Genomic DNA, 122,617 nt, shown 5'->3' with positions numbered 1-122,617 from the left:
ATAGAGTATTTATCTGTGGGAAACTGGTCTCCTCTTTTGTTTATTTCTACTTATCTCTGATCTGTTGCTTAGACTGGAGAACATTTTGTCCACCTTCCTGAGATCTACGCGTCCAGTCCTCCAGTTTCTGCACACCAGCCTGGTGGATGCAGACTTCTGGCCTCTATGGTTCTAGGAGAATGTGCAGCTGTCACTGGTTTACATAGAGCAGCAGTAGTGTTTGACTGTGATCACAGAAGAACGCATGCCATTTATTTTTCTTTCCTTGTCGGAGCCAGGTCCTCCCCCATCTTTTCTGACCATCACCTACTGGAAGAAGTACTTTATATTGGCACCCAACCCATTTCAACCTCTCTCCAGCATCTCCTGTGAATCAAGGAAGATTGTGTGCCTACTGAGTGTTCTTGCTCATGGAGCCTAAGCCATGTTCCCTTCTCAGGATCTACTCTCCCTATGGTAATCCTACAAGACCAGGAAGAGGCTAGTCATAAAATGTCTATCCCCTCCACAACCCAAGCACTTGAGTACTTGAGTTCCCCTCGACTTCTCCATGAATCTTTGTGCTCCACTAATTTGTGCTGTCAAGGCAGCAAGTGATGATTATGGGTGATATTTTCATTTGGTAGGAGTTACATCTGAGACTCTCTCTTGCCTCTGACCACCTTGTGTGTATATTATATTCCCTGGTAGAGTTATTATTTATGCAATCTTTTCTTCTTTCACAAACATGTAATAGAATGTGTATTATATTGCTTACTTTGTAAACTTCTCTACGCCTATAAAAGTACCTTTCATGATGTGAATGTTTCATCAGTTCTAAAATGCCATTTGTTTTCAAATTTTAAGATTTTGAAATTGGAATTGCCCATCCATTTTTTTCAGCCTCTTTTCTTCGTTTTAGTGGTACATAAAATATTAGTGCATGTCATGGTTAGGGACACGTGTCAACTTGGCCAACTTGTGGTAGCTGTTTATCTGATTGGGCAAGTACTGGCCTGTCTGTTGCAATGAGGACATTTCATAGGATTAGGTCGTGATCATGTCAGCTACATCCACAGCTGATTCCATTTGTAATCAGCCAAAGGAGAGTGTCTTCTACAATTAGTGATGCTAAATCTAATCACGGGAAGCCTTTTAAGGAGGATTCAGAGGAGACAGGCCCCATTCCTGCTTTGGCTGGTGAGCCTCTCCTGTGGAGTTCATCCAGACCCTGCATCGGAGTCATCGACTTCACAGCTTGCCCTGTGGATTTTGGACTCTGCGTTCCTGTGGTCACGTGAGACACTTTTATAAATTTTATATTTGCAAGTGTTCCCTGTTGATTCTGTTTCTCTAGAGAACCCTAACTAATACAGTGCATATTATAATTGTATCTCAGATTTGATAAAATAGGTAAATATTTAGTATTTACTAGGTTAATAAATGAATAAGAAGGTTTCTAAAGAGAACTCTAGGAGAAAAGGAACATTTATATTCATATGTGTGTACACACACACATACACATATGTGTATATACACAAATGCACACACACACATAGATGAGCACGTGTATATTTATGTACATATACACAGTAACAATAATGAAAGGAACTGGGGCTTTCATACCTTTTAAAGAAGAAAGATAATTTATTCCTTTTGATTGGCAAAAGAATAAATTTTGGCAGGGAGTGTGTCCACATTTTCAATGTCACAGAGGGTTTGTCTACAGACAGTTGGCTGCCCAAATCAAGAATCCCCATTCCTGGGGTCATTGGCTGACATCTAAGTCACAAGGCCAGACTGGCCAAATCATTTTTTTTTCTAGATTTATTTATCTCCATCAATATTAGAGACTTTAATAATTAGCATAATGGATACTAGAAATGGATTCTTATTAGTAAAGTGAAATTAATTGTATCTAAGACATGTTCATTATGAACAGGGTATAAAAATCTAGGAAGCTCCATAGCCTGCTCTTTGGGCTAGTTTTGTGCCCTAAATCATCCAGGGTCTAGCAGCTGCTTTGGAGATCTCTTGGTCACCTGATTTTTTTGTATATGTGTGTGGGGTGGGAGTGGTGGTGCATGGTCCAGGAATCGAAGGTCACCTGATTTTGATAGGTATTTAGCTAATTCCTGCCTTGATGATCTCTTGGTCACCTGGTTTTGATGGATGTTTAGCTAATTCCTGCCTCTAAAAATGACACAATGGCCTCGGTGAATCTTTCTTGCATAAGTGTTTCTGAGCACCAAAAGGAACAGAAACCTGGCTTCTTTGAACTTATAGAATAAGTACTATGACCTGTTTACAAATGAAGGTTTGCATGTGACAGAATTTTATCTGTGAATTCATTTCACCATAATCTGCTAGCAGTAGCTATTACTCATCTAACTCCTATTGGCAGTTTCAGAGGTGTACCAAAAAGAATCTAAGACTTGAACATCCAAAATCAGTTTATTGCAGTTGACAACAAATGACATATATGGCTCTCTGTTCTTCTATTTACACTTCGGCTTCATGAGAGGAAAATGCAAAAGAAGTGCAGGGGAAAAAAGAATCCAGGGGAGTTAGAAATTAAACCTGACTGTGCTGGTTTAGTTTGTTCTTTCTGTGCACTGCTCCCTCGGAGGAACCTCACAGGAGTACCAGCAACACTTGCTTACAATTGACTGGAACTTGGTTCCTAGAAACAGCCCAATCATAAAGGCAAGTGGCACGAGTGTTGGCATGGATCTGGACATCCCACTTTTCAGGGGGTGTTTAATAAGGGTCCCCTCAGATAACCTGCTGCGGATCTTGCTCTTAAAAAGTTCTTGTATGAACTCCAAATATGTTTTTTTCTACTTTGAATGCCTAAGTACTATCCAAGGTGCTTAAAAAAACCCAGACCTCTGGAGCCTACTTTCAGAGATTCTGTGTTACAGTGGCAAAGGTGACACTTGGTGATCTTTATTTCAAACACCCATTCCTGGGGATACCGATGGTAGTGGCCTGAGGTCACACTTTGAGAAGCACTGCCTTGACGGTTCCTATAAAACTAAAACCTGTCCTGTGGTTAGTTAGGCGTTCTACATAAAAGATGGCTAGTTCTCAGTGGGGTTGTACAAGCTACAGTTACAGAAAAAAAGAAAACTGAGGAGGCTTTGGTGTCACTGGAACTTCAGATGCCCTACAGCCATAAAGGGATGTCCTGACGGAATTTTAGGTGAAGGAGTGGAGTAGATTACTTAAGACTGTTCAAACCAGGGGTGTTCTGAAAGGACAGTGACTGGCACTTAGCAGAAAATAGATATTAATTTCCTCCTTTCCTGCTCAGAAATCATTAATGCCTCTTTGTTTCCAAATGGATTCATTTTAGACTATCAAGTGAATAATTTTCCAAACCCTTAGCAGTGATCACTTCAGAGTAGAAATATCTCTTTTGGGGGGTGTGAAACATGCTCATCCTGTCCCTCTGGAAATGCTCATTCTTCCTGGATCCTGTACAAAATTGCAAAATAAAATATGCATTTTTCTCCTCAAATTACTCTTGCTTTGATATTTTGTCACAATATTTAATTTATTTTGACATTTAAGATTAAACCTCACTTCAAAACAGGTTAGTTTATTCAAAGGAGACCTAGCTTAAAAAATAAAAGTACTACTAAGTTTAAAGAAGATAATGTTGTTTTAACATCAGGAATGTTAAAAGGTACTTCAGATGAATGAATTTGTTATAAAAGGTCAATCTGTCATTTTAATAAATTATCAATCAAAATAAAAGTAAGTTTTTATACTTATTAATGTAAGAAAGTTTATTAGGCAAGAATAGAATAGCCATGGCAGTTTATTCATTTAACTGACTTTTACTGAATTTAATATACCAATGTCATATTTGGGATTTTTTAACCTATACCTCAGATGGTTCTGTAGTATTCTTTTCTGAGTTCTCTTTTTGGGATTTTGGTTACTCTTCTCTCTGAATAAATTCAGTCTATTTTTCAGTGTACTAAAATAGTTTAAATGTCATAGGAAATCTCTTCCTTGGAAGTTTGATGTAAAATTTCTGTACCTCATCTGGGTAGGAATACATTATAGACAAAATTATTTCAAGCATTTCTCAATTGATATTACTGATTGATTTGGAGTTATGTTCACAATTTTAATAGTACATTATTTTCTTTGAAAAGAGCACTTTTCAGTAAGGTTTTAATATGCACATAAATTTACATACCATATGTATATGAAATGTACATTATATATCATTATCTATATCTATTGTGTGATAGCTACAACTATAGTTTCTGTAGATATGGTTATGTGCATATCAAATATCCTGCGTATTTTCATCTCTGTCCTTTACTCTGAACTAGGAGGAAATCTCAAGATGGTCATCTAATTCATTCATTCTCTCTGCCTCCATTTCTTTTTTCAGTTGGGCAAATATATGTTTAATCTGCAAGCAATGTTCACGGTCTATTACTATGTGAAGAAGATGTGTCAGTCTCACCACCAGCCCATGACACTCTGACTTTGTTGGCAGCACTGGTCTCTGTTTGGAGTCTCTCCCACACATCCTCAGGTTGACTGTTGGTTTGCATCCAGTGACTAGGAGGTTGAAAATCTTTCAATTTTGTTTGTTTTTTTTAAACATGGCTTTTTTTTTCTTTCTTGCATGGGCAGGCACTGGGGATTGAACCCAGGTCTCCAGCATGGCAGGCGAGAGTTCTGCCACTGAGCCACCTTCGCACCACCCTCAATTCTATTTTAATTTAATGTCATTTAATGCATTAAAGTTTGAAAGGTTCTGAATTTTCTGGTTCCTAGTGTTGATAAAGTTTATTTTTTAACTTGTTTTTATATTTCTTTAGTCATTCCAACTCATTAAAAGGGAACATGGGTGAAAGGAACAAAGAGGTTTAAACACAAGGGCTCAATTCACTACTTTAAATCCAAACTCTCTCTTTGATTTCTGTGTGTTTCCCACTGTGACAGCATGAGCCTAATGCATAGAAAGCCTTAAGAAATAAGTACTGATTGATTTTTTAACAAGTTGAAACAATCACTTCATACAAAAGATTGAATCTATTAGAAAATAACAATAAATCTGAAAGTTAAAGAGCTTTCTTTTTGTTAGCTTTCCCAATTTTTTTTCTTCTTTAGTAATTATTTATGAGCTATACTTCATTTCAGCCAATTTATGGAACACAGAGTAATACATGGTAAGATTCCTGTCATTGAGGTTCCTTATAAGCTTTTAAATCTCTACTCTGTATTCAGCTCCTGAGGCTATCCTCTTAACATATTAAATACATATATTCATCTCTCACAATTGTAAACCATCTAGATAGTTTCTGGGCACTTTATCACCCTGTGGTATCTCCCTTGGTCTGCATAGCAAGCTCTATAGATTATTTGGGTTTTACTGGCGATGGGAAGGGGGCTTAAAGGGAAATTCAAAATAGTTGCCCAGGTTTTTCCAGACAGCAGGATGTTATGATCAGGAACCAAAATTCAAGGTCACCAAGAGGACCAATCCTAATTAGTTTATCTCTTCAATCAAGATAAAAACCACACATGCTGTTAATTCGGAAGATTTACTGAGTGCTCAGAACTCTGCATATATTTAAAATACATTTTTTATACTCTACAAATATTAAACACTCTGCATATATCTAAAAAGGTAGCTAAATTACCCGTCCCACCCCCACTCCCAGGTCATTTAAGGATCCCAGGCTGAAAGTCAACATCAACTGTCAGTAGGGAAATGTATTGCAGTACCTCAATTGCTTAGATTCTCAACTAACACAAGTTGTATGGAGAAAGGAGGTTGCAACTCTGGTGGAAGTGGGGGGATGCTTTCATTCTGAAAAGAAAATTCAATAAGTCCAGTGGTTGTTACCATAGATGAATCAGAAGGGAGCATCATAAGAATGAAAGGGAGAAATACGGAGAAAAGATATAAAACTGGAAAAGTAAAGTGGAAATTCAGTCACTCATTCAGCTCTTGGTGCATTCCTAGATGATGGGCACTTAGCAATCATCCAGATGGCCAGCTGAGGTGTTCACCTGTCACCAGGTTTTTTGGCATCATGTAGACAGTGGGCTACAAGCCATTTTGCAGAAAAGTAAAATTAGAGCTGAACCATTCTTAACTGCCTGCATAATAAAGTAATGTTTGTCACAGGCATAACAATTGGATTCTTTGAGGATTTTTTTTTAATTCAATAACTGTATTCTTAAAAACAACTGCAAAATAAATTGCTGAAAAGATGCCAAATCTATATGCAAGTCTCTAAAACTCATCACTTCTCTACAGACCCACAAAAACCTGGGATCCAGGCAACAAGGGAGTTTTCTCTGAATCCAGAGAACTAACTCACAATCTGTCTGAAACAGATCAAATCTAATTGAAAGCAATAATAATAATAATAATGTGGAATAGGGAATCGTGTGTAGGACCAGGACTATGGAAATTTCTAATCTTCACTCATTCTTTCATGTGGGAAACGGGAAATAATATGCATAGATTTTAAGAGGACCACATGAAGGAAATGAAAGAGGGGGAAAAAGAGCCACTTTCTTTTCATCACCTTTTGACAAATGATTTTCAAATCCCTACTCTAATGCTTTATCAGCAATGAATAATTAAGAAATTAAAAATAAATCAATGTTTATTCTGAATCTACATAGGAATTAAGACATGTCTGAATTCCAAATATACACAATTTTTTCAGTGTTGAAAATAAACATCAGGAAAGCCGACATTTATTAATTAAGAATTAGATGTCAGGTACTATTTAATCATCATTTAATCATTTCCCCAAATCCACTGTACAACTGCTCAGGTCCAACTAGAATTCGCATCTTCCATGCTTCCTGCTGGGTACAAAAAGTGAAGGCAAATGAATGAACAAATATTCTCCTAGTTTCTCTTTTTTTTTGTCAGGTGATTTCACATATACCATTTTCTTTAATCATCACAAAAAGTATCAGTGGAATTTACTACGATTCCCATGCTCACAGGTGTGGAAACTGAGGCTCAGAGATGTAAGTTGCCATGATGTCATGGCAAAGAAGAGGTAAACACAGGATTTGAACTTGAGCAGTCTGACTCCAGAGCTGGTACCCGTGAAACTACCTTAAGCTGATCATATACTGTCAAGGAGGATTATTGCCAATACATATTCTCAAAATTATCCACTACCCGATCAAAATGAGACAAGTGGAGTATTCAGCACAATAACTCCAGAGAGCTCAGCATCAGACACAAAAACATTAAAACAGCAGCTTCTGTTCTCACACTTCATCTGCTTAACTATCCCTAAGGTTCCAACTGTCTACTTTATTTCACAGAGTACTGTGTATTTAGCTGAACTTTTTTAGAAACTTCAGCTGATTTATCCAAAGGGGAAAAAGCACATTGCATTTTAAACAGAAAATATTAGCACATTTCACCAGCATGACTATAGCTGCTACTCTATTGTGGGATTAAGTTGCTCCCAGAAAGTATTATTATGAACCAGCCATCTCAAAATTGAAATACCTGGCAATAAAGATAAAACGATAAACAAAAAATTATTATCCCTATTAAGTCATTTATCTGGGTAAATCATCTCTGGAGGATAAAGGGCAATAAAGCCTGAAAGTTGCCACATGTTTCCCTCACTTCTCACGGTGTCTTCAGCACACTCCACAGAGACCAAGTTCAACTTCGCTGTTCAAAAACCTTTAAACAACAATGACTAAAGCCATGTACACTCTGCTGAGCAGTACTACGCATAGGCACCTCACTTTAACCAGCGTTGTATTATAGAAAGGCAACATAAAACCTAAAGAGATTGTCTTGTTTGCCAGAGCTGCCATCACAAATACCACAAACTGGTTTGGGCTTAAACAGTGGGAATGGTTTGGCTCACAGTTTTGAAGCTACAAGAAGTCTAAATCAAAATACTGGCAAGACTTGGTTTCTTCCTAAAGATCTGTAGCATTTCTGTAGCTGGCTTTCGGCAATCCATGGGGTTCTTTGCTGGTGTGTCAACCTCCCCTTACGTGGCCATGTCCTCTCCTCTCTGGCTTCTGTGACTTCAGCGTTCTTTTTATAAGGCTTGCAGGAATATGGATTAAATCATTCAGTTGGAAGAAGTCCTATTTACGATGGGTTCATACCCAGAGGACTACAGATTAAGATTTAAAAATGTTTTTTTCCTGAGGTACATATCTCAGTCTACCACAGAAGGATGCATTAAATTATTTTATTATACATTGAGTTGAGTTTTTTTTCAGTTACGCTTAATGTGCTATTTATTTTTTTTAATTTTTACTGAAGTATAATTTACATACAGTCAAGCACACAAATCTTAAGTGTACACTTTGACAACATTTACCAATTAACATTAAACCTAAGAATATGTAAATTTTTGTCTTTCACCATATTTGGGAAATTGTTACACTATTTCATCAAATATATTTTTTCTTCTCCTATACTCCATCTCCTCTTTTTCTGAAATTGAAATTACATGATCCTGAGGCTTTATTTTAAAATATTTTCTCTCTATTCTTTAGGTTGGATAATTTCTATTGATTCTTCTTCAAGTTGATTTTCCTCTATCATCTCCATTCTGTTTATAAGTCCATTCAATATATTTTCTTTTCAGGTATTGAGCTTTTTAGTTCTAGAATTTACATGTTGGCTTTCTTTTGTATTTCCTGCTTGGATTTTCTATTCTTCTATCCTGTGTGAGCAATTTTCTAAATTTATTGAACATAGAAATCATCCCTGCTTTAAAATTCTCACCTCCTCATTTCAACATCTGGTTCATTTCACAGCCAATCTCTGTTGATTGTCTTTTAAGAATGAGACACATTTTCCTGTTTTTTCTTATGTTAAGTAATTTTGGATTGTTTCCTGTACATGCAAATGCTATGTGGTGCAACTTGTTAGACTCCTTCAAAGAGTTGTGGTGGTTTGTTTTGTTTCTTTGTTTGGTAATTAACAATGATTAAATTTTTCTTCCTTTTTTATTAGAGCTTTACAGAAAATTAGAGCTTATTAGAGGTTTACAGAAAAACCATTCAGAAAGTACAGAGTTCCTGTATACCTCCCCCCACACACCTGGTTCTCCTTATTATTAGCAATTTGCATTAGTGTAGTACCTTTGTTAACACTTGATGAAAAAATAGCATTATACTTATATTATTAACTATACACCATAGTTTACATTTGTTACCCAGTTCTAGGGTTTAAATTTTTTTTATTCTAGTAGTATACATACAAATCTAAAATTTCCCCTTTTAACCACATTCAAATAAATAATTCAGTGTGTCAATTACATTCACGCTGTTGTGTTACCATCGCCACCATCTAGTCCCAAAACTTTTCCATCACTTCAAACAGAAACTCTGTACCAGTTAAGCCTTTAATCCCCCATTCCTTACCCTCCACCCTGGCCTCTGGTCACCTTTATTCTAGTTTCTGACTTGATGAACTTGCTTATTCTGAGTATTTCATTTAAATTAGATCATACAGTATTTGTCCTTTTGTGTCTAGCCTATTTTGTCTATGTGATATCTTCAAGGTTCATCCATGTTGCCACATTTATCAAAATTTTATTGCTTTTTATGGCTGGATAATATTCAATTGTATTTATACACCCCATTTTATTTATCTATTCATCTAATTCACCTTTTGGCAATTGTGAGTAATGCTGCTATAAACGTTGCTGTGCAAATATTTGTTTGAGTAGCTGTTTTCAATTCTTTTGGAAATACACCCAGAAGTGGGATTATGGGATCATATGGCAATTCCATACTTAACTTTCTGAGGAATTGGCAAACTGTTTTCCACAGTGGCTACACCATTTAAAATGCTTACCAATAATGAATAAATATTCGTATTTCTCCACATTCTTTCCCACTCTTGCTACTTTCCTTTTTTTTTTGCTTAAAAGTTTTTTATTAAGCAAATATGTGCATCAAATACTATCCTAGAAATTATAGTAATATCAAGTCCAGCAATAACATCAATTGTAGCATCAATTAAATGACAGCAGTTAAACTAAAACCAGATTAGTCAATCCTACTTTTAAAGAACAGATCCTGGCAGATGTCTTGCTGCAGTTGAGGATAGATGGGGCTCAGTAGCTGTGAAAACTGAATCAAATCTTCAGGCTCTTGAATGTTGCAGTTGGAACATCAGTGGCAAAAGTGCTACCCAGGAAATACTGGGGTTCCATCTCTATTTCAGCCAATATTTTCTTGTTGTAATCATTTTCCTTTCTCAGCTCATTGAGCTTTCCTTCAGTGGCCATAGCTTCCAGCTCCTTTCCTTGAGTTTTCTTTGTATAGTATATGATCTGATTGTTAATAGAAGACAAATGTCTTTTTCCAATTCTTTAGCCATCTTCTTGTAGAGGTTGCATTTCTGATATGTGAAGTTTATTTTTCTATATATTTGGTAAAGTTTCTTCTCCATTTCTGAGCAGTAATATTCCACCTCAACTGAACTTCTCTCAGGTTGCAGTCCCTTTTTTTTTTTTGGTGAACCTCAGGAAGAATTTGAAGTTTCATCTGAAACTTCTCTATCTCGTTTTCCTGCTATGAATTTTCAGACTGCAAAGATGTTTGCACATTCTGCAGACTTTTTAAATAGATTTTATTGAGATATATTAACATACCATATATTCTATCCAAAGTATAAATAGTATCATCACTTAGTTGTGCATTCACTGCCACACTCAATTTTAGACTATTTTCATTGCTCCAAAGAGAAAAATAACAGATAAACACAGAAAAAGAAAACCCAAAGCACTTCATATCCCTTATTTCTCCCCATAGTATTGGTAACAGTGTACCATGATCACAACTTTCTGTTTTTTAATGGTAGCCATTCCAGTGGGTGTGAAATGATATCTCATGGTGGTGTTGGTTTGCATTTCCCTAATGGCTAATGATATTGAGCATCTTTTCATGTGCTTATTGACTATTTGGCTATTTTGTATGGAGAGATTCTATTCAATTCTTTTGCCCTATTTTTAATTGGGTTGTTAGTCTTTTTTTAATTATTGAATTGTAGGATTTCTTTATAATTTCAGGATATTAAATTCTTATCACATATTTTCTCCCATTTTGTAGGGTTTTTTTTTACTTTCATGATAAAATTCCTTGATGCACATAAGTTTTTAATTCTGATGAAACCATGTACCTATTTTCTCTATTGATTTTTGTCCTTCAGGTATAAAGAGTAGGAAACCATTGTCTAACACAAGGACCTAAAGATGCTTTTTTATATTTTCTTCTAGAAGTTTTATAATTTGGGTTCTTATACTTAGGTCTTTGAGCCATTTTGAGTTAATTTTTGTACATGTTGTGAGATAGTAGTGCACCTTCAATCTTTTGCATGTGGATACCTACTTCAAAGAGTTTTTATTTTTTATTTGTTTTGTTTTAATACCTAATTAACTTCGTCTGATTAAAACTGAAAACTGTGTCTTGGGTAGCAGTTCAAATCTTAATTCAGTTATTTTATCTTTAGGTGCAGTCTGTCTTATGCTTTCTTGCATTGTTAAGGAGATGACCAGAGAATTAAGCAGAATTGATCAACAAAATTTGAGAATCCCTCTCCCACACTCTCTCCAGCTTGGCATTTTTCTCCTGATTTTCTAGCTGCTAGGTTTGCTTTGAATTCCGCTCTATTGTTCCTTAAACCAGAAACCCTGTTTTTTTTCTTTTGGAATTTTAACCTTCATTCATAGCCCTGCAAGAATCTCCTAACTAATCCTATATCTCCCCTTGCTTGTTCTATTCTCAGCAAAGCAGCTAAAACAATCCTCTTTTTAAAATGCCACTTCAAGTCACTAAGTCACTCCTCTATCCAAGAAACCCTATAATGGGTCCATTTCAATTACAGCAAACACCAAAGTCCTTATGAAGGGCTCTCAGGCCCTCCTTGATCCAGCTCACCACCCACTTTCCCCACTGCCCTTACCTCTCTGACCACATTTCCTATTACTTTCTTGCTTTCTTTCTCTCTCATCCAGCCATAATCCTCTTTGTTGATCACAGAACAAGTCATACATGCTCTTGCCTTAAGGCCTTTGAATGACTGTTCTCTTCAATCTCATCTCCATTTCCGTGGGCCTTATTCTCACAACATTTTAAGTTGTAATCTGCTCCATTCCCATGCAACACCCTTGTGCTGGTTTGAAACTGTTATGTACCCCAGAAAAGCCTGCTTTTTTAATCCTAATCCAATTTTGTGGGGCAGCCATGCTCTTTTAATCCTGATCCAATATTGCAGGGTGGGACCCCTTGATTAGGTGTCCATGGAGATATGACACACCCCACTGTGGGTGTGACCTTTTGATTAGATGGAGATGTGACCCTGCCCATTCAATGTGGTTCTTGATTAGATTACTGGAGTCCTTTTAAGAGAAGAACATTTTGGAGGAGACTCAGATACAGACATTTGGAGATGCAGAGGAAAATACCAGAAGGACCCACAGGATCTGACAGAGCCATTTGAAACCAGAAGTTAGGAGAGGAACCCAGCAGACGTTCCCTTGTGCCTTCTCATGCAATGTTAAGCAAGGACCCGCAGTCCTGAAAAGCCAGAATCTGGACAGTGCCAAGGGAAGCTAAGAGAAGAAATCCAGCTTTTGCCCCAGAGAAACTAAGAAAGGATCAGCATTCGATTCCCAGTGCCTGCCCATGCAAAAAAAGAGAAAGGATCAGCAGACACTGGCCACATGCCTTCCCATGTGACAGAGGAAACCTGGATGCCATCTGGCACTTTCTTCAGAGTTAAGTCATCTTACTCTGGATGCGTTACTTTGGGCATTTTTATGGCTTTAGAACTGTAAACTTGTAACTTAATAAATCCCCTTTATAAAAGCCATTCCATTTCTGGTATGTTGCATTCTGGCAGCATTAGCAAACTAAAACAACTCCCAATCCACTCTTCTTGTCTATTTAGTATTTTTTTAACTTATTGACTTGCAACATGCAATATAGTTTATTATTTTATTACCGCCTATTTCTCCTCTTTCACTACTATCAACACTAGAATGCAAGGTGTCTAGGAGGAGGGAATAATTATTTTGTGTACATTTTAGAACAGGGAAAGGCACATAGAAAGTGCCCAATAAATATTTTTAGCATTAAATTATTTAATGAAATCCTATAATTCCATAAGGAAGAGACAAGCAGCTTAATAGAAAAACTGGTAAAAGTTTGGACAGGAATTTTATAAGGAATTCCATATAACTAATAACTAAATAAGATGCTTGGCCTTAATTGTAATCAGATAAATTCAAATTAAAACTGATATGAGATCATTTTACATACACACAAGACTAAAATGTAAAACTTTGATAATCCAAGCAATGGCCAGGATGCAAAGCCAAACAGGATTTCTCATATACTGCTGGCAGGAGTATAATTGCTACAAGCAATTTAAAAGTCGTTTGACATGACCCAGGAAATCTGTACATGTGAATATATTAGTAGGTGTTTAGCATAGGAAAAATTTTGCACAAATGAATCAGGCATTATTACAAAAAATATTTATAGCAGCACTGTTCATAAAACAATTTTAAGAAATGGTAGTAATTCAAATGTTCGTCAACAAAAATTCGCTAAAAAAGTGATGATGTATTTATGGATTATTACACAGCAGTGAAAAATAATTAAACACAGCTAAATATGCACACTTATCAATAAGGCTGAGACTTATAAATATATTATTGGGTGAAAGAGTCACGTCACAGAAGAATACTCACAATGTAATTTCATGTGTATCAAGTCCAAAAAGAGGCAAAACCAGAAAAAGTATTGTTCATGGCTGCAATCATAGGTCATTACCTATTTCTACAAATACTTATTTTGTAGAACACTATTTAAATGGTAACTTCTAGGGAGAATAAAAAAGGATTGTTGTCCAGGAAGGGAATTCTAAGGCAATGACTGCGTTCTGTCCTTAACTGGGGTGATAGTTGTGTCTATTCACTTACAATTATTAAACATTCTATGTATATTTTATACATTCTCTTTATATTAAAAAAAGCATTCCTTTCACTTTCTCAGCACTTTTTTATTACCCCATTCCCCCCGCCCCAGCTTCCCATATTGCCCTATGCTTGCGAGGCAGAGACAGAGTATGTGTTTTGTTGCCCATTAATTAAGTTCCTCACTGCTGATTCTTGCTCCTTTTTACTGCTGCTTCTTATCTTTCGTCATTCTGGGATTTTATGGGGGAGGCTTACTCCTTTGTCAGTGATATGTCATGCATGCATCTGGTCTCAGTTTCTTCATCACATCTAGTTTTATCTCCTCCGTTTCCTTGTACAGCTATGGATTGATAACTTCCATTATTTCTTTTGGATTTGTGGAAGAACAGAGGTAATGATTGTTCTCACATGTCTTGACTCAGAAGGCTCCTATCGTATTGCAGGAACATTTTAGAATAAGTTTATTTTCATTCTCAAATAATCCTTAACAAACAATAATTTGAATTTTTCCTTTAGTATTTTTCTTCCAACCCAAAAAAGGCCATTGCAGCCTGTTTATTAATTAATAATACTTTAAATGTGGTGGGGAAATTGCAACTCTGAAGGCACATTAGAGTTACCCGGAAAAGTTTTAAAAATACCGGAGACCAAAGTTCACCTTAGAACCAATTAAATCAGAAATTCTGTGAGTAGAGTCCTAGAATATCTATTTATTTCATAAAGAAAACAAAACAAAAAATTCCAGGTTATTTAATAATATACAGTAATGAATGCAAACTGGTCTAGTAGGAGAGATAGATGCATAAATAAAATTTATATAATATGATAATTATAAGATAAAATGCCATTGGACTAACATTTAGGGTCCTTACTACTTAAACCAGCAGTGCCAATGCCTCTGTAATGAGGCAGTGACCCATCTTCCACCCTATATTTCCAGGGGAAGCAAGTATCTCTTGGTTCTATTCATTTGGACACCTAGGGTTTCTCTATTGTCACAGGACATTGGTTATTTGGAGGGAATCCATGCTGTGTAATTAATTATTAGATGAGGTTATTTTCCCCATGTATTTACTCCAAGATTCACTTTCTGGAGATTAAGTTTTACTCTTATTTGGACGAAATTCATAAAATTATCATGGCTTTGATTGTACAAACCTAACTTTCTTCATTCTAGAATTTATAACTGTGTTTATGCCCCTGTTATTTCATTGGAAAGGATCTTCCCTTGGAATTCTAATGGACGGCTTGGAATCAGACTGAATCTTTCTCACAGACTACTGATGGTCACTTTGCCTTTTCACCAACTTAGTCTACTCCTTTATTCTGTTCCCCTTTGCTTCCAGCCTCTAATATAGGCCCTAATGATTTTGGGGGAGAGGTTGTGATTTGCCTCATTAAACCATAGTCAGTTTGCAAACCCAGCTCATAACTCACTGCCTGCAAGTCTTAGCTATGCATTTTTTCTTACCTAATGCCCTTTCCCCCATAGCATCTTGTATATGCATCTCATTACATTATCCTTTCTGTGTATATGCAGCTCATCCCTCACAGACTGATTTTCTTAAAGGTGAGATCTGGACCTTTCTCACCTTGCATAAAGCATTATTAGCTCAGAGCCTAAGTTTAGATCACATTCAATGTTAAATTCAACTAAGGAACTGAAAAATCACAAACAGAAGAGTGAATATCTGGCTAGAGATAATAGTGGGGTGTCAAGCATGGCTTATAGAGTGACATTTGTTCTAATCCAGGTAATTCTAATACCCATCAAGATTTGAGACCCACCAAAAACTAATGCATCACCTCTTGATGGCAAAATATGGAAATCAGCTCCACATTCTACAATCATACAGAACTGTCCCCTCTTTACTTCCAAGTCTGATTCTCAATTCCAAGACCCATGCTTAGTGCTGCCCTTTGATTTATCATTCACCTGGATTTCCTGGTTAGATTCTCTACACTGAAGAGTAATCATTCCTCAGAATCATCCCTCAAAGCTCTCCTATAACTTTTAGGACCCCCATACCTAGCTCTGGCCTTCTGGGATTCAATCCATGGCCCTGGCTGCCACTAGTAGAGCCTAACAACACCTTCTCTCAACCACCTCAAGATAGGCAGCCTTCTTCTGTTCCCTGATAAAGGAGACTTGATGCACAGAAGCCCCATGCATGTATGCATGTCTTGCCTAAGAAGCTAAAACTTACAAATGCCTCCATCTACTGCTCCCCATCTCCATTTTTAGAATATGGGTACCTTTCAAAACATCTCCAATCATTATTATATTTATCTCTGTTTCATGAACATCTCATATACCAACTATTTAGTAAACATTTGTTGAATATATAGTTGACTTAATGAATAGGTGAATAAATGATTAGGGGCAAGTACTAACCCATTTTGGTTATTCTTACCCCGGTGAGATACTCTAGTTTTTTCTATCTAGTTCTTCTCCAGAGGTAAAGATACTATTTGATGCTCAGATCCAACTGACACAGTTTCTCTGAAAAGCCTCCTCCTGCACTCAGAATGAGCAGTGCTGGGTTTGTATATTCACTAAGGAGGTTTCTCTCATCGTGTGTCACATGATAACATTAGTTGCATAGATGTCTCATTCACTAAGCTATGAGTAGCTGGAAGGTTTTGTGAAAACTTCTTTCTGTTTGCACATCCCAACTCTTGGCAAAAATGCCTTGCAGATTTTATGAATATAAGTGAACATCAAATTGAATTAAAAGATCAAATTATCTGTAAAACTCTTTCCTGATCTATTTTTCTCCATTGATTCAACAAACATTCACCACACACCGAGGACATTATATCAAGAATTTGCATACTCCTTTGTTATGATTCATGAAAGAATGTTATTATAATTGTACTATTAACTATGATCATGGTTTGTTAAGGTTTACTGGGTGGTACAGTTCTATAGGTATTTTTTTTTGTCTTTTTCTAATAACATAAATGTATCTATAACCTAAAACTTCACATTTTAACTGCTTTCAAATATGCTGGTATTAATTGCATTCACACTGTTGTGCTACTATCAGTACCATCCATTACCAAAACTCTTCTACCATCCCAAAGAGAAACATTATACCAATTAAACATTATTGATCCATCCCCTACCTCCACCACAACCCCTGTTAAGCCTGTATTCTAGTTTCTGACTCTGAATTTATTTCTTCTAATTATTTCATATCAGTGAGACCATATAATACCTGTCCTTTTTTGCGTCTGGCTTATTATATCTGACATGATGTCTTCTTGGTTCCATCCATGTTGTAACATGTGCCAGAACCTCATTTGTTTTTCCAACCAATGAATAGTCCATCGCGTGTTTACCACATTTTGTTTATCCACGCATCCGTCGATGGACACTTGGATTGTTTCTACCCTTGGCAGCAGTGAAGAATGCCACTATGAAAATCACTCTGCAGGTAAAAAAAAGAAAAAAAAAATATGTGTACCACCAGGAGCACCAGGCTAAAATTGGCACGATCCTTGGTTTTGATGAACCTGACAGTAGAATGGAAGGATCAGAAGAGGGAATGCATGAACCCCAATATCTTAGGCCTGACTTGCCTATGACTACAAAATGAGATCATAACCCCTTTAAAGATTCAAATTATGATGATACACTGTCTTTCTTTTCTTTTCTTCCCTCCTTTGGATGCAGTGTCCTCTACCAGTGCCTCCTCCACTCCTCTCCACTGCAGAAAATGGGTTTACTACTCTAAGAAGGGTAAACTGTTCTCCTCTGCATCACTTTGCCCACAGACTGGCAAACACTTCTCTAATTTTCCACATAAGACCAGACAATAACCCTTAACAACATTTAACTGAATGAATATTCAGGGATATTGAAAGGGCAGTGTATATAAAATAACTAATACACAAATCCAGAATCATCCTAGAATATCTTTCTGGTATGGCTGTTATGTCTTCCTGGTATGTTCCTGTAAGACTTAACCTCCATACTTGATCCGCTCTAAGATTCTCTTTAACCCATTTTCCTGGCCATACTGAGCCCTGGCCTGAAAAGGTGAGAAAATCTTTTCTGAACCCATATCCAAGACTTATTTTACGTATACTTCCATTTCTTGACCGAAGGTTAACATTTAAAAGTATAATATAGTCATTCATTCAACAAATTTGCACTTAGCACATGCCCGTTATGAACCAAACACTAAATTAAGCAGAGGTCAAAGGGGGTTCTTAAATAAAGACTTAAAAAATGGTACAACAAAACCCTTATTCACTGCTAGCCAAAGATTAGAATGAAAGTGAGATTAACTCTCTCTTCTAGTACTTACAGCAGTTTTATATGATACAGCCACTTAGGTTAGTCATGAGAAAAAACTGAGATAAGAATAAGGAATGTGAGATGGGAGTGAGGCAGAGATTAGTTTATAATCCTCAGAAGTGACCTAAGTTTGAGCAAGTCTGGGAAAGTAGATATTGAGAGTTCTAGTTCAGCAAGGAAAAAAAAGGCTTAAGCAATTATGAGACAGTAGTCTAGATTTGTGGTTTTGTGCACATACACATACACACACACATACTTAGTATGATTCAGGGTAGGTGCTTGCAACTTTTAGTATAGGGTTGCAAAGAAGATCTTATCCCTTTATACGCACCAATCCTCTTCTCCTGAGCTTGCTTTCCATGGCTAATTAGCAGCAGGAATTTCAGTACCCAGCAAGAGTCCACAAAGTTATGGTCTGAACCTTGGATCCTGGAAAGATAATCTCCAAATAATGCCAAGTCGGTGCATTTCTCAGCGTCTGCATTATTCAGTCTTAACCTGTTCACTTCAGTATACAAAGAAAGTGTCAGGTGCTGTAACAGATATTTTTAAAAGAGCAGTTGGAATTCAGATAAGAAAGACAAATCAAGAAAGAATGCACAGAAAATGTAACAGTTGACATGGGTCTGGAAAGATGAGAGAGAAGGTATTCACCAGAAAGAAAGGGGAGAAAGGCAATTTAGGAAGGGAGAAATGACATTATCAGATTTGTGTTTCAGAAAGACTGAAGAATGTGTGAAGAATGATTTGGAAAAGGAAGTGACAGGATGAAGGAAGATAAATGACACAGTTACTGGATCAGTCCAGGAAAAAAAGATGGAAGTTTGAGCAAAGGCATTAGCCATGGAGATAGGGAGAAACAAAGAGTTTGAATGGCATTTAAGGGATGGACTTGACAGTTTCTAGTTGATATGGGGTTTAGGATGGAAGAAAGAACTAAAGATGGCTCTGAAATGTATTTGGAGAAGAAAATGGATAAGAAAAGCAGACTTAGGTGGGTTAAGAGAAAGTAATTCTGCTTTTAACACCAAGGTGCTTGTGGGATACTTGGGTGGAGAGAGGTTAAGTGCACATTTATCAATTCAGCTGGGATTATGGAAGAAAAGACAAGGCTGAAGATAAAGATTTGGGAGTCACTCACATGGAGGTATAGTTGGAGCTACCACAGTGGGTGATATTGCACAAGGATAACATTGACTGAAAGTATAAGAAAAGAAAGTTTGAAATTGAAAAATAGAATTGAAGGGCATTAATAATAAAAAGCTATGATAGTGTGGAAGAGATCCTTGGGGCCAAAACTGGTTATGGTTCTTTCATACCCTGTGGGTTAATTCAGAAAGGGCTATTTGAAGCCTGAATCAAAATATCTCGCAGGGGCTTGTATTAGGTTCCTCACATTCCTAATATAGAATATATCTATGTTTGTCAATTAACACAGTCCATTGCCATATAATGTGGCTTAAATAGCCCTGCACTGATGTTATCAGTCTGCCTGATGATGCTGGCTTAGTTTTAATTGATAACTGAAATACAAATTATTGCTATTTTATAATTGACCTGAATGTTTCACCAACATTTAACACATTTTAAAGGAAGAAAAAAAAAAACAAACAAAAAATGCGGATGTACATTATTGAAATATATCACCATTAACACATCCTTATTTCACGGCAAATTACTAATGGCTACCAAAGAAGGCCACGTATGCTATTCAATTTGTAAGAAATAAAAGGAAAGCCGTAGAAGATGGAGCCATGTACATTGATAGAGGATCCCAAAGTCCATATGAAATCTGTACACCAGCACACTATTCACAAACGTCTGCAATGCTTTTTGAGAATAGTCTTCCTTTCTCAGCATTTACATATTTTCACAGAAGTCACGTAGTATAATAAAAACAGCGAGTGAAGGCCAAGCATTAATGTACAAGTCAGAAGATGGGCTCAAATTTAACTTGGGCACATTGCTTCCCCAACCCCACTGCACCCCCCTAGCCCCCAATGACATACAGGTGCTGAGACGATGAACTCTGTCAAATGAAGTGTTGAGCTGAGTAGGGTTTGTAATACTGCAGACAGAATCCAGCTTGCTAGATGCATAAGAGAATAACCAGTTAATACCAGTCTGGTCATGAATTATATTACTGCAGGCAGATCGTAAGTTAGGTTAACTTCCCACCTTTGTCTACCTCTGTATGAATACCTGTGTCATGTATTAGCTGTTGTCGAAGTGGACAAATACCACATTTGGAGTCAGCTGATTTGAGTTCTTTAGCCTCTTTCTGTCTTTTAATTATTGCGTGAACTTAGAAAGTAATTCAACTGCTCTCAGCCCAGTTTCTCCATACATAACATGGGGATAATAATACCCAATCATGGAGTGGTGAAGATTAAATGAAATCTCCCTGGTTAAAGTTTGCAATATTAAGGCAAAGTGCTCTACCAGTGTGTTATCATTATAAACCCATATTTTAGAAATATCCAATATTTTTTCATAGTGATCCATATGGATAAAATAATAACAGCTAACACAAACACAGTGGCATTTGGCATTTTGTAAGTTGTAAATATATATATATATATTTAATTCTTCCTACAACCCTATGATCACAGTACTATTATTTTTTTCACTTTACAAGTAAGAAGACTAAGCATGGTAGTAAGGGATTTGAACACCAAAAGTCTGGTGCCTAAATTGTGCTCTTGTCTATACTGCCTATTGAAAACCCAAATGTAAGTAGTTGCAAGGATTTGCACTGTTAAAATGTAAACGCTATACTTGGTGTACATATGACTCTGGCATGAGCTAAGAGTAATAAGGTTTTGGATCTGCTGATTAGAAAAGCAATACCTTTGGAAGACAAATTATTCTAGAGTCTAATTTTAGATGAAGCAAAGTTAATTCTGCTCTAGTCTGGAAGGCATGGAAGGAAATAGATCTTCCTACTTCAATGCAAACAAACAAAAAATAATGGTACATTATTATTTAAAGTTAGCTTGTTTCAAAATCCTCCTCCCATACTGTTGCAAATGATGTAGGAAGAAGGTTGCAAAAGCAAAAGTAAATGCAGGCAAATGTTTCATTAAAAAATATATGAGGTTAGTAGCATATTGACACAAAACTGGGGAAAGAATGAGTACGCATTGAAATAACACAAAGTGCCAGTCTCTATGATAGGTTCTTCACACATGCAATACAACTTAGACCTTAACAACAAAGTGAGGTAATTATTTCACAGATCAAAAAGATGAGAATTCAAAGAGATTAAGTTTGCAAGCATGGCCAATTGCTTATTACTAAGGAATGAACAGGTTAGAAACATTTTGCAAGACACAAATGGAATACTACTATAGTCTAAATTCATCCAGTCAGTCTTCATTGAACAAATATTTGCCAAATCCTCTTTGGGAGCCTTACACTAAACTAGACACTGTGACCATAAACTCTAATGACACGCAAAGTTCTCTCCTCAGGAGCTTGCAGACAAATGGATTAGAAACAAAAGGGCAGCACTTTTCTGCTGCATGGATAAGTGGATAAACCAGGGTACTGGAGAGCATGTAGGAGGGGCTTTTTCCAGCTTTGAGGGATGGGAAGATTCTTCTGGGGAATGTAATGCTTAATTTGAAGAGAAAGGCGCTGGCCAGCATCTATATATACGTGTGTGTGTATATATGTGTATATGTATATATTTTTTTCTTATGAAATTTTACTTTGATTTTGCTAAAACCTTACTTATAGTATTGGGTGAGCAGGCATGGAGGTGGAGACTTTAGGGTAAATGAGAGCACACCTTTGGGAAACTCTTAAAAGGTACATTTCTGAAATACAATGCTGAGAGATCCTTTTCATTTTTTTTTTGCATCTCTCCCCCTAACTACACATCATCTTATCCCTCCCCTTTCCTCTTGCATGCACTTTTCTAGTTCACTGGTTGCTGATTGGGTTCCAGCTGTGTTTTCTATTGTAGATGATGGACTCCCAATTAGACAGTCCCCTGCCAGCAATAATAATGCAGCTCATTGTTTTAAATCCACTAAACTATGCTGAAGATATTAGATTTTTCTCATTTTAAAAATTAAAACTCTGGCACTTTTATGTGGTATCTTTCTCCATGGAATTTATTTCAACAATATAGTCTCCAAATTTTCCTTGGAGGATCTTTTGACCCACTTTGAAAGCAGCTCAAAATATTTGAGTCAATTTACTTATTCAGTTTCCATATTTTGTTGATAATATGTAGGAAGGAAGGGAACTACCTTTGTTTGAGTGGCTCATCTGTACCAGGTCATTTTACATGCATTTTTTATTGATGCTATGAGGTAGGGATTTGGTCAAAGAGGATAAGTAACTTGTCCAAAGTTCCTCTGCTGGGAGTGTTGGAGCTGAGACTGGGACCCACATCTGCCTGCTTCAAAGCCATCACTCTTTCCTTTGATCAATTAGTGCAAGCTCAGACAGTCACCACTTTTATAAGTACAGTTTTATTGGAACACAGCCACACCCATGTATTTATGTACCGTCTGGTTGCCTTTGGGCTATAATTGCATAGTTGAGTAGTTGCAACAAAGACCCTATGGTTTCCAAAGCTGAAAATATTTACTATCTGTCTTTTTCCATAAAAATGTATAAAGATAATTTAATAAGGTCAAATAGTAAGTGACAGCCATCTTCTTGCTGAATCTTCTTGACTCTTTAGAATTCCCCATATGTTAGGGTGAATAATTTTATACCTAATTTATGATAATAGAATAGTTTTGCTTCTTAAAAAAAAGATGGAAAAATTAATTTCCATTAGAGTTTCCAGGATTTTTTTATATTAAACTATATTCTTAGATTCTTATTTGTACTGTTTATCATCATTCTCACACAAACATCAGTTAGTATAACTCACTGTATGTTCACTGTTGGATTTCCACATTTGCTATAGTTTTTAGATGAAATCGATTTATACCAACACTTCAAGTAGGGTTGTTATTTTCTAAAATCTTGCAATGTTGACAGTTATGGTGAATAGGATGTAATAGTCTGATGTGCAGGTGTATTGAACCTATCAAAGTTTAAGTTTGAATGGAAATATCTCATTAACTTTCAAATGTTTTTGCTTAAATTATATATGAAACCAGCCATTTTTCCCTTCTGAAACATTCCTTCAGTGATTTTCAAATTCTATGATTTTAACACTTTTATAGTTATTAATTGATTTGCCTATAGTTATTTGATGTATAAAGAATGGAGGGCCTGCGAATAGAAAAATAGTTATTTCTACCAAATTTAGCTAACATATTGTTAGTCACATTTTCTGGTTCTTTTGTTTGTGCAATTTGCTTAGAATATCTTCCTCTCATCTACCTAACAAATATTTTCTTTTCATTTGTGGAACACACTCCAACTTACAGAAAATTGCAAGTGAAGTACAAAAAACACTTTTTTTCCTGAAGCATTTTTTACATGACGCTCAACTACCCCTAAAATTTTAATGTGTATTTCATAAAAACAAAGATATTCTATTATATGGTTACAATACTACCATAAAATCAGAAAATTTGCAATTAAACACTGCCACTAATGCTTAGAACCCATTGCAATCTGGCCAATTTCCCAATAATATCTTTTACAGGAAAAAGATTCAATTTGGACTCATGTGTTGCATTTACTTGTCATATCCCTCAGCCCCCTTCACTTCTGGAACAATTTCTTAGTTCTTCCTTGCCTTTCATGTACTTGACACTTTTGAAGAGTACAGGAGACTAATTTTTATAGTGTCCCTCAAATTAGGCCGATCACCTAATATATTCAAGTTATGCACCTTTGGCAGAAATATCATAGAAGTGAGGCTATCTTCTCATTGCCTCCTATAGGTGGCATAATATTTCAATTTGTCTCATTTCTGATAATATTTACTTCGGCTGCTTAAGATATTTTTGCCAGTTTCCTCTATTGCGGAGCTACTCTCTTTTTCTTTATAATTAATGAGCATTCCACAGTAGGTTTTTTCCTGCTTAACTTTTGTAAAAACTTATTTTAAAATTAACCATTTTAAAATGAACAATTCAATGGCATTTAATGGATTTACAATGTCACGTATTAACCTGTGAGGTTATTTTTGCATCATTATGCCATTCCTCATCATACTTTCAATTTCCTTATTTGTTAATTTCTATCAATGTAACTCATGGATTTCTACTTTATTCAATAGGTATGTTTAGATATATTTGCATCTGTATTAATTTCTATATCTAATATATATATATATTGAAAATCATGAATTCACACCGATATCTCCAACTTCAGTCCTATATCACAATATTCGTTCTAAGTTTCTCCTCTCCATGTTTGAGATTTCCTTTTTCGACAGTAAGAAACTTGACTCCCGTTATCTTTAATATATTTACTTGCTTCATTAAGCATTTTATATATAACCAATCTTCCATCGCCGTGATTTTTCCTTACCCTGTGCAGATCTTCTCCTTATCCTATTCAGGTTCCAATATTTGGTCAAATTGTTTGTGCCCCAACTCTAGTCACCCAGACATGCTTCAGACAGTGCTGTACTCGGAAGCCCTTCTCGTCTTACTGAGCTATACAGCACCAACACTCGGTGTCACTGATCTCCCTACCTTGCCTTGGTCCTGAAACCATGCACTAGGCTGCCCCCATTTGCAGATATTAAGATTTCCTTACATCCAGTATGAAGTTGTTCTGTCACCCCGAAAGACACCCTCCTCACCTTGCTTGGGGGGCTCTGATATCCCCCAATGAGCTACCACAGTTTCCCCCACTCGGGAACGAATGCCTACCTTACTCAGTCCCACCTATTTGGCTTTTGGACTGAATTATTAGGGAAAAAATAATAATAATAAGCACTGATCCATCTTTAAAATTTTTTTTTATTCTTTTTTTTTTGATTAACCTTTTAAAGCAGTGTAATTGAGGTTAGATTCATATTTTAATTCAAATCCTCCATCATTGCCCTTACAAAGACTCCCCTGATGTTACAGCCCCAGTGCTTCATGGATTTAGCCACCCACCCTCTGTGCCACCTGCTCCTCAACCTCCTGTAGTCACAACAGCCATAAACTGTTGCCGTAGGTGGTTTTCAGATTCAGCTCCCCTCGTACGGCACTGTGCATTCCTTCAGGGCTGACGCGATGGCTCATGTCTTCTTATTCCTGTCTGGCCATTGGATTTGCTTAAACATTTTGTCAGGTGGAATTAATTCTGTGAGGAATAGTCATTATCTCTAATTTTTCCTTTATGAAATGCTGTCTCTCTGTAATTTCCTCTATCACCTGTCCATCATCTCTCTCTTTATCTAGCCATCATCTATCTATCATCTGTCATCTTTCTATCTCTATTTGGCTTTTTAATGCTATCTTTCATCATCCCACATGGTACTGCAAGATTTTTTGAAGGAAGGGATGCTATATTAGACTTCTCATTGACCATATCGTGTATGCTGATTTCTACATAATCTATAACTATTTATTTATTGGCGGATGTGAAAGTGGCTTAATGTCGATTTCAGTTCAGGACTTAAGTAATTCTTACTTATAAAAGGTATTGAAGCTAAAAGATGTGACCGTTGTATTAAAAAATGATTTTCAGATTTCTTTATTGGACTAAACATGATACAAATATTTTCTATGCTGAAGCTTGCTTGAAATTATCCTAAGAGAAAGAACTGTTGGGTTTTTTTATCTGAGCACTTTTTATGGAGCCCTTAGCATGAGATTTCTCATGAATCTCCCCTAAAATTATATTGTCTTATCTTCTCCAATTCTGATAAAGAATAGAACATAGAATTGTGTCTACCCCTCAGCAAACTTCCCATAATTCGTCTAGATCAGTACTCTCCAATAGAGATATAATATAAGTCATAAATGCAAGCCACATATGTAATTTTAAATTTCCTAATACCCACACTAAAAAGGTAAAAAGAAATTAATTTCAATTATCTAGTTTAATTAACCCAGTATATCCAAAATATTATCATATCAACCTGTAATTTATATAGAAGAGTATTAATTTTCCTTTTTTTCATACTAAATCATCAAAATCCAATATGAACATTTCAATTCAGACTAGCTACATTTCAACTTCACTTTTTTTTATTTTTTATTTTTATTTTTCACATGGACAGGCACCGGGAATCAAACCCAGGTCCTCTGGCACGGCAGGCAAGCATTCTTGCCTGCTGAGCCACCGTGGCCTGCCCTACATTTCAACTTTAATAGTCACATTTGGCAAATGATTACCATTTTAGACTGCACACGTCAAGATCCATCAGTGAATTAGGGGAGAGTTGGGAAAAGAGAGGCGTGGGAAACAAACATGTAATTAGCATCTCCTATGTTTAGGTACAATGCCAGATGCTTTCACATTTTGAACACTCATATCCCTTTGAGGTTGTTGCCTCCTGTGCAGGTCAGTGTATTATCTCATGTATTAATCTTGGTGGCTAACAACATTTCTTTCTCACTCCTGTTACATGCTGCCATCTGTGTTTCTGTTCTCTATGCCTTCTCTTTCTAGGACTGGACTAAAGGAACATCCCCATTTGGGACGTGCAATGTTCATAGCAGAAGGAAAAGAGGAAAAGAACAACCAAAAATATGCACTGTCACTTAAAGTCTTCTGCTGAGACATACCACCCACTTCACATTCCACTGGCTAAAGCAAGTCACATGGCCAAGCCGGAAATCAACATGGCAGGGAAATATCCTCCTCCCATAGGAGGCACTGCAATTTATGTTGTAGGGAGTAGAGAGATACAATCCTCTTATAGGAAAGGGAGCAGCAAATAATTGAAAACTATCAAACAATGTACCATATTTTCCTGTTTCAGACAAAGAAACTGAAGTTCAAAGATGGTGATGTAGCTTCTCCAAGGTCAGCCAGCAAAGGAGTGCCAGAATTAGAAATTAACCTCAGGTGTGTTTTACTCTAAAGTTCATGTTTTTCCATCACACATTTTTCTAGGGAATAAGTGCTCCCAGAGTATTTTGGCTGATAGGATTAAAAGAATCTGGTGAAAATCTTCTGTTGCCTCTGCAGATCACTCCCAACCCTTCCCCATACTCCCTTTGCCCAGGATGGATTTCACCAACAGCTTCCCCTGCTCTCTGGCTTCCAGGTGGGGTTGACAGAGAGGATGCTCCATCAACAGATTCAGGGAGGCAGGAAATTGAGGCTGAGGATGTTATTACCCCAGCACCCTACCTGACTGTGCCACGACATAAGGTCCCAGCCACTAGAAGAAAGCTCTTTCTCTTGGAGGGTTCTGGAAACCACACCCCACACACACCCCAGCCACTTCCAACCTAAGAGTATAAGGGAGTTGAGCTGGTACTAGACTGGGTACTGCACTGTTCCTAGTGGTTCCCATATACTTTCCCTACACCCTGTTAAATAGTCCTTTCATTAGACTCTACCTGAATGATCTGAATTTGAGTGTGCTATCCTTTTCCTGCTAGGACCCAGTTCACAAATTGCTCCCAGGAGTAACCCAAGACAGGACAATGGGAGACAACCACACAGTTTGTTTGTACTGCTTGTTTCTTCTGTTTTCCCCTTAGGCATAATATCCCTTAAGAAATTTAGACACAGATTAAAGGAATTTAAAAGCTTGGAAGTTTAAAGGGTGGGTCTGAGACCTAAGAAAGTATTTCTTGGTTTCTGACTCTCGCTATTATGATTTACAGTTGAGAATATTAAGATTCTCTGACATCATCTAATTTTCATGACTGGAAAAATAACCCAAAGGACAAGATGCACTGAGATGATAATGAATCATTCATTCTTTCATTCAAACAGTATTTATTGTGCATTTACTTTGTGCAAGAGTAGGAATTTAGATTAACAATAAATTTAGTGATTGTGTTACTGTTTTTATTAAAATGTTTTTCTTATTTCCTACCTGTAATATAATCTCCTCCTTACAAGGGATCCTTGAAAGGGAGACACTTAAGACTGTTCTTAGGAAGAAATCAACATTTATCTTCCTTCTCATTTCTCTCCTCAATTATTATTTTTACAACCCTATCTTAAGGAAATATGTAATTCTATAATAAGATGGAATCCAGAGTTCTGAGATATAACTTGAAAAGGAAAATGTTCTGGCAACAGCAGTACAAAATGAGAGAATCCCAAGGAAATGTAAAACTCAGGGCAACAGAGTGGGGTGGGGATTTTTCCCTTGAAGGAGGTTCTTCCACAGAGAAACTGCAGACTCCTGGGGGTTATCTCAATAAAGCCGAGATGCAACCTTACAGATAGCAGAGGCCTTTTCACAGGTGGGGCGAATAAGCCTTAGAAATACAGAGAATCTCAATATATTGGTATTTATTAATACTACACAGAAAATCTACCTAAAATCAAATCTATTCATACCACCTTGTTAAAATTGCACAATGCTTCCATTACCTATAGCTATTAGGCAGCTGTAGTGAAATGGTGGTAAGCATGGACCTTGGAGCTAGGTGGACTGGGTTCAAAATCTGGGTCTAGTCCCTTTTGAAATGTGAATGTAGAAATGTTACTAAGTATGGTAGGCATGGAAATGCTCCATCCAAACACCCTTCAAAGAAGGGTTTGCTACCCAGCTACAGAATGTGGTCTGAAGATAGCCCTAAGCTCTCGGTTCTTCGAGGTCAGCCTCAAGGTGCAGAAGAGCCATTTTGACTGAGGTTGAGCTTTTCCCGGGTTGACCTGCTCCTGGTGACTGAGCTCAGCAGGGTTATAAAGGTCTGACCGTTTTTGCCCAACATGGGCCCCTCAGATGGGCAGTACAAGTTCCCAAACTCCCTACTGTGTTGGCCAAGTCTTTGAGAAGCCTGCATCATAGTTCAATTTTTTCTTCTGTTCAATTATGTTTATTCCCTATTCCTTTCACTGATGTTGTTCCCTAATAAATGTCTAGCACTCTAAACTCTATCTCAATCTCTGCTTTCAGAGAGGCACCCTCAGAGCCTGTAGTTGCGCCCTACTCCTTTCTGTTAAGAGAAAGAGCACTTCCCTTCCAGACATTTACCCCACACAGAAATCAGCTACAGAACCCTCTTCTTTGAAAGGCAACATGTGGTCCCCTCAGACACTTTACCCAATGTCCAGAATATGCCCTTACAGTTTCTATATTGTCTCTGAGCTATTTTTGTTAATTGTAAATTGTGGCTAACTGATGGATATGCAAACTCTGTCTTGTCTGGCAGAGATTTAATGGACTCTTTGCTGTCCCTTTTCCCCCCAAAAGTTTTGGCACTTAACTTGGTAAATTCTGTTCTCTTTCCCAAACTGTCAGTCCACACCAAATTTTCATTTTTTTTCACATTTTCTTCAATATCAGGCTACAATCCTCCAGACTAACTATTACAATGATTTTCCTTCCTGCCTGACTCAGTATTGCTGAAAACTAAAACTTGACTGCCCAGATCCCTGTTGGAACTCTAATTTGCCTTACAGCTGGTTCTTCCCTGGAATCTCAAGAAGCCCTGCAAACTGAGGCTCAACTATTTGTTATATTGCTGAAAAATTTAAAAGATAAAACATTGGTATTATCCTGAGGATTGTATCCTTAAACCATATGCCAAAATGTAATCCCTTGGCCTTCACAATAAATGAAATGTGCACACACACATAAAAGAAAACAAACAAAAATAACCCACATCTACTCCCCTAGTCAATGCTTCTTGACTGAGTTTCTACTCTGCCAGTTACTGCACTGGTGAAGGTCATTAGAGCTATAAATCACATAGATGCTTAAAGCCCAGTAGGGGAGACAGGCAAGTAAATATTAATTAGAGCTCTGGGTAACAAATGCTAAGAGACAGAGGAAGTATGGTGTGCTATCAGTACACATTAGATAGCTACTTGCCCTAGTGATGGGGCCAGGAATGGCTTTTGTTAGGAAGACTGGATGGCATAAATGACATTTTCATAGTTCCTTTCCTATGCCTCAGCTGTTGTTGCTTGATAGTTGGTACATGCTGTTAAAGTGTTTCTTCTTACATCCTAATTCATTTTCTATTCATACGTGCATGCTCTAAATCTTTAATTAGTTTGCAAACTCCCCCAAGGTCATGGAACACATTTTCCCTTCAATTGCTGGCAGTCCTAAAGGCTCTGCACACAGTGGGTATTCAATAAACATCAGCAGCCAATAGATTGGCCAGTAATTGCCTCTTGTCCATCTTTTCCCATTACCTTGCTACAGAGCTAAGCAGGTGGCATCCCTCTGGTTTACAGTCAAAACTGACTAGTGACACACTGACACAGAGGAAGGCACTAAGGGAGCCATTCCAGAGATTCATGACAGATTAACAGTGCAGCTCCTGTCATTGTTAATAAGATTTACAGAGGCAATCCACCTGGCAAGGTACAGAAAGCATGCCATTAAAATAAAAAGGGCAACACCTTCAGAACAGAACAAAGTCAACTGTTTTACCTTCTAAGACATTAACATGATAATGTCACTGTTCCTCTAAGGTGTCTGGCTTGCTAATAAATATATGGATGTCACTCAGAAAGACACAAATGGGCAGACCTTTAGGGTGAAATGTTTACATTCCATTGCTTGAGGGAAAAATAGGCTTTCTCCCTTGACCTTTTTTTCCAGAGCCATGTTCTCCGCTGTAAATTAAGGGTCGACCAGATGTCTGGAAGTTCATAACACAAAGTGGCTGGAAATCAAGAGGAATATCAATGTAATAGGGATTATTGCAGAGAGACCTGAAATTTGGATCCCTGAAGAAGAGTAATGAGATGCCTGAAAATGAAAATGATTATAACCAGATCACAGAACAGTTCACAGTTCTTTGCAGAGAATTTGGATTGTTCCTGTAGGTAGCATGAAGGTTTTTGAAGGATTTTAAGCAGAGGAGCCTTATGGACAGAGACATGCTTCAGAAAGGCTAATCTAGAAGCAATGTGTTGGTTAAAGTGTAACTCATCATCATTGTTATAATAACTTCTTAATTTGACTTCTTCTCTAAAACGTTAAGGCAATTGGACCTTCTACCATTCACCTTAAAGCTAAATACAAGGTAGGTCATCATGATCTCTTCAAAGTTCTTCATTGCTGTAGTAGTGGTGCCTGGTGGGCAGCCACAGGGACTGCTTCTGGCCAGCATTAGTAGTATCAATGTATCAAAAGAAAAGGGGAAGCTCAGCCCCAGTAAGGGCAAGAGTAAGGGCAGCTGCAGTCATCCTGGAGTCAGGGATTCTCTAGGACTCTACCTTTGAAAATTACTCAGCTCCAATCCTCCTCAATCCTTTAAGGCTATCCTAAAGATACAAATTTCAAGGCCAGGATACCTGGTTTTAGCATGAGTTGCATGACAATCCCCCATGGTTAGCAGGTGGGGTTTCATGATTGAAAACCTCACAATAATCACAAGGCATAGAGGAAGCATGCTGACCAGAAAAAACCTTGAACAGGAAACAATGAAACAAACAAACACACATAGCTGCTACAGAAGAGTATTCACTTTAGCATGATGATGTAGGCTCTCCATGAGATGCCCATCCTACCTCTGAAACCTCATTTTTTGATATAGCCATCCTTAAATAAAATAGGCCCACCAGATTACTTACTTGTTCTTAAACACACTTGACATTTCTGGTTGTCTTGCATTTTTTTCAATCTTCATTGTCTATCTTTCCCTTTTCCATATTACAAAATCTTAATATCCTTAGAAATTTAGCTGAAATACTATTTCTAAAAATCATCTCTAATCAAACAACACTTTCTTGATTCTCTATTATGTTACTTATTTTCTTTTGCCTTGTAGTTTCTATTAATAACACTATTCCTAGCAACTGCTAAGGATGACACAGAAGTTTGCAATTTAAAAGAATTATATATGAGATTTTATTTGACCCCTATAGTAATCAAAGTGGTCTCTGTTTCACTATTCTCTACATTTTATAGGTTAAGAAATGTTAGAAAGAAAGAGCCTAAGCCTATCCAAAGAGTAAGTGGCAAGGCTGAACCTAAATCCAAGCTCTCCTAGCTCATACTTCCCCAGGCTATTTCTATGTGTGCCTCAAATGGATTTCAAGTTAAAAAGGTTTGCAAGAGTAGATAGTCAATGAATGTGTGTTGAATACAAGAAAGAATGAATACAATATTAAAATATTATTGACAACTCACAGGTAATTCTAGATTCAGAAAAGGATAGCTAAATGACCTGATGGTGGAATGACCCTTCTCCTTAAAGGTAAGATGCAAGTTGGACCCTGAAAATTAGTATTTGGAATGGCAGAGAGGACAGTAAAGGGATATCATGGTAGGAAAAATCACGCCTTTCCCATGATCAGGAATGGTGCATTTTCTTTGATGTTTAGTTTACAAAGACGAGAAAAAAAATCCTCGCAAATAGGATGTTGAGCTGTTTAGTCGATGAAGGGAGTATGAGGAAAGGATGCACTAAATAGTGATTTATCATCCACTCCCCTATTCCCTTAACATGCTGTCTTATGGAGGGTTGTTAGGGACAGCTTTGTGATCTGTGGTGGACTTTGAGCTTCAGCTTTCCTCAGGCAAATTAAATTTGACATTCAATTTAAAATCTGAGATATTGTAGGGCCAACTCTAATAGACAAGAGTGATATACCAATGTCCATTCATTCGGTTTAATCTAAGGTTTTCTACACCTCTCTGGGTCTTCTCCACAGTAATAGAGCATTTAATTCATATTTCACAGAGTCATACTTTTTTGCAACTAGAAGAAATCTTAGAAATGCTCAAGGGCAGAGATACTTGTACCATTCTCAGCAACTAACATCTTACCTTGCTGGAAGAGATTATGGGATAATAGACACGACAGAAGATTTTGAGTCAGACATGTCTGTGTTTTATTTCTAGTTCTACATCTGACTTGGATAAAATCAGGCAGAGTATCTAACCTATTTAGGTGTCACATTCTTTATCTATAAAATGAAACAATACCTACCTCAAAGGTTATTGTACAGATTTACTGCACTAGCATATATAATATTCTCTGAACCCAGTAAGCTCTAAAAACATGTTGGGCCACACCATTTATACACTGTCAATGCCCCCAAAGCACTTGAAATTGGACTAAAATGACTTGCCCAATGGTACAGAAATTAGTCTTGTATTAGTATGTCAGTTGAGTCCTCCAGGAAGCAGATTGAAGACGAGGTTGGAATTTTGTTGAGCAGAGAAAACTTTATAAAGTAAATCCGAAACCTGTGAAACCAAGGCAGAAAACAAGTGAGGTTGGGCAGGGAGAGCCTTGGCCTCAAATGCAGATCTGACAAAGTATTGGCCAACTCACAGGAGAGCTCTGAAGCTAAAAGAGAGTCTGACAGAGGATTCCAGCTTGGGCAGAAACAGGGCCAAGTCATTGGCTGAGGAAAAGTACAGTCTTGGGTGGAAAACTGAGATAGTGCCTGAAGGCACTGAAAGCTAAAGGCTTTGAGCTAACTCCGTTTCTTACAATGAATAATAGGTTCTTTCTGGAAGGGAGATGCAAGGGGCACAGCTGATGGCTGTCGCAACCAGTAACATAGTGCTCAAAAAGCAGTTATGACCTTTAAAGTTTCACATAATTCAAAGCTAAGAAAGACTTGGGAACTGAAAGATAATTTTTAATGAAATGAAAACATTGATGTATATGCTTAAATTGTATTCATAACTATGGGACAAAGGAGCAAAATCTCTATATTTCAAAACTCAAGTGGACTATAAAAATCAGCAAAAGGCATAGATGGAGGTTAACATACAGACTGAGATTGAGTGAGAATAAAATGGCATGAGCGACCAAAGAGAAAAAGCAAAACTTCTTTCTGTAATGGTGATACTTTATAAAAGAGACTGCATAATTTGGGGACCGGATAGATTATTAGTTATTTCCTAATTCTGGTACCTGCTAGGTGTTATTCCCCTCTCTGAGCAAGTTCAAGTTTTCAACCTAGTCAACCAGTCATTAATTAAACATGTGTATATACTGGACCTTATGGACACTAGAGCCTAACAAAGTTCCTTATGTTAAACATATAATAAGATAAAGTTCTGACTCTAAAATTTGATAATTGTAATGAAAGAAAAAGACTATAGTATTCTCATTCACGAATACTCTGAAATCCTTTTCTCACTGAGCCCATAAATCCAAAGTTAATATTAACACTTCTCCCTTCCGAAACCCTAAGAGCCTGTTAAAGTGGAGTTCTTCCTTCCTTCAGTAATCCAATAGGCTTTGCTTTGTTCAACCAGCAGGAATTCTTGGTACTCTTTTTTAGGGAGTCAGCAGCCAACAAAAGATTGGGAGATCTCCAAAAATGGCAAGGAAAGGGAGATAGGTGCAAAAGAATTGAGTGTCCTCACTAAAGAGTCATATTCATGACAGATTGTTGAGTCTAAAATGGAAGAGGAAGAAAAGGCAGACAATAGGGACTGACTACATGCAGGGTTTCTCCAGCACTGTTTGAGGCCACATAATTTTTTGTTGTAGGAACTGTCTTGTGTGGGCTATCTAGCAGCTCCCTGGCCTCTAACCACTAAACACCAGTGGTATATCCCCAATGGAAACAGCTAAAAATGTCTTCCAACATTGCCAAATGTACCTTTGGGAGTAAAATAGTCCCTAGCTGAAAGTCACAGGAGAGAACGGAGGGATCAATTTATTGGCTACCTAAATGAAGTCAAAGAACTGTTTTGGTAGATTGCTTGAGCAAGTAAGGGGGCAGGAGAGGTGAGTGTGTTGGAACTGAGAATACTTGACCTAATGATCTCTAAGGTAGTCCTATTTCAGTTTCTATCATCCTGCTGCTTGTGAGCATGGGCAGAGGTGAGTAATACGTAGCAGAGCTGAAGAATGACACGTAGGAGGAGCACAGGCTTGTCGGGAACATTAAATTTGCTAATGTATATAAAGTACTTAGTTCAGGGGTGCCATAAGGTGGATGATAAAAATAAAAAATTGGCTGCCTTTCTAATCTGTTTGGCAAAGGTGGTAAGAAGGTTAAAAGGAAGCTGAAACTTTACATGTAAATATGTTCCATATTGCCAAAAAAAAAAAAAAAAGTGGAAGTGATGTTGGAACAATGAGTTTCCAAATTAATAACAAGATCTTCTTTTACTAGCACTGACATTTTCCTGTTTTTAAAATAAAATGTTTAATAGGAACAAGTTGACCTCAATACTAGGTCATGCTGAAAGAAAACAGCTCCTTCCCTTACCAGTCTGAGTTAGTTACAGTGAGAACTATATACTGAGCTTAAGAATTTCTCTGACTGTGCAGACAAGATTCAGGAATGGACTGAATGAGACTCACTTATTCAGCAAATTTTGCTACTTTTCATAAATTATCATACATTAATAAACAGCTGTGGCAAAGATGAAAGTATCTCAGCTGAAGGGAAGAATAAGCAATGTGGACTTCCATGTGAAATATGATTAAAATCCAACAACCATTCAGGGGCAGATTTTATTTCATGCCAATAGTTTACTCTTACACATTACCATTCACCTATAGCAACAAATCAAAGATTGCGCCAAATACATGACTGGAAAATGTAACCACTAAAGACTTGGCTTTAGGAAGTCTTAGTTAAGCTCAAAATTCATATATTTTGTGGATTTGACTGAAGTTATTGAAGAATCAAGTTGCTCTTGGCATCTGCACAAAATCTGCCTTTCCTTCTTACTCAGAACTCACCCTTGATTCCAGCATTTTTTTTTTTTTTTCCCACTCCCAGACTTAGAGCTCTAGACCACGTTATGCTGACTAGATCACTAGGGAATTTTGGCTTTGGGGAAACACTTGAAAAAAAAAACTCCTCTACCATTTCATATCCATGATTTCGATTACAAAAGCAGATTTGAATTCAGGCAATCTGGAATTAGGTCTTGTCCATTGAAAAGCAAAGCTACCTTCTCTGACTTCCCTAGAAACCAATTTCTTTATCAGAACAAATCAAGCAAGTCCCTAAAGGTGACAGTGAGGCAGTAATTAAGGCTTTTTTTCCCAAAGCTGCTGGTAGCTGCCTTTTGGCTGCTGAAGTGGGAGTCTTAGTGAGGAATAGGCATTACGTCACATAATATGTATTTTTCCTTAATTATAGAGGATACCTTTTCCTGAGCTTGGGCTCTCAATAATGCTAGCTGAATCACAGGCTTTGAGATGGAAGATTGTTTTCTGCCCAAATGTTTGTATTCTGTTTCAGAGAAAAATGGTAAAGGGACTATAATGGCCCCTTCTTAATTACGTATAATTAAGAAAAAAATTCCTTGGAAAAAGGATTGTTTCCCTGGACTAGTTCTGCCTAATACAACTACGTGAACCTCTCCCTCTTCTTCTGAAAAGCACATTCTCTTCTGCTTCAAAGACTATCAATTTATGAAGTTTTCTTTGACTAAGTAAAGGAGGCTGAGGGCCTGAAAATAAACCAAATATACCAGGCGTCTGCAAAATATCTTGAAGCCTCAATGTCAGGTCTGGAGATTTGGAAAAAGCAGGCTGAGCATTTTTTATTCGTTCAAGTCCCAGCCTGAAGTGGATTTCTTGATTATAGCCAACATTTTCCCCAAGATTTAATGTAATGATAATAGGATAAAATGGATTCATTCCCCATACTTGAATCACAAAATAAACTATTCTGATTCCATGGCTATTTATGAACATTCAATAAATATGTATTAACTATTTTTATTGTTGTAAAACAGAGGGTATAATTATGAAGAGGTACCAGCAGGTAATTCCTTTGTAGTCATGGAACAGTTTTGTATTCTTACTGTAACGGTTGTTATACAAATTTATACATGTGAAAATTTTCATAGAATAATACAGCCAAAAAAAAAAAAAACCCTGAGTAAATGGAAAAACTGGTGAGATCTGAATAAGATCCTCAGCTCAGTTAATAGAATTGTAGCAATGTCATTTTCTTGGTTTTGATAATATACTGTGGTTATTAGCAATGAAGAAAGATGAAGGCTAGGTGGGAACTTTCTGTGGTATTTTTGCTGTCTCTTGTGAGTCTATAATTATTTCAAAATAAAAATATATATTATATTTAAATATAATTATTTAAAAATAGGCATAAGTGGCGGGCCGCGGTGGCTCAGCGGGCAAAGTGCTTGCCTGCTATGCCGGAGGACCTCGGTTCGATTCCCGGCCCCAGCCCATGTAACAAAAACGGAGAAACAGAATACAATAAAACAAGAAAATGTTTAAAAATGTTTCCCTTTCTTCCTTCCTTCCTTCCTTCTATCCTTCCTTCCTTCTCTCTGTCTTTCCTTAAAAAAAAAAAAAAAAAAAAAAAAAAAAAAAAATAGGCATAAGTCACTGTCACAGACCTGCTTAAAAGCTACCAATGGGGAGGGAGATAGGAGCCTACAAAATAGAAAGCATAAGTAAATTTGGGGGATCAAAGAACAGAGGAAATGTGTGCCTCACCTCCCAGGGAGGATCTCAAGAAATGAAGGGCCTCTTAGACTTTGTTTGGTGCAGTACAAGGAGGACAGACTAAAGATGTCTGCAGTGGATTTCTAGGCAGATAGAGCTGGGCAGCAGAGATATAACTGTTGGTCATGCACTCAAAAATGGAACAAGAAAAGATGAAAAACTTAACCTGTAGATACTGGGCAGCAATGTATGAGTCAGACATCACAGTGTCCAACATGTCAGATACCATGGAGACCATGTGGGAACAAGGGAGTCTCCATGGATGCCAGTGTGGATGATGATGACAAATGACCACTGCCAATATTGACACCTGACACCCTATAAGTCTAGCAGGTCTAGTGAAAAAACCTATACGTACTGCCTCATTGTCACCTATGGGACTTGCTTGATCTGTTCCAATAGAGGAATTGGCCTCTCAGGAATCCTAATGGGTAAAAAGCTTTGCTTTCAGTGGACATGACCTAATTCCAAATTGCCTGCATTCAAATCTGCTTTTGTAATTGAAATCATGGCTTTGACATGGTGGTGGGATTTTTTTCAAAAGTGTTTCCCCAAAGCCCAAATTCCCTTGTAACCTAGTCAGCATAATATGGTCTAAAACTACAAGTCTGGGAGCAAAAATTAAAAGGCTGAAATCCAGGGTGAGTCCTGAGTAAGAAGAAGGCAGATTTTTTTGCAGATACCAAGAGCAACTTGATTCTTCAATAACTTCAGTCGAATCTACAGAATATATGAATTTTGAGCTTAAGACTCCCTAAAGCTCAGTCTTTAGTGGTGACATTTTCCATTCATGCACTTGACATTATCTTTGATTCTTTGCTGTAGATTAGATTAATGGTAGTGTGTTAAGAGTAAACTGTTGGTATGAAATAAAATCTGCCCCTGGATGATTGTTGGATTTTAATCATATTTCACATGGAAGTCCACATTACTTATTCTTCCCTTCAACTGAGATACTTTCATCTTTGCCATAGCTAGTTATTAATGTATGATAATTTATGATAAGTAGCAAAATTTGCTGAATAAGTGAGTCTCATTCAGTCCATACCTGAACCTCATTCTGTACAGTCAAAGAAATGCTTAAGCTCTATATATGGTCTCACTATAATCAACTCAGCCTAGTAAGTGAAAGTGCCGTTTTCCTTCAGCATAACCTAGCATTTTAAGTTTGGGAAGTTTTCTGTCATTATTTCTTTGAATACTCCTTTTGCCCCTTTCTCTTGTCTCATTCTGGCACCCTCTTAATGCATATATCGCTACTCTTGATGGGTTTCTGGTGGCATCCATGTGGGAGAGCCATTTACTGGTATTTACCATGTTTTACCAGCCTCATCTCTTGCTCTTCCATGGATACCACATGGTGTTCTACTAGGATTCTGGAGATCCAAAATACTTGATTCAGACAGTTTCTTCCTGTTTAGTAGTTGTTGTGGAGGAGGGTATGATTTCCTAGAACTTCCTATTCTGCCATCTTACCATAATTCCCCTCACAATCCCACCCATTTAAAAAAATATATTTTTAAGAGAAACATTTTAAAAATGTTTAGACAATTTAAATTGTAGCATAGTGGGGAAAAAAAAACAGAAAAACATTTATAATCCAAATTGATGGTAGTTGCTTCTTTCCAGTAGTAGAATGGGAAATCAGAATTTCAAAGCCTCTATCACTTCTTCTGTATTAACCAGAGGGTGAGACCCAGAATCCATAGTTCTCAGTTTCTAAAACATAGAAATGATTTCACTATGTAAAGTTGGTCCTAGGGCATCACAATTAGTTAAGACCTATGTTCCTCTGGGTATGGTGTTGAGGAGAACACTGACAAGAATAAAATGAAGCCAAGGAAAAGAATAATTATATGCATGGCATTAAAGGACATAGGGGTAGAGCAAAATGGCAGAAAGATGAATTCTGCAAATGAAGGCTCTTATGAAAAATTCTGGTTGGTGGCAAATCTAAAGCCTTTAGGTTTCATTTTAATGTGTTTGCTTCACTTTAATGTAAAATTCCTCCATTACCAGAAATCTTCAGTAATGCCGGCGATACACTCAAATACCACATCTTATGCAGTTTACATGGGGAAGGGACTCAAGCAAAAGTTATTGAATTTTATGTCTGGCTTAATGTGTAATTGAGGAAGAACTTCAAAAGGAGAGGGAATACAAAGAGGCTGAAACTCAAAAGTTAAGATCCCATGAGAACTTAAGTTCCCAGGAATTTGCAAAAATTTAGGTAAGAAAATTTTAGTTCATATGGGATGTGGGATAGAGGACTTAAGTTAAATTTATGACAGTGCTAAACTATAGAGAGACCTGAGCTAACACAAATAAATTCAGAGGATCTAACTTCAAGTTGGCATGAAGACCTAATCTATTAGAAATTTTTCATCAAAAGTCTTTAAATCTCCGTACTTTTCATCTGTCTTATCTGCAGATGTTTCTGACAGGAAGTGTACAGAAACATAGCAAAGTGTATCATGTAAAACAGAGTTTTAGATTTTGTTTTTTTTTTTTGCATGGGCAGGCACCAGGAATCAAACCCGGGTATCCAGCATGGCAGGCAAGAACTCTGCCTGCTGAACCACCGTGAACCCACCTGATATTATCATTTTTATGTGTTGATTTTAGGAATTATGAAGGCAAACTAGAAAATATTTTTAAAAATATATAATTTATTATAAAAATATATCAGGAATAAAGAAGTATGATAAGAGAAAGTGTAAACTGAGAGAATCTGGGAATGATATAATATGGAAAGAGTAGGAATAATTTATAAATGAATTCTTTTTTTTTTTTTTTTTTTTTTTTTTTTTTAAAGGGAGGAAGGGAAGGAAAGACAGAGAAGGAAGGAAGGATGGAAGGAAGGAAGGGAAACATTTTTTTTAAACATTTTCTTGTTTTATTATATTTTGTTTGTTTGTTTGTTTTTTACATGGGCTGGGGCCGGGAATCGAACCGGGGTCCTCCGGCACGGCAGGCAAGCACTCTTGCCCGCTGAGCCACCGCGGCCCGCCCCTATAAATGAATTCTTAAAATAAAATAATCGATTAGCACTTCCAATTCCAGAAGGCTCATGAAGCACACACTGACCTCTAGTTTATATAGAATTCCATTGCAATGATAGAACAAACTTAAAAATAGGTACAAATCTAGAGCAGCTCTAGAAAGCACTGGAAAGAAGCCAATATTTAAAGAAATTCTGCAGGATAAAAGGAGATATATTGAGATTCACCATAAAACTCAACAGACAGAGCAACATGAATCTCTATAAAAGGAAGGATCTCATAAAGAAAGTTATTCCTGAAAAAGCCATGACCTCAACCAAAGCCAGCCAGGTTTGAGAAAGACAGTGAGCCATGAGGCAGGAACTGGTATAATTAATTAAAGACTATAGAAACAGCTTCATGCCCCACCACCCTCCTTTCTTAGAGAAGCTTCCCTCACGTTAAATCTATTTCAAGTTAGAAGAGACACAGCAAGGGTTTTGGTTCTAGAAAGAAAAAGAGAGAATTTCCCAAATAACATTTTAACTGTATTCAGAAGACAAATTCTGTGTGGATCTGCCATGTTCTGTTTCTTTTCACCACCTGCTTCTCTACGATACCACCAGCCAGAGCCTTCAAGTCTGAATCTGTATTCACCACCAGAATAATCACAGGTTACCATCATGCTGGAGACATGCAACCCAAATCCATTGCCTTTTAATTATACATATAAAAAGCTATGCAATAATCATTAAACAGCTATACTAAACTATCAGAACTGACCACTAAACAAAACAGTTGTTGCAGGAATCAGAAGAAATGCTCAAATTAATTTTAATTAGTATCTTCTGAGAGATTCAGAAGGAATTTACAATCGTTAAAAAACAGTAAGTCAGGCAGGCCACGGTGGCTCAGCAGGCAGAGTTCTCACCTGCCATGCCAGAGACGCGGGTTCAATTTCCGGTACCTGTCCATGCAAAATAAATAAATTAAATAAATACATACACAAAATAAAAAACAATGTCACTGTGGCTCTTTCATCAGTGACCCACCAACATGGGCATGTTCACACCAAAACCGTGGAGGTGGTGGCCTGGGCCATCAGGGAGACGTACTACACATGGCTGGGCAATGACGTCCACGTGAACCAGTATATGTATGAGGAGAAGGCCATTTTGCACAGCAAGAAGCTCTGCAACAAGATAACAGACAATACCAAACATCTGATGAAGCAAACAGAGAGGCCTGGTGATGGGTCTCTCTATCAAGCTGCAGGAGGAGGAGGAAAAAGAGAGATTCATTATGTTCCTGAGGTTTTGGCCTTAGATCAGAGATCTTGTATAGATCCTGACACTAAGGAAATGCTGAAGCTTTTGGGCTTGGGCAATCTGCAGGTCACTCAGCCTATAGTTAGGATGAATTTCAAAACATCTCATGGAGCTGTTTGAATCTGCAATGCTGTAAGATTTTCAGTAAAACTGTGGACATAAAAATAAACCAACAAAAAACCAAACTGATCACTGTAAAGAAAGCAATCAGAAGGCTTAGTTATTAAAATCATCATAATGGATAGGGTGTGTGTATTAAGCAGCCACCAAAATGACTCCCAATGATCCCCACCTGCTAGGATTCATGCCTTTGTTTAATCCCCTGCTATTGAGAGTGGACTGGACCTAGTGACACACTTCTGACAAAAAACATGGAAAAGGGATCGATATCACTGGCAAGATTCGATTACCGAGAGCCTGTGGCTTCCATCTTGCACTTCTCTCACTTTCCTGCTTGCTCATCCTAATAGAAGTCAGCTTCCAGGTTATGAGATACCCAATGGAAGGCCCATTTTAGCAAGGAACCGAGGAACTCCACCTGCCGAGAGTCAATGAGGAGTTGAAATCCTCTTTCCAACAGCCTGTAAAGAAATGAATCTTGCCATCAGCTATATGAGTGAGCTTGAAAGTCAATCCTTTCTCACTCAAGCCTTTGGATGAGACCATAGCCCTGGTCAACATCTTAATTTCAGTCTTTTAAAGACTCCAGAGGTAGAGGTGTCCAGTTAAACTGTTACTGGATCTGACAAGCACATATAAATTATGAGATGATAAATGTTTAATTCTTTTTTAAAGCCACTAAGTATTGGAGTAATTTGTTATGAAAGAATATATAACACATATGGGGAGTTTGGGGTGGATCTTGGAAACTTGATTGAAGGTCAAATAATAGAATGGCTCCTGTTGAAAATCAAATGAATGAACCAGAACATCAAGATGTAGAATTCTTCCAAAACAGGAGGCAAAAAAAAAAGGAAAAAAATGTATATATACAGTGAAATATAACATAAATGTTTAAAAAGCAATAAATTTCCAAGTACATTTTAGCAAGCAGTTATAGAACAGATTACAAAGATTGGTATGGTTACAGTTCCACAATTTCAGGATGGAAATTATATGTTTTTTAAAAAGTTAAGAAATGTGGAGAGTAGACCTAAGATATGAATAGGCAAGACAAAGAAATTATAGGGGAAGTAATTCTTAAAAAAATTCCCTAATATGAAGAAAGCATTGAGTCTTGATACAGAAAGGGCCAATGAGCATTTAAACTATTACCTAAAACAAAAATCTAGAAACATTGTGGTGAAATTTGTTAATGTTCAAGAACTAACAAGAAAATTCCAAAAGCTAACAGATAGAAAGAAACTGAGAGCAAGAAAAATTTGCATTAATTTCAGCCTGAAACACAGAATTCTGGAAAACACTAAAGTATACCTACAAAGTGCTAATGGAAAATATTTTAAATTTATCCAAATTAAATTCAATTATAAGTATAAAAGAAATATATTTTTAAGAATTCAAGAAATTGGAAAGCTTAAAGTCAATTCCTTCTAGATTAATTATTAAAGTAAGTGCTTTAACAAAACAAAAAATGAATCCCCAAAAGAGGAAGAAAGAATGAAAAATAAATAGTAAAATATAATTAACTTTATATGACTATGGATATTTATTTTATGAAATGCAAATTATTTGAATGTAAAATGGCAGGTTAATCACATGCATTATCTTTTTTTTTTCCAGGGAACATAGAAAAATTATAATAAATAAATACAAAAGGCATCAATGCACAGGGAAAGAGAATGGGAAAAGAGAATGGGAAATTGTTGAGATTTCAACAATTTTTTAAAGACTAAAATTAGAGAGAGGAGTAAAAAGTGATTTATTATGATTGAAGAAGCCACAGATTAGTGGGCATGCTTTAGAGGATAGAGAAAGAACAGAATGTAAACCTGCAATATCCCATCTTTCAGAGTTCACAAATCCTACATATGAAGAAGGGTGAATTAGGTGACAGACTGAACTCAAGGGACTCATTTAAAAGTAAGTACACAGCAGAGTCTGACCCTCCTCACTCCAGCCATTTACCACTCTGGCTCACTTTGCATGTAAGATCAGAGATTTTTCCTCAGGAGAACTTGACTGGAAAAGAATCAGAACTCTGATGCAACCTGAGAATTGGGAAATAAATGTGTGCATAATGAGCAATTAGATCCCAGCTCCTACATCATTACAGTATACCAGTAACTGGGCATTTATACCCCAAGGTGGATATGAGTTATTGATTCTCCTTCCCCCCTCCCTTATTGTAAAAACACAGGTGAAAAGACATCTTTAATAGCTCTTGAGATTCTGTAGCAAGATGGGTGTCTTCCAGCATCAACACCCTAAAGTCAAGCCTACAGGGAGAAAATTCTAGATACATGCATAAGGCTTCCAATTAGCTTTTTAAGAGTGAGCTTATCAGCATTAATTCTTCTACTGGGAAAAAAACACCTAGGAATAGGTGGCAAATTCCTTAACTTGTTAAAGAAAGGGAATCATCCAGACTTCTACTATACATCTAAAAAAATGATGTAACATTCAACCAAACCACTAAAAAAGAAATAGAATTTGCAATTTCTGAAAGGAAAGGAATTAAGTCACATTTGCAAATGAACATGATTATTTTACTATAAATTTCCAGATAGTCAGCTGAGCAGTTATTAAAAATATAGAGAATATGGTTGTCATTGATACAAAAAAATCAACATTTTTATATATTGGCAATAACCAGTTAGAAACTAAATTTTAAAACATCAGCACATATTACTACATTAACTATTAAAAAAATAACACCTATAAATGAACAAAGAAATGTGCTAGAAGAGTTTCAAAAAAAATAAGAACTTCATTGAAGAGCTAAAAGGGAGACTTTGGTCTAAATGAAGAGACAGCTTATGATTGTGGATATGAAGTTTTAGTATTGTAAGGAAAATGTAAGCCTCTTTTTTAAAAAATATTTTTATTGTGAAATCTTCACACACGTACAGTCCAACCATATTATACAATCAATGGCTCACAATATCATCACATAGTTGTGTATTCATCACCATGATTATTTTTAGGACATTTGCATCCCTCCAGAAAAAGAATTAAAAAGAAAAACTCATGCATCCCGTACCCATTACCCGTCCATCTCACTGACCACCAATATTTCAATATACCCAATTTTTTTATCTCCTCTATTACTTATTTAATTTCTATCCTTATTTTTTTACTCATGGTCCATACTCCAGATAAGAGCATCAGATACAAGGTCTTCACAATCATATGGTCACATTGTAAAAGCTATATTGTTATATAGTCATCTTCAGGAATCAAGGCTACTGGAACACAGTTCAACAGTTTCAGGTACTTTCCTCTGGCCATTCCAATATACCATAAACTAAAAAAGGATAGCTATATAATGCATAAGAATAACCTCCAAGATAACCTCTTGACTCTTTTTGAAATCTTTCAGCTACTGAAACTTTATTTTGTCTCATTTCTCTCTTTCCCGTTTTGGTCAAGAAGGCTTTCTCAATCGCATGGTACTGGGTCCCAGATCATTCCTGGGATTCAGGCCCCACATTACCAGGGAGATTTACATCCCTGGGAGTCGTGTCTCATATAGTGGGGAGAGCAATGAGTTCATTCTGCTGAGTTGACTTAGAAAGAGAGGCCACAACTGAGCAATAAAAGAGGTTCTCTGAGGGTGACTCCTAGGCATAATTATGAGTAGGCTTAGCTTCTCCTTTGCAGGAATAAGCTCCACAGGAGTAAGCCTCAAGGTTGAGGGCTCAACTTATTGAACTGGCCATCCCACTGCTTGTGAGAATATCAGGAATTCCTCAAGATGGGGAAGTTTAATATTTTCTTCTTTCTCTCAGTCCCCCAAGGGGACTTTGCAAAGACTTTTTTATTCTCTGCCCAAATTACTCTGGGATATATCAGGGCATTACTCTAACCTGTACAAACCAAAAAGAACTTATGCCTTATTCAAGATTCCATGTATTTACGGTGTTCAAGTAAATTGACCATAATGTGAGTTTCTTGAGGAAAGAGATTTTGTCTGCCCTCTTTAATAATTTACCTTCCTGCTTAAATCAGTGCCTTATGGTATTAATTTTTATATTGATTATATGTTGAAGTGATAATGTTTCAGACATACTCTGTTAAACAAAGTATTTTAATCACTAAAATTAACTTAATCTGTTTCTCTTTACTCTTTTAATTTGGTTTCTAGAAAATTTAAAATTATGTATGTGTCATACATATGCTATTTTATCTTGACACATAGAAGTCAATCAATACATATATGCTGAGTGAAATAATGCATGAGTGAATGTTAGTTTTCTCAAGTCTATGATTAAAGTAAGTCAATTCCAAATAAAATTTCACTTTGGCTTTTTATAAACTCCCGAGCTGATTCAAAGTTTATCTAGAAAACCATATGCACAAGAATTGCCAAGCACAAAGTGTACAAGATTTGCATTACCAGTTATTAAAACATGCTGTATCACCACAGAAATTACTATGATCTGTGTTTTTGGTTAGTAATTGATAAATAAGTCAATGAAAAAATATAGAATCAAGAAACAGACCCATTGTATTTATTCATAAAAGGATTTAGTACCTGATAAATCTGGCATTTAAAATCAGTGTGAAAGCTGGGCAAGTCAATGAAAGTGGCCGTGCTCATTATTTATTGGAGAAAAATAGAGCTAAAGCCACATCTTAGAGTCTTAAAAAATGCTAGATGTATTAACTATCTAATATTATTAAAAGCACTATAAATTTCCATTAAAAATTCTAGACTGGGGATGCACGAGTGGTTCAGTGGCAAAATGCTCACCTGTCATGCAGGAGATGGAGATTCAATTCCAGCCCCATGCACAACCCCCCCCCCCCCAAATATTCTAGACAATAGGTTTGGGTTTTATTCATTCATCCAACTATATTCATTTACCATCAGTGGTGGCTGAAAAACATTTAAAGGATAAAAATTGCTATCCTTGTGGGCTTTCATTAATAGTAGAGGGAAATAAACAAGTAAACTACACAAGTGTAGTGTTAATTAATATTATGTTAGAAGGTGATTCAATGAGAAGAATATGGATTTGAAGTTCCAAGATGGAGGTGAGATGAAAGTTTTGAATGGTGCTTGCTGTCCAGCCTCAATGAGAGTTGATATTTGAGAAAAAAAAAACAAACAAACCCAAAAACCTGAAAAAGATGCTGATCTCTAGGGGAGGAGCAATCCAGGTAGAGGAAAGAGTCAGTCTTAGTTTGCCAGGGGTGCTATAACAAATACTACAGCCTGGTGAGCTTAGGCAACGGGAGTTTGTTGTCTCACAGTTTGGAAGGCTATAAGTCCAAAATCAAGGTGATGGCAAGATCTTTTTTTTTTTAGTTTCCTGGGCTGCTTCAAAAAAATACCATGAAATGGTTTGTCATAAGCAATGGGAATTTATTCATTTACAGTTTTGAAGCTGAGAAAATGTCCAAATCAAGACATTATCAAGGTGAGAAAGCCACAGAAGCAAGAAGCTGAAATCAACTAAATCTAGGAGGATAGGGCGAGACCAGCAGGTGCTACCATGTGCCTTGCCATGTGACAGAGGAGCCAAGGACCACCCGCAGCCGGTCTTTGGGAAGAAAGCATTATCCTGATGATAAGTTGATTCGGATATTTTCCTGGCCTCAAAACCATAATTGAATAAATCCCTCTTGTTTGTCCCAACTCATCTCATGGTATTTTCTTTAAGCAACCTATGAAACTAAAATAAGGAGTAAGATAAACCTTAATATGTTAAGTTGAATATGGATTCTAGACGTCCAAATAGAGAAGTTAAATAAACAGCAGAACATAGGATTCCAGAGTCAGGAAGAGAGTTCTAGGATAGAGATATTCCCTGGAGAATCATAAGCATGGAGATGGAATTTAAAACCAGAATGTTGGGTAGTTTAAGGAAGAAAGTGTAGATAAAGAAGAGAAAAAGACAAAGAAATGATTCCCAAGGCACCCCAACATTAATGAATCCAAGAGGTTGGGGAAATGAGAAAGAATTACCAAAGGAGACTGAGAAAGAACAATTAGTGAGGTAGGAATGAAACCACAACATTCAATGTCCAAAATCCAAGTGAAGAAAATATTTTAAGGAGTAGTAAGAACAAAAAGATGAACACTAAGAATTGATTATGGATTTACAGTTTTGAAGATGAGAAAATGACCAAATTTATATGGAATTCAACTGTGACATTTGAAACTATTTTGGTTTAGTGGATGGGCTGAAATTCTCAAGTGGACTTAAGGGCAAATGCGTAGAGAAGGGAGATGAATTGGAAATTGGGAGTTTAAATAACTCTTTTGAGGACTTTTGAGACAGAGCTCTGAAGTGAGCAGTAGAGAGGTAAAGTTTAAAGAGTTGAAGATGTGGGAAGAAAAGATGTGCAGAAGATCATATGTGGTTTACTGCATAGGAGATAAGAGGTGTCGTGCCTGGAACTGTGATGACCAATATAAAATGACAACAAAGGGTTAAAGGACAAATAGGTTTCTGGTGTTCTCAAGGTAGACAGTGATGAGGCCAAAAGTGTAGGGAGGTGGGGAAGAGTGTTGTCTGGGCTTTTTGATGACTCCTGTTAAGATGAATTGAGAGCCTAACAGAGTGTTGTATTAGTCCCAAATGCCCTGTCTGGGATGAACAAAATATTAATCAAGCTGATGGAACTGATTTCTCCTGGGGGAAGCCAGTTATTACTCTTTATTCCTATCAAAAGAGGGTAGGAGTGGGACATGAGGTCTTAATCCTAGTTTGTGGGTTCTCTTGACCAGGTACCTAGAAGTCTCATTAAAGTTGAGTGAGTGCTCAGGACCTTCTTGAGCTCTCTTGATGGGAGTGGAGACTTCTTATATCTGGGAATGTCCTCTCACAAAGGAAACTGAAGAGGAGGAACATCTATTTTCTCCCTGCCTAGGACTTAGAATTTTGTCATGTCACCTAAGTGCAGCCATCTAACCACTCTAACCAGGGACTTTCAGTATTAGAGAAGTGATGCAGTCTCAGGGTCAAGAACAAGAGTATGGCAGGGAGTGATCTGGACAGTCAACTTTAGCATTGGGCAACAAGTGTTCAGGGGTGACTGTTCCTGAAGCAGCGTGCTGAGCTGACATTTGGAGCTTGGCTATGCTTGGCCTCCATTGATTCCTACTAATGCCACTGTTTAAGTTTCCTGATTGACTTAAAGCCAGTACCATGTTATGAGCAGGCTTAAATAACAGGAATTTATTGGATCATGGTTTTGAGGCTTGGAAAAATCCAAAACTAAGGTGTCATCAAGGTGGTGCTTTCTCTCAGAAGACCATGCATTCTGGGACTTGTTGCCAGTGACCACAGGTCTTTGGCTTTTCTGTCACATGACAGTGCACACAGCCTCTCCTGGCTTCGCTCTTATCTTCCAGGTTCTGTTGAAGTTCAGATTCTGGCTTTCTGTCTTTTGGTGACTTTCCCTATAAGGCTTTCAGTAATAGGATTAAGATCCATCCCAACTCAGCTCGGCTACACCTTAACCAAAGTAACCTCATTAAGAGTCCTATTTATAAGAGTTCATGCCTGCAGGAATGGATTAAGTTTAAGAACCATTTTTCTGGGGTACACAGCTCCAAATCACCACAACAATTCACCAAACTTCCACTAGTTATAAGTACTATCCACAAATCCTTCTTAAAAATCCTTTTCCAGCTTAAATAAAACAAATTAATGTTCTGATGTTTACAGTCAAGAATACAACTCTTCTGGATATGAAAAATATCTATCTGGTGTCCAAGCTCATGTTCTTTTATTAAAAAAACTCACTCTGTTCCTTTCTACAAACAAAGATACTGTGTATGGCTTATTTTCTATCCCTGGCACATAGCATACCACTCATGTTCAGCAGCTCTTTCTTAAAATTAGTAATTCTTGAACAGAATTTCATCAATTAAAATAGGATATTCCATGAAAATTTCCATACATTATAAATGTTTATTCAATACTTATAACAGGGTTGTCAGTTCTTATATGTGAAAAGGAGGCCTTAATAATTTCTTTTTATTTCCCATGTATTTGCTTTCTTTAATTCTGTTACCTTAAAGAAAAGAAATTTTAGACTTATCCTCATTGGTTTTGTTACTACACATTGAGTTGATACAGAGCAAGAAGAAATGAAATGTCTTTGGCACAAGGTATAATTTTTCAAAATAAGCAAATTACTTGGACCAATATTTTGATTCCCATGTGACATTTCTGACTTCAAATTAAATCCTTGAATGATTCAACTAACTTGAATGTTGAGGTTTTTCAATTGGTTACCACAATCTGTTATACCAAATTAAATTTCTAAAGGAGTATGTCTTTGGATATTATATACTTCATAGCTGACAGGGACACTATCTAATTAGCCATTTATATGCAAAGCAGAGGAAAAAATAATTAGAGACATGGATTATGCAGAGGCAGTCACACTGACAGAGGGCAAAAGAAACTATGAACATATTGAATCAAATTTGTACATACATTTCTACAGTTTATCATGTTTCATTTGCGCTATATTACATTTACGCATCATTTAACATGTTATAAATGAGGTAATGTCAAAATCAATTGATTATGGGAATTCCATAGTCAGAAATTCCAAGCACTGGAATGGTTGGCTTGCAGAGAAGGGAAAAAGAACCATTTGTTGATGTATTTCTGAAGAATGGAAGGTCTATCACATTATATTGATTGATAAACTAAATAGAATTTTATAACATAAGCTATATGTTATAATATAGATATTATGTGTTTTAGCAATTGAACAGGAATAAAATCCGACATTTAGAAAATGCCTTTGTTAACTCCAGCCTCCAGTGCTCTTTTGTCTAGAGAGAGAGGGACAAATGTATAAACAAACTTAGCTCTAATGATCAAAATGCTTAATGAAAAAGAAAAAAGCCTGGCTAACTTATAGAACTTATTCTAGTTATCTACCACTGCATTAGAAACACCCCACATCTTGGAGTGGAAAAAAAAACATTATATTCTGCTTAAAGTTTGAAGATCAAGAATCCGAGAAGGGTATAGAGAGGATAGCTCACCTGTGCACCAACATGACTGGGACCTCAGCTGGGATGGTTTGACTGGTTAGAGGTGGCCGGGACAGTTTGAGCAGCGCCATCTCTCTGGGGCTTCAGTTCTGGTTGTCGGTTGAGTTTCTTGGTTCTTCTCCTTGTCGTATCTGTTGGGGATAGAATGTCCAAGATGGCTTCTTTACTCACATGCCTTGCATACAGGCTAAGATGTTTGGAACAACTGGGGTTGGCAGGGTGTTATGAACTGTCCCCCTGCCTGCCCCCCTCCTCCCGAAAAGACATGCTCAAATCCTAACCCTCAGCCATGTGAATATGACCTTATTTGGAAATAGGATTTTGGAAGATATGATTAGTTAAGGTGAGGCCAAACTTGATTCAATATGACTGCTGTCCTTATAACAAGAGGAAATTTGGACACAGACAAATATAGAAGAGAATGCCATGTGATGACTGAGGCAGAGACTGAAGGGCTGCAAGCCAAGGAATGCCAAGGATTACCAGCAAATTGTGAGAAGCTAGGAAGGGGCAAGGAAGAATTCTCCCATGCAGGTTTTAGAGGGGAGAAGAACCCTATGATAACTTCATTTTGGGCTTCTAGCCTCCAGAACCATGAGGCAACAAATTTTTGTTGTTTCAAGACATCCAGTTTGCAATACTTAGAGCATCCCTAGGAAACTAAAACAGTAGGCCTCTCTCCTTTTCCTCCTACAACTTTGGCCCTTGGCTAGCTTAGACTTACTCAGGGCATGATAACCTAGTTTTTTTTGTATAGTGTCTTGCTTATACCAAAGCTAACATTTCTAAAAACAAGATGGGGAAGTTACAAGTCTTTCTGGACCAGGAAACTAGCATGACATCAGTTCTACCATATTTTATTGGTCCAATAAGCCAATATTCAAAGGGTGGAGATATAGATCCCATCTCTTAATGGGATTAGTGCAGAAGAATTTGTGGCCATATCCACCATTACTACTTACTAGAATCTGAAAGATCTTAGTAAGATTCTGTGATGTGACTTTCCAGAGGTTCTCATTTACCTCACAGTACACTCGCCTCCCCAAAAGTCAGAAATTCCAAGCACTGGACAGGCTTGGCTTGCAGAAAAAGGAAAAAGAACCATTACAGGAACAGATAAATTGATGTACTTCTGAAGGATGGAAGTTACATGGCATTATATTGATGGAGAAAACAAAGATAAAGAGAATAAGTATAGAGTATGTAAAAGAAATTGTACATGTGGAGTTTGTAGAACAACTCCAGGCTCATTGAAGGAAGATAGGAGCAAGAAGGACAGAGACTGAATGGTGATGCTCCTTATTCCTGCATATATAGGTACAATGTTTGTCCTCAAATTGAAGCAAATAACTGCTCTTTAAGAAGCTCAATGATCTTTCCAGTAACATCAGGGTTCATATTTTGGGGATTCTTTCTAGGGTAGGGCCTGCCTCATTTTAGCATTTGCATAATTTCTCAAGCTGTTTACCTTCTCCTTATCTAGATATTTTAAAACAGAATTAACCCAGGCAAACAGTTCATAATCATCCCTCCCCTCAGGAAAGATCAACAATTTAATTAACAAATATTTTAAAGAACTAAACAGAAATGGTTAGGATTAATTATTTCCATGGGATGGAACAAAAAAATCAGAAGGCGCAGAGATTTCTTACCCTACTACATTTAAAAAATATTATTTCCATGCACACAGATTCTCTGATATTTAGTACAGCATTTGGCCATTCAGAATAGACCACATTCCCCAGTTTCCTTTGCATTTAGATGGGGTCATGTGTGGGCTTTGGTCAAGTGGATATGCTCAGAAATATTTGGCAACTTTCATAAACCATCATTAAGAAGCATCTGCTATGTATATTTTCCCCTTTTTACTTTTTACTATATTTATATACATTACTTCTTGCTTCCTGGGACATAGATGCTGCTTGGAAGATCAGAATTAAAGAAAGGCACATGGTAGAGAAAGCAGACCCAGGAAGCAACCTATATCTTTAAAAGCATAACGGAGCATAATTGGGCCACATAATTCCAAATTTTATATGCCATAGAAGTAAACTCCTATCTTTAGTTCAAAATGAAGTTATTTTGGATATTTTTTTATGTACACTCAAACAATCCTAAGACACATGTATTACTTTTATTAAAAATAAACTCATCCTACAACCTTAAGATGGGTTCCTAGGTCAGATAAGTCCTGAAATCCAAAGGGGCCAACCTCTCCAAGAACATCAACTAGTTCTATTACCCTACCCCATATTATCGACACCCCTTAACAACATGAAAAAATTAGAATGGGGATAGCTCCCAAATCCCTAAACATTGGGAGAAGGATCAAAAGAGAAGGGGTTATAACAGAAAAGATAGGATTTAACAAAGGCTGAATCATTATATTAACATTTCTTTCAGTCTCCAAGTGTCTTGGAGCAACTAAAATGAAAAACCTAAAATTATAGGACTATAAACCACACAAACTCTGAAATCTGTTCTATAACTACTTGTTACAATGTACTTTGAAATTTATTTTCTTTTTGTATATATGTTATATTTCATAATAAAGAATGTTAAAGAAAGTAAAATAAAATAAAATAAAATAGATAATTGAAGCAAAAAAACCTCATACTTTGCCATTCATTTTATATTTTCTTAATCTCCATACTCCTTCTTTTCTTTTTCTTTTAACCAACTGTTTTTTTTTTTTAACATCGGTGTCTTGATAATGAGGTCTTTGTTGAAGGGCAATGGTGGTATTCTTTCAATAGTTTTCATCACATGGGAAGAGCTCTTCTTCTGAATCCTTGGAGTAAAAGGAGGTGATTATGTTGCCTTTTGACATACCATCACCCATCGATGTACTTCAGCACCAATATTTTGGCACCTTTGAGAAAAATAGGACTGCAGATGTTATTATTGTCAGTAAATCTCTTGAGTTGTTTGCAATGAACATGGAATTTCAGATATTCGGTCAACATTAATGAAGCATTCTTATTACTGTTGCAGATGTGCATAAGGATTTCTATTCTTTTCCAGGTGGGCATGATTATTATTATTTTTTACTTCCTTGATATCATTAGGTAAAGGCATAATGTAAATGTAAAATGTTTTCACAGACACAGAGTCAAATGGGATACTGAAAAATTTTGACAATACCCTGGAGGAAATGACCAGATGTTTATAATACACATTTCTATTTCAATGGCCTGGGTTGAAGCAAATGTCAGCAAAAAGCTACATATGCTTTACATTAACCAAGACAACAACATACCGTAATCTCTCCCATCCCCTATCTCTGTTTTTTTTTCCTCCTCTGGTGAAATTATTTCATCTAACTTCAGTTCTGCAATTCCCAGCACAAATACAATGCCTGTGTCCTTAAGGCAAGTGGGTAACAATTGACATGCTGTTTAAGCATTACTGATTAACTATACAATAAGTCATTTAAATTGCTGGTGCACAGGTGGGCAACATTTATTTAATTGTTCAATAACCTGCACTCTAAAGGAACTTGATAATGCACCTACAATCAAGAAACAACAACGCTGTTTCGGGGAACAGGAATTGACTTATGTTTTATGTACTACAATCACCATTTGTGTAAACTTGTAAACTCATTTATTAGTCAGGGTTCTCTAAGGAAAATCTCATAATATTTACTACATATATATATATATATATATATATATATATATATATATATATATACACACACACACACACTACATATATATATATATATATATATATATGGTATATATACCATAGAGATGTCAATTTAGAACACATACAACCTCCTAGAGACCATTGATCTAGCCCTGCAAGATATTGCCCTCTAGTTGGTACCATAATTGAGTTTTCAAAATGCCATTCTACCTTTCTATCAATCCAACAGCTTCAGAATGATGGAGAACATGGTAAGACCAGTGAATTTCATGAGCATGTGCCCATCCCAGTGGGTTCCTTGGTTAGAAACAATGCTTTATGGAATACCATGATGGTAGATAAGGCATTTGGTAAGTCCATGGATGGTAGTTTGGTCAGAAACATTACATGAAGGGAAGGTAAACCCATTTCTGGAGTGTCTGTTCCAGTTAAAACAAAACACTGCTCCTTTCATGTTGGAAGTGGTCCATTGTAATAACCCATTTCCACCACCTAGAAGGCAGAGAACCTTGGAGAATGCTGCCATATTGGAACTGTGTGTGGGTCTCAGCTGCTGGCAGATTAGGCACTCAGCAGTGGCTGTAGTCAGGTTAGCCCTGATGAGTGGAAATCCATGATGCTGAGTCCTGCCTAACCTCCATCCCTACCACCTTGGCCACTTTGCTCATGAGCCCATTGCAAGATGACAGGAGTGGTTTGGGAAACAGGCCTACTTGTATCCACAGAATGGGTCATCTTATCTAGTTATTAAAATATTTGCTGAAGTGGAACACAAACTCTACATGTTTTATGCCCACTCATAAAGGCCTATCTACATACCTCTTCCCCAGACTTCTTTATCACCAATTTTCCAAACATGTTCCTTGCAAGTCCCTGAGCATCCAGCTGAACTGTTATCAACATTCCATGAATCAGTACACAACATACATCTGGCCAGTCCTCTTTCCAAGTAAAATGAACAACATGCTGCACTACTTGAAATTCCACTGCTGGGAGGATTTCCTTTCACCACTGTCCTTCAGGGACATCCCAGAAAGGGGCTGCAGCAGTTCAGCTGTTCACTTTTGGGTGGTACCTGCATATCATGCAGAACCATCTGTAAACCAGGCCCCAGTTTCTCTTCCTCAATCAATTGATTGTAAGTAATTCCCCAAGAGCCATAACTGTGGACTGGGAAAGAGAAGGTAATGTGGTATAAGTGGGAGATGGGGGCATGTGGGGGGCATGGGCATTGAGGCCACTTCCTCATGTAACTTATGTGATACATATATATCACTTCCAGTTTATGATAAAGTGTGGTTGTGTACTCCAACTTTATGGCTTGGCAGGTCAGATAACACCCAGTTCATAATAGGCAACTCAGGTCTCATGGAAATTTGGTGGCCCATGGCTAAGAGTTCAGTCTCTATCAAGGTCCAGTAGCAGGTCAAAGACTGCTCCTCAAGAGGAGAATAGTTATCTGCAGAGGATGCTAGACTTGTCCCAAATTCTGAGTCTACATTGTGATTCCCGTACAGAAGCCTGTAAAAGACTTCAGACAGCATCTCTATCTGCCACTGCCACTTCTAGCACCATTGGATCTGCTGGATCATATGGCTCAAGAGGCAGAGCAGCTGAAGAACAGCCTGTATGTGTTGCAGAGCCTTGTCTTATTCTGATCCTCATTCAATACTAGCAGTTTTTTGGATCACTCAGTAAATGTGCTGAAGTAGCACACTCAATGAAGAATATGTTATCTCCAAACTCCAAAGAGGCCAACCAGGCATTGTACCTCTTTTATGGTTGCAGGAGGTGCCAGATGCAACAGCTTCTCCTTCACATGGTAAAGGATATCTCAACATGCTTTGTGATACTCAACACCAAGAAATTTCACTGAGATGGAAACCCCCCCAATTTTTGTGGATTTATCTCCCACTCTCTGACACAAAAATGCCTTACCAATAAGTCTAGAGTGGGTGCTACTTCTTATTGTCTAGGTTCAATCAACATGATATCATCAATATAATGGACTAGTGTGATATCTTGTGGGAGAGAATGACTATCAAGATCCCTGCAGACAAGATTATGAGACAGGGCTAGAGAGTTGATGTAGGATGGTGAAGGTGTATTACCAGTCTTGCCTAATCAAAGCAAACTGTAACTGGTGGTCTTTACTAATAGCAATTGAGAAAAAAAAGCATTTGCCAGATCAAAAGCTGCATACCAGGTGCAAGGGGATATATTGATTTGCTCAAGCAATGATCATATATCTGGAACAGCAGCTGTAATTGGAGTAGATTTCTGCAAAAATATGTTATATATGCTGTTCTGCAGTTTGTCATTTGTATTCGATATACTTGGAAATCTTTGTTGTCTGAGTGAATATATCACAATATCTACTGTATTTGTTTGTTAAGCTGCCAGGATGAAATATGCCAGAAGTGGAATGACTTTTATAAAGGGAATTTAATAAGTACAACTTTACAGTTCTAAGCATCTAAAACTAAGGCATCCAGGGAAAGATACCTTAATTGAAGAAAGTCCAATGGGTCAGGAGCACCTCGTTATTGGGAAGCCATGGGGCTGGCATCTGCTGATCCCTTGCTCCTGGGCTCCACTGCTTTCAGCCTCTGTTCGTGTGGGGGTTCCTGACTTTGTCTTTCCAGGGCTGGTTTTCATCTCTTGGCTTCTCTTGGCTCTCTCCAGGTTCTGGTTTACATAACACCTTATCATGACATCTGTTGGGCTCTAAAAATCTCCAAGCATCCATGTCTCTGCTCTCTCTGTCAGCTCTAACTTTCTCCAAAATGTTTGTTCTCTGAAAGGATTCCAGTAATCAAGACCCACCTGAAATGGGTGGAGTCACATCTCCATCTAATCAAAAGGTCACACTCACAATTGAGTGTACCACATCTCTGTGGAAATAATCTAATCCAAAGTTTCCAAACTATAGTACTAAATCAGGATTAAAAGAAACAGCTGCTCACACAAGATTGGAACAGGATTAAAACATGGCTTTTCTGGGGTACATAATAGCTTCAGACTGGCACACCTACCTTACAAGGTTGAATTTACAATTAAATTTGTTTGCATTAGTTTGACAGGCTGTTATGTGAAATACCATACAATAGGCTGCCTTAACAATACAATTTATTGGCTTATGGTTTTGGAGGCTAGAAATTCAAAATCAAGGCATCAGCCAGATCCTGTGTGCTTCTCAAAGCCTGCAGGGCTCTGGTATTGACTTGCTGAAACCCTTGGAGTTTCTTGACTTGCACATCTGCCTCTTATCACATGGTGATCTCTCATTCCTTATGTCTGCTCTTCTGGTTCCCACTGACTTCCAGCTTCTCTCTCCTCTGGTTATATCTGAATTTTCTCTTTTAATAAGGTCTCCACCAAAACAGATTAAGGACCATCCTCATTCAGTTTGACCACACCTAAATAAGATTTTAGAAGATCCTATTCATGAATGAGCCCACACTTTAACAGATAAAACATCGTCAAAGGATGTATTTACAAATGAATTCAACCTAAAGGAAAGTGGATTAAGATTAAAACAACTTTTTTGTTAGAGCATGTAATTCACTGTTCTTCAATGGTAATGCATAAAAAATGTTTAAGATACAGCATGGTTCTACATTAATTGTAGGAGACTTTAGTGCACCAGTTTCAATAATGGATGAAACATCTAGACAGAAGATCAATAAAGAAATACAAGACATGAATGATACTCTATACCAACTAGACTTAACAGACATACATAGACCACTTCACCCAACTACAGAATATACATTCTTCTCAAGTGCACATGGATCATTCTACAGGATAGACCATATGTTAGGTCACAAAAAAGTCCCAATACATTAATAAATCTTGAAATCACACAACGTATCTCCTCTGACCATAATGGAATAAAGCTGAAAGTCAATAAGAAAGGGAGAAATGGAAAATTTAAAAGTATATGGAAATTAAGCAATGTATTATTGAGCAACCAATGGTCTAAAGAAGAAATCACGAGCAAAATTAGGAAATATCCTGAAGGAAATGAAAATACAGCAAGCCAAAATTATGGGATGCCATAAAGGCAGTGCTGAGAGGAAAACTTATAACTCTAAATGCTTACTTTAAAAAAGATGAAATATTTCATATCAGAGAACTAACCTTAGAACTGGAAGAACTAGAAAAAGAAAAGCAAACTAAGCCCAAAAGCAATAGAAGAAAAGAAATAACAGAGATTATAATGAAGATAAATGAAACAGATGACAAAAAAATAGAAAGAATCAAAAAACCAAAAGCTGGTTCTTTGAAAAGAGCAATAAAATTGACAAAACTTTAGCTAGAATGAAGAAGAAAAAAAAGAGTATACAAATGACTAAAATCAGAAATGAAAAGGGAACATTACTATTTACCCCACTGAAATAAAAATTACTATAAGAAGATACTATGGACAATTGTACATTGTGCTTGTTTGAAATTGTAATGTACCCCAGAAAAGTTATGATCTTTTAATGCAGTTTTGGGGGGACGTGCAGATTTATATAGTTGGGACCTTTTGATTATGTTGTTTCCATGGAAGTATTACCCTCCTATTCAAGGTGGGTCTTAATATGCTTATTGGAGTCCTTTAAGAGAGGGACATTTCGGAGAAGACACAGATATTTGGAGATGCAGAAGGGAAAAAAAACCAGGAGATGCCAGAAGCTGAGAGAGCCTTTTGAAACCAGAAGCTGTGAGAGAAGGGCCAAGAGACATCACCATGTGTGTGCCTTTCCAGCTAACAGGTGTTTCAGATGCCAGCAGGCAAAGTATCTTTCACAGTCAAAGTATCTTTCTCTGGATGCCTTAATTTGGACATTTTCATGGCCTTAGAACAGTAAATTTGTAACCTAATAATTTCCCTTTGGAAAAGCCAATCCATATCTGGTATATTGCATTCCAGCAGCATTAGCAAACGGAAACATATATAACAAAATTGTCCATTAGATTTCCTTTTTCTCTATCATGGGTTCTGCCTTTTATTTTTATAAAGGTATATCTATTATGCTTAGCCAAGAAATATCCATACATTTTCCAAATGGAAAAATAAATTACATGTATTTACAAATCAATTTGTTTCTGTTGTATCTTAAAATAAATGGGGAAGAAATCAATACTGGTGCTGGCTTGAAGCTGTTATGTACCCAAAAAGCCCATGTTCTTTTAATCTACCCCTGTGGGTGGAGACCTATCTTGGGTGGGACCTCTGCTTAGGTGGTTTCAATTGAGATGTGACCCACCCAATTCAAGGTTGGTTTTAATCCTTTACTGGAGCCCTTTATGAGAGGATAAAAGATAGAAAAGCTAAGAGACCTTGGAGAGAAATGCCCCAGAGATGAAAGCAAGGACCCACAGAAATGGAAAGAGCCAGAACCTGAAATCAGTGAAACATGGGAGAGAAGGATCAGCAGATACCAGTCGTGCGCCTTATCATGTGACAAAGGAACTCCAGATACCATCAGCTTTCTTCAGAAAAGGTATTGTCCTGTTGATGCCTTAATTGGAACATTTTCATGGCCTTAGAACCATAAATTTGTAAACTAAAAAATCCCCATTGTAGGGCAGGTCACAGTGGCTCAGTGGCAGCGTTCTTACCTGCCATGCCAGAGACCTGGGTTCGATTCCTGGTGCCTGCCCATGAAGAAAAAAAAAATCCCCATTGTAAAAGCCAACCCATTTGTGATATATTGCACTCTGGCAGTTTTAGTAAACTAAAACAGTACCTAAACATACAAACAAACAATTACTTGGAAAAGTAAAAGACTTAAAGCTTTATTTAGGAATTCAGAAGGAAAAAAATGCAACAAAAGAAACCTATATAAAGGGAAAATGCTAACCATAAAAACTGAATGTGAAATAGATAAATCAGTCAGAAAAAATAACCAAAAATACCCAAGAATCAAGTGGAGATAAAAGCTGAAACTAGTGAAAAAGAAAAGAGAAAAAGAATACATTAATAAATCAGCTTACGAGCTGGTTCTTTTGGGAAAAAATATCATTGGAAGTTGAGCAATTATTTAATCAACAAAGGGGGTAGGGGGAGAGCACATAAACACAAAATAAAAAATAGGGAAATAGGGCTGAGAATATAACCATAGTTTACAAGACGCTGTTTTGTTGAGTATTTGCAAATAGCTTGAAAACATGCATGAAGTTGGTGATTTCCTAGAACAAATTACTATTTTATACTTTTGGAGTGGGGAAAATCTTTCTGAGGAGGAAATTATCCTCAAAAGCCAAAAAGAAAAGTGTTGATATACTTGTTGAATAAAAAAATTATAATTAAGTTTTGTACACTAGAAAAATAACAAAAATAAATTCAAAAGATTAGTGACCAAGAGGGGGAAAATAATTTCAACCAATCACAAAAAACCTACTTCTTTTAATACACGGGAAAGGTATATAGTCAATTAGAAAAGAACGTGAACTCAATAGAAATGTGGGCCAAGATCACAAACTGCCAGTCTGTAAAATATAAATGGGTAGTAAAATAAAAGTGAATCTCACTATGAATTAAATAAAAGCAATCTATCATCTATCAGATTGACAAATAATAAAAACTACTTGACAGGGCAGGCCACGGTGGCTCAGTAGGCAGAGTTCTTGCCTGCCATGTGAGAGATCCGGGTACAATTCCCAGTGCCTGCCCATGCAAAAATAAAACACCAAAAACTCTGCTTGACAAATCACAATATATGGGGAAACTTTGAAAAACAGAAATTTAATGAAATATGTGTGGGAGTGTAAATACACAAGCTTCATTGCAATTTGGCAATATTTATCAAAAGTAAAAAGACACATATCTTTTGACCCAAGCAATTTCCTTCTAATGATATAAATAATCTTTAGCGATGTTTGCTCATTTGAGCATAAATACATTTTCAAAGGAGTTCACTGCAGCATGATAACAGAAGAAAGGAAGCAGCTTAAGTAGCTATCATAGTGGGATTGAGTAAATAAAAATGATATTTTTGCAGAATGGAACACTGTAGAGAATTAAAATAGGTAGATCCATGTACTAACATGGAATTGTGTTTAAGATGTATTATTGAATGAAAAATGTAAATTAGTATTTGGGTAATTCTTCCATTGCTGGGGAAAATATGCAAGCAAAATCATATGTGCCTGCATAAACAGAATATTTCCGGAAGAATAGAGAAGAAACTGGCAACAGGAGTTACTTCTAGAGAAACAATTAGAGGTAGAGGCTCTGGGGGTGGGAGCGAGATTTGATTGTTACTATAATCCCTCTTGTTCAGTTGAATTTTCTCCATTTACAAATATTGTTCTTAAGTAAAAATTGATTAATAAAACCAAAGGGAATGAAAAAAAATATGAAGAATATTTTTAATAGCACAATCCTGTGCTATCAATACCATATTTCCTAAAAAACATTAGCTAAGAGCTCACTTTTCAGGCCCTATTCCTGTTTTTACTAGTTCCGTTCAGTAGATACCCAATTCAATTCTTCCTAAAGTTTCTCAAAGAGTCAAATACCTTGAATGTTTTAAAAGAGAAATCCTGTCATTCGTTACTTAATTTTATCATTTAGGATTTACCTTATGTTAATAATACATTATAGTTGGCAAGAGGCTAGGGCTGATACGTCATTTTTTTTAAGTCAGGTTCAGTTATGTGTTCACATTTATTCATTCAAATTAAATTTAAGGTCTTTTTTAATCCAACATGTGTAAAAAGTATGAAAATATTTTATTTCATATGAACTAGTACTTGAAAACTTAACTTCACCAATTTAATTATAAATGGTGGCTATACCTCTGTGCCAGATATGTCAATAATTTCTATATATATGTGTGTGTTCTAAGTATAATCTGAATTTGCCTTAGGCAAAATCCATTGTGAAATATGAAATTTGTTTTCGTGAGGTTGCTGATTTGAATTTCATATTCTTACATTCCCATCATGTTTTACGCTTATTGAAACTTATCCAACTCTCCTAGCTATTCTTCCAGACTCTATCCTTCCATCAAGTCAAACTACCAGAAAATAGCTCATTTTTAGTGTTCTGCAATAATAATATCTAATATTTACTGAGCACTTTAATATATGCCAAGGCTGTAGTAGACACTTTACCCATAATGCCATACTTAACTAAAACAAATATTTCACTGCTGAGTGGAGTATAAATTGGAATGACCATTTTTATAGAATATATTAAAAATAAAAATGCCTGTAGTTAAAGGTGCATCGACCTTTTTTCCTTTTTCCTTCCTTGTTTCTTATTGCAAAAATGCAGTTTTACATCTGCACATTGAGACACATTAAAGGAATTTCATTCAAGCATTTGTTATGATAGCTAAAAAGAAAGAAGAAAAATCTAAGTGTCCACCATTAGGACAGTTGTGAACATGGAATTATCATGGAGTAGTTAAAAATAATAATATTACTCTATATGTGCTAACACGGATATAACTCCAGGAAATATGCCTGATGAAAAAGAGCAGTAGAGAGTATTGAGGAAAGTATAATGCCATTTATATATTAGAAAAGAAACATACAAGATTATCTATAGAATTGATTATAACTGCAGAGTAAAAGTTCTGGAATACTATACAGGAAATTCTTACAGAATAAACAGAATAATACACATGAAATCAATAAAAGTTGTTACCACCCAGAACTGAGGGTGGTAGTCAGAGGGGATTTTTTTATATATGATTGAATTTTTACAAAAATAATACAGTAATAAATTTCAAATTTTAAAACAGGTTTTTTGTATGTGTGTGTGAAGGTAGCTCTCACTGAATTACGGATGAGTAATAAAAGAAAGACTGTTTATCTTTTTTTGAAAACCCTTGTTGAGATACATAATTGTCTTTGCTGCTTGGGATCTTAAGGGTAAATTCATTGTACGATTACATTGTTTTTGTATGCTATATGGCAGGGGTCACATTTCATTCTTCTTCCACATGAGTATGCCCTTATTACAGCACCATTTGCCGAATTTTTCCTTGTTTGTTTGTTTCGTTTGCTTGTTTGGGAAATGCATGGGCCAGGAATTGAAACCGGGTCTCCTGCAGGGCAGGTGAGAATTTTACCACTGAACTACCCTTGCAAATACATTTTATTTGCTGGAGGAGGTGGCAAAGTACAGAGAGCGAGAAACAACTCTATATACCAGGTCTTTTTAATCTATAAAGTCATTTAATTTGGATAGCAAACCTACCAGTTAGGTATGATTATTATTAACTTTACAGATAACTAAATTTAGAGTTATGAAAGTTATATAATGTGCCCAGGATCCCATCGCTTGTTATTGCTTGTTCATGTGAATGCAACATGATGCGTGTGGAAGAAAGCTGCTAGCATGCTGAGCAGGTCTATGCTGTTAGCAGAGAGCACTGGATCAGGACATCAGGCAGATTTATTCCTAGCCTCTCTTGCTCAGATGCTTCTCCTGTTCAGTGTCCATCACCATAACTGACTATTTGGACAAGCTTCTTTGTAACATTAATCCTTCGGTTCATGTTTAAAAACACATACACATGGAAAAGTATGGCAGAAAGACTCTGGCTGCCCATATTTCCTGGCTTCTGAGTGTTCATGACTTTATGTGGTCCCCTTCCCGTGAGTGTGGCTAAGGACCTGTGTCTTGCCTCTGATCAATAGCACAAGGCAAGGGGGATGGAATGTCACTCCTGATCATGTTACCTTATATAAGACCCTATCTTGTTAATGGTCTCGCTCTAGAGACGCCTCTCCTTTCTGTCTTGATGAAGTATTTGGTCATGTTGGAGAAGTCTCCATGACAAGAAAGAGTGGGCAGCCTCTAGGAGCCCAGAGAAGCTTCTGGACAAAACCTGAACCTCTTAATCCTATAGCCATAAGGAATGAATTTCCCCAACAACCTGAGTGAACTTGGAAACAGATTCTTCCCCAGACATGAATGTACACTAGCTAACATACTGGAGCTTCGTGAGACAGTGATGGTTAATTGTATGTGTCAACTTGGCTGGGCTCTGGTGCCCAGTTGTTTGGTCAAACCCTTGTGTAGATGTTGCTGTCGAAGGTATTTTGTAGATGTGATTAGCATCTGCCTCAGGACTAAGATATCAACTCCTGTCGGAGTTTCCAGCCTGCTGGCCTGCCCCACTCAAGACTATAATAGCACACTTGCTTGAATGTTCAGACTGCCATTCTGCCCTATAAATTTTGAACTTTTCAGGCCCCAAATCATATGAACTAATTCCTTAAAATAAGTACCACCCCACCACCAGAGAATCCTGACTAACACAGAGACCCTGAATAGGGGACCCAGCTAAGCCATGCCCAGAATCCTGAGACACAGAAAGTGAGATGATAAGCGTGTTCTTTTAAGCCACTAAGCTGTAGTAATTTGTTATACAACAATATATAATGAATGCAATCAATCAGGCATAAATTGGTATGAATGCATTTCATATCACCTGAGAATTAGATTTACAGATATAAATGGGGAGGAGAAAGAAATGAATTCACTAGATATCTAGGGGTGAGAGTAGAGCTGACTCTAGGAAGATAGACTGCATGCAAAGAAGAGATTGACCAAAGGTGTCTCAGGATGGATTTCCTTAGCTTCACAGTTTTATACAAGGGCATGTGGAGAATATTTATTGATTGAATGTCCCAATTTTATTTCTGAATAAGAATAAAAGCCTCCAGGAAATGCTTTTTCTAGGCAAGCATTAAACCTCTTGACTAGTTCAAGTCATCTGAGTAAAGATGGGCAGCTTAAAGGTTAAGGAAGCATTTGATTTTGTACTTGCTGTAAAGTAAAAAATCTGATATGAGTCAAAATCACCAAGAGATACCATGGCCTATTGGTCAAAACTTTTAATTATTTTCTGGTATCACATTGACCGTGATCATTTTATTCCATCTCTCTTAAGGTGATGTTTCTGCTCTGGGATAATTATCTGCCACTGTGGGTTTTTAGAGCTGCTTTACTGGATCTCTTTCTTAGTGATGACAGGAACTTTATATTTCTCTTAAGTGTTCCCCTCTTTTATTCCACACTATACTGCTACCGGCAATGTTTTCTGGATCCTATTAAATGTCAGATAATCAACCATCTCATCTTAACAAGCATCTCAAGGTTTAGACTGTCTGATATGCCTCTGTCCTATTCCTTCAATTCTTAGTAAACACAATAATAATTACTCCCGGATCTGGTACAAAAGCTGTTTATGCATCATCTGTATTTAATAAATAATGAAGTGTAAAATGAAGAAAATAATTTTTTGCTGAATAAGTCTGCATCTATTGGCCTAGTGCTATGGAATGTGGAAAGAAGCTGAAATTTGGGGAAAGACAGACCAGCAACTGAACCTTTGTTCTGCTTCTTGCTTTCTGGCTACGATCTCTTTAGGGTTCAGTTTCTTGGTATGTGAAGCAATTATGATAATATCTACCTCAGATGTTGTGAGTGACAATCAATTAGAGAGAGAGCATGGAAAGGAGCAGTATTGATGGCTGATTGTAATTCAAGCACAATGTGATGGAACTGCAGAAAAGGGCAGCTGATTCTAAAATCTCTGTCCTTCCTCTTTATCATAAGCCTAAATAGGAATATACATAAAGAGTTCATTTTACTCAAGTCTTAACAACTACTAACCCTTTCTGGTGTCTATTTAAAATCTTTTATGGTGCCGGGTAACTTTCTCCATGTTCTACATTTTCCTTTAACTTAAAAACAGGTTCTGAAAGCTCCCTCTCTTGGCTTGGAGCATCTTACTCTGATAGAGAATAGAGGGGTGATAAAAGAAGATACTTCGTATGGAGAGTGCGAGCATAGTTCAGTGGTAGAATTCTCATCTGCCATACAGGAGACCTGGGTTCGATTCCCGGCCCATGCGCTTCCCAAAACAAACAAACCAATGAAAACAAACAAAAAATTAACAAATGGTGCTGCAATAATGGGATACTCACATGGAAAAATAATGAAATGTGACCCCCGCCATACAACACACACACACAAAATCTGTATGGCTTCACCTTTTTTCATGCCTTGCCAGGTGCAGCCATAGTAAGATGCATTTTCTCTTCTTTTTCTGACATGAAATTCTCCAAGACTTAGTTACTTCAAATACATACTCCAGGATGTGGGCTGCCTTGCTCTCAAGGAGGCTCCTGATTCCCTGGTTCCCTCTGGCTCCCGTTGATTCCCATCTGACTCTTGGAGGTTTATTTCTCGTGCTCTTCCTGTTGCAGGCACCATGCACCCCAGGCCTCAGTGAGCAGGGTCCGGGCACCCTGAGTTCCTCTGCTTGTCTGCTTGCCAGCCTCCGTCTTACCTGAACTTTGCAGGGGGTATTTTATGATTGTCCAGAGACTATGGACAAGGTCTGGCCTAGGCAACCCCGTGAACTCTTCTACTATCGAGACTGCAACCACATCTTCTCTACCAAAGCCTGAATCTCAGCTTTGGGGTGGTGGGTTTTCTTCCAGTTTGTCCTTTTTTTCTGGGTATTCACCCTCAGCCATAGGGTGGGCTTAAGAATTCTCTTTACATCTTGATAGTTACTCCCCTTTAAAGTTGCCAATTCTTTAAACTTTTCCTGCTCAAGTTATTGTGTGATTTCTTTCTTCTAATTGAACCCTGACTAATTCACAGGTAACATGACCCGAAATCACCATTTGGCTAAAATGAGGCGGTAGACCTATTTAAAACTCACTCTCTAAAACTAAACCTTGTCTCATCTGCAAAATGGGAATAATAAAATCTAATTCAGAGCTGTAAGGATTAAAGGGAATTATGTATATAAAAGCTTTATCAATTTCAAAGTATTGTATTGTAGTTTGAGGAAAGCTAGACTTTTTAATGAAAATGAGACCCTCTCCTCCTTACCCACTTAATGCCTTCTCTTCCTTCAGGTCTCTGCTTGGATATCACACCATTTTATTGAGTCTCCTGAGTTGCGGTAGGTATAACACAGACTTATTCCTATCATAGCACTTAATATTCTGATCATCTTACCTGTGTATTAGAGATCATAATGTTGTTGAGGTCAGAAAATGTGTTCTTTTCACTATTGTGTCTCCAACTTTAAGGACCAAGAGATAGGAGGCCCCTAATATTTGTAGGGTGAACAAATCCATCTGATAGGCAAGTCAATGTATCACTGGAAAATGCTAATTTAGAAGGACTAATACAATTTTTCCAAGGGTGAAAATTCAGAAGGTTATACTAAGCACTGAGAATATTGCAACCACAGGTACAGAAGTATCAAAGGACGTGACCTTATTGAAAAACGTGGAGGAATCCATTGTGCCTGGAGATTTCTGTGCCTGGGAAATGGGAGAACATGGTAGGAAATGATGCTGAAAAAATAAACTGGGGTCTGACTGAATGCTGAACTGATATGTCTGAACTTAGTCATTAGGCCTTGGAGAATCATCAAAGTCTGAAAGCAGTAAATGGCATGAGAAGAAAGGGCAGTATGGTCCAGCTCAGAAGTCTTGCAGTGTTCAGCAGTTGTCTTTGGAATGGGGAAAGGGGAGAACTTAAAATGAAAAATGTCTGATGCTTTTTTGGGCATCTATTCTACTGGCTGGATCCTTGGTGATATATTAAGCCAAGAAATCATAAACAATAGTGACATCTTTCAAGACCTCAGGGCTAGCTAAAAAAGAGTAAAAGTCATGCATTGAATGAACCACCCCTCAGTGCTGGAAGCCTGGGCTGAAATAGTCATAATCTCATCATATTTGCCCTGGAGATGCCTAAGCAGGAAGGTATGAGGGCAAGATTCCAATAGATTACAACATTAATGGTGTCTCCTAGAATTGCTCACCTTAGTATCCCTGGGCATCCCAGAGACAGGATTCTAGGATTTAATTAATTTTCCTTAGGGTATGTCACTGTAAAACAAAAATATTAACCAGACAATCTTACTGTTTGCCGCTTGCCAGGTACCTGGAAATGTGTGGTCTTTCGGCAACTGCAGAACTTGGAAACACTTTCCGAAAACAAGTGTGCATGCAAGAAAAAGAAATTTGGAGACTAATAAAATCAGATTATCTTTATTTAAGGCACTAATCTGAGACTTAAAAATGAACTATTTCAGGATGTTTCACTTATGAGATAGAAAGAGTAAATGTGTGAAAATTCCCATAGATTTTAATCTATTGAAATTTAATTTTCAAAGAGTCCATTTCATGGTCTGTTTAACTGTATCACAGGAACAATCTAACAAGATGGAAAGTGAAAAGAATTGCCATGTTCACATCTTGTTTTGTACCCTAAAATGTGACATTTTGAAGACAAAGGATCTTAAAGATTTTGCAATTAATGTTAAATACTGGCAGTAGGAAAAGGATATCTGCTCTTAATCAGCATTTTGAAATTTTTTTGTATTTGTGCACATGGAAAAACTTGATCTTTGAACTTGTAAAGATGTTCATGTTGTTATAGCAATGAATAGACAACAGGGTATGAATTACTAGGTCATTAATGCAGGCTTCTTGATTAAAGTCAATTTGATTCTATCATTGTGAATTATCACATGCCTAAGGCATGCATTAAGGACATCACACATGCCTGGACTTGTTTTATTTTTCAATTATTTGTAACTATTATTGTTTGTTATAGCAAAGCAATCTTAACAAAATTTAATAGAAATTTACCATTTTCTTAATACAAAATTGTCCTTCTAAAACTTAACTTGGACAGCTGCCTACTCTCTGACACTCACCCACTAATACTCTTATAACCAACCACATTAGGTAAGAAAAATAGTGATAAAACTTTTCATATGTGTATGTTCACACAGAGTCTCCAAGCAATTTATAAACATTGATTAATTTATTTTTGATATAACCACTAGGTTCCATAGCTGCTAATTTTCTCATCTGTCAAAATTTTTATTCCAAACTTTTCCCTTGGCCCTCTAGAGTTTGTACTTCTGTGCAGTTAAAAGGAGGTTAAGAAGATCATGTTTATTAAGAAATCCAAAAGAACCTGAATACAATTATGTAACTATGGTAGATGGCTTTTCTGAATAGATATATAATGCTCCATTTTCAGGTACTGTAAAAAGAGAATTCATGTTCTAATTCCAACTCCTTGAGTTGTCCTTCCCCAAATATACTAGATAAACAGGTACCTAACTTTATGCTTGCTATTTCCTCTTCTTAGGAGGACATCATCATTTTCCTCTCTTAGTCCCATCTCCTATTAACTTTTAGCCTTAGCAGGAATTTCCTCTCTCACTGTTGCCATGATAAGGAAATTAATGGCTGATTTCTTTCTGCAACAACTCCACCTATATCACTTTGATTATAGGACTTCCCTCGATATACTACAAATATGTTGAACAGGTCAATGTCCAGCCAGGAAAAAAAGAAATACAATGATTTAATGGAAAGACTTGGGGCTGGAAAAGCAGAAGAGAAGAGAATTTCTCTAGTGGTCAGAGTGCTGCCACAGGCCCCACTGCGTGCCTCTGCTGACAACTGCAGGCCCCATGACCACCAAGGCCAGCGCTGCTGGAGCCGCTGCTGTGGATGCCACAGGAAGCACTGCTGCTTCCTCAAGTGCTTCTGCCCCTGCTGATAATTCTGGACTCACTAATGATCTGAGCCTCCAATGATGATGGAGCCCACAGTTACCTAAATTGTTCTTGTGTCCCAACTGAGGGTGCCTGGAGCAGAGAAAACATACAGTTATCCCCTTCCTGACTGTTCCAGTTTGCTAGCTGATGAAATGCAATATACCAGAAACAGAATGGCTTTTAAAAAGGGGAATTTAGGGCGGGCCGCGGTGGCTCAGCGGGCAAGAGTGCTTGCCTGCCATGCCGGAGGACCTCGGTTCGATTCCCGGCCCCAGCCCATGTAAAAAACAAACAAAAACAAACAAAATATAATAAAACAAGAAAATGTTTAAAGATGTTTCCCTTTCTTCCTCCCTTCCTTCCTTCCATCCTTCCTTCCTTCTCTCTGTCTTTCCTTCCCTTCCTCCCTTTCTCAAAAAAATAAAAATAAAAAAAAAAAATAAAATAAAAAAAAAAAAAGGGGAATTTAATAACTTGCTAGTTTACAGTTCTAAGGCTGAGAAGAAGTCCCTATTAAAACAAGTCTATAGATATGTCCAGTGTAAGGCATCAAGGAATGATACCTTGACTCAAGAAGGCCAATGAAGTTCAGAGTTTCTATCTCATCTAGAAAGGCACATGGTGAACACAGTCAGGGTTCCTCTCTCATCTGGAAGGGCACATGGTGAACACGACATCATCTGCTAGCTTCTTCTCCTGGCTTCCTGTTTCTTGAAGCTCCCTGGGAGGCATTTTCCTTCTTCATCTCCAAAGGTTGCTGGCTCCTTCTCTGCTTCTTGTGGCTATGGTGTTCTGCTCTGCCCTCTCTGAATCTCATTCTCCAAAGTGTTTCCTCTTTTATAGGACTTCAGAAACTACTCAAGACCCACCCAAATGGTAGGAGACATATTATCACCTAATCCAGTTTAACAAGTACTCAAATCACATCCCTGGGGAGATGATCTAATCACAGTTTCAAACATACAATACTGAATAGGGATTAGAAAACAGCTGCCTTTACAAAATGGGATTAAGATTAAAATGGCTTTTCTAGGGTATGTACGTCATTTCAAACCAGCACAATGACTTTCCCTACATATGAATATGTCGTGGGTCAGCATAAGACATTGAATGGGAATTTTGCAGAAGCTGTAGAATGACACACAAAGGCCAGAAGATGGCAAAGAAAAAGTTTAGAAACTCAGAAACATATAAAATATTCAGTATTTTTACTTAACATTGACCTAACTATAGCCTATGACCAGATAACCCAAATTTTACAATAAGGTACGGTAAACATCTCATAAAAGAAAAAGAAAGACTTTAGACTTCTTCTTTGGTATGAAGGGAGGACCGAACAATTTTACATGGCTTTTCCAGGTTGCAGAGGTGTTGCACCCCTAGCCCCCGTGAGTGGAAAGGATAACTGTATGCTTCTTTCCTCCAACCTGCTGAAATCTCACTGGTACCTTTTATTGGCAGAAACCAATAAGAGCACAATTCGCAAAAGGGACATAGAAATGTAGTTTTTATGTTTTCAGCCTTGGCAATAGAGTGGAGAATATAGAACAATAGTATACAGCTGAGTCGACAAACAAATAACTGGCAAATATCTGTTTATATTTTAGACAGGATCATTCTTGCTGCTATAATGATAACAGATAAGAAGACAAGCCAAGAGAAGAACCTATACCAATAACTTAGGCAGGAGATTTTGGTAACTTGAAAATATTGGAGGTGATAAGTGGCTGGATTCTAGATATATGGGAAGATAGGATAGAAATTTCTGTCTGATTGAATGCAGCCAAAGAGAGAAGGATGTTGGAAAGATGTGCTTGCCATCCCCTGACATGGGGCTCATTTGCAGGAAGAACAGGTTTGGGGGAGTTGTTCCTAAACTCAGTTGAGGACTTGGTTATGTTTGAGGTGCCTCTTAGGCATACACGTGAAAATGCTGAGTTGGTCATATAGGAATGAATGCCAGGAAAGAAGTCTGTGCCTGTGGAGGGAATTAAAGCCAGGGCAATGGTTGCGATCACTAAGGAAGTAGGGATGTTTGAAAGAGGAAGGAGAATCAAAGACTGACCTGTGGGGCACCTCAACATTATCAGTTCAAAGAGGTAGGAAGGAATGTGTCCACAATACTGAAAAGGAGCTGGTATGAGTCAGGAGAAAACTAGGAGTGTGGTATGTGGAAAGACAAGTGAAGAAAGCAACTTCAGTGAGAAGTGATAAATTGTTGCAAATGCTACAGATAAGTAAGATGACAATTAATAATTTACCATTGGTCAAAAAGATGGTCGATGGTAGAGCCAAAAGCTACACCTGTGAGCTTTGACTCTTGTGGTCACGTACTTAAACTACCATTCTATATTTCAACATTATCACCAGCTTCCAGAAAACATTGAGGATATTGACAGTAAGATGTAATTACCCCTTGTCTGTGCATCATAAAAAGTATAAGCAGCTAAATAGTTTAAAAACCTCCTGTCACCAGGGCCTATGACAGGGAACAAAGGTGTGCTTTGCCTACGACACTGTGAGTGACTAGGGGATAGTGATGTAAGAACCAGGGTACACACTGGATTGAGAACATAAAAAGACATTCATTCCCATGTAATTAAATCGTGGGCCATTTCCCTGTCTTATGAACACCTGGACTGATTGCATACAACCTAGCTCTTACGTTTAAACATGTTTTTTCGCAACTGGCAGTTTTCAGAGACTGCGGATTGGTATCTTATACTGACAGAGTGTCAAGGAATTTTGACATCCAGCTGCTACTTCAAGGGAATTTCTTCATTCATCTCCCCAAACAGGATTACAAAAAGTGTAATTTAAAACCAGACTTGACTATGGTCATGTCTACTTTCTGGTGTGGACTCTAGTGTGATAGATGCAATGTGCTGCCTCACCACTGTGACCGTCCACCTAGATAGCTGTGTGTGTGTGTGTGTGTGTGTGTGTGTGTGTGTGTGATTGGTATGTGTTCACTGGAGGTGGGGGTCTTGGACAGGGATGAAGATAAAGTGAACCTTTCTACAGCACTGACAGGGCACAATATGAATAGTCATAATTGTTTGATGTCAGACCTGAGAGTAAGAATAACAAGTTTTGAGTCTTAGTTAATTAATCGAATGAATTTTTCTTGTTAAGCCCTTCACTATTGGGAGCATATGTTTCCTTTATTTTAACACAAATCCTGCCCCTGAAAAATATCTACCAGAGTTGAAATCAATAATATAAATTTTTGTTATGACAGGATTTTGTAAACGATGAGGCAGTACATAAGTGTAAAGGTAATTATGATTTCACTGATTGATCACTAGCTCCCATCCTGCAAGAAGTTCTTCCTTGGTCACATAACAGCATTGTTGAGTAATAAAAGAAACTACCCTAAGCAAGATGGATGCTTCTTCATCCTAGCTAGGTGCAGATTAGACTCTATATGAATTATAAGCTCTTATAAGACAAGCCATTGTTTGACATTCTTTCAACTAGTGTCAAGATACTTAGACCAGGAATTAAAAGGCCCCTTTTGTCCTGGCTTAGACATTAATAAGTTTGAAGACCTTCGAATTTTAAAACTATATCTTGAGCTTAGGTTTTCTCACCTATAAAAGTTAAAAAATACTTGCATGCCTGGCTCACAAGTTTGTAGTGACCTTAAAAGATAACGAATATGAAAGCACTTTGTAAGTTAAAGAGCACTCTATAAATGCAAGAACTTATCTTAATATTTCCATTTTAATCACTGGGTTTTCTTCCTCTAGTAAGCATTGCCTGTTCTCTTTTGATTGGTGTTACAACAATATTGCTAAATATCAAGATGGCTTGGGTCGAGATGGGTATATCTATATGATCCATAAGATTTATGGCATTCCTTGATTTCATAATGCTAATAAGCACAGCCTTTGACAGATGTGATTTTCCTAGTGGCATCTTTATATGGCTTGACTGACTCTTTTACCAAGAGTTATGTCTGCTTGAATAAGCTCCTTGAACCACCATCACAGTCCCCATAAATCTCCAGCCCATTCCCTATGACAGTAGCCATGTCTCCTGCCTCCTTAAGAGACTGCAGAGGGGTATCTTGGATGCACTGTTTCCTGTGGTTGGCAAAGATTTCTCTGAGTTTTGCTGTGTTGGCAGGGAGGGCACAGGTGTTTTGGGGAAGACTGAACAGCACTAAATTATGGTCAGTCCTGGTGCAAATGCTGATAAAAGCCGAATGGTCCTTCACAATGAGTCCTTGCACAGCTGGGACCTGAAAAAATGTCAGGGGGGATATCAGACTATTTCTTTCTTTCCTTTCCTATGACTTAGGTTCCCTGGAACAGAATTAAAAGGTGAAAGTCACTCAGATTTTGCTGTATGATCAAGATTTTGCTCACTACAGCATGAACTGTAACCAGGATCCCACTGTAGCATGTCGAAGTACAAAGGGGAAATCAGTTAAATACTCAATCTAGGGCCTGTACTTTGGAAAAAACACAAATGGGTCCTTTGACTTTTATCCCTGATAGATTAGACCAGGGGGTAGATCATTCCTTCCCCCTTTGTGTGTCTGTGTAGGTGTGTGTCTGTGCATTGCATATGCACAACATCTGCCCAATGTGGGGTGGTTCTTATACAATTGGGGTGCAGTTTCCATAGGAGAATTTTTACCTTTTTACAGAGGCATGCCCTGATTCTCTGTACCCAAATTAATGCTTATTGTGTTTTGCTTTTGAAACACTCAGTGTGTACCTTTATTTATATTATCATATCAGTATTACTGTATTAATATTTTAGCATTTATGTAACTTTCTTTGAATTAGGATGATAGCATGGAGCTTCTTCCTCAAAGAAAAACAATTTCTATGTGATGGTCAAGTATAAACAAAAAGCCCTACATGGGCTGTGTTGATGATATTTGGGGCACCAGCATTAGACCTGTGAGATGGACGTTGGGGATTTCTTGGTTACTAATTGCTCTGATAGTGGTTATTCATTATCCATTCAGTTATATTCATGCCAAGTTTCATGATATATTTTATTTTATCTTTGTGACATGTACATTACAAATTGGTGCTTATATAATATTGCTAGCCACTTAACTGTGACAAATAATTAGCATAAAATTGAATGTGGCCCTGAAATATATGAGCAGACCTGCTGCCCGGAGATTAGGAAGAGGGATGTTCATAGAAGCTGAAATTTAAAAGTCCTAAATAAGTTTTATTCTATTCTATTTATTTATTTTGGGGCGGGGGGGGGGGTGCATGCTCCGGGAATAGAACACGGGTCTCCTGCATGGAAGGTGAGTCTTCTACCACTGAAACAACCGTGCACCCTTTATTCTTTTTAAAAAAACTTTTGTGGCAATGAAAATGTCTGAACAATTTTAATGCTGTTCAGGGTTTCACTCATGTTTACATTTATCTTAAATTCCAAAGCCATTATTTTTCCTAAAATGGGGCTTTTCTGATATGAAAACATCACAATTGAAACAGGACTTCTGTCTGTTCCATACCCTGGTAAGTTGTGAGCTATTGGAAGGTAGGGGCTATGCTTATTTACCTCTGTATTTGCTACAGGACTTGACTAAATAAATTCTCCACAGGGAGGATAGAATATAAACCTTTTGATTTTGGATTTCAGAATGACTGCCTGTATCTTTTCCATTATAGGTGGGTAGTAGTTCATAACTCTATGTCACCAGGTGTTTTACATATTCTCATTTTATACTTTTACTGTATAGCATTATTTATATTTTATATTGGTATTATTTATACTATATTTATAGTTTACAAATGTTTAACTGAAGTCTGTTTCCGCTACTTGCTTTATGCCGCACAAGGGGAAAAGTTGTTTTTATTTGGTTTGTTATTGTACACTCAGCCCTTAACACAATTCTGGGCACATTTTAGGTACTCAGTAAATATTTTTGAATTAAAGAACAGAAAAATAATTGAAGACCCCTTAGAAACAGGTAAACATGCCATGGGGTGATGATCCTTTTTGTTAATATGAAATGAAAGCTCCAGTTTGAAGATTAAAGCTTATAAAACAGTATTTCACAAAACGTGCTCCACAGCATGTATGAAGTCATGATCAAATAAGGTGGGAAATGCTGATAACTAAAGGTAAACTTGTTCTGCACAGAGCCGTCTTTACGGTAGGAATGCAATGCTCTTTAACATTTAATGAACACTGTGAATTTCCAAGAAAAGTTTATTGTGCTTACCAAACTTATTTACCTGTTGGTTTGTTTGTTTTTTAAGGAAAGTTCTCCCTGGACTAAATTTCACAGAACATATTTTTCCTTTGGGGACCACCATTGTATAAAAATCTTCCTATGAACTCAAATTTACTCTTAGGCTATATAACCATGGGTTTGATCAGGAAAACAGAAATTACTTTATGGATGTGAAGTGTGAAAAGTTTAATGTCAAAAATTAGAAGCTTACACCAGTGGTCTTCCAACTATCTATAAAAACGGTGCAGTCCCTTTTTCTAATTTCTGACTGGTTTCAGTCCTATGCTTATACAAAATACGATCAAGATGTGGCAATGTCAAATTACTGTACAGTTTTCTAAATGTTTATTCTCCCATTCTATTCTGTACTTGCCATTTTGCAGAACAATAACAATGAGTTTGCAGATGCTTAAAACATTACTTGTACTTACTGACAACTTACCTCTGGTCTTCTGTGACAAGAGAAATAACGAATAGGATCATTATAAGAGGTCTTTTCATGAAAAGAATTTCCTTTCTCGCTTTTCGACCTAGAAAGGAAAGAAAGCCTCTCATTCAATATGCCTAATTTAACATAAAAAAACACCATTTTCCCATTCAGTAATAGCTATTTATACAGTATTTTTGGTCTTTTACGTACATTTCATTTATCATTTCCATTTTGTAAAGACAAACACAGAGGCTGAGATGCACTAAATGACTTAGCCAAGACCCATGTTTATGAAATAGAAAAGGTATTATGTCAATCCAGTTTTCCTGAATCCTGGTATGTTATTCTTTCCCCAATTAAAAAAAAATGTAAATAAACCATGATACCATTTCCACCATCACCATCATCCTTTTTTAAACAATTAAATCATTAAAACACTTATAATTGTTACATTGATAAGTGTTCTATTTGCTAGCTGCCAGAATGCAACATACCAGAGATGGATTGGCTTTCAATAAAAGGGGATTTATTTAGTTAGTGTATAGTTCTTCAGAGGAAAGGCAGCTAACTTTCAACTGAGGTTCTTTCTTATGTGGGAAGGCACAGGATGATCTCTGCTGGCCTTCTTTCCAGGCCTCTGGTGCCAACAACTTTCCCTGAGGTGATTTCTTCCTACCTCTCCAAAGGCCTGGGCTGAGCTGTAAGTGCTGAGATGAGGTATGCTGAGCTGCTTGGGCTGTGCTACATTGAGCTCTCTTATTTAAGCACCAGCCAATTAAGGCAAACATTATTCACTGCAGCAGGCACACCTCCTAGCTGACTACAGATGTAATCAGCGACACATAAGCTTCATATGCCATTGGCTCATGTCTACAGCAATAGAACTAGGCACCTTCACCTAGTCAAGTTGACACCGGAATCTAACTACCACAATAAGTAAGGATTCTAAAACCCTTGGCATCTTTTTAATCTCAACATAATTTTTAAAAATCAAGATGTATTCACGCACAAAAGTGCCTCCCTCCTTTTGCTAGGACTCCAAACATCTCCAAATTTTCAAATTCTGTGATCTCATTTTAGGAGCTATATTTATCTGTGGGGAGCATTGGATCATGTTTAGTTTTCCTTCTCGATACTCTCTCTTTATTTGAATTCCAGCCACCACTCTTTCCTCACTCTCTTTCTCCATTTTTAAATAATTCTCACTTTTCTTTGCATCCATATATCCTACAGCCAACCACTGATTGTTGGCTCTCGTTAGGACCTTTGGCATTTCGCATTGTCCTCTTTCTTTGGACACCCTGATGTATTCTTGTAAAAGCTATCATTTGTTGAACACCTGGTATTTTCCCGAAACTACTCAGCCCTTCATATATATTTTTGAAATTTAATCTTCACATCGTTAAGTGGTAGGAATTATTATCCCTTTATTTATAAAGGAAGAAACCAGGACTCAGTGATGTTACTGTCCTCAAATCACACAATTCATAAGTACAAAATATGGGATTTCAGCAGCCTTGGTTATTTTACCATAATATACACGATACCTGCATCAACAGTTGATGATCATATTAATGATTGCTAATGACTTCCTACTATATAGTTCTGGTCCCAGATAATCTGTCAACTTCAGATTCATAGTTCTAGTTGACAACAGATAAAGCTGTATTTGGTTGCTCTCAAGTGCAACATCTTTAAGCTAAGCTCATTATCTTTTCTTCAAGAAAGTCTCACCTTCTTAGGTAAATAATATTGGTAAACATCCAATTGGCCAGATTGGACTTGTCCTTATCACCATCTAATTTAGTCACTGTAGCCTTATTCATTTTTCCTTTTTCAGTCACACTGCAATTGGTTCTGGTAATAGTGCCACAGTTTCTCATTCGGATGATTGATGAAACCCTAAGTAATTTCTCTTTTGCAGAGCTATTCTTTTTTGTTTTGTTTTGTTTTCACTAATTTTTTTAAAATACCAGAAAACACCAAACGCAAACATTCATCACTTTTGATTATTCCATTCTACATATATAATCAGTGATTCACAATATCATCACATAGTTGCATATTCATCATCATCATCATTTCTTGGAGCATTCGCATCTATTCAGAAAAAGAAATAAAAAGAAAACAGAAAAAAATTCATACATACCATTGCCCCCTCCCCCTCCCCCTCACCGATCACCAGCATTTCACTCTAAATTTGTTTTAACATTTGTTCCCCCAATTATTCATCTTTATTCCATATGCTTTACTTGTCTGTTGATAAGGTAGATAAAAGGAGTATCAGACACAAGGTTTTCACAATCACACAGTCACATTGTGAAAGGTAGATCATTATACAAACATCTTCAAGAAACATGGCTACTGGAACACAGCCCTACATTTTCAGGCAGTTCCCTCTAGCCTCTCCGCTAAATCTTGACTAACAAGGTGATATCTATTTAATGCATAAGAATAACCTCCAAGATAACCTCTCGACTCTGTTTGGAATCTCTCAGCTATTGACTGTTTGTCTCATTTCACTCTTCCCCCTTTTGGTCAAGGTGGTTTTCTCAATTCCTTGATGCTGAGTCTCAGCTCATTCTAGGGTTTTTCTCATTCCCTTGATGCTGAGTTGCAGCTCATTCCAGGATTTCTGTCCCATGTTGCCAGGAAGTTCCATACCCCTGGGAGTCATGTCCCAAGTAGACAGGGGAGGGTGGTGAGTTTGCTTATTGTGTTGACTGGAGAGAGAGGCCACAACTGAACAACAAAAGAGGTTCTCTTGGGGGTGACTCTTAGGCCTAATTTTAAGTAGGCTTGACCTATTCCCTGTGGGGTTAAGTTTCATGAACTAACCCCAAGATTGGGGGCTCAGCCTATAGCTTTGATTGTCTGCACTGCTTGTGAGAATATCAAGAATTCAACTTGGGGAAGTTGAATATCCCCTCATTTGCAGAGCTATTATTCTTAACCAAAAACTTAACTGTGACATTGCACTCCTTAAAAATATCTGCTCATTTTTTTTTGGAATCAATTCCAAACTCTTAGCAGTGTGGTTCAATCAGCCTTCCCAGTTCATTTTCATGGGACCTGGAATATCTTTCCTTTTTGTCCTCCTTGAACATTCTCTTTCATCCTTTAAAATCCATCCTAAACATTATATTCATCAGCCTTGCTTCTTTAAAAGCAACCCTAGAATTCAGCTGTTTTCCATAATCAGCTTTTATTTTCCCATCCAGAGAGCTGCAGTTTGACTGTAGTTTGAATGATCCACACTGGGCTTAGCTAAGTGGTTCCTCTGCAGGCTGCAGGCCAGCTGGGCTAGGCTCTAGGCTGCTGGGTAGTTATGGGACCCCAGATGAAGCCGTAGCCACTCTCTAGGGTATACTCTTCTGGAGTACAAGTACAGATCTGCAAGATAATTTCAAGTTTCTGCTAGCTTTATGTCCACTAACATCCCCTTTCCAAAAGCAAGTGGCATTGCTAAGTCAACTTTAAGGGGTAGTGAGTATACACTACTCATATGAGGAATGGCAAAGGATGGGTATATGATTTTATCCCTGTGAAATCAAATATTGAGTCCAATTATCCAATGAAGTGCAAACGTGAAGCTTTTCTTTGTCCTGATAGGCAGTTAGCCATCCCCTCTTCAACATTCTCTAAATGCATTCCATAGTACTTATTGCAATGAATTGTTCACATTTATTAATATGTGTTTCTTCCAAATAGTATGTCATAAGACATAGAGAATCTTCTGGTTATTATTTTTGTCGGTATAAAATAACACTGTACTTTGCTTATAGGCTAGAATTAATAAATATTTGTTTGAATAGATGCATGAATAAGTTGTTTCCCAAATTCCCACATATAAATCTTTCTATGGTGATTTGAAGCTGTTCCATTTTGAGAGGACCATGTACTCTAGAAAAACCATGTTTTAATTTTGGTTCATCTTAGGGAGGCAGCCATTTCTTTATTCCTTATTCAGCCCTGTAGGTTGGAAACTTGATTAGATTATCTCCATGGAGATGTGACATTCCCAAGTGTGGGTATTGGAGGGATGTGTGACTCCACCCATTCCAGGTGGGTCTTGATTATTTTACTAGAATCCTTTAAAAGAGAAGATTTTTTTCTTTTCTTTTTTTTTTTCATGGGCAAGCACCAGGAATTGAACCCAGATCTCTGGCATGGCAGGCGAGAACTCTGCCACTGAGCCACCATTGCACCGCCTTAAAAGAGGGAGCATTTTGGAGACAGCGAGAGAGCCACAAGAACCATGAAAGCCCGTGCAGCCAGAGACCTTTGGACATAAAGAAGGAAGATGCCCCCAGGGGAGCTTCATGAAATAAAAAGCCTGCAGAGAAAGCTAGCAAACATTGCCATGTTTGCCTTGTGCCTTTGCAGTTGAGAGAGAAACCCTGAATGTCATCAGCCTTCTTGAACCAAGATTATCTTTCCCTGGATGTCTTAGATTAGATATTTCTATATTATTGCTTTAATTGGGACATTGTCATGGCTTTAGAACTGTAAACTTGCAACTTAATAAATTCCCTGTCTTAAAAGCCATTCTGTTTCTGGTATATTGCATCAAGGCAGCTAGCAAACTAGAACACCCAGTAAAACATATTCTTAATCTAATCCATTCCCGTAGGTGTGAACCCATTATAAATAGAATTTTTTGATAAGGCCACTTCAGCCAAGGTGCAACCCACCTTATTCAGGATGGGGGCCTTTATAAGAGAATGAAATTCAGACAAATAGGGAGAAATCCATGGAAGCAATAAGCCTAAAGGTATGAAACCCAGGTGAGAAGGGAGAGACCATCAGACACTACCATGTGTCTTGACATGTGACAGGTGAGCCTTCACCGACAGCCGGTCTTCGGGAAGAAAACATCAACCTGATGATGTCTTGATTTGGACATTTTCTCGACCTCAAACCATAATTTCCAAAGCTCCCATTGTTATGCCAATACATTCCATGGTATCTGCCTTGAACAGCCTTGGAAACTAAAACAGTTTTCCACAGAATTCCTTCTACTGGTTTCAAACTGATTTCATTTTGAAATCTTTTTGACTTCTAGGTAATACCAGAATAATCAAATGTGGAAGTCTCACATTATATTAGTTTTGTTTTTACTCATTATGGTTCATTGTGACCTCACAATGAACAATTAATCCCCAGAGTTGAGATTATTTCAAATGGGACTAGATGACATAATCTTTCAAACTCATGCTTAAGTTGTTTTAAGTGAGCAATAAGTTACTTTATTGCTTTATTCCAGTAGCTACATGGTTCCAGCTGTAAGTGCAGTAGTTTGCGAAATTAGTATTTAGCCATACACTTCAAGTCTGAGCCCATAAAATATAATCTTCACCCGCTTTTTTTTAAGCCAGTGAAAAATGCTAACATGAAATGAGTCTCTCCTTTCTATGGCAATTTAAAACAAATTAACAGTGACAGTAATGCCATTTTCATTGACAAACCACTTCTTCATTCTTGTCGTCAACAGCTTTTTAAAATTTTGAAGCTTAAACCGATTTCAAACCTTTTATGGGGGAGGGAGGTGGATAAACACATGTTTTCACCCGTAAGAAAGAAACATTAGTGTTTTATTTAAAATCTCAACTTTTACAAAGCTATCAGTGAAAAATTGATATAGTAAAGCTAGAACGATTTACTGTCAGGAAAGCAAGGAAACCAATTTACAGTGGTAATCTGCTTCAAATCCCTTTGGAGAAAGACACATGGGCTAAAAGGCTCCAATTCATGGCTTTCTAACAAGATGAGAGAAGCTAAAAAGCAAGGCAGCTGCTGTATTTATTAATCAGATGTTGAGAAGTTATTGTTACAATTTAGGTTTTGTGAAGACATGCACCTGACACACTGTTAAAGAACCCAACTGATCTTAATTCAGGTTTTACTTAAATGAACAAGGCGTTTACTTTCTGAATAAGATATTCTTCTTTTTCCCCACTGCTCCTCTCTTTACCTCTACCTCATTCTTCTTTGTGCATAGTACAACCCATAGAGACTGAGCTCTTCCCCACCTGTACTGCAATCACAACAAATCACTTAGTGGGTCGAAAACATGTCCTCATGCTTTCATAAATGAGAGTGTTTCTGTTGGAAACCCATCCCTCCATCCTGCACTCATGCTTTCAGCCACAATTCCAACTTCTCTGAGTAGATTTATGCACTCTTCCTCTGACTCTCATTGTCTTTTGTAAGTACCTTCATCACAACACTTGTGACAAGGTAATATAATTATTTGCACGCTAAAGCACCAAACAGGGTCTTTTATTACACTGCCTCATTGAATGTTTACTCCATAGAAGAGCTCAATTACATTATTAAAATAAATAAACATTTATAACAAAAACATGATATATCATTCCTAGGATGAATTTCACAGTTATGTGGTTGCAATGGTCTGACAAGAAAAACCTATGATATCAGCCAGCTGGATTTTTTTTTGTCCTAACTCTCTTGAAAGCTCTTCAGAATGGTGAATTTTCTCTTTCCTATTTACCAACTTAAAAATAGGATCTTTGCTGTAGCTTTTGCTTGTCTTAGCTAAGCGTGGTGAGATTCTCAGTAATTAGGGCTTGTAAAACACCACAAGGTTCTCAGATGAATTAAAGTGTGAAATCTTATTACAAGCAGTATATTGCTGGAGTAGCAAACAGGCATGGAAAATTACACCATTTCCTAGTCTCTACTGCTTTTAAGAAACAATGCAATTCTTAATTATCCACAAGTACTGACATGATTTCCTCCTACTATGTTTACTACCAGATAAGCTCTCTCCCTTGTATTAGGTCTGTTTGAGGGTAACTATGGAAGTTTCTGCTTCAAAATGATGTCGTATTTGGCCACCTCGGAAGATCATGTCTGTAAAAAAAGTTTCTGCACAAGCACACAGAAATTATGGTGCCAGTTGTTCCAGTTTGCTAGCTGCCAAAATGCAAAATACCAGAAATGGAAAGGCTTTTAAAAAGGGGAATGTAATAAGTTGCTAGTTTACAGTTCTAAGGCTGAGAAAATGTCTCAATTAAAGCAAGGCTATAAAAATGTCCAAATTAAGGCACCCAGAAGAGGTTACCTTCACTTAAGAAAGGCCAGTGGGTTCAGCATTTCTCTCCCACGTGGCAATTGTGGCAATAGTCTGATGACTTTCTCTCCCAGCTTCTTGTTTCATGACACTCCCAGGGGCCTTCTCCTCCTTTATCTCCAAAAGTTACTGGCTGATGGTCTCTGCAGTTCTCTCGACTTCTTGGCTCTGCTTGACTCTGCTGTGGTTTTCTTATGGCTCTAAAAAGGTACTCTCACCAAAATGCTTCCTCTTTTCAAGGATTGATGGGTAGAGTCACAATTCCATGGAAGCCAACTGATCAAATGTCACCACCCACAACTGGGTGGGTCACATCTCCATGGGAACAATTAAAATGCTCCCAGCCAGCAATGTTGAATGAGGATTAAAGGACATGGCTTTTCTGGGGTCCACCACAGATTCAAACCAGCACACTTGTCAAAGATAAAGTAGTTTAAAATTACACAAAACTTCCCCAGTTTCCATCAGTGAGTAAGTAGTTGCAAGTTCACAACAGCAATGGATATTTTAGGCTGTCTCCTCACCTCCAAAGGGTTGGGAGTCTAGTTTTGCTTCCATTAGGCAATTTTCCATGTTAAAACTATATGCTATCCAAATACTCTGCAAGAGAAATTAGTGGTGAACTGAGTTTTCTTATTAGACTGGATTGAGGGGTAGACAAACATGGCAATGCGGAGCAAATCAATTAGATCTTGCATGCCAACCAACCCAAATGTCTAAGTTGGAGCTATATAAAGATTTAACTTGTATATGATGCTATGGAGGGGGAAGAAAAGAAACACTTAAAAGCCAGCAATAATGGGTAAATTTGGTAGTAATTATAAACCCCATCAAACTTGCCATGATAATAGTCATAAAGGCTTTGCATAAAGGTCTCCCTTTGTGCAAATAACCACTTATGTCAACAAATCTGGAAACAGCTATTTTATCAAAGAGTGAAGTTTTCTGGATTTCTTCTTCTTTCTTTGACTCCCTGTAGTCATAATTAATATAATAAAACCCCATTATAAAATCATTAATGTAAATGCAAATAAGATCTTGCATTGTTAATGCCCCCACCAGACCCTTAATCATTTGAAATGTCATGCTGCATTAAGTATAACATCGATTACATATGCTAAAAACATGCAATGCAAAAAGTATTAAAGCTCTACTTTCAGTCTGTTAGCTAGAGCAAAAGGGCTTAAAAAAATTAATCTCTTCTTGAGCCTTGAATATTTTGGAGGATAAAGACCCATTAAATTTATCAGAAAAAGGCTTGGGTTCCCAAAAGATCTTTGGCCTTTTCTCATTTTCCTAATTTTATCTGAACTCCCTTTCCCCACCCACATACTCTTCTTTCCTCTTCAAGTTTTTTTCATAGAGTGATAAATATTTGGTGGGAACTTTCTACAACTTTTGAAAGATAATAAAGTAGTTTAATCTTGAAGATGTGCTCCAATTGGTTTAGTTTTTAATATTCTGTACTTAAGGGGGTAGATGAAGATGCGTTTTCAGAAATGAGGGTGGTTGGAGAAGATGCAAATACTTGGCGGCAGTAGTTCTTCAGATTCAGGGCTCTTGCTAGGCATAAAGAAGCAACAAATCTGCTGTGCTAAAAACAATGACTTGCAATTATAAAGCTTATTAGAATTTACATATCACAGTTTCTTATTTGATTGCTAGTGAGGTAAATCAAAGTATTGGCCTTTCAGGATTTAAAAAATTTCCCTTAAGGTCATTGAAAAGTTATTTATTTCATCAGGAAAAATTGCAAAATAAATATTTTCAAATGGGAGGGAGGGGGAATAAAAGGAAAAAGATTACCCAATTTCCTACCTTGTGCCTTCCTCCGAGATAGCTCCACCTTTTATTTTTACCTCTATTATAGGTAGTAGAAAAATGAAAATAATGCAAATGATTCTGATTTATAGAAGTGCAAATTAGTTGCATCTCGTGGAATGCAATTGGTTATCGCCCTGCATGCAGACCTATTTTACTTCTATCTATAAATTCATTTCAGAATTCCTTAGATGCCTCTGTATGTGTGATGCTTTGAATTCTCCTTCGAGCCTGTTCTAATCCATTACTGGTTCTCTAATCAATTAATGAGCCAAATAAAATACTCAACACTGATTCATTTAAATTTGTCTGAGAGTAATGATTATACTTTTAAAAAATTACCCTCTAGCATCGTATTCATAGTAGAGGACATACCTAAGACACATCCTAATGAAATTCAAAGGAGGACATAAATCCCCATCCTATACTCCATATCCTTTGCTTTTACCAGTGCCTCTGTAGAAATCATCTGCCAAGCAGATCCCTTGTATTTTTATCTCTGAAAAAGTCGTGAGGCACTGGATATCCAAAGAAATACTTAAAATATCATGGTGGGACTGTTGTCAGGAACTCAGAGATTTGCTGTCAGGGATTTAAAATTCTGCCTCACCGAAAAACCGATCACTTGCCTTCCTACAGCTTTAGTAATTAGAGCTGCATTTATGCTTTATCAGAGCTCATGGACTTTGAAAGCAATAATTATAGAATGCCAAAAGGTAGAGTCAGATGACCTTCTGTTTGGCACTACTTTTTATTCTCTTGGTTTTGTACAATTTAAGCCCATTGCTTGACCTTTTATTATGTAGAATGCTTTTAGCTCCTCTGTTGAAATCATAAAGGCAGGAGCAGAGAATAAATAAAAAATCACAGCCTTAGAAAATGGGGAGAGGCAATCTTAAGATTTTCAAGGAATTGCAAAAATATTAGGATCCGAACACTTAACTTCCTTTTGGGAAATAGTCCTACACTAACCTTTTGGACAGAGGGTCATCCATGCTTCGCAGCCTTTTCATATATTTTGTGGCATAGGTAAATCACTTCTTACACTATATGGCATTGCATTTAGATATTGGTATACTATAGATTCTATATTGGGAACAAGATCAAACCTCTCTACTTAGACAACAGGAACCATTTCAAAGTTAACACCATTTGTGCTCGTTTGAAATGATGCATGTAGCCTAGAAAAGCCATGTTTTAATCCTAATCCCATTTTGTAAAGGCAGCTGTTTCTTCTAATCCCTATTCAGTATTATGTATTTGAAACTGTAATTAGATCATCCCCCTGGAGATGTGATTCAATCAAGAGTGTTTGTTAAATTGGATTAGGTGAAGATGTGTCTCCACCCATTTGGGTGGGTCTTGATTAGTTTACTGGAATCCTTTAAAAGAGGAAGCATTTTGGAGAATGCAAGAGATTCAGAGAGAGCAGAGAATGCTGCAGCACCAGGAAGTAGAGAGTCCACCAACCAGCGCTTTGGAGATGAAGAAGGAAAACACCTCCTGGGAAGCTTCATGAAAGAAGAGGCCAGGAGAGAAAGCACAGCTAGGGCTGTGCTCGCCATATGCCCTTCCAGCCAAGAGAGAAACCATGACTGTGTTCACCATGTGCCTTCTCACTTGAGAGAGAAACCCTAAACTTCATCAGCCTTCTTGAACCAAGGTATCTTTCCCTGGATGGCTTTGATTGAACACTTCTGTAGACTTGCTTTAATTGGGACATTTCCATAGCCTAAAAACTGCCAACTTGCAACTTATTAAATTTCCCTTTTTAAAAGCCATTTCATTTCTGGTATGTTGCATTCTAGCAGCTAGCAAACTAGAACACCATACCTATTCTGTTTCACAAAGATGCTTTACTCTCAGACTGGAAATCAGAGCTGAAGGTGCTAGAAGGCTTAGATAGAGCTCTTACTCTGTTTTTGGGTCTTGACTGAGGAGTGGTCAGAATGTTTGAGTGTCTTCCTGTAGGTGACTATAAGTAACTCATGAAGTTGGGAAATAACTAGACAAGAATGGACCTAGTAAGAGTCTCTTTCCTGGAAATTATCTAGCTAAGACAAGGTCAGAACCCTATAATTTATAAGCCAACCGGTTTAGCGTTCTTGCAGTCATTGTGTTTATTTCACTTTTGTTATCCCTCTGTATCTAGAAAAGTCTTTTAGAAAGTTTCAGCCAGTGTTAGCTGTACTAAGAGGATTCAAGAAAAGAGATTTGGTTTGGGTTCAATCAGAGAAGGAAGGCGATTGAGGTAAACCCTCAGGCCATTGTGCAATGGCAGCAGGAGTGTGAAATAGAAGAATATCAAGGGAAAGAGAAATCAGAATTACAAAGTAAATACCTTTTTATAAGTCATTTCCTATTACTACAATTTTATCCTACTGGTTTAAATACTATCTGAATTCACTGTATTAGGAAGATTATTTTTAACTATAGCATCACCAGCTCTATCAAAATTTTAAAAAGGGGGTAGGGGATGGGGGGATAGGAAGGAGAGAAAATGTGGAATTGTCTACAAATGTATAGTATGCTGGTAGCATCGAAAATTTTGAAAAGAAATACATTTCTGCCAAAATTGAACATTTTCCCATTTGCAAAATTCATTTAATTACGCGTGAGTGAGAGCATTGGAAATTTAGCCCTGATGCTGCTACTGGTCAGTTGATGTTGGTTTTATAGCACATGAGATGCCATGAGGAATCTGGATTACTTGATGAAGAAGTGTCTTTAGAGACCAAGTGACTTTCGTAAGAGCATGGCCTCCTAGGAAGGGAGGGAGGTAGGGGAGAATAAAGGAAGCGTGGAAAGGAAGAAAATATTGCTTTGAGGGAGAAAGATGCTATACTGTGAAGGGAAAGTTACTTCAGTTTCTTTAGTTCTCCACTTTAAGATTATGCGCTAATGAGAAAAAGGTTGCACGGTAATCCAGAGGATAAAGGATGTAAGTGAGAATATGCCAGACTCAGCCTGTACCAGAGAAGCAGAATCCACTGTGGGTGCTAAAACATCTTCCAATGAAGCATCTCACCAAGACTTCAAAAAGCCAAGTTAGATAAATACTCCAAATTTCCATCCACCATGAGCAAGGTGAAGGAATTCAAAACACTGCAATGTGTTGGCTCAGGATTTTCCAGGTTTCCTATGCCTTCTACCAAGTTGTTTATTTTTTGTGTTAACTTCTTTTCAATAATATTACATTTATGCTAAGCAAAAGATCTGAACAAAATTGAGCTGCATGGTTTATCAAATGTTTTGGTAATTTTGGGGAAATCACAAATAAAGGAAGTAGCTGTATAACTCCTGGAAGGGTGCAGTGACACCCAAGAATCAGTGCTCTGCGTTTGATGTGATTATGCGCTCATCAGTATGTCCCACTAGATTGTGAGCTCTTGAAGAAAAGAGATCAAATTTTATTCTAGCACCTTTTAACAATAACGTCAACAGTATTGTTGACTGTATTGTACATGGAAATATCTTAGTAAATTTTTATTAAGTACAAAAATACACTCATGTTTTTGTTTCAATTTATGGTGGTATAATTCATATACAATAAAAAATCCCCATTTTAACTGTACAGTTTGATGATACACAAATGAATATAGAACACTTTCTACACCAGGAATTTTCCTGTGCTCCTTCCCAATCATCTATGCACTCCGTTGCCCCAGGGGATAGTTGAATTACTTTCTATCACTTTAAATGTGATTTCACTTTCTAGAGTTGCACATAATTGGAAGCAGACAATATGTGCTCATTTAAGTCTAGTTTGTTTCCTTTCACAAGATGATTTCAAGAATCAATCTTGTATTTTTTATCAATAACTTGGTTCTTTGTATTGCTCATGAGTATCCCATTATAAAAACATACCACATTTTGTTTACTGATTTGCTTATAATGCGCATTTGGATAGCTTATAATGCACATTTGGATTGCTTATAATGCGCATTTGGATTTGTAATAATACAATAATATTGTATTATTACAAATAAAGTTGTTATGAACATTTGTGTACAGGACATTTCATGGAACAATGCTTTATTTTTCTTGGGTAAAAACTTGAGGATGGCTTTATGTAACTTCAATGTTTAACTTCTTACTAATCCACCAGAGTCTGGAAAAGAAGCTGCTGCATTTTGCTTTATGTATTTAGTAGCTTTCTTAGTGAGTACATCCATCTAGGATTGTTATGTGTTCTTTTTTTTTTTTTTTTGCATTGGAAGACACCGGGAATCGAACCTGGGTCTCTGGCTGTTATGCCTTCTTGATGATGTCAATTCTGATTTTGTTTCTACTGATTGATTTTTCTCAAGCAATCAGTTAATATTTTCCTATTTCTTGGCGCATCTAGTCATTTTTATTGGATAAAGCATCTTATGAATACTACATTGTTTAATAGGTAGATTTTGTTGTCTTCCTCTTAAAAGTATTGGACTTTGTTTTGACAGACAGTTAAATTACTTGAAAATCAGCTTAAGTCACTCACAACTCATTTTAAGCTTTGTTAGGGAAACTTTGCATTAGCTTTGTACTCTAGAAGTAATTAACTCTACTACTATAGAGTGCAAGGAGTCCTGGGTGTCATTGAACATTCCGGGCATTAAATGAGAAGGTTCCTCACTGGTTGGGCAGAGCTAAACTGACTCACTATTCTATGTGAGCTTTGGAAATTCTTCAAATTCTAATTCCCCAGTTTTTATTTTTTTTTTTGTTCAGTCTCCAAGCATTTCATCAGATGTATGCATTGCTTATTTCTCAGCAAAAACTAAAGGGAACTCCTATGGAAATTTCTGGACTTCATCAATGTATGTGTCTCTTCCTCCTCTCCAGAAGCCTAGCCTGTAACTTCCCTGAGGCTCTGATCTTTGTCTCCTCAAGACAGAGGCTCCAGGGATAAAGCCAGGGCAATGGGGCTCACCTTGCTTGTTTCCCTTTTCCCAAGGATCACGGCTGTGAATTGCCTGTTGCCCATTCTTTGAAAACATTTGTTAACTTATATTTTTTCCAGTTTCCTTAAGTAGATAATATGCTTGTTTCTTGTTCAAAACCATGTACAGAACATTTTACTTTTAATAATAAGACAGTACCAGGCAGGAGGGAAGAATGTCTAGAGGAACTTTGACATTTTTCTAATGTCAATTTTTCTGAGCCTCAGTTTACTTTTCTGAATATATAACAAACACTTTTATAGCTGTTATAAGGCTTAGAGAAGAAGTGACATAAATGGGAGTTCTTAGCGGTGTTATAAAAAATTTTCCAGTTTTCTTCCACTGGGCTTAAATTTAGGAGATTCAGTGAAGAATTTTTACATTTTGTTCAGGTGCTTTTTCAAGTCAGAGAAAACTGAAACTTAGGAAAGAGGAACATGTTTCCATACAGTGTCTCAGAGAGTCATACATTTTTTTGAATTAAAGTAGTTCCTGGAAATAGTCTGTCAGAGATTTTCAAGCTTTTCTTTTTCCCTATAGTTTCCTTTTTAAAATTAATTTATTTGACATCTCTGCCAGTTCTCTATTTGACCTCTCCCATCCATTTTTCACTCTTCTCTGCCCCTAGAGGGGTGAACCCCATGGAATGCATCCTTGGTCTATGCCTCTGGTTGGATTTTGACAGTGGGAGGCCCACCAGGAGATTTGTGAACTAGGGGGAAACAAAGAGGATAATGTATTTTCTGTATTTTTGTTGTTACCTCCTTCTTGCTTTGACCCTGCTTTCTGACAATTCTTGTACCCCTATTGGGCAGTTCCCATTCTCATTTATCTCCCATAAAGACCAAGCTCTTTTATCCTTTCAGGCTTAGAGCTGGCAAAGTTTCCTGCTTGCTGCTGGTAATCCCTGGATTCCTCCTTGGATCCTTTTGTTTTTACCACTTTTGAAAGTTTCTTCATGAGATTCCCTTCATCATAACCACATTGCCTGGCATTTTGATACGCATGCTGGCCCTGGCTACATTAGTGTCCTGTGACTGCTGTGACAAGTTATCACAGATTTGGTGATTTAAAAGAGCAGAAATTTTATTCTCACACCATTCTGGAAACCAGAAGTAGAAAATCTAGGTAGGTATTGGCAGGGCCAGGGCCATGCTCTCTCTCAAGGCTTTAGGGAAGAATCCTTTGCCTCCTCCAGCTTCTTCTAGAGGCTCCAGGAATTACTTGGCTTGGGCTGCATCGTTCTAATAACTGCCCCTATCTTCACATGGTCTCCTCTTAAGTCTTCTCCTCTTCTGCTGGTTATGAGGACATTTGTGTTTGGACTTAGGGCCACGCAAGTAATCCAGAAAGACCTTGCATCAAGATAGGATCCTTAACTTAATCATATCTACAAAGCTCCTGTTTTTTCAAATAAGGACATAGTCACAGGTTTCAGGAAACACACATATCCTTTGGGGTCCAGCATCCAACCTACTGTACTGACCCATATAAGCCCTTGAAACATAAAAACATAAAATAGTTGACTTGCTTTGTTTGAAATACAGGGAGGGTAACTGGAACCACACCAATTGGGCTTTCTCTCAACCATTTTAAACATAGAGAAATAGAAGCCTGGAGATAAGAAATCATTTACTTAGTAACACAAACTTAGTCAATGGGACTCATAGAGAGGAGCTTTTCCCATGAAACCTTCCCATTTCTGGTATTTGAATAACTGAGAGGCTGATCATATGGTCAATATTATTTACTATGCTAGGAAGAAAATTAAGCATTTGTAGATAAGGTTAATTCTTGCTTTTCAGGTATTTTCTGTTTCACAGGGAAAAATATTATGATTAATAATGCCTCTTGATGTAGCGTACTTTTAAAGCCATGGCTAAGGTGAAAAAATATGGAAGATTTTCTTGAGCTGAATTACTATCAAGTAAAGGGAGCTAAGCACATTACTTTCCATTCACAGTTCTGTAAATTAAGGGAAATTGAAATAAAGAATGTCAAAGCAAATTCTAAATTTGTTTTGACAACAGGCATCAGGGCTTCTAAAGTTTTATGAAAGGAATATCCTCTCCTTGTTTCATGGAATGACTCTTAACATATGGTGTTTGCTATTGCTAGGGGAATTTCCAAAAGTCAAAATCAGAGAAAGAAGCAGATTATTTAGACTGTCAAGTTAGCTCAGGTATGCTAAAGAATTGTTTCCGCACCTGGTGTAACATATCTGAAATAGAAATGTGAGGGGAGGGTGGAAATTTCTTTTTAGTCTCTACTTAGTTTGGTTTCAGGCAGTGACACTTGTAGTTTTTCTATCCCAAATGTTTGAATCAACTTTCTGGATCATGGTCTAGTCATCTGGGCAAACAAATTAAGCTCCTGTATCCTGATGGGTTGTCAAATAGCTTGGACTGTATTTGTAGAACTTTGTATTTCCTCATTGTGTTTCAAAGTCTGCCAGGAGAGCATCTCCTGATCTTCAGTGCCCTGACTTTCTTTCTTTTTTTTTCTTTTGATATGCCTTGGCTTATTAGCCTGTTCTATCAGGCAATACAGATAGAAGCTCCTGTGTATTCAGGAAAGAAGAGAGAATTAAATCTACGATAGCATTTTCCAAGCAAGCTATACTCCTAAGAATAAAATGTCATGTGTCCTTGTTCTTGGTCATTTTATGTGGGATTGAAAGGATGAACTTACTTTTACTGGATGCCTACTATGTGCTTGTTCTAGTTTGCTAGCTGCCAGAATGCAATATACCAGAAATGGAATGGCTTTTCAAAAGGGGAATTTAATAAATTGCTTGTTTACAGTTCTAAGGCAGAGAAAATGTCCCAATTAAAACAAGTCTATAGAAATGTCTAATCAAAGGCATCTAGGGAAAAGATACCTTGGTTCAAGAAGGCCAATGAAGTTCAGGGTTTCTCTCTCAAGTGAGACGGCACATGGCAGACACAGTCAGGGCTTCTCTCTCGGCTGGAAGGGCACATGGCGAATACGGCATCATCTGCTAGCTTTGTCTCCTGGCTTCCTATTTCATGAAGCTCCCCGGGAGGCGTCTTCCTTCTTCATCTCCAAAGGTCGCTGACTGGTGGACTCTCTGCTTTGTAGTGTTGCTCTCTCTGAGTCTCTCTGAATCTCCAAAATGTTTCCTCTTTTATAGGACTTCAGAAACTATCAAGACCCACTCAAATGGGTGGAGACATGTCATCCCCTAATCCAGTTTAACAACCATTCTTAACTAAATCAGATCAACCAGGGAGATGATCTCATTACAGTTTCAAATATACAGTATTGAATAGGGATTATTCTACCTTTAAGAAATGAGATTTATATTAAAACATGGCTTTTCTTAGGGGGCATACTTCCTTTCAAACCAGCACAGTGCTTGTCATTTTCTTTTAGGCACTTAACTTTCATTCATCCGTTCCTTCCAGTAAAAGGATTGCTAAGGGATTGTTATATGGCAAACCATCTTCCAGTTTCTGGGGCTACTTACTGTGGTTATCCAGAGAGATACAGTCTGCTCTCATGGAAATTACTTTGTAGAAATAATACAGGAAAATAAAGAAATAAGTAATTAAGCATGAAGAGAGAAAAATAAAACTAATTATGTTATACAAGCTCACAGGTTATTTGTGCATAAGTGGCATGAGTAAAATTAAAAACAGGCACTTGTACTTTGGGGCAGGCTGAGCCAATGGGTCAGGCTCCCAGCATGAAGCTGATTCTGTTTCACTTATGTCCTGATGACCAAATTCCTGATCCGCCTTCAATCACAGAAGGAAGGACCCAGGTTCTCTGGGATCCTATAGACTGTCAGAACAGAAGACCATCTGGCATGCATTATATTCCATGTATGCAGAGAGATGGTGCCTCTTTATTCCTTTATCCTTTTCTTCCTCACTAGGTCAGGGAGAATAGACGGAAGCATTAAATCTTGGTTGTGTTTTACCCTTAAGTTGTGCGCCTGTATTTTGTTCTCTGTGCAGACGAGTCTTTTATGTTTTTCCCATTTGCTTATTTACCTCTTTTCCTAGGCAGAATTGTTTTTTCTCTTTGCAATTTAAAATAGAAAGTTAGTCCTTAATCAGATGTATGTGCTCATGCACCTTAAAAAGGACCAACCTAAAACAATTACAACAATTGAGCTGATGCAATCAGCCTGATCTTGTAAATGTGGGTGTCCATGTTGATGAATGCTCTCTATTTAATTAAAATATATTGATTATGGCACATCTGTCTTATCAGAGTGGCAATGCATGGTCTTTTGAGGAATTATTGTTTATTGGCTTGAGAAACAAATAGGCAGTTTTAAAAGAATATGTAGGCTTTCAAATTTATTGTCTGTCTTCTAAGTAGTTACATATCACCTTGGTATAAATATGCTGTTTGGACTGCTTAAAGCTTCCCTTAGAAGATATGTATGTTGTAATAAACACTAATTAGGTCTTGTGACCATTCAGCAAACTGCTTTGGAAGAATCCAATGATTTGCCTCACAAATATCAGCTCTTTAATGGAATGTCTGATGTGAAGTGATTACAGATTTATAAAGGATGTAGACAAACAAAAGTTATTAAGTCTCCTGTGATCAATCCACCTGATGTCACAGGAAAACAATTTAAGGGGAGACGTTCTTAAATTAATATGTTAGCAGAGGTCACACTTACTGGAATTTGCAATTGCGCTTGGGAGTATAGTTCATTCTTTAAGTGGAAACTGGCTAATAAGAAGGAAATTATATTTCACTTTTAGAAATAACTCTGAAAAAATGCACGCCCAATTTATTTTCTGAATAAATTAGTATCCAGTTTGAATGGTCAAATATCAAATAAAACATCTTCCAAGTGCAATATCTAAGTCATATAAAGTAACAATATTTTAGGGCATATTAAATATTCATAGAGAGCTGTAAAAAGACCAAACTCCTTATATCATGACCAATTCTTATCAAAGCACTATTTGAAAATTATCCCAAAGGTTTAAGATGTTCCTTCTTTAAAAAGTATAAATTCTAACCTGTGATATGGGCTGTGGAAAGTAGTCTGGGGTTTTGTGAGAACAGATAAGAGCAGGACTTGATGTTGCCTGGAGGTCAAGGAAGGTGACCCTAAGGAAATAACACTTGATCTAAAGAAGGAAGGGTTTCCATACACCTGCCAGGCAACCTTATGCCTATGTAGTAGGTACTGTTTACTGCTACCCAAGAGCCATTTTGAACTCCTTCTACCAAACTGTTTCTTTTTTACTGTGGCTGTATAGCTCAGATCTGGTCTATGGGACAAGAATAGAAGCCTTCTGGGAAGATATTCTTTCCCAATATAAAAAGACATATTCACCTGACCTTCAAGGAGGTAGCCTCTGAAGCTAGGGCAGCTCTCTTGCTGTCCTGATGGTGCAGATAGGAGGATGTGACCAAGGAAATCACAGAGATGTTTGCTAGAAGATTGCCAAGCTGCAAAACAACAACAGAGACTGCTTACCTCTCAACTTCATGTTATTGAGGTCTATTTTTCTATTTTATTTAAGTCCCTGTACTGGATTTCATTCCTTGCAGCAGAAAGTTCCTAAATGTTATAGCTACAAACCCAGTATAAGCAACAATGTGATGAGCTCTAATAATCCAGTGCAATCATAGATTGCATTAATAGAAATAGAAATGTCTAGATGACAGATATTAATATGCAAATAGTTATTCACTAGTTGTACAACTCAAAATTGCAGGAAGGAAAAAAGGCAGAATGTGGGGCAGGGAAATGGAGCAGAAATAGAAAGGTGACAATACTAAGAAGTCAAGTACTCCAGTAGAGCTTTAGGATGTTTCTTGTGAAAATATTTTGAATTAGGTTTTTATAAAAATTAGATTTCAGAATTGTAGGTATCAGGTAGTTTGTTTTTTTCAAATAAAAAGATAATTTGTACTTTTTATGTCTCTAAATTTTTTGCATATTGACATATTATGGTATCTTTGAAGTCAGGTCAATTTGGATTTGATTCCTAATTTCATCACGGGTTTGAAACCTTAACCTCTTTAAGCCTTTACGAAGAATAATAGTACCTGACTCTGACCCTTGTTTGTGAGCGTTACCTGAGATCAGTTTAACAGTGTGCCCGCCACACTGGAATGGCTCAGTCATGTCAGCTGAGGCAATGTATGTTTTCCTACTGACTGACAGGTGGATTCTCTTATGCCTCTAAAGGTGGTAAAGCTGTGATGACCTTGTTTGTTCATTGGTCAGTGTCAGTAACTGGCTCTACCTACCTGACTTCACTTTACTAATTTTTTAGATTTGTGGTTGTTGAGGGGAAGGAATCAATAACCAATGGTTCAAATTATGAAAATCATGAATTCAAAAGAGCCAGCCACATAGTGTCTGTGTTACAACAATTCTATCTGCTTTCTCAATAAATAGTTTATTAAAATTTCTTCATAGTGTTTTTTCCCCTTCAAATGCTTTCATCAGGTTTACTGAGCACATATTATCCAAATCCATTTTCTAGACACTTTGGGGGATAAACAGGTACAAGAAATGGTCCTTGCACCCCTAAAGCTTAAATATTACTAAGAGATGCAAGACAAGTGCAATAACTTCAGAATGATAAGGATACATTTTATATATCTGGGTCCAAGAAAGTTCTTTAATTAGAGGAAAGAGAGATTGATAACAGCATTGGTCTTGGAGAAGTTCACAGAGAAATGACCTTATGATGGAATCAAATGAAGTGATTAGGGTTTCAATAGAATGCATAGACTTGGAAGAATATTTCTGACTGAGTAGAGAAGGGAAGCTAGAAGTGGAGAAGAAAAGAGTCCGAGTGACTTCCTACAATGCAATAGTGGGGGTTAATGGTCTCCCTTGAGCTTCCTAAGGCCTTATTCAGTATGTGGAGGAGAGGAGACACATGTTTGCTTCTTATGGCATCTGTTTCAAAGACTCTTTCAAAGACGTTGCTACATGCTTTTCTTTATCTCTTCCTAGGCAGATTGTTTTCCCATTGCAATCGCACTGTAGGCAAGAGAAAGTTGATGAACCATTTAGATTGTCAAAGATCTATCTAAAAATTAGAAATTGGAAACACATCACTGAAAATGCAAATAGAAAGAGTTCAATTAAAGTAAGTGTGTGTGGAATCCTTTACCTTTTGGGGGAGAACGATTTAATATTGGGCTTGACTCTATCTCAGTATGAATTTTATTTGCAGATTTAACTTCCAGGGCTTTAGCTATAAATGAGAATCCAATCAGTGATTTCATATTTATTCTTTTCTTAGTGTCTATTTTCTTCTGGGAGCACTTATCCATTTAGTGCTTAACATACGGCACAAGACCCTGTTGATGGATGAATAAAACGCAATGCTCCACCCTCAAGAAGCTCACCACGGGATGAGAAATGTAAGCTAAAAATTAGATGATTATTTTTTCAACAATAAAGATTATACATGGCAGAAAGGTGATACACCTTTGGAAGGAATAATGCATTTTTTGTCAGAGATGGGGAGGGATAGTATGTTGGGAAATCTTGAAAACTGTCTTGAATGAATGCTGAGATTCCAAGGGTAATGGTTAAGTATAGGCAAAGGCATGGAAGAATTAAATGGCAACAAATGTTTTGGAAACCATAAACAATCAGAACATATGAATAAAAGGGGAGGGAGTTACAGCAAATGAAGCCAAAGAAGTAGGCAAAGACCCCAAAAGTGAATGTGTAGTTTTGTGGGCAGAACCTTCTATATATTTAAAATGGATAGGTCAATGAAGTCAGCTCTGTTGTACTCCAGGCTCATGGCGAGGTGCTAATTCTGGATAAGGTACCCTGGAGAGTATTTAGCTATACTTGATTGTTGAAACCCAAATGAACTCATAGGATATGTATGTGTATAATTTTTATTTCATTTAAAGATGAATCCTAAACAATTTTTGTTTTTGTGAATGTACATCTGCCTCAACACTTATCAACATGAATAATCACTACTTGGAATTTCATTGTATGTACCTACTATATTTACTTAACCCCCCATTGTTGGACATGAAATTACTGCAATTTCTGTTATTATAAACAATAATATGATGTGCGTTTTCTGACTTGCATGATTATAGCATACTTTTTTTTTTGATATGGGCAGGCTCCAGGAATTGAAGCTTGGTTTCCTGTATGGCATATGAGAATTCTGCCACTGAGCCACCATTGCCCACTCTAGCATACATTTTTAGAAGTGGATTGTTGTATTAAAATGTCCAGATTTTGATAATATTGATAAATTGCCATTCATTTATGTAATATCAATTTAAACACCACAAACAGTATATATAATAGAATTTATGGAATTTTCCTTCCCTTTCCAAACTGAATCATTACTTTACATTTAGCCTTGCAAATAGAAAGGGCATAATTTATTGTCCTAGTTCATCTATAAAATGATGATGAAGAAAAATGTCATTAAACAGACCATTTTCAATGGAGTCCCTTGAACATCACACACCATTTGAGATTGTATGTGAAAAGTTCAGAAATAACTAAGGGACTTTTCCAGAGAGACATGCAATGAATTGGTGGGAACAGAAAGGTGGAATATTTGTGTGGAATTAAGGGACCCATTAGGTGATCAATTTATTAGTAAATATTTTCATGTTATGAAAACTTTTGTTTTCCTACAAAACAGTAAAAGATAGCCATTCCAGGTGGGTGCAATCCCTGAATGTGTGTTGGATAGAGCTTTTGGCAGGGTGGCCAATACCTTTGATATGATTTCCAAATTTCACACTATGATAATATAGTACTATCAGTTAATACAAAAAGTGATAATAGCAAAATTTTTCAATTCATTAGGAAATAATCTGCAAGACGGGTTACTGCAAATGGACAAACTGCTCAGCTGCTTGGATTTCACTTAAATCCAATCATTAATCCAGTGGTCTCAAGAGTGAAGTACTCCTTTTATTGCCAGAAAAAGTCTTAGATGTACCTTTGTACAGCTCAGCAAATATTGTTCTACCACTTTTCTTCTATATAAAATGCCTTCTCTTTTGCATCCATCCTCAAATTTCTGTCTTCCTCAGGGCAAGTTCAAATGCCACCCATATGTTAAGGCTTTGCTTGTTCCCTGATGTGATTTTTTTCTTCACTGAACTTCTGTAGCTTTTAGAGTAAGATATCCATTATTACAGAATTTATCATAATCCTGCCTTGTATTAAATTCATGAGTGTATGCCATCCTTTCCTACTGGGGTAACCATGATGCTTTATTTATCTTAACCTTTTGCCCATATCTTATTTCTTAGTTTTAGCCAAATTAGATTCACGTTGAATAAACACATGGATAAAAATGTTGAAAGTGAAATGGAGTGGAGAGAGAGATTTTAGCTTTCATATTTAAATCATTTTATCTTGAATAGGTATTATTTGTTCATGTACAAAATTCAGGGAATAAAAGATATGTAAAATGACATTCTCTCTCTCTCGCTCACTGTTTTTCCTTCAGTCATACAATTCTCCCTCCCAAGAGGCATTAAATGTACACTAGTGAATTTTCCCAGAAATAGTCTCTAGACATAGAAGCAAATATGTATATATATAGTTGCCCTTTTAAACCCAGATTGTAGCAGCATATTATAAACATTGTTCTGTACCTTACTTTATTAAAATATACGTTGGATAGCTTTCCACAATGTTATCCAAAGAGCTTCCTCATTCTTTGTTTTTTTTTTTTTTGTATGGGCAGGCACTGGGAATCGAACCTGGGTCTCTGGCAAGACAGGCAAGAATTCTTGCCTGCCCCCTCATTCTTTTTAAAATCAGTATTATATTGAAAGACATTTAAGATGTTTTGAAAGTTTTGCTATTACAGATAATTGTTGCAATTAATAATCCTATAGATATATCATTCTACACATGTAGTCGTATATTGGTTAGGTCCCCAGAAATGGAATTTATGGGTCAAACGGTTTGTGCCAAATTGCCCTTCACAAAAATTGTATCAATTTAGAACCCCTAACCCTACAATGAAAGGATGGACTTGTTTCCCTCCATTCCCAATCTAGTATATATATTTTTTATTCTTATGATTTTCAAAAGTGGAAAATGGTATCACAATGTACTTTTATTATTTTTTATTTTTTTCTGGAGAAGTTTTGGGTTTATAGAACAACCATGCATAAATACAGGATTCCCTTACACCACTCCACCACCAACACCTTGCATTGATGTGGAATATGTTGCCATTAATGAGAGTACACTTTTATAATTGTACTATTAACTATAGTCCATGGTTTGATTTAGGGTTAACTTTTCATGTGTCGTAGTTCCATGGATTTTTAAAAAAATTATTCTGTTACCATATTTATAGTCTAACATTTTCCCTTTTAATCGCATTCAGATATGTATTTCAGTGCTGTTGTGTTCACAGTACTGTGCTACCATCATTACCATCTGTTACCAAAACATTTCCATCATTCCCACGACGAACCTTGTGCATATTAAGTGTTAACTTCCTGTTTCTTATTCCCACCTAGTCCACTGGTAGCCTGACTCTATCAGTTTGCTTATAGTAATTGTTTCAAAGCAGTGAGATCATAAAATATTTGTCCTTTTGTGTCTGGCTTATTTCATACAACAAGATGTCTTCAAGATTCATCCATGTTGTCATATGTATCAGGACTTCATTCCTTTTAGAGGCTGAATAACAGTCCACTGTATGTATATACCACATTTTATTGATCTATTCTTTGCTTCATCAGTATGCAAATATCTGCTTTCAAATCTTTTGGGTATATACCAGGTGGTCCGATTGACAAGTCATGTGTTAGTTCTATCATTAGCCTTCTGACTAACTGCCAAAGAGTCTTCCACAGTGGCTGCACCCTTTTTCATTGCCACCAGCAATTAATGAGTGTTCCTATTTCTCTGCATCCACTCCAACACTTAGTTCCTGTATTTTTTTAATAGCAGCCATTCTAATAGGTGTGAAATAATGTCTCATTGTACTTTTGATTTGCATTTCCCTAATGACTCATGATGTTGAGCACCTTTTCATAGACGTTCTGGCCATTTGTGTATCTTGTTTGGAGAGATGTCTATTCACATTTCCTACCCAGTTCTTAAATTGGGTTGTTTGCCTTTTCATTGTTGAGTTGAGCTGAAAGATTTCTTTGTATTCTGGATATGAAACCTTTATTGGATATGTGGTTTCCAAATATTTTCTCCCATTATGTCAGTTATCATTTTACTTTCATGATAAAGTCTTGAGGAACATAAGTTTTTAATTCTGATGAGATCTGATGTATCTACTTTTAATTTTGTTGCTTGTGTTTGGGGGTAAATTCTAAGAAACCGTTTTCCAAAACAAGGTCTTTAAGAATGTACTTCCATTTATTTAGGTGATTGATTTCTTTTGGCAATATTTTATAGTCTTTTGAGTGTACAATTCTCTTACATCCTTGGTTAGATTTATTCTTAGATATTTGATTCATCTAGTTTATATTGTGAATGGAATTTTTTCTAGAGTTCTTCTTTCAATTATTCATGGCTTGTGTACATACTCTAAGTTTTTGGTTGTTAATCTTCTATCCCACCACCTTGCTGAATTCATTTATTAATTCATTGTAGATTTTTCATGATTTTCTACATATAGAATCATATCAACTGCAAATGGGGAAAGTTTTATTTCTTCCTTTTCAATTTGGGTGCCTTTTATTTCTTTTTATTGCCTGATTGCTCTGGATAGAACTTCCAGTACAATGTTGAATAACAGTGGTGACAATGACCATCCTTGTCTCATTCCTGATCTCAAGGGAAGGCTTTCAGTCTCTCACCATTGAGTACAAAACTGGCTGTGGGGTTTTTCACATATACCCTTTATCATGTTGAGAAGTTTCCTTCGATTCCTACAGAAAAAGATGCTGAATTTTGCCAAATGCCTTTTCTGTGTCAATGGAAATGATCGTATTATTTTTCCCTTTCAATTTGTTAATGTATTGTATTACATTGATAGATTTTCTTGTATTAAACCACCAGTCCATGACTGGAATAAACTCCACTGGTCGTGGTGTATGATTCTTTTAATGTGCCATGGATTTGATTTGAAAGAATTTTGTTGAGAATTTTTGCATTTATATTAATTAGAGAGATTGGTCTGAAGTTTTCCTTTCTTGTAATGTCTTTTTCAGGTTTTGGCATTAGAGTGCTGTTAGCTTCATAGAATGAGTTAGGTAGGATTCCCTTTTCTTCAATATTTTGGAAGAGTTGGAACAGGAATGGCGCTAGTTCTTCTTGGAATGTTTGGTAATATTCCCCTGTGAAGCCATCTGTTCCTGGGCTTTTCTTTGTAGGGAGGCTTTTGTTTTTGATGATTGATTGAATCTCTTTATTTGTGTTTGGTTTGTTTAGGTCTTTCATTTATTCTTGAGTTATTATAGGTTGGTTGTGTGTTTCTAGGACATTGTCCAATATATCTAAGTTGTTTAGTTTGTTGGTGTACAGTTGCTCATAGAATCCTCTTACAATTTTTAAAAATTTCTTTGGGGTCCATGGTAATAACTCCCCTCTCATTTCTAATTTTGCTTGTTTGCATCTTCTCTCTTTTTGACTTTATCAGTCTAACTAAAGATTTATCATTCTTATTGATCATCTCAAAGACCTAACTTCTGGCTTTATTGATTCTCTCTATTGGTTTTTTGTTCTCCAATTCATTTATTTCACTTTAATCTTTGCTATTTCTTTTCTTCTAGTTGCTTTAGGGTTAGTTTGCTGCTCTTCTTCTAGTTTCTTCAGTTGCTCAGCTAGGTCTTTGTTTTTAGCTTGTTCTTCCTTTTAAATATAGACATTTAGAGCTTTTAATTTCCATCTCAGTACTACCTTTGCAGCATCCAATAGGTTTTGACATATTGTATTCTCATTTTCTATTCCTCTACACATATTTACAGATTTCTCATGTAATTAATTCTTTGAGGCACTGATTGTTTAAGAGTGTGTTTTTAACCTCCATATATTTGTGAACGTTCTGGTTCTATGATGGTTATTGATTTCCAGCTTCATTCCATTTGATCACAGACAGTGCTTTGAGTTATTTCAATCTTTTTAAAATTATAAGAACTTTTCTGTGCCCCAGCATATGCTATATACTGGAGAATGATCCATAAGTACTTGAGAAGAATGCATGACCTGGTGTTTTGGGGTGCAACAGTCTACATATGTCTGTTAAGTCTAATTCATTTATCATATTATTTAGGTTTTCTATGTCCTTATTGATCCTCAGTCTGGTCGTACTATCTATAGAAGAGAGTGATGGGTTGAAGTCCTCACTGCTATTGTAGAAATGTCTATTGCTCCCTTCAGTTTTGCCAGTGTTTGTCTCATGGACTTTGGGGCTTCTTGATTGGGTGTATAAACATTTATGATTGTTATTTCTTCTTGGTGAATTGTCCTTTTTATTAATATATAGTGTCCTTCCTTGTCTTTTATATATTTATATTTAAAGTCTATTTTGTTTGATATTAGCATAGCCACTCCTTTCTTTTGGATACTACTTGTGTAGAATATGTTTTTCCATCCTTTAACTTTCAACCTATTTGTATCTTTGGGTCTAAGAGGAGTCTCTTGTAAAGAATATAATGATGGATCAGTATTTTTAATCTATTATGCCAATCTGTGTCTTTTGACTGGGGGGTTAAATCTGTTAACATTCAAAGTTTTTACTCTAAAGGCAGTTCTTGATTCAACCATCAATAAAAAACTTTGGTTTTTATTTTTGAGATCTATTTTTTCTTTCTTCTAATACTTTAAGTTACCTTTACTAATCTTCCTCACTTCTGTGTCCTCCTCCAAACCTCTCTCTCCTGTTTTTCTTTTCTTCAACAGTCAAACTCCCTTTAGCATTTCTTGTAGGTTGTGTCTCTTGTTAACAAAGTAGCTCAGCATCGTGTTCATCTGTGAAAATTTTAAACTCACCCTCACTTATGAATGATAGTGTTGATGACTAAAGAATTTTGGATTGCAACTTTTCTTCTTCAGAATCTTAACTATATCATATCACTACCTTCTCATCTCCATGATGCCCAGTGAGTAGCCAGTGCTTAGTCTTATGCGGCGTCTCTTGTATGTGGTGAGTTACTATTCTCTTGGAGCTTTCATGACTTTCTCCTTCTCTCCAGCATTTAATGGTCTGTTTAGAATGTGTCTTGGAGTGGATTTATTTGGATTTATTCTATTTGGAGCTTGTTGGGCTTTTTTGATTTGCTTATTTATAACTTTTATAGGGGATGATAACTGTTCCCCAATTTTCTCTTCATATAATCTTCCTAGTCTTTTACTCTTCTCATTCCCTTCTGGGACACCAATCATTCTTATATTTGTGCACATCATGTTTTTAATCATTTCCCTGAGATCCAATTCAAATTTTTCCATCTTTTCCACTATTGCTCTTTAGTGTATTCAAATTCAGTTGCTCGGTCCTCTAATTTGCTTATTCTTTCTTCTGCGTCTTCAAATCTGCTGTTGTGTCTCTCTAGTATATTTTTAATTTGTTCTACATTATTTTCATTTCTGTAAGATCTGCTATTTTTCTATTTATTCTTTCAAATTCTTCTTTATGCTTTTCTAGCTTCTTCTTGATAAACTCTGTGCCTTTAGCCAACTCATTGATGTTATATAGGAGATTTGCATGAATATCTTTGATTAGTCATTCCAAACTCTGTGTATCCTTTGGCTCTTTTTTTGGGGGGGGGGGTCTGGGGGGCTGCATGGTCCAGGAATCGAACCCAGGTCTCCCACATGGAAGGTGAGCATTCTACCACTGACCCACCTGTGTACCCCCTCCTCTGGCTTTTTTAATTTGGTCATTTGGCTTGGTCATATCTTCTTGCTTCTTCATATGCTTAGTGAAATTTTTTTTTTGTTTCTTGGCATCTGGTTATCTTGATAAGGTTATGTTGAAAATGATTTCCTTCACTCATCTAAGATTTTGTGGTTGTTTGGGTTTGCATTGAATGTCTCTTTTTATCCTTGTTTTGTCAGTTGTTCCCAGCCGTATCAGGACTACAGCTTCACACAGGAGATGCAAACCTTTTTGGAAGTCCTTTAGGGCCTGGTTTCAAAAGCAGTGTGCCAGACTGCACTGTTCCTGTCTTTTCAGCAGTTGGTACTCTTGGGTCACCTCTTTCTCCAACCCACCTTTCCCTGACCCTGGCAGCCCACTGGTATGAGACCCAACCAGGCCACAATCCAGTCAAGGCAGTTCTCCTAGTGTGCTGGAAGCCTCCAGAGTTTCAACATAGTTGTTTAGATACTTCTTATCTGCTTAATGGTTGTTTTGGTGGAGGGACTGAGCCATGGAGCTCCCTACCCCATTATCTTCTCCCATAATGTACTTTTGACTTGCATTGTTAAGTGTGAGTCTGACCATCTTTCCATAATCTTCAGAAACATTTATATTTTCTTTTCTGTTAATTTTCTACTTAGGTTTTCTGCCCACTTAAATACTGGACTATTGATCTTTTTTTACTGACTTCCAAGAAAGACTCCATTTATATATTATATATATTATTAATATATTATTATGTTATATATAATGTACTACTATATTGTATGTTAATATATTCCTGTATATTAAGGGGACAATTTTTGCTTCTAGATTTTTCCAATTATTTTATTTTTACAACTTATCATTTGCTTTAATGCTGCTTATAACATTTTTTCCATGTCAAAAGCTATGTTTTATGTAGCTAGTTTATCAATATGGAACCAACTTTAATTTCTTACTTTTGTGCTCCATTTACCATGTATAGAATATAAGCATAATTTCTAAATGCAAGGAATTTGAATTATATATGAAGAGGCTTGAAGGAAAGAGGTAATCATTTGAAATGATTTTTCAGAAAGTTACTGAATACTCTTCTGACTATGGTATATTAACAGTCGTAGTTTACTAGTATATCCTGCCTGAAATCAGATAGATTAGTTGATGTTTTGGGATCACATGTTACTGTATGGACATGAATGATATTTTAAAAATTATTTAATTGTATTGTATTATTATCCTTCAAGAATTACCACAGAGATAATTTATTCTACTTTCCTTAACATTCTAATTAGGAAATGGGGATAAAGAGATGAAGCAATTTGCAATGTCTTGCACAGTGAGTAAATGGCAACACTGGAGCCAAGTCCCTCAAGACATGGCTGCATGGCCAATGTTATCAGCAAATCCTAACCATCTCCCCCCACAGAGTGCTCTCCACCAAGTTGAAAATATCACTAAACTCTAGTCAATGAGGAACGAAACAGGGTCACATCTGCTGAAGCTCAACTGATTACAAACTCTCTCTTCATAAATTTTTATGTGAATTGGTCTTCCAGAACATTCAAATAAAAAAAGAAATACATTAATACAGTAAACTTGGAAAATGTGCTTCTGAAATGAGGGTCTTGAAGCAACAAACTGATGTTCACACAGCATTGTGCTGTCCTTTTTTGGCTAATTAGCTGACTCAAATAAGAAGACAAGACACTAATAATAATAATGTGTGAATAGAAAATAAAAATAAGGACAACAAAGTCAAAACACTTCAGGGATTCATTCCCCTCTGGAATTTGAACTAAATCAATGTCTTCCAAACTTCTGAGGTTAAAAGTCCTGAAATGAACACACAGCATCAAATATGCACTTATATAAGCTTGTACATGTCTTTTGAAACATTGATTTAAAAAAACACAACTGTAGGTTTGTTCTGAAAAAAGAACAAACACACTATCAACGTTAGGACAGTAATTATCTTTAAGGAGAAAACATTAAGACTTAAATTTATTCTAAAACTGGAAATGCCTCAGAAATAATTGGTGAGAGCTAGCATTGCTACTAATTTTATAACCAAGTCCTAAGTATTCTAAAACTCTTGCAATGAACATTAAAGGAAACCCTCATTCATTATATGGAGCCCTTTAATTATTGAATATAACGAAAAATGCACAAAAACCTTTAGCTATTGGTCAAGGCTGCCAGATTGCTGAAAAAGATTGAGTCAAAATATGTAAAAATATAACTAGAACATTCAGAGGACAAAAAGAGAAATGTCAAAGTTCATAACAGAATGAAGCCAAAATGGGTAGTTAGTAAGAGATGTTCTAGCAAAGAAATTGGGGAATGTATAGTTGGAAATCTACTGGTGGGGAATGGGTAGTACACAGACTTTTTTAAAAATTGGGAAGCATACATAAAAAACAAACCAAAAGAGGGTTTAACATCATTGCTGCAGATATTGGGAAAAGCCAGAGTAATAGAGGATAGGTTGTTGAGATCTTTGTATTTGTGAGAACATGAATGAGAGGAAAAGGGATTATAGAATTGCATAGTCCACTCTTTTCTCTTCATGGACAAGCACTAGCAATATGATTTTCCAAATACGAGTTTTGTTCATTTCTGCCTATAAGACATGTTTTATTCTGCTATTGCATTTTTATTTTCTTACAATAATTTTTAATCTAATGTAGCCTCTTGGCCTCTCAGGCTATCCATTTCATGCTTATTTTCTTCATATTTGAAGAATACTGTATCTTCTTGATAAAACTCCCTTCTTAAGAAAAAAATCTTTAATATAAAAGTCACTTCAATGAGTATTCTCTTCTGCTGGTTCTTAAGAATGATAAGGGTTTTCTTTTATCTATAGTGATTTTTCCACAAGCATAATGCTGAATGTTTTTCATCACCAGATAAGAAGCATCCTTTTCAGATTTAGTGGTCAACATTTGAAAGAATGCATGGATTACTGCTTACCATCCTACATAAACAAAGGCATGTAATGAGCAGGGTATCATTTCAGGGTATCCATGAATGTGACAAAAATAAAAAATTATGACAATTTCAACTGTTGGTGAGGATATGGAACAACATAAATTATACGTATTATACTATTATACTATAGTACAAATTGCTTTTGAAAGTAAATGCTTCATGATAACGTTAATCATGATTAAGGACCCTGTAATTTAGATATTAATAAATTTATATATAGGCATCAGGATACAAGCAGAAGAGTGTTTACAGCAGCATTATTCAAAATAAGCTCACATTTGAAAGTCAAACGTCCTTTAACAGGGGAAAAATAAATAAGTCAAAGTATATTTATAAAACAGAATATATCACATAAATGAAATTAACAAGCTAGAGCCACAAATAACAACATGGATGAATCATGAAAAATAATGTTAAAAAGAAAAAAAAAGCAAGACAAAAAATAGAGTGCAATTGAGGACTTAAGGGCTCACCTGGTGGAACTTGGGAAAGAATAGCAAACTAACTCCAAAGTAAATAGAAGAAGAGAAATAACTATTAAAGTGGAGTTAAATGAATGGGAAAACAAAAGAACACAGAAAGAATTGGTAAAAGCTGAAGTTGGTTCTTTGAGAAAATCGATAAAATTGATGGACCACTAGTAAGGCTGACAAAGAAAAAAAAAAGAGGATGAAAATAAAGAAAATCAGAAATGGGGGGGGGGTCATTGCCACAGACCCTTAAGAAGTTAAAAAAAAAAAGAACTGTAAGAAGATACTATGAATAACTTAACAAAATACTAGCAAATTGAATCCAACAACACATTAATAGAATTATACACCACGACTAAGTGGGGTTTGTACCAGAAATGCAAGGATGGTTCAACACAAGAAAACCAGTTCATGTAGTAGCACATTAACAAATCGAAAGGGAAAAATCACATGATCATCTCAATTGATGCTGAAAAAGCATTCTACAAAATTCAACATCCTTTTCTGATAAAAACACTTCAAAAAGTAGGAATCAAAGGTAACTTCCTCAATATGATGAAAAGTATATAAGAAAACCCCTAGCCAGTATTGTACTCAATGGAGAGAGATTGAAAGCTTCCCCCCCTAAGATTGGGAACGAGACAAGGATGCTCTTTGTCACCACTATTATTCAACATTGTATTAGCAGTCCTACAACAAAGTTACTTGATCCAATAAACAAATTCAGCAAGGTGGCAGGATATAAAATTAATATGCAAAAATCAGTAATGTTTCTATATCCAAGCAGTAATCTAAGTAAAGAGTCAATTGGGAAACATTTCCATTCAAAATAGCAACTAAAAAAATCAAGAATCTAGGAATGAACTTAACTAGGGATATAAAGGAGTTGTACACAGAAAACTACATAATGTAATGCCTGGATAAATCCCAGAGTATATTAAGTAGATAATCAAAAAGGATTGGCAAAGTCCCTTGAGGGATGGGAGAAAACATATGGAACTATTAAAGCTTACCACTGGGGAAATCCCTGATACTGTGTAAAACATTAGGGACACCCAAGTCAATAGACTAAGCCCTTCTTCTTGAAGCTTACTCTTATGAAGCTTATTTATGTAGTGGAGAAGCTTAGCTTACCTATAGGTATGCTGAAGAGTTACTTCCAGATTACATCTCTCTCTCTGAGTGCAACTCTGCAAGTGAAATCATTGCCCTCACCTGTACATGGGACATGACATCCAGGGGTGAAAATCTCCCTGGCAGCATGGGAGATAACTCCCAGGGATGAGCCTACCCTGGCACTGTCCTGACTAAAAGGGGAAAAGAAGTGTAGCAAATAAGGTATCAGAGGCTGAGAGAGTTTAAATAGAATCGGGAGGCTACTCTGGAGGTCACTCTTATGCAATTTTCAGTTAGACATTGCTACCTATCATAGCTTGCCAAACTGCAAACAAAACCTTTCCTGGCAATCCTAAAGAACGCCTAGGGCATTATATAGTATTCTGCAAAGGTCCCGTGCACTAGGGTAATGTTCCAGAAACTTACAACCTCCAGATGGATCCTTGGACTAGATAAGTCCCCAAATGCAGAGATGCCAGCCTCTCTAGAACATCAACTAGTTCCATCCCCCATCCCATATTATCAATAGACCCTTCCAATATGAAAAAATCGAATGGACATAGCTCAAATACCCTGAAAGAGTTAGAAAAAGATCAAAGGTGATGGAGGAGTTATACAAAGAAGGCAGGGTTTAACAAATGAATATAAGTGCTGAATCATATTGATATTTCTTTTAGTCTCCAGTATCTTAGGGCAGCTAGAAATAAAAACCTAAAATTGTGGAACTGTAACCCATACCAAACTCTGAAATCTGTTCTACAGCTAATTGTTGCAATGTGCTTTGAAATGAATTGCTTTTTTGTATATATGTTATATTTCACAAAAACAAAAAAAAGGTTGATTGTGATGATAAATGCACAGCTATATGATGATACTGTGTACCACTGATTGTACAGTTTGGATAATTACATGATATGTGAATATATAATATATATTCATAAAATAAAAAATAAAAAAATATTCATACAATATAATTCTACTAACATCAACTAGGAAAACAGGAAAAGTAACTAAATTTTTCAGTGATATGCATTGGTGATAAATCTCTAATGAAAGTAAGAAAATGATCCATCACAAAGTCAGGATAACGGTAATGTTTGTGGGGGTGGTGAGTCCAAATGCTGAAGACTTCTAGACTATTAGTAATGCTTTATTTCTTTAAGTAAAGGGAACATCAAGGTTCATTTTATAATTATTTATAAAACTGTATATTCATGCTTTATGTACTTTTCTTTATGTAAGCTATATTTTTAAAATATGAAGAAAGCCTACATAGACTTCTTTGCCCCCATTCATTGTCAACTTGGGAGACTTAAAGAGATGGACAAATCAAAAGAGAAAAAGCAACCACAGCAATGTAAGGTTCAGGTTCTTCTTTAAAGACAGTTTTGAATTTACTTTTCTCTCATTTGGGGCATGAAAAGACTTAGTTGATAGAATATGTCACCATAAATTGTAATTATTTGTTTACGCATTCTGCTCTGCCATACAGGTTCTCTAGACATTGATCTGGATTTCAGCTTGACTCATGGATTCAGTCCCAATACCCAGCTCTGGGCTTCATAACAACTGGTCTCCAATATGTGTTAAAAGTAAGAGTGAATGAATAAGTGAATTCTTTGAGAATTTTTTACCATTGGCTAGTATGAACCTAGGCAAGGGAACACATCTGGAGATAAGATGAAAATGGAAGCATAAAGTTACCTGTAAAAGAGAAATTTGGGGGGGGTTATCTGCCAAACTGGAGAAAAGGAGTGGGAAAAGCAATAGGGAATTTATGCTCATCTGGAAGCACTTTAAAATCATTGTATGATAAGAGGCTTACATATCCCCAGTGGATAGCTTTGGACCTATATGGAGGAGTGTTTAATACAGGCTTCCTTCTAAGGAGAGGCAGGTTATGGTGGCAACTGTTAGAATTTCACAGGTTTCTGGACAGCATGTCCAAAAAATAATGAGTTCTATTTGCAAATAATATGAACATAATTTTGTATTAAGGTGCTTGAAATCCTCTGACTGAAACATTCTGTGAAAATATTTAAAATATTAATCACATTTCGGTTCTCCTCCTATGAACACATTCCTCCTCTTCTTTCTTCCTGAACAATTGCACCCTACAGGTAATGTATGGAGAATAGCAAGGTAGGCAACCAGGTTGGGTGGTGTTCTAGTTTGCTAGCTGCAGGAATGCTATATACCAGAAATGAATGGCTTTTAAAAGGGTGACTTTATTAAGTTGCAAGTTTACAGTTCTAAGACCATGGAAATATCCAAATTAAAGCAAATCTATAAAAATGTCCAAATTAGGGCACCAACAAGAGGTTACTTACACTCAAGAAAGGCCGATGAAGTTCAGGTCTTCTCTGTCGACTGGAAAGGCACATGGTGAACATGAAGACATCTGCTAGCCTTCTCTAGGCTTCTTTCATGAAGCTCCCCCAGCGGTGTTTTCCTTCTTTATCTGCAAAGATCTCTGACTGTGTGAACTCTGTGATTCTCATGGCTCTCTCATGGTTCTGTCTCCCCAAAATGCTTCCTCTTTAAAGGATTCCAGTAAGCGAATCAAGACCCACCTAGAATGGGTGGAGTCACCTTTCCATCTGATCAAAAAGTTAATACCCACAATTGAATGTGTCACATCTCCATTATTGGATAGGGATTAAAAGAAAAGTTGTTCCCACAAGATTGGATTGAGATTAAAGTATTGCTTTTCTAGGGTACATTATCCTTCCAAACCAACACGGAGGAGCATTAGTGCCTCAGAGCAGGGTTAAGGAGGGCATCTTTACAGGAAGGTTAAGTGACATGGATTTCAGAGCCCCTCAAAACAAGTACTTGATATTGGGTGTCAGAGGCCAAGTCAGATGAAGAAAGTGGCCATGTGGCAGGGTGACCAAGCATTTTCTGTCAGAACCTGAGCAGCCTGAGCACGTCTAATAAAATCATGCATAAGCAGACACCCCCAAATTGAGGAATATACTACAAAATAACTGGCTTATGTTAACAAATAAAGTCTCTGCTTTTCAAGAGTGTCTAGGACATGAAGGTCAGGTAAAGACTGAGGATCTGTTCTTAACTGAAGGATGTTAATTTTAAAGTGACATGACAACTAAATGCAATGACTGTGAACAGTGTCCTATTGCTATAAAGGACATTACTGGAGTGTCCGGCGCTGTTCCATCTGGCTTCCGATTATCCCCGCCGCCGAGGGAGGGAAGGGAAAGGAAACAGGCACGGACACAATACTCACAGTCGATTCGAGTGCTAATCTTTACTGGGGTTAAGCTTTCATTTTCGAATACAGTTTCCACACAGGGAGAAACCCCGTGGGGGACAACCTCCTTGCGGCCGTCAGGCACGGCTCTCCGCGGGTTGTTCCCCCCACTCTATCCGGGTAACTTCTTATATACACAGATCATACCCAATGAACAGCTACTACGTGTGCAGGGGTGATTGGGGGAATGGGTGAAGTGGATACATGTGTCATAGGCGGAAGCAGGATGCGGGCGCCATCTTGGCTCACTCGATGGGCGGGGGGAACTCTAGAGCAGGCTGCAACATGTCCACTAGGCCAAACCCGGAAAGCGGCTCTCTACACTGGAGCATTTGATGAAACTTGAATGGGGTCTGAGATGAGATGATAATACATCAATGCTAATTTCTTGCTTTGGATGGCTATATTTTGGCCATGCTGAGAAGTGTATTTGTAAGAAATACATACAATAGTATTGGAAGGTGATAAGGCACCAGGTCAGCACATGTGCTACGATGGAATTCAACCTCAGGCAGGTAATGACAGCACTTGTGATTGAGCTAGCATTTGAACCTACGCCTGTCTGACTCTTTCCCCTGGATCCCTTCCTTGTTTCTTTATGCTTTCAATAATTGTACAAATTGTAAGCACTCTGCATCTCAGCTTCTTCAACTGGGAATTTCATGACAGATAAAAGATAACAATGTAAGGAGTACTGTAGAACATTTATAAAATGGGATTTCTCATTTGAGATTGTAAGACTCAGCTTAAATGTGGCTACCACAGAGAGTTCTTCCATGATCTCTTGTCCCCTTTTTGGATTTAAATTCCATTATAGCAGCCACCATGTCAGTCTGTCCACTTATATCTTCCATATTCAGCACAGTGCCTGGCATTGTGGGCATCTGAATTAAACTCGTTGATAAAGAAAAATAGAGTGCAGTTTACTTCAGGTTCTATTCCATAATTCTGCAGCCATCCCTATTTTGAAGTCACTCAATATCAAATGATTACTTACCAGTGATCTTTCTGGAGTGACTTGAGCTTTTTGTACCTTCCCAGGTGGAAATCCCCGATAAGCTTGCTTTTGACCCAGTCATTTCAGAGCCTTGAGTTGGGAAATTGTCTTGCCCCGGATCTTCCTCAGATTGGTGCAAAAGAAAAGCTAAATATGTTATCACATGCATTTTCAATAATAGCAGCAACTCTTTTTGGTCCTGTCCGACCTACATTATGCTCCAACAAGTAGATGGGAAGGGTAGAGGTTGAAGTCTGACAGATAGAGGAGCCTAACTATTAACATTCGTTTTCTGCAAGGTTAACAGTGTTCTTGTTTGCAGGCTGAGTTAAAGAGACAGAATTTTGACTCTCATTTAGCTAGATTCACAGAGAAGATGCTGTATTACCAGGTTTCTTGAGAGCATAATCGTCCCCATAGCAACAAACCTCCACCTATGAGGGTGATTTCAATTTTGCATCAAAGAGACACATATGGTTTTTATTTACTTAGTTATTTTTTGGAAGTTGACCGATTCTTGTTCCAATATTTCATATTGGCATTGAAAAAAAGGAAAATCTCAAAAGTTAGTGATGAGGTAACAGGCCTTTTAAACTTAATGTTCTCTCTTGTTAGTCAGCTCCAGGGAGAAAGTGCCTCTCTTCTAAGGTTTAATTTTGAAGCTTTCCTTCTCTCACATTATGATATGGTAACTGACTGCATTCTATTTCTATCAGACTGACAGAATCAGTCAGCCTTCAGATCCCAAATATATTTGCAAACCATCTGTTACATTTACTAACAGAGTGAAACAAAAGATCTGGCACTTGACAGTGTTTCAGATATTAACTTTGAAGCCTCATGAATTTGCTCAAATCTGCTGGTATGTTACAATCAACTATCTACCTTCCAGAAGCATGCACAGAACTGCTACCATAAGCCCTGTTATTTCTTTCCTAAATGCTATCATTAGAATGCAGAAGGCAATCTGCAACCAGCCCATCACCTTTAACACAGAATAGTGTATTGCTCTTGGAAAAGGAAACTGGATTTGTAAATATTTTATTACATTCTTCTTGAACATAAACATGCAATTATTCAAATCCACCCCTTATGCTTGTATACTTGAACTGTGCTATTTGCCAGATATCCAAAAAGTGATGTCAGATGAATAGAATTAGGGGATTAGAGGGTAAACAGCATTTAGCAGTAATTTGGGGAAAGATGATGCTTTGTGCTGAGCTAATGGATTCTCTTGAGTGTGAGAGAAAATACTGTTCTGGTTGAAAAGAGATGCACAACTGGGCAAAGCTTTCCATCATTTTAAGGCTATTTCTTTGCCAGAGAGTACAATTGAGCAAAGTGTGGGGGAAATATGTTGTTAGAATGGTGCTGGGAGGCATGAGTTATGATGATAGCAAACCTGCATATCTGTACAGTACCCTACTGTTTACAGAACATTCCATTTACATTATCCTACTTATTCCTTCTTTCTCCAAACGACGAGTTGGAATCAGACAAACAATAGGTTTCACTTAAAATCCCAATGTTAAGAGGGCAGATTGTTTGTAGGGTGACTATCTGTCTTAGTTTGCAGAAATTCCCAGGACATGGAACTTTCCATTTTAAAACTGGGGCCCATGGGGATTCCTGGGATGTTGGACTCACATTGCTAAATCTGGGAAAGCCCTGGGCTAAGGCCAGAACTTGAATCAAAAATTCTGATCTTAACCCACTTCCCCTTCTATAATACTTCAAGGTTTCAAATGATTGCATTTACTCTACATACCTTTAATCACCTTGTGCTTCAGAATCTGCAGAAGAATTTTGCAGTTAAAGAAAAGAAATGATTTGTAATGTGCAGTTTTCATTTGGAGACAAATCATATTAACTAGACATTGTTAGTCCGAATAAAATATTTATGCAGCTACAACACAATCGCATATCACATTGTGAGCTGCAGATTAATTCCTTTCCTTAGCACTCCTGATGTCCAGATTCTCATTTTCACCCTAACATGTACCTTTGTTGTCAAAAGTTCTGCATGCAACCCCCTACTTTCCATCAAAATGCTGTGCTAGGTCAAAGTGACATAACCAGGAGCCTTGGAAGATTCTGAGGCTTGGCTTTGCATATAAGTGTTAAGCTCAGAAAACTACATCTTATCTCAAGGTTTTGAACCCTAATAATGCCACTGAGGGGCACTCTTTGAGGTACAAGAATTGCATGTGCAAAACTAAAAAATGTTGATTAAAGAAATAAAGAATCTAAATAAATGAAGAGACAAGCTGTGTTCATATTCTGAAAGACTCAACATAGAAAAGATGTCAGTTTTCCCTAAATTGATATATGGGTTCAATGTAATTTCTATCAAAATCCCAGAATGATTTTTTCTGTAGATATAGACAAGCTTATTATTCCAATATTTTATATGAAAATATAAAGGAATAATAGCCAAAATATTTTGAAAAGAAGAATAAAGTGTGTGTGTGTGGGAATCATTCTACTCGATTTCACGACATTTTTTTATAGCTACATATTATTTACCAAGACTGGTATGGGTGGAGGAATAGACACACAGAGTAACAAAACACCATATAGAACCGAGAAATAGACCCACACAAATATATCCAATTGATTTCTGACACAGGGGTAAAGAGAATTCAGTGAAGGAAAGATAGTCTGTTCAACAAATGACGCTGAAGCTGTCGGGAATCCATCATGAAAGAGAGAAAAATAAATCCCACAATCACTATCCCCCTCACTTAAAAAATACCAACCATAGCAAAAACCCCATAACTTAAATAAATAACTCAAAATGGATCATGGATTTAAATGTAAAATGAAAATCCATAAAACATTAAGGAAAAATTCAGAGAAAAATCTTTGGAATCTAGGGTTAGACAAAATGTTCTTAGACTTAACCAGTTAAGTCTTATTGCATGATGCACAAAAGAATTGCTTCGTCAAAAAAGAAACAAAAAGGCTTTAGCTCTGTAAATGACCCAGTTAAGAGGGCGAAAGACAAGGGACAGACAGAAAATTTTTGTAAACCACATAAAACTAGTATCTAGAGTACATAAAGAACTCTCAAAACTGGATCATAAAAAGCAATCCAATTACAAGATGAGCAAAATATTTGAGACCAAATGTCAAGGAAGAGGGTATACAGAGATAAAACAAGCACATGAAAAGATCGACAACACCATTAGTCATTAGGGAAATGCAAATTAAAACCATGAGATGTGACTTCATCCCTTTCAGAATGGCTAAAATAAGGAGTAGTGAAAATGCCAAATGCTGTTGATGATGCTGAGAAAATGAGTTACCCATATATTGCTAGAGGGATTGTGAAATGGTGCAGCCACTCTGGAAAACAGTTTGGCACTTTTTTAGCAAACTAAATATGCCACTACCACATGGCCCAACAACTGTAATTTTGGAAATTTATCTCAGAGAAATAGAAACTTATTTTCACACAATGCCCTGTAGCAAATGTCTCTAGCAGCTTTATTTGTAATAATCAGGACTGTAAAGAACCTGGATGTCTTTCAATGGGCAAGGAGTTAAACAAGCTGTGGGACAACCACACCATGGAAGAGGACCCAGCAATAAATATGTGCTTTTGATACATGCAGCAATCTGGGTGGGTCTCAACAGGATTACCCTGAGTGAAAAAAAGCCCATCCCTCAAGGTTACATGCTGAATGATTCTCTTTATATTACATTTTGAAATGACAAAGTTATAGAAATGGGGAACAGGTTAGTGGTAGCTAGGTGTCAAGCAGGGGATGAGAGCAGGAGGGAAGTGAGTAAATCTATAAAAGGGAAACATGAAGATCCATGTGGTGTTAGAATTGTGACTAACAATGTGATGGAAATCTTGAACGTGATAGAAATCTTGTCAATAATCTGGTTGTGGTATTGCACCATAGTTTTTCCAGGCTAAGTTACCGTGGAAGAACATGGGTACACAGGGTCTCTCTGACTATGTTTTTACAACTGCCTGTGAACCTATGGACACCCAGCCTACTCCTGGCAGGTGCTTAGACTTCTACCTGAGGTTCTGCTTACTTCAACGTGATAAGGAGAAAAGAGGATCAGTGCTGGCTAGGAAACCTAGGGGGAACTTCTGGGGAAAAGTGCCTAGAGCTCATATATCCCTGTGATCAGATCATCTGCTGTTTCTTCTAAAGCTAAGCCCTCTTCTGGTACAAATTATTATTTGCAAGTAACTTCATTTGGGGATAGTCCTCTCTGAGGGATTTGATCATCTATAGCTAACACTTCTCCAATGGAGAAGCAGAAAAGGCCAGTTTTTTTTTTTTCAAATGCATCTGAATTTTAATAAGTTCTTCTACATACAAAGTAGAACTAAAGTAAATTAATGTCAGCAAGGCATTCAAACTATACAGATTCTTTATAAACAATGTAGGGAGGAAAGATTCGAGATGGAAAAAAACTTATATGACTCACAGGTCATCAAAAGCTATAACCTGCCATAGCATATAGTAGTTTTTCTTGCCTGCTGTCGAGTGATCCTAAAGTTATTGGCAAGAAAGGACAGTATCAGAATGATTTTTATGGCTAAATTGGCTCTGTTTGTCTTAATTAATCTCCATTCTAGCATTTTCAGAAGAATTTCAGCCATAATGCAGGTAATGAAAACAGGTATAGCATAATATTGCTTCTCTCATTCTATCCAAAATTCTCTGATATGGAGGGCTCATTAACTGTCTTTTGACCAGGTAAGACTGGTTGGGGTAGTGATATTTCACTTTTGCCATTCTCTCAATCACTTCTTTGCGCTGAGATAACATTGTCTTCACTGTGCGCCTGTGGTAGAGAAACTTATTTTTCTTTTCCCCTCTGATCTTTTCTCCGTCCTGCTGTTGGAGTGGATCTTCCAGTGGGGAGGAAAGGAATTGGTTATCAGGGTTGAGAGTCAAGTTGCTCAGGTTCTTTATTAACAATTCTGAGGAGAAAGGATGAGAGGCCGCCGAGTCTTTCTGGGCACCGCCTTCAATAGACATCAGGGAAAACTCCTGGGTCGAGGCTGGGTTAAACTTCTGTGTTGGGTCCATGGAGATCTAGCACAGCTCTAGAGTCCTCCGAGATCTTTGGGTCTGAGTAGGAAGTTGATCAGAAAAGGCCAGTTTTTACCAAAGCTTACCTATCCTTATACTGGTCTTTTCTGAACAGTTCTCTGGGTTCAGTGAATTTTCTTTAGGGAAGGAGTAAGGCCTCTAAATAATCAAAGTTTCAGAAAATGATCACTTTGAGAGGATGCACGCCAAAGAGGTGGAAAAACTGCTGGCAAACTAACAGAGAAAAAATCAGCAGAGAAAATCCATTATGCATGTGTTTCTTTTAAAACACAAGGACATGTATTTCTTTGTGAGCATGTTTACCTATACACACACACGGTTATGGGGACCTAGGAGGAGATGCTGTACAATTATCTATGTACTAATTGTACATGTAATTACAATTAATAAGACCTATTGTTAAAGTGAAAGACACTCCTGGAGTGAAGAAAGAAAAACGTATAAGTTCTATACGGAAACTAAAAACCAAGAGCTCCAATAAGTAGATATTGCTTGCTAAGGAGCTCTCTTCTCTCGTAGCTGGCAATAAAGGTTATGTTTTTATCTATATAAACAAAATGTTGCTAAGAAACACCTTGTTTCCAGAACAACTTGGCAATAGGTTCTGAAGGAGAAAAAGGCAGCTCTGGAAGAAGAGGCAAGAGAACAAAAACAATGAGAATTTTATCTGTGAAGGGATGTGATTTTTTTCTAATTATACATTACTGAACTTATGCATCCTTATGAATATTGTCCCTTAAGTTTGGATATGAAGGCTAGACGAATGAATCGTTGCTATATAAATATATATTTGGCTCTTCTTTGGAATCACATCTAAAGGTAGTTTACAAAACACACAAGAACAGTGGTCACATTATTTATTCCACCCTTACTACAAAGACACAGGTTTTCAGAATTATTAGATTTCCTTGGATTGTTGTTTCCTCATCTGTAATATGGGTCTAATATCTAACCTCACGATGGTGGTGCGCTAGTCATGGGTAATAATAGTAGCTACCTTTTTTTTAAAAAAACAACAGATTGACATAATTAATAACATGGGAAAATAAACATGTTATGAAATATGCTGGTTATTACAAAGTGATATAGGTTGAGTATAACATCAGGTTGGGTAAAAAATTGAAAAATGCCATCATGTATAGAAAATCTTGGACAGTTTGATGCCCAAATATCCACAGTATTTAGTTCTGTTCAGTGATTAATTATCCTTCCTTTTGCCTTGGTGTATTTTTTGAAACAAAAGAAGCTACTAGAGGGAAAGTTCTTAAATGCCAGGAGTTGGGAGCCCTGCAGCCAATGTCTGATCCCCAGGAGGAAAGGGCCAGCTTAGTACTCCTGGTCAAGCCCACATGTGGATTATCATTCTTTTCTTTTCCTGCTGGAATGCTGCTCATAAGACTGTTTACCCTACTCTTGACATTCTCAGTGTACTTATATTTAATGGGACTCTATGAACGTTAACCGGCGCAACAGCAAAATGACACTAGGGGCCAGGTTTGAATTGCTCTGAAATAGAGTTACAATACTACATAAAACACAGTAGAAATGTGGGAACAAAAAAAGCCCATCTGACCAAGCCACTTGGCTTTGCCGATTTTCTCTGATGTGTCTTCACTCCAACCATCATTGCCAATCTCTTTTTGTTTCATGGATTCCGGAAGAGGTATTTTTTCTCACAAAGACCAACATACATGTTCACTGAGCAATGATTATTGATGTCCTTGCTGTGAGTCTATTGCTACTGGGTCTTGCTGTTTAAATATTCTGCAAAATCTTAAGGGATAACCAAAACAACAACAACGGCAAAGGGAGTGCCAAAATCCAAACCACACTGAAATCAACAAATTTGAATGCGTCCCGTTCTTCATTTTTTTAAAGAGGTGTCTTGGCAAAATTACCAAATACAGAAAAGCAGATTGTACCTATATCGTCGTAAATGAGGCTCAAAAAGCCTAGATTTTTCCCCCCAAATATTAAGACTGCAAGAAGCACTTTATGTAAATAGCAAGCAATATATAAAAATTGATATTACCTTTAGCCTAAAGTATTTCTAAGGTTATTTCCCAAAGCTTTCAGGCCTTTTGTTCTGCAGCATGTCCAGGAAGTATCAAAAACTGCTGTGAGATCTGGTTAGGACTAAGGCAAATCAGAATAAAAGGTAAAGAATGATATTGGCTGTGTTTTAAAACTTCAACTTCTGTGTGAGACCAAAAAAAAAAGAGTTGTTTATTTGGCGCAAAATTTATATTTTCTGTAGCATACTATCTAACTTATCTTCTATGGTCAGTTAATTCGAACACCATGATTACATGGAATCTTGGATAGAAAGTGTGATCTTGTCAGTTTGTGCAAGCTAGTGAGATGTCCTAATACATCCTAGAGTAATTTGGGCAGAAAGTAAAAAAGTATTTGCAACCCCCCCTTGAAGGACTGGGAAAAAAGCTGGAAATATTAACTTCCCTGCCTGAGGAATTCCTGATATCCTCACAAGTATTGGGGACTACCAATTTAATAGGCCAAGCCCTTGATCTTGGGGCTTGCGTTTATGAAACTTATTCCTGCAAAGGAGAATCTAAGTCTATTTATAATTATTATGCCTAAGAGTCACCCCCAAAGAACCTTTTTTGTTGTTCAGATGTGGCCTCTCTAAGCCAGCTTGGCAGGTGAACTCATTGCCCTCCCCACCTACATGGGACATGATCACGAGAGGTGTAACTCTCCCTGGCAATGTGGGACATGACTCCTGGGGATGAGCCTGGACCTGGCACCATGGAATTGAGAAAACCTTCTTGATCACAAGAGGAAAGAGGAAAATGAGGCAAACTAAATTTCAGTGGCTGATGGGTTTCAAATAGAGTCGAGAGGTTATTCTTATGCATTATATAGAGATCCCTTTTTGGTTTTTAGTGGATTAGAATAGCTAGAAGGAAATACCTAAAACTGTTGAACTGTATTCAGTAGATTTTATTCTTGAAGACCATTGTATAACTATATAGCTTTTACACTGTACTGTGTGACTGTGAATACCTT

The 122,617-nt window shown here is 37.0% G+C and overlaps 1 protein-coding gene and 1 pseudogene across 8 annotated transcripts; one reads left to right on the top strand and one right to left on the bottom strand.

Moving 5' to 3' along the window:
- Positions 1-14,167: 14,167 nt before the first annotated feature.
- Positions 14,168-114,875, bottom strand: LOC143685948 (uncharacterized). Of its 8 annotated transcripts, none has more exons than XR_013176813.1 (6): positions 114,501-114,875; positions 96,207-96,317; positions 77,040-77,127; positions 51,146-51,285; positions 17,186-17,398; positions 14,168-14,393 (listed from the first exon to the last, which is right to left on the bottom strand). XR_013176813.1 is itself a non-coding variant. In XM_077163068.1 (5 exons), exons 1-4 carry the CDS (start codon positions 114,667-114,669, stop codon positions 51,192-51,194), a joined length of 462 nt encoding a protein of 153 aa, XP_077019183.1. In that variant the 5' UTR covers positions 114,670-114,875; the 3' UTR covers positions 33,135-33,481; positions 51,146-51,191. The 8 variants fall into 8 exon arrangements, 4 of the variants coding, with proteins under 4 accessions (XP_077019183.1, XP_077019184.1, XP_077019185.1 ...); XR_013176814.1 differs by lacking the exons at positions 14,168-14,393; positions 17,186-17,398 and adding exons at positions 33,136-33,481; positions 112,560-112,690; XR_013176815.1 differs by lacking the exons at positions 14,168-14,393; positions 17,186-17,398; positions 96,207-96,317 and adding exons at positions 33,135-33,481; positions 112,560-112,690.
- Positions 35,072-42,126, top strand: LOC143686622 (small ribosomal subunit protein eS17 pseudogene; annotated as a pseudogene).
- Positions 114,876-122,617: the final 7,742 nt, after the last annotated feature.

Source organism: Tamandua tetradactyla, chromosome 6 (genome assembly GCF_023851605.1).
Source record: "Tamandua tetradactyla isolate mTamTet1 chromosome 6, mTamTet1.pri, whole genome shotgun sequence".
In the NCBI taxonomy this organism is placed as follows: domain Eukaryota; kingdom Metazoa; phylum Chordata; class Mammalia; order Pilosa; family Myrmecophagidae; genus Tamandua; species Tamandua tetradactyla.
Note: the sequence above shows the minus strand (reverse complement) of the source record. Positions and strands in the feature narration are given on the sequence as shown.

Excerpts from the sequence above, each read along its gene's own strand:
- LOC143685948 (XM_077163068.1), bottom strand. The coding sequence starts at position 114,669 with ATGCATGTGATAACATATTTAGCTTTTCTTTTGCACCAATCTGAGGAA. Across the intron at positions 96,318-114,500 it reads TCACTCCAGAAAGATCACTG|CTTGGCAATCTTCTAGCAAA; the intron begins GTAAGTAATCAT and ends GTTGTTTTGCAG. Across the intron at positions 51,286-77,039 it reads CTTGTCACAGAAGACCAGAG|ATACGACAAGGAGAAGAACC; the intron begins GTAAGTTGTCAG and ends TATCCCCAACAG.